Source organism: Panthera leo, chromosome B3 (assembly GCF_018350215.1).
Source record: "Panthera leo isolate Ple1 chromosome B3, P.leo_Ple1_pat1.1, whole genome shotgun sequence".
NCBI lineage: Eukaryota > Metazoa > Chordata > Mammalia > Carnivora > Felidae > Panthera > Panthera leo.
The window spans coordinates 73204138-73341228 of record NC_056684.1 but is presented as its reverse complement, the minus strand read 5'-3'; the positions used below and the strand labels follow the sequence as shown (position 1 = coordinate 73341228).

The 137091-nt window shown below is 47.4% G+C and overlaps 8 protein-coding genes, 1 long non-coding RNA gene and 2 other non-coding genes across 27 annotated transcripts in view; 6 read left to right on the top strand and 5 right to left on the bottom strand.

Moving 5' to 3' along the window:
* Nucleotides 1–4797: 4797 nt before the first annotated feature.
* Nucleotides 4798–26175, top strand: CB3H14orf93 (chromosome B3 C14orf93 homolog). Of its 6 annotated transcripts, none has more exons than XM_042942713.1 (8): nt 4798–4901; nt 16553–16700; nt 16839–17599; nt 19790–20110; nt 23499–23560; nt 23786–23889; nt 25070–25182; nt 25434–26175. In XM_042942713.1, exons 3-8 carry the CDS (start codon nt 17000–17002, stop codon nt 25851–25853), a joined length of 1620 nt encoding a protein of 539 aa, XP_042798647.1. In that variant the 5' UTR covers nt 4798–4901; nt 16553–16700; nt 16839–16999; the 3' UTR covers nt 25854–26175. The 6 variants fall into 6 exon arrangements, with proteins under 6 accessions (XP_042798647.1, XP_042798653.1, XP_042798650.1 ...); XM_042942714.1 differs by lacking the exon at nt 4798–4901 and adding exons at nt 4996–7727; nt 14584–14679 and having other exon boundaries at nt 16593–17599; XM_042942716.1 differs by having other exon boundaries at nt 4877–4901; nt 16593–17599.
* LOC122222340 lies at nt 22178–28893 on the bottom strand. Its single transcript, XR_006203698.1, has 3 exons — nt 28681–28893; nt 23663–23882; nt 22178–22267 (listed from the first exon to the last, which is right to left on the bottom strand). It is a non-coding gene; the product is annotated as an uncharacterized LOC122222340 (long non-coding RNA).
* Nucleotides 28894–29472: 579 nt separating this feature from the next.
* Nucleotides 29473–40350, top strand: AJUBA (ajuba LIM protein). The gene is made up of 8 exons (XM_042942712.1): nt 29473–30984; nt 33785–33886; nt 35566–35633; nt 35766–35828; nt 36578–36708; nt 36792–36843; nt 37601–37669; nt 38177–40350. The coding sequence occupies exons 1-8, from the start codon at nt 29949–29951 to the stop codon at nt 38300–38302; spliced, it is 1647 nt and encodes a 548-aa protein (XP_042798646.1). The 5' UTR covers nt 29473–29948; the 3' UTR covers nt 38303–40350.
* A 9182-nt stretch (nt 40351–49532) lies between these two features.
* On the top strand, nt 49533–68243 carry HAUS4 (HAUS augmin like complex subunit 4). Of its 4 annotated transcripts, none has more exons than XM_042942711.1 (10): nt 49533–49737; nt 51696–51780; nt 53905–54047; nt 54137–54268; nt 54732–54866; nt 55836–55932; nt 56545–56690; nt 57055–57185; nt 57530–57598; nt 68214–68243. In XM_042942711.1, exons 2-10 carry the CDS (start codon nt 51726–51728, stop codon nt 68218–68220), a joined length of 915 nt encoding a protein of 304 aa, XP_042798645.1. In that variant the 5' UTR covers nt 49533–49737; nt 51696–51725; the 3' UTR covers nt 68221–68243. The 4 variants fall into 4 exon arrangements, with proteins under 4 accessions (XP_042798645.1, XP_042798643.1, XP_042798641.1 ...); XM_042942709.1 differs by lacking the exon at nt 68214–68243 and adding an exon at nt 58808–59286 and having other exon boundaries at nt 49534–49729; XM_042942707.1 differs by lacking the exon at nt 68214–68243 and adding an exon at nt 58808–59286 and having other exon boundaries at nt 49534–49737.
* A 4122-nt stretch (nt 68244–72365) lies between these two features.
* On the bottom strand, nt 72366–72438 carry TRNAR-ACG. The gene has a single exon. It is a non-coding gene; the product is annotated as a tRNA-Arg (tRNA).
* Nucleotides 72439–72732: 294 nt separating this feature from the next.
* On the top strand, nt 72733–81943 carry PRMT5 (protein arginine methyltransferase 5). The gene is made up of 17 exons (XM_042942678.1): nt 72733–72903; nt 73571–73689; nt 73996–74081; nt 74255–74389; nt 74967–75079; nt 75225–75274; nt 77213–77376; nt 77857–78018; nt 78192–78269; nt 78362–78420; nt 78504–78626; nt 78713–78888; nt 79445–79554; nt 79799–79892; nt 80070–80186; nt 80395–80459; nt 81389–81943. Exons 1-17 carry the CDS (start codon nt 72794–72796, stop codon nt 81539–81541), a joined length of 1914 nt encoding a protein of 637 aa, XP_042798612.1. The 5' UTR covers nt 72733–72793; the 3' UTR covers nt 81542–81943.
* A 1163-nt stretch (nt 81944–83106) lies between these two features.
* On the top strand, nt 83107–104879 carry RBM23 (RNA binding motif protein 23). Of its 6 annotated transcripts, none has more exons than XM_042942685.1 (14): nt 83120–83396; nt 88155–88230; nt 88811–88926; nt 89407–89454; nt 89587–89760; nt 90014–90067; nt 90220–90337; nt 90432–90584; nt 90670–90807; nt 91668–91733; nt 93254–93449; nt 93541–93660; nt 93756–93840; nt 103171–104879. In XM_042942685.1, the coding sequence occupies exons 2-14, from the start codon at nt 88165–88167 to the stop codon at nt 103217–103219; spliced, it is 1383 nt and encodes a 460-aa protein (XP_042798619.1). In that variant the 5' UTR covers nt 83120–83396; nt 88155–88164; the 3' UTR covers nt 103220–104879. The 6 variants fall into 6 exon arrangements, with proteins under 6 accessions (XP_042798623.1, XP_042798619.1, XP_042798624.1 ...); XM_042942688.1 differs by lacking the exon at nt 103171–104879 and adding an exon at nt 93937–99203 and having other exon boundaries at nt 83125–83396; XM_042942686.1 differs by lacking the exon at nt 83120–83396 and adding an exon at nt 83434–83961 and having other exon boundaries at nt 103171–104757.
* Nucleotides 93351–110448, bottom strand: REM2 (RRAD and GEM like GTPase 2). 4 transcript variants are annotated; one of them, XR_006203697.1, is made up of 6 exons: nt 107534–109104; nt 107219–107295; nt 106285–106492; nt 105165–105927; nt 101437–101628; nt 93351–93464 (listed from the first exon to the last, which is right to left on the bottom strand). XR_006203697.1 is itself a non-coding variant. In XM_042942696.1 (5 exons), exons 1-5 carry the CDS (start codon nt 109212–109214, stop codon nt 105632–105634), a joined length of 1023 nt encoding a protein of 340 aa, XP_042798630.1. In that variant the 5' UTR covers nt 109215–110448; the 3' UTR covers nt 104857–105631. The 4 variants fall into 4 exon arrangements, 3 of the variants coding, with proteins under 3 accessions (XP_042798630.1, XP_042798629.1, XP_042798628.1); XM_042942696.1 differs by lacking the exons at nt 93351–93464; nt 101437–101628 and adding an exon at nt 109115–110448 and having other exon boundaries at nt 104857–105927; nt 107219–107292; nt 107534–107878; XM_042942695.1 differs by lacking the exons at nt 93351–93464; nt 101437–101628 and adding an exon at nt 109113–109258 and having other exon boundaries at nt 104857–105927; nt 107219–107292; nt 107534–107875.
* Nucleotides 110449–113522: 3074 nt separating this feature from the next.
* On the bottom strand, nt 113523–119001 carry LRP10 (LDL receptor related protein 10). The gene is made up of 7 exons (XM_042942677.1): nt 118377–119001; nt 117937–117981; nt 117284–117416; nt 116360–116550; nt 115226–116243; nt 114769–114898; nt 113523–114639 (listed from the first exon to the last, which is right to left on the bottom strand). Exons 1-7 carry the CDS (start codon nt 118408–118410, stop codon nt 114052–114054), a joined length of 2139 nt encoding a protein of 712 aa, XP_042798611.1. The 5' UTR covers nt 118411–119001; the 3' UTR covers nt 113523–114051.
* A 5010-nt stretch (nt 119002–124011) lies between these two features.
* On the top strand, nt 124012–124117 carry LOC122223309. Its single transcript, XR_006204194.1, has one exon. It is a non-coding gene; the product is annotated as a U6 spliceosomal RNA (small nuclear RNA).
* A 7316-nt stretch (nt 124118–131433) lies between these two features.
* Nucleotides 131434–137091, bottom strand: part of MMP14 (matrix metallopeptidase 14) — a 10663-nt gene continuing 5005 nt past the window's right edge. Inside the window, exons 3-10 of the mRNA XM_042942679.1 lie at nt 137030–137091; nt 136342–136649; nt 135684–135845; nt 135081–135241; nt 134765–134903; nt 134482–134632; nt 133890–134005; nt 131434–133514 (exon numbers count right to left, since the gene is read on the bottom strand). The exon at nt 137030–137091 is cut by the window's right edge and continues 61 nt beyond it. Of these exons, the coding sequence (XP_042798613.1) occupies nt 133180–133514; nt 133890–134005; nt 134482–134632; nt 134765–134903; nt 135081–135241; nt 135684–135845; nt 136342–136649; nt 137030–137091 (1434 nt within the window). The 3' untranslated portion in view covers nt 131434–133179. The remainder of the gene's footprint in view (nt 133515–133889; nt 134006–134481; nt 134633–134764; nt 134904–135080; nt 135242–135683; nt 135846–136341; nt 136650–137029) is intronic.

The window sequence follows — 137091 nt, the reverse complement described above, 5'->3', positions numbered from 1 at the left end:
TTTCTTGGCACTTTAACTTTTTTTGGTGTTTATTTTTTTACTGGTCTTTAAGAAAGACTTCCCAGATGTTTACACAATTTCCTTTGCATTTAATAATCTGTCTGATTCAGAAATTTTTATCTTAAAATCTAATCTGCCTTCACTCCTGCTACAACATAAACTCTTTTGCTTACTATTCATTGAGTACTGTTCTCGGCTGCCTGTCTGTCTTCCTTTTTCTTTTCCTTTGCATTACCTTCCACCTTTCTATAACCTCTTTCATGTCTCCAAACTTCAACTCTCTCAGACAACTCACATTTCCCTCTCCAGTACCTCTAAGGACACCCTCCCAGCTGGCTCTGGGATTTCCTTCCACTACTGTTCTAAAATGTTCTCGGGTGTGTTAATGAATGACTGTCAGAATCAGCTCCCCAGCCTCACTCCAGGGCAAGTCAGATTTCACTGTATGTGGAGGCTCCCATGGGATCTCACTGAACAGAAACAGCTTAAAATAAAGAGATCTGCTTGAGTCAAAGCCAAATGAGCAGCTTTTCTTCAATCGACAAGTCATCTGTAAAGTTTAACATTTGAAATCTCAAATGCTTTAGAGTTTAAAATTGTGATTTTTTTAGGTGAAAAAGGTGCATTTTCTTTCTATTCTCATTACCTAATAGCACAAAAATGCTTTACTCAAACTTTCTACCAAAGATTCCTTTATAATCACAGAGGGGAAAAAGAAACTTAAAAAGAAATGGCTTTTCCAACTTAACTCTGACATTTGTAGAAATGGACTCATAATTTAAAATATATCCCAGGAGACATTGGTGGGTGGGTGAGGGGCAGGCATGAACATTCTGTTGATTCTCAGAGGGAAGACAGCTTATTTTTCATAGACTCCAAGTAAGAGACCAAAAGAGGTTAGCACAGCAAGGCTGAGAGCATGTTGTCAATTTAGTCAGAGACTAATGATTGGTCAAGAGCACAGGTTCTGAAGTCTGGAGGCCTGAATTCAAGTTCTGACTCCACCATTTAATGAGCTCAGTGACTTTGAGATTTACCTTCCCTCTCTGAGTCTGTTTTCTCATCAGTAAAAGAAACAGTAGGGGCATTGGGTGGCTCTGTGGGTTAAGTGTCTGACTCTTGATTTTGGCTTAGGTCACGATCTCATAGTTCATGAATTCGAGCCCTGCATCGGGCTCTTCGCTGACAGTGTGGAGGAGCCTGCTTGAGATTCTCTGTCTCCCTCTCTCTGCCACTCCTCCTCCCCTGCTCATGCTCTCTCTCTCAAAAATAAATAAACTTCAGGGGCGCCTGGGTGGCTCAGTCGGTTAGGAGGCCGACTTCGGCTCAGGTCACGATCTCGCGGTCCGTGAGTTTGAGCCCTGCGTCAGGCTCTGGGCTGATGGCTCAGAGCCTGGAGCCTGCTTCCAATTCTGTGTCTCCCTCTCTCTCTGCCCCTCCCCCGTTCATGCTCTGTCTCTCTCTGTCTCAAAAATAAATAAAACGTTAAAAAAAATTAAAAAAAAATAAACTTCAAAAAAATAAATAAAATTACATTATGAAAAAAATAAAATAAATAAAAGACAGTATAATAGTACTTATGGATTGATTAAATGAAAGAGTACCTGGCCCAAGGAGACCCTCAATGGATGTCAAAATGTCAAATATATATATATATATATATATATATATATATATATATATATATTTTTTTTTTTTTTTTTTTTGTTGTTGTTGTTGTTGTTGTTGTTTTTTTTTTGTTTTTTTTTTTTAGAGAGCACAAGTTGGGGAGAGGGGCAGAGGGAGAGAGGGAGAGAATCTGAAGCAGAGCCCAACACAATGCTTGATCCCCCAACCCTAGAATCATGACCTGAGTTGAAATCAAGTCAGACCCTCAACCGACTGGCCACCCAGGCACCCCAATAAATTTCAATTATAATAATCGTTGTTAACAATTCTATTTTTCCTTCATCCTAACATTTTGAAAACGACCACCTGTATGTTTGAGGATATGAGATGTCGTAGTATATTCCTATCCAAAATTCATGTTTTCCTAGTGATTTCCTGGCTTGCTTGTATTATTAAAATTTTTTTAATGGAGGGGCGCCTGGGTGGCTCAGTCAGTTAGGTGTCTGACTTCAGCTCAGATCATGATCTTGCAGTTTGTGAGTTCGAGCCCCACGTCTCTCTCTGTGCTGACAGCTCAGAGCCTGGAGCCTGCTTCAGATTCTGTGTCTCCCTCTCCCTCTGCTCCACCCCTGCTTGCTCTCCATCTCTCAAAACTGAATAAACATTAAAAAATTAAACAAAAAATGTTTAAAAAAATTTTAATGAAAAATGTGGGAAAATAAATAGAAAATCTATAACCCTCAAGAATATAAACACTGCCATCTCATTTTCAGATGAAAGGCAAAGCTGGGTTGCCACAGAAGCAAGGGTGCTGCCTGGATGAAAACGATGCTGGAGGCAACAGGCCTTTCTGCTGAGAACCAGATTCTACCAAGAACATCCTGGACTTTGAGAACCAACAATTGTATGGAGGAGGTTTGACTGACAGCCAGGAAATCACTGAAACAGGGTTGTACGGGGAGTGCGGGGGTGTAAATAGAACAGTTGGCTTGGGGGTTCAGGTCTGCCACCTGTTACCTATGAGACTTTGTAGTAAGCTCTGATACTTGATTTCTTGTAAAATGGGGATGCCAGTAACCTGCCAGTTTAATACTGACCCATAGTATTTAATTTCATTTATCATATTCAATTTTCCCCAGTTGTTTTCTAGTAATGTCCATTATAACTCATTTTTTTCTGATTCAGATGCAATTAAGGGTCATATTTTGCATTTAGTTGTTATGTCTCTATATTGTCCTTTAATTCAGAGCAGTCCTCCTACCTTTGTGTGTGGCTTCAAGACATTGATATTTTGGAAGCTTTCAGGCCATTTATTTTGTGGAATGTTGTGTATCTAATTTTTTCCAATTAGATAACAATGTTTTTAAAAGCTGCACTGTGGAGCTTGTGAGGCATACGGTTAGGAACTATGACTATGGAGCTAGATTTTCTGGGTTCAAATCCCAGGTCTATCTTTTATTATCTATTTAAACTTAGTCACATTATTATAGATGGTCCCTGACTTAGGATTTTTTTTTTTTTTTTTTTTTTTTTTTTTACAATGGAGTGAAAGCGATACACACTTAGTAGAAACCATACTTGGAATTTTGAATTTTGCTCTTTCCGGGGCTAGTCATATGCAGTAGGATACTTTCTCATGATGCTGGGCAGAAGCAGTGAGCCGCAACTCGCAGGCAGCCACACCATCACAAGGATAAACCAATACATTTATAGCCATTTGGTTTTTCACTTATGGTACGGCATTCAATAAATTACATGTGATAGTCAACTCCTTATTATAAAATAGGCTTGTGTTAGATGATTTTGCCCAAATGTAGGCTAATGTAAATGTTCTAGGCACTTTTAAAGTAGGCTAGACTAAGCTATGAGGTTCAGTAGGTTAGGTATATAAAATACACTTCCAACTTAACATTTTCAACTTAGGATAGGTTCATCAGGAGGTAACCCCACTGTAAGTTGAGATAGATCTGTGTACCTCTGTACTCGAATCTCTAATATAAAATGGGGATAATCATGGTACCTCTTCATTACTGTGGAGATTAAATACATGTAATATTCGTGAAGTTTTCAGAACAGTCCCTGCACAGTAAGTGCTCATGAACTGTTACTATAGAAGGCACATTCTTGTGGGAGTTTCAAAATTTGTAGAAAAAAAATCCACTCACTTAATTATAAATGATGTTTTTTCCAGTGCTTACTGTTGTCTACAATTATGCCAGCTGCTGAAGTAAGAATTTAAAAAAAAGGGGGGGGGGGTTCCTGAATGGAAAAATAAGTTTAAGACATGATCTGTGATCTCAAACAGCTTACTAGTGTGAAATCACTAAAATAGGTGAAACAATCAAGGTAGAGTTAAGTGCTGCTAACCTGAGAAAGCATGAAGTTCATTCTGATAGGAGAAGGAAGTGGTCTGTGTTGACTGAAATAGCTGAAGAAGAATGGATAAAAACTGACTAGTCAGAGAAAAGGAAACAGGCATTATTCCAGGCAGAGGAGAGCACTTGAGCAAAGGAATAATTCGGGTTAAAAAGGTGAGGGCAGTGGGAACTAAGAACAAACGAGCGTGGGACCGGATTATGTGTGGTCTAACCCTGAAGTACAAGCAACTAGGTCCTCATGCAGGAGGTAAAGGGGAGCCATTTTAGGTTGTTGAGAATATTATCTTAGCCGGGTAGAGAAAAACTGGAGACTCAGGCTGAGCAAAAGCATCGCCGAAAGTCCAAGACTATTTGTCTTTCACCTGAGGGATGTCACATACTTGCTTGAAATGTTCGTTCACGTAAAGGTGGGAGTGTCAAGCAACAGCCACGACCCAGAGACATTCTACCTGGAAGTCACGAGCTCAGGCCCACGCACCAAGTCCTTGATGCTTAATCCAAGTCTAGAATTTCACTGAGTAGCTAACCAAGTTTAGCAATGTCCGAAGGAGCTCGCTCACTGGACTGTTACTCATATTGATGCCGAGGGCCTCGTTTCGCTGAGAAAGGACGGTGGGAAAGGGTGAGGAGGGTGAGAAAGTGAAAGGAAAGGGACAGAGGCGGGGAAAGGGATAGATACCAGCCAACCGCTAGGGTCCAGATGGCAGGGGGTCTGGGTCGGGGGTCGGGCTGCCCTCAGGGGCCCCCTGGGGACCCGGCCTGGGGCGCGGCGCGTGTGCTCGCGGGCGGGGCGCCCCGCCGCCGGCGGCGACCAATCCGGGAGGGCGTCCGGGGAGGGGCGGAGCTTACCGGCTCGGGCGCCGCGAGTCCTCCTTTTTGCACACACACGAATACAAAGAGCCATACGACCTTCGGGTATCCTTTTTCCATTTTTTTTCCTCCTTAATCTTGTGTGTGTTTTCAAAATTTTTAAAACTAGAGATCTGTGGCAGTGCTGGGGTGAGGAAACTGTTGCTAAGGGGAATTTGCGCTTTCCCCCATTTCTTTTTCTGTCTCTCTTCCTCTTTCTTTTTCCTGGTCAAGGTTTTAAATATACCAAGAAGTTGAGAAGCAGGATGGCCGTGTACAACTGTTAACAGCCAAATTTGTAGAGATTTTTTTTCTTTTTGTTATAAAAGAAAACTGGTAAATTTTTATGGTCGAGGGATTTAAAAAAAATTAGACGCTTGGGAAGTATAGATTTCTTTCTTCTTCTTCGTCTTCTTCTTCTTTTTAGGCGGGCTGAAGGGATAATGTAAATTTCTGCCACGGGCAACGTCAAGGGCAACGTCGAAAGAAGCGGAGATTTGAGACTCCCTCACAAAGCTGTTTGCGTGCGTTTTACACACCCTCCCCCAGAATCAAAACCAAGTGGCTTGAATGTGGCAATTGTCCAAGGCCAATAGGTTAAAAATGTTTGGATATTATAATTGAGACACTCATTTCCCTGGGGAGGTGGGCAAAGCCCTTCTTACAAATGTGTCTTACATTTTCATGAAGACAGTGTGTGTGTGTGTGTGTGTGTGTGTGTGTGTGTGAGCAAATGATATCATAAAGATTTATCTTGGGGTTTTGTGCTTTGTGTATATGTACAGTATGTGTATATGTGCCATATCAGATTTTGTTTTCAAAAAAAGATTACCTTTGGTTTTATGTGTGCAAAGTAACCCTTAGGATGTGATTTTTTTTCTGTTGTGTTCCCAAAAGTGATTAAAACAGGATTTCGTGTGCAAATTAGAGTTTAGAAGAAATCCTGTTCTTAGCATACTTAGGCACTTTCATTTTATGTGCATTTACTGTATTTTTCTACTACTCTTCTAAAGTATCAGTGAATAATTAAATAATTGCCAGGGAGTATATAGTCCATGTGGCAAACGAGCATAGGCAATTTATTGAATCTGTGGTTCAAAGCCTTCTTTAGTGATTGTTTTGCCTAAGTGGTTTTGCTTTTTATTGTCTCACGTTCATAAATGTACAGCTGTGTATATTTTGGCCTTTATGTGTGGTTTCGTTGGTGTGTTCTGAAGGGAAGGTCTCTCTTGGCTTTTTGACAAAATTGGTCGTTTATAGGTTGGGATTTGTTTGAAAAGCTCCACAGCTGGCAAAGTGTCAGGAAAATAATCCAGTCAAGTCCAATTCTCAAAAACTGTTCATGATGGTTGTGATGGGGGAGGGGCCAGAGGAGGCAAAGGCAAATAATACAAAGGAGGGATAAGAAATGCATTTTGGTTATCATGTTGCATTTTTGGAATGGGAAGCCTTCTCCCCGTGTGGAAGAGTCACAGAGAAAAGGATAAGAATGAGGACAAAACAAGCTGAGCGGGACCTCCTGTTATATGAGCCATATTCTCCCTTCATTCTGTTACAGAACCAGTGTCTTCTATTAGGAGTCATACGGAAAATATATTAAAAACTGCATTCGCAGATTGGAGTGAAAGCATAGGAAGTATATGGGGTGATGAGGGAGAAACTGGAATGTCACCAGTGAAGTAGCAACCAGGATATAAAAGGATCTACTGTAGAGTTCAAATTTCATTACAACAGAGCCTCTGTATGGTGATGGTAACACAGTTCTATTCCTCAGCTAACGTCCTACTCAGTGTCAAGTAGCATTTGGGACGCCTCAACAACAGCTTTAAAATTATTTGTACAAGTCTTGAAATTCATAATGAAAGTCGCCCTCTGTGGGCTCTCTAGGTTACTTACCTGTACTGGGTGTATTTTTATTAACTAACAATGCAAGTCAGATCAGTACTTAATAAATACTACCTCAAATACGGATCATTCCACAAGTTGAGACCTGCATGCATATCTCTGAGATCTAGTCAGATTACGGTGATTTTGTGATGGCCGCAGTGCTGGGAATTTTAATGGAACTTTGCTCTTTCTAATTCTTTTTCACATCACTGCAGGGCATCACTTTTTAACTTCTCGTGAGAGAGCTCTTGTAGAGCAGTACACTTGCTAAGCCATTTGATTTTTATTAGGAACCTAGGCTCATGTCCAAGGTCCCTGCGTTGAGTCCCACGAATATATCATTGGCTTGGCCTTCCTACCAAAGCACAGCTGAACTCAGTTGCCTTTGGGGTTCGTAGAGATGAAAACTTTGAAGGGGAACTGCCCCCTTGCTAGTGGGACCTGAAAGGTCTGTAACCAAGGCCGACAGGAATTAAAAGCTTTCCACCACCAAATGTATGAGACCTTTCTGTGGCCACTGCATTTATAATCGTGTACACGCAGCCTTGTAAGCAGCAGAGGACAGAACCAAGTAAACAAAACAAAACAAGCTAAAGATGGCGCCTAACGGCCCTGAAACAGCCTAGCAGTCGTGTCCCGCCCTGAAGAGGCCCCGCCCCTCCCTGGCTCGTTGAGTGATTGTGGAATGCAACCAGTAACGTCCCTGGCCCTGCTCCCCTCGTCGTTCAATCGCCAATCACCGGGAGCCAGAGGACAGGCGGGGCGGTGCCTCGCCGCGTGCGCGCGCTGGCCGGGTACACGGGCCGGCGCCGCGGTCTCTCTCCCGAGCCCGCGAGCTCTTGTAGTTGTAGCTGAGTCAGCTGGCCGCGGTGACGCGCGGCACACGCGGTGGAACACCCGTGATGGAACACCTGTAGGGCTGCCAGAGCAGGACCGCCGCAGGAACTTCCGGGCTGTTCCCAGACCGAGTCCTCAGAGCTTTTGTAGCCACGTAGTGTACCCACGGTGAGGCGGAGAGATCCCAGCGCCTTGGGCCACTCGGTTATTTGCCGCTACACCCCATTCCCCGGAACCCCTTGGGCATTCTCTGAGGTTGGGCTCAGTGGCGAGTCGCCATGACCCCTGCGGCCTCGAGGGCTGTGCTGGAGCTCTGTTCCTCCTGCGTCGCTGCCGGTCGTCCTGCTTGTAGCTGAACCACGCTCCCTTCGGAAATGGTTCTTCTGTCCCTGGTGCCCACCTTGTCATCTCTGACTAATATTTAATCAACTAACATTTATCGAGGGCTCGCAGGGCACATGATATAGCTTTAGGAGCTGGTGGTTCATTTTTCACTTGATCCAGCAATGCAGGACTTGCCCTTTATGTCAGGCACATTTCTCTGAAAATCTTAAACCAGGATTTTAATCTTACCAAGTTGCATTTTAACAAATGTAAATGAAAAAGACCGATACACTAGGCTAAAAACTCTTGTACCACTGTACAAGTGTACATGAAAATTTCAGGCGAATGGAATCCTTTTCTTAGGATCTCATTCTCCCTCTAGGTCTACATCTCTTGTTTTTTTAATCCCTGAAAATGAGGTTTTAGATAGTCTGCAGATCATGAGATGGGTCAGTCTTTCAAAACATAGGAAAATAATATTTTATGGTATTTGTTTCTCTGCTCTTGTGTGATAAAAGATCTCTTTTTTGATAGAAATAAGTTCTGAGGGACGCCTAGGTGGCTCAGTCAGTTGTAAGTGTCAGACTTGGGCTCAGGTCATGACCTCATAGTTCCTGTGTTCCAGTCCCCCCCACCCCCCCCTCCATCTGGCTGGCTGCTGTCAGCACAGAGCCTGCTTCAGATCCTCTCTCCCCCTCTCTCTATGCCCCTCTCCCACTCTCACTCTCTCTCAAAAATAAGTAAACATTAAAAGAAAAGAAAGAAATAGGTTCTGAGAGTACCTTCCAACAGGTGAGCCATATTGCACCTCCAAGTGGAGGAGCAGGGCTGACCAGCACAGCAGGAGCTTTAAGTGGCCGTTTTCCTTTTTTTATTTCTTAAGATGAAAATTATGGTATGCATTGCTGTGCTTTCCATAATCACATTTAAGGAGTTCCGTTGCTAGCGTGACCCTGAATGAGTCAAGGGCCCATTATAAAGACATATATCATTAGAGTGATACCATATCATAGACATCTATTAAAAGTGAGGAAACTTTTATTTTTCATAGTTTGGAGGCGAACTCAGTCATGCAGAAAATTCAAGCTCAGAATGGGTTGAAAGCAAGCAAGGGAGCTGCCAAGAGTATGATATATTTAGTTCTAACAAAAATACATGTGACTTGGGAGGAAAGGGGTAGTTAAGATTATGGACAGTCTCACCCTGAGACAGCCTCAGACAGTCTCATCTGTCTGAAGAAGATGACTTTTCTTTCTTTTTTATCTAAATATTTATGAAGAAAATATCAGAATTATTGAAAAATGCACTTTCTGGGCTCCTTTCACATGTATTAAAATTAGACAAATACGGAATGAACCTCAAACATATATTTTATGCAAACTTAAGTTTGACAACTGTTGTTACTTTGTGTTGGCAACTTATCAAAAGATTATAGATCTTTTTCTTTCTTTCTTTTTTAACTTTTATCTTTTTAAAGTAAGTTCTGTACCCACTGTGGGGGCCCAGACCTACAACCCCTAAATCAAGAGTTGCGTGCTCTCTGGACTGGGCCAGTCAGGTTCCCTTAAAAATCTTTTTCTCAACACTCAGTTCTAAAAGTTGATAGCATTTTGTAAAAGGTCTGTATGTTTTTCTGTGGTGGTCAACCTTAGTTTATTCCTTTTTTTCCTCTCTTGAACAAAAATATGAATTCTTGGCTTTAAGATAAATTAGCAATCTGAGGTGTGCCTGGGTGGCTCAGTTGGTTAAGGGTCTGACTTTTGATTTCAGCTCAGGTCATGGTCTCATGGTTCCTGAGATCAAACCCCTAGTCCAGCTCCTTGCTGACAGCGAACAGCCTCTTTGGAATTCTCTCTCTGCCCATTCCTGCCATGCACGTGTGCTCTCTTTCACTCAAAATAAATAAACATTGCAAAAATGATAAAGTAAATTAGCAATCTGAAATTGCAAAAGTTGACAGTATTAACATGTTTAATAATGATGGTACAGGGGCGCCTGGGTGGCGCAGTCGGTTAAGCGTCCGACTTCAGCCAGGTCACGATCTCGCGGTCCGTGAGTTCGAGCCCCGCGTCAGGCTCTGGCCTGATGGCTCGGAGCCTGGAGCCTGTTTCCGATTCTGTGTCTCCCTCTCTCTCTGCCCCTCCCCCGTTCATGCTCTGTCTCTCTCTGTCCCAAAAATAAATAAAAAATGTTGAAAAAAAAAATTAAAAAAAAAAAAAAAAATAATAATGATGGTACAGACACTGCCCAGATAATTTACTACAGTTAACCATTGCTTTGCCAAGCACTTCATGGATTGCTTCATGGGTTATTGAATTAAGCAGTTATACATTTTGAGAAATATAATAAAGATATCAGAATAAATTTTTTGTTCCTTAATAGTGTTGGCAGAGTTAAATGGGCTCTAGAACCATAAGCCAGTGTTGGAAAAAAGCAAGAATAATTAATTATGTTAGTCTGGGAGTGTTAGAAAAGGATTTAACAGGTTGTAACAACAGATAATATAGCACTGTTTATAATAAAGTTCTGTTATCAATTTGAATTATTCATGCCAAGAAAAATCTGCCTCTAAGTAAAAAAGAGAGTCTCAGTAGTGTATCTTTGTCTTCCTCTCTCCACCTCAACGAATCTTTGCTCTGTATCTGTTTTTTCTTCTCTGCAGTCTCAGGCAACAGTTACCCTTCCTTCTTTCTTACATTGGGAAGAGACTTCCCAAAAGAAAATTTAATTATTTTCTAATAGCTTCATCCTTTACTTTTTTATGGGCTTTTACTTTCTTTTAAGTCTTTTTTTTTTTTTTTAAGTAGGTTCCACACCCAACCTAGGACTTGAAATCACGACCCCTGAGATCAAGTCACATACTCCATTGACTGAGCCAGCCAGGAACCACAACCACCCTTTTTTAAAATTTTTCTTTCTTTTTCTTTCTTTTATTTTTTAAGTTTGTCTTTATTTTGAGAGAGAGAGAGAGAAAAGGAGAGAGAAAGAACAAGCTGGGGAGGGGCAGGGAGAGAGAGAGAGAGAGAGAGAGAGAGAGAGAGAAGGAAAGAATCCCAAGCAGGCCCCGGGCTGTCAGCACAAACCCCAATGCAGGATTCAAAGACACAAACTGTGAGATCATGACCTGAGCCAAAATCAAGAGTCTTTGTTTTGATGCAGTCCCAATGGTTTATTTTTGCTTTTGTTTCCGCTGCCTCAGGAGACATGTCTAGAAAAATGTTGCTATGGCTAATGTCAGAAAAATCACTGGCCTTTTTCTTTCTGCTTTGTAAATATACCAAAGCTCTAGGGCCCCTTCTGACTTCCTATTTCCTTCCTTCCTTTCATAACTAAATTCTAGAAGACTTGATTTCATGTCTTGCTTCCATTTTCTCTCCATCATTCCTCTTTAATCTATTGCATAGTTTTACTTTCATTACAGGATTTACCTTTCTGGTCATCACCAGTGACCATCACAGACAAATAAAATATATCTCCCTAATTTTCATCTTTTTTAGCCATTCTGCTGCACCTGTCACAGTGGATTAGATCCACTTTCTTGACATTCTTTCTACTTTGGCTTTCATAACACTCTTTTTCTCCCACCTCACTGACCATACTTCTCTTTTAATGAAGCCTCTTCCACAAATTGGCTTGAAGCGCTGTCCTTGGCCTTTGCATTTCACACTTTATCTTTACTTCTTGGAGAGTGCATTCACTTTCTCAGGTTTAGCTACTTCCCTCCTGCAAAGATTCTAAATCTGCATCCCAGCTCTGACCTTCCTCTTGTTGTTTTGTTTTGTTTTGTTTTGTTTTGTTTTGTTTTGTTTTGTTTTCCAGCCCTAGTCAGTTGCTATCAGGACATACATTTAAAGATGTTGCTGGGGCGCCTGGGTGGCTCAGTCGGTTGAGCGTCCAACTTCAGCTCAGGTCACGATCTCGTGGCTTGTGGGTTTGAGCCCCACATCGGGCTCTGTGCTGGTAGCTCGGAGCCTGGAACCTGCTTCTGATTCTGTCTTCCTATCTCTGCTCCTCCCCTGTCCATGCTCTGTCTCTTCCTCTCTCTCAAAAATAAATAAATATTAAAAAAATAAATAAAGATGTTGCTATCAGTTTGAAATTTAACTTGTTAAGTAAACACTCATCTGGGGTGCCTGGCTGGCTCAGTTGGTAGATTATGTGACTCGACTCATGAGTTCCAGCCCCAAGTTGGGTGTAGAGCTCCCTAAAAAACAATCAATCAATCAATCAATAAAAATACACGTCTTCTTTAACATGATGGTGCCTCCTCTCAGCGTCCTCATTTCTATCATCTGTCAATGTACCATCTTCTGACTCTCAGATTGATAATCTTGAAGTTGTCTAGTAAAGAAATATTATCAGATCTTCCTCCAGGATGTTGAACCTTCATATCCACAATCCTCATTCTCACCTTACTTCAGGATTAAACAGTCTCCTAATCTCTAACTCTTCCACTTTAGGTGTCTAAGACAGGGGTCAGCAAACTACAGCCCATACATAGGACATTTCTGGCCTACCATCTGTTTTTGTATGGCCCATGAGCTAAGAATGGCTTTTACATTTTTTAATTAAATATAATATTTTATGACATTTATTGTCCATAAATAAAGTTTTATTGGAACATAGTTGTGCTCATTGTTTATGTATTTCCTGTGGCTGCTTTGCGCTACAGTGGCAGAGTTGAGTAGTTGTGATAGCAACCACATGACTTGCAAAGCCAATATTACTTACTGTCTGGTCCTTTACAGAAAAAGTTTTGCTGACCCCTACTCTAAGAATTCCCTTAACTTGGTTTTCAAAATCCTAGATCAGTGTTCTGTACCTTTCTATATAAGCCTCTTTACTCTGACCTCACACATGTACCCTGTTAATTCCTGTAATGTTTGTTTTTTCTCTCATCTCTCATATCGTCTTACCACCTCCCTGTTCATTCTATACATTGCCCTGTTGGAGGTTTTTCCTCTGTAAGACCCCTTCCTCATGATTTCATTCTGTTCATCTTTCCATTATTTTGAACTAACTAATTAAGAATTTTTGTCTGCACCATATTTTTAGGCACTTGTATGTATTTTGTTTTGTCCTTTGAACATTTCATTCTCACATATGCTGTAATCTCCTTGCATGTAAGGACTTTGTCTTCCCTTCATTTGAGTACTTAGAGGAGGGCAATCCATTTTGGTGACTCATCCTTCAGCATGGCCTTGCATACTGAGAGTTTTTAGAAACAACTTTTTTTTTTTCTAACGTGTTCTTTTTCTCTAATGGGGATATATGTAACTAACGAATTAGTGTTTGTTTTGCTTTTAATCCAACTTATCCAACATTTAAGTTGTTATCTGGTTAGTAAATATTATAATGTGAAAGATTCTTTTATTACCTGATGACCCTCATTTCTTTCCTTGTCCTTTTTTTTTTAAAGTTTTATTTATTTATTTTGAGAAAGAGAGAGAGAGAGCACAAGTAGGGGAGGGGCAGGGAGAGAAGGAGGCGCCATCAGCACAGAGCCCAACATGAGCTCGAACTCATGAACCATGAGATCATGACCTGAGCTGAAATCAAGATTTGGATGTTTAACTGACTGAGCCACCCAGATACCCCTCTTTCCTTATCCTTTACATTTCACTGTCTTTGAGCTTAAGTGGCTAGGGGAGCCACGGAAATGAAGTCAGCAGGAATGTCCATAGAAACTAAAAAAGAGGTACAATAAAACCTTGGTTTGTGAGCATAATTCATTCTGGAAACATGCTTATAATCCAAAGCACTTCTATATCAAAGGGAATTTCAAGAACCACTGGCTCAGCTGTGATTATGTGACTTTTAGTGTCACATATTACTCGTATTGCAAGACATCGCTCCTTTATCAAGTTAAAATTTATTAGAAATGTTTGCTCATCTTGAAGAACACTCACAGAACAAGTTACTCACAATACAAGGTTTTACTGTATTTGAATACCCATTGTGCTGCACTGCACTGTACCAGGTTTATATAGACAGGCTAATTTAAAAAAATACCTATTTGTTGCTCTGAATGTGACATTCTAAAGCGGACATAGTTAGGTAATACACAAAGTAGAAAAGCAGAAATAAATTGAGGAACAAAATTATAGAGAGGGTAGAATCATGATTTTTTTATGTCAACACAAATATGAAAATAATATTTATCATTCAAAGCTGGCAGAATTGAATATTACCCTTAGTCTAAAGCCAGCTCATGAGAGTAAGTAAATTGCAAATACTCTGTTTCCTTAATTACCTTTCTAATGTACATAATAGAAGGTTTAGTATGTTTACATGCATCTTTGTAGACTTGAATTTATTGTTTCTTAGAAATTTGTTATTAAATTTAGGGGGGGAAATGTAGGGGAAAAATCATCCAAGTTCCATTCCAAGCCACAGCATTTTTTTTTTTTTTTTTTTTTTTTTGAGATTGGAAAATCAGGATGGGGGTCCAGGATGGGAACACAAAATATTTCAGGAACAATCATAATATCATTCAGCTGCTATTTGTGGAGCAGTGGCCATATGCCAGCACTCTGTAGGTGCCTTACATACATTATGTATAGTCATCACAAAAACTCTCAAAGTAGGCAGAGATGAGAACACTGGGGCTCAAAAAAGGGAATAATTTGCCCAATTTCACACAGCTGCTAAGTAGTGCAGCAGGATGAGAACCCCATATATATATATTTTTTACTTCCAGTTCTGTGCTGTTTGGGGAAGAAGACCAGTCGAGGTGGAGGGAAGGGCTCAAGGCAGGCACAACAGTGTCAGGGGTAAAGGCCTCTTGCAAGAAAGAGTAAGTGTTCTGGGTAAGAATGTGGTTGTTGTCAATTTGGTACCAGAAGGGGTACCTACCCAGTATCCCAACCTGATGCATCTTAGTTTCTGGTTTCACAAATGCTGAACCCAACTGGCCACTATCTGTATGTTATCCTCTACATAACTGTCTTTTTCTCACAACAGCCACGTTTCACATTAAACTCCTTGCATAATGTTGGTTAAAGACCCTGCGAGAACAGTGAAGTCCCTTATTTAAGAAGAGAAAGAATACATAAATGACACATCCATAAGTTGACATAAGAATTGCTTAGTGCTTTCCTCTAACCTTTAGTTTTAGATTTAGCTGTGCCTTCCAGTGACTCTAATGACAGAGAAGCTGCAAATGGATTTGAGTTCAGTTCTTACAAAAAGTGAATACCTGGCATGGAAACCGTTTTTTCGATATATAAGGTGGAAAGAGCAAATTAAAGACTATTCTTTAATAACCAAATGTAATTAAAATGCATTGTGAGATTTACGTTTTAGTACCTCAGAGGCACTGATATTACCTGTTTCTGAAATGAGATTGCTGATGCAGAAAAAAGCCCCCAAATCTCAATATATAGAAAATTTTCTTAACCACCTCTTTTTTTAATTGTGATGTTATGATATAATTTAAAGGGTAAGATGGAAATGTATCTCTTGTGCAAATTATAAACATACTCAAGACTTTGTCACTTAGGGAGCTTCAGGAAGAAGGATTCTTTTTTCTATAATCAAGTATTTAGAAAAGACAATTTGAAGTTCCTTGGAGTGTTCTCGGTGGTACAATCCAACCCTCCCACACTTTTTCTTCTTTTTCTTCTCGAATGGTTTAGTTGCTTAACTAGGGTGATTCAAAAGTAAGGCAGTTTGGTTTATCATTGGTTTTCTGGTTTCTTTTTCTTTTTTTTTTTTTTTTATCGTTTTATTTATTTTTGAGACAGAGAGAGACAGAGCATGAACAGGGGAGGGGCAGAGAGAGAGGGAGACACAGAATCGGAAGCAGGCTCCAGGCTCTGAGCCGTCAGCCCAGAGCCTGACGCTGGGCTCGAACTCACAGACCACGAGATCATGACCTGAGCTGAAGTCGAACGCCTAACCGACTGAGCCACCCAGGCGCCCCTCTGGTTTCTTCTTTAATGGGGCTGGTCATGTGGGCAAAGTGGCTTAGCTATGTAGACGTGCCTATTGAGCTTTGTGCCTGTTGAGCTTTGCCACTCCCTCAAGGAGCTTGAGAAGTGGAAGTGAGGGGCCCAGGAGGTGATTTCTCTGGGCTACCAGCTGTAGGATTCAGAACAGCTGGACTTCTTTTCAGGGGCTGGAGACCCAGATGCACAAGCGTGAGAGCAAGGGGGCTGTGCAGCCCCAGGTCACCACAGCTTGATTCTCTGATCCAGCTTTTCCCTTCCTTTCCCTGCCCCATCCCCAAAGCATCAGGGATATAATAGTGTGGGTTTGGTGACATGTTGAGGGCTGCAGTGATCGGCATATTCCTTATTTAGGAGTCTTACTCTGAATGCATCTGTAAGAAAATTATAGAGAGGGTAGAATCATGATTCTTTATGTCAACAAAAAGTGGTCTCAGTTAAAAAAAAAATAAATGCTAGATTGAAAGTAGCAATAACTGGATTCTGCTGTCTCCCTATGACCTTGAAAAGATATATCACTTCTCTACATGTCTCTTCTGTGGACCTGGGGTAATATGTGTTTCCTAGAGCTGCTGTGTGAATGAGATAACCTGCAAGGAGTGTTCTGAACTCCTTCAGGAATGATGTCAAGGAGACAAAATGCAATGACTGTTATTAGGGCAAAGATAGTGAGGAGAAGACAGATCTGCATTTTCTTCCTTAATCTTCTAATCTTTCCAGAATCTTGTGTGTCCTTTTGAGTCCCTGCTCTGTTCCTTAGGTCGGAGTGGTGGCGGATTCCATGCTTGGGTGCAGGAAGAATGCCTTCTACTCCGTGAAACTCTGTTCATCAGGAAGGCCTGTGTAGGCACCACGCTTTTGGACACGGGTGAGTGGGACACCCAGCGAGTTGTGCTAGGAGAGCACAGGATCTGCAGGTAGAAGAAGGCATCTCTCCTCCCCAGGCCGAGAACAGGTAGCCATGGACTGTGTGCTCCCTCACGGCTTGCCTGCTCCTCCTTCACAGAATCCACCGCCTGGTGCCCAGGCTCCTCTGGTCACCCTCCATGACAAAGGAAAGTGAATGCAAAGAGGCCAGAGCTTCCTACCGACTGGAGTCCAGTGACTGGGGACGCCTTTTGGAGCAGTCCAGCAGTGTGACTAAAGTTGTTCCCGCTGCGGTCAACCATGTCCTTCAGTGCCACCATTCTCTTCTCCCCTCCTGGTGGCAGTGAGGCCAGATGTTGCTGCTGTGCCTGTAAGAGCGAGACTAGTGGGGGCAGCACAAGCTCTCAGGGCGGGAACCCTCCTCCCAGCACCCCTATCACAGTGACCGGACATGGCCTGGCGGTTCAGAGTTCAGAGCAGCTCCTTCATATTATCTACCAGCGCGTGGAGAAGGCAGTGGGCCTGGCTGAGGCTGCTCTGGGGCTCGCCAGGGCCAACAACGAATTACTAAAATGTCTCCAGGAGGAGGTGGGTGAGCTGAGGCAGGGGAAAGCCTCTGCCCCTGAGGAAGATGGGGACGGCAGGGCCCAGGGCTCCCCATCTGAGGAGGCTGGACCTCTCAAAGAGAGCCCCGGGGAAGCCTGCAAGGCCGCATCTGCCGCAGAGGAGGAGTGTGACAGCGTGGGCAGCGGCATGCAGGTGGTGATTGAGGAGCTGTGGCAGGTGGGAGCTGCGTCGGCTGTGGGTCCCGGGCCTTTGGGCTTCCCTGCAGGCCAGAGAGACACGCGGCTCCCCGGATGCACCCTGGCTGCCAGCGAGGCGGCCTCGATGCTCAATCCCGTGAGTATGGCCTCAGAGCAGGACGCCAGTGTCGTGTGGTAGCTCCTGACTGCTTCTCCTGGCCTTTCTCTCCTCCTTCCCCCTCCCTCTAGTTTCTTTCCAGCCGTAAGCCTTTCTTTTGGTTTTACTTGTGCTAAAACAGGACAGCACCAAGTCTCCTTAGCCGGCAGGGATAGTCGGCACTCATCTGTGTTCTTCTGAACCTCATCCTCTTCGGCAGGTCATTGCTGGTGTGCGTGGTGATGGCCGTGCCCTTCCCTTCCTCTCAGGAGCTCTGTGTGCCACCTTCTCCTCCACAGCTGGCTCAGCTGCTCCAGGGGCTCTGCCTCTCCTGGCAAGAAGGCCTGCCGTGCACAGACGGCTCATTCATATTTTATCATGGGCCCTCTGCTTGCCAAGAGGAACTCAGTACAGAGAGAGATGGGAATGTGGAGGGGAGAGATGCAGAGGTGGAGAGGAAGGGAGAGCTGGAGAGGAGAGGGACAGAGGGGCACAGAGAGGGAGGAGAGGGAAGGAAGGAGAGACGGAGAGGACAAAGGACACAAGACAGGTGTAGGGAGGGAAGGAGGCAGGTGGAAATGAAGGGTTGAGGAAGGAGAAAAAGTGAACCGAGCGGAGAGGAAAGGTGTATCTAAATGGAAAGAGAATATATGCGTGCCACAGAATGTGAGGAAAGGTGGGAGGGAGGCAGAGGGGAGGGAGTAACAGGAGGACAAAAAGCGGACAGACAGTCGTCGAGAGCTCCTCGGAAGAGAATGGCATGTAGGGAGAACGAGGGGAGCAAGCGCACCTATTTCGTGCGCAGGAAAAGACACAGAAGCACCTTGTGCTATTTCAGTTTCTTTACTGCTCAGGGCCATCTGAGCAGGCAAACCCTGGCTGAGTAGAGTAAAAACTGCGGAGCGTGGCACACGGAAGTATGAAAAGGAGATGGAGCAACTACAGAGATCATAGAGATGGGAAAGTAACAGATGTGTCACCACTTGAGAGACAGTGGGAGGTCTGGCAACCCTCCTCCCCCATGCTCCCTCCCTGCCCTCTCTTTCCTCCTCCAGCACGTGACAAGGCCCTGACACCCAGGAAAGAGAAAAGGATCAGAGCACACAGGGGAGATGGGAGGGAGGGAACTCCCAGCCCATCTGCTGGATCTGAGAAATGAATGTAGAAGCCCCATGTCCCCCTCCAGTGTCACGCTACAGCTGGTCACTGCTCCCTGAAGGCTTAGCCATGCGGGCGGGTGGTGGTCACTGCCTCATGCCTCCCTCTGCCCAGCCAGAACTCAAGGGGGGTTTGGGGCTGCAGGGAGGTGGGAGGAGGCAGGAGGCACCAGGTATCAGGCCAGGCGATGCCCTGAGCTGTGGTTCTGTCAGGCAGGGAAGGCTTCCAAGCCGACAGGACGGAATTAGATTTCACAGCGCAGAAAGCAGCTCACAGGTCTATAAATCTCAGCCTCCTCCCCCGCTTCTTTCTGTGTTTCTCCCCCCCCCCCCCACTTTCACTGTTTTGTTTTCTTGGCTGCAGAAATCCCCCCTCCTTTCTTCCCTCAGTCGTCTTCCTCCCTCCTTCCTTTCCCTGCCCTGTGTGTCCTTGAGTGAGGGCACAGGCAGCAAGTAGATGTCAGGACAGCGACGGTTGGATGCGGCCAGGGCAGGATCAAGTGAGGGCACAGACAGGTGGTGCAAAGGGAATGGGGTGGGAGGTGGGGGACAGTTGGTGCCAGCCTCTCTAGAAATTTCTGACTTTATAGCTCCCGTCTTTGCTCCCATTTTCTCCTATTTGTCCCTTTTGTTGTTACCATTTTATTTTCTTGTTTCTTTTCTTGCTCCGTGTTCCTTTCTTGTCATCACTTCCTCCCCCAGTGCCTTTTAGACAAAATACTTGCCTGGCTACGGTTCTTATACCCAAGAGCAAATCATAGAGGATTCCTCACAAATAGAGTGTCAGAAACAAGCCTTGTCCTTGTAATCAGTCCTATGGTAACGATTCAACATGAGAGGCCCTGGGTACCCCAGAAATATTTGCCAACACCCCCATAGGAGTACCAGAGAAACAAGCTATTGGCCATTAAAGACTGTCCTGGATTCCCCCTGCTTTCCACTCTCTGTTCATTATCCTTGGCCAAAGAATGATGGGTGACCGGGTTCCCCTAAGCCTGGATGGCTAATAGGCTATTCTTTTTTATGTTCTTAGCTGGTGGATGATTATGTGGCCTCTGAGGGTGCAGTACAGCGGGTGCTGGTCCCTGCTTATGCCAAGCAACTCTCACCAGCCACACAACTGGCTATTCAGCGGGCAACCTCAGAGACAGGGCCAGAAAATGGAACCAAGCTGCCACCGCCCCGCCCTGAGGACATGCTCAGTGCTGCAGCTGCGCTGGACGGTGCCTTGGAAGAGTCAGGCCCTGGGGGAACAGGGGAGCTGAGACACTCTCTAGGGTTTACTGCTTCCCCATGCAGGACCAGAGGGAGTGGGCAGAAGAACTCCAGGCGCAAGCGGGATCTGGTACTCTCCGTGAGTGAGCTCAATTCTATAAATTTTTCTTCAGTCTGGAGAGATAAGAATGAAGTGTGGGTTGATTTTAAACTTCCCATATTGATTGAGTGGTGTCCTGTATCATACTGGAGAGGGAGGGGCAAGAAGGAGACAGACTGGTCCATAGCCCTAGGGACAGGCAGTCCCCCTGCTAATCATGGAATTTTTTTAAGGCTTTGCCAAATAGATTGAAATCTTCTGTTTAAAGAGAAGGGAATTATATCACACCTCCTCCCAATGATCTAATAATCCTGGTGGGAAGATCTTTACGGGATTGAGCAGACCAACCACTGAATGGTAGCACTAGAAACAGCCTGCCATTTACCAGTGTTCAGGGTAAACAGCAAGGGACCCATTGGCAGAAAGGCCAAGGTATCCTGAGGTGGTCCCAAACCCCAAGGATGCAGAGGACCACTAGACACTCAGCTCAGTTATGAAGGTTTGGACAGTCTAGTGATCCAAGGGGATCTTGGCAGGGAAGGTACCGGGTTGAACCAGTTTTGCCTGAAACTTGGAGTGGCTTGGAGCCTTAGGAACATCACTAAGCATCCTACAGTGCACAGGGCAGTCCCCGAAAATTATTCGACCTAAAATGTCCATAGTGCCAAGGTTGAGAAACCCTGTTCTAAGGTAACCATTGTCCTGTGGATCAACTCTGTGCCCCAGAACATCTTTCTGATAACCACGGGGGTGTTCCTTAGCTAGATCGTGTTCATATGGACTATAAGCCATTTCCTTTCTCTGGCTTATGGCTGATAGAGTAACTGGAGAGTTCTGATTAGGAGGGGAGCTCATCATTCACACCCATCCGAAGAAATCTCACAGCATAGCCCCTTTCCTCCTGTCACAGTCTTAGTAAAGGTTGAAGACAGCCGGTTACGCGCACACCTTCTTCATCTGCATTACTTCTTTCTTCTTTTTCCCTTTCCTAAGGGCTCCTGACTCTTACTCTCCCTTTCACTTGATTTGTTTTTACACCGAGGGATTCTTTTCATCCCTGGGAAGGAAGACACCGTTCATGATCCGAATCAACTGGTTTCTAACCTTTGTTTTATTTTATTATCTTTTTTTCCAGACTTCATTTAAAATTTTGGTTATGTTCAGGGATATCTCACTTATCACGAATAGGGTTTAGTTTTTCTGTCATGAATCTCTTGCTTCCAGTGATAGAAATGGAGGCATATATACCTAGAAATGCATTTCAAGCATAGTGTTTAAATCATGAATAAATGTATGATGATTACAATTTGCATAAAATTAGGGTTTCTGACCACTTCCATTCCTCTCCAGCCTACTGCCTCCAGCGAGAGGTCGGTGTGGAGGGCTGGCTCCCACCTGCCCTTTGGAGAGCCTGGTGAAACTGAGGACCTTGGAGGAGGAGAGTACACTCACTCCCCATGCTCTCTGTTACAGTACTTGAAAAGGCCCTGGAGGACCGGTCAGGGAATTTTGCTGCCCATCACAGAGGAAGGTTTAAAATGTGGTTTAGAGGGAGAGGGCTAGCCGCAGGCCTTCAGTCTTCCAGCCTTTGGCTCTGGGAAGGAATCAAGGAGGCATCTCTCCAATCCACTCAGGCTGCTGTGGGTCACTGCTAGGGATCCAAAAGGACCAAACCGGAACCACTGACTTCTTGGAATGCTGCAAATCCCAGCTACCCATTGGGGAATATATTTATTTTTAGCTCACTCAGGAGGTAGGTGAGCCAGCTGCCTTTACAGTCTTAACACTTATTATTGTCTCAGAGTATTTTCCCTTTCCACTTCAAGCCTGGTTTGATTTTTATCAGCTGATCTCTTCCAAGCCACTTGAATTGGAAGCTGTGCAACTCCCCTTTTTTCCTTTTTTTGCAACACTTTCAAATTTTTTTGAAGCATTTGCCCACCTCTTGTGATTCCTTAAGTTGGGACTTCTAAGAGGTAAAATATGTAAAATATGAGAAGCTAGTTTAATTACAGGCCTTTTTTATAGAGTAGAGACCCTAACCATAAAAAGTTGCCTGCACTTTCCTAAATTGATATGGTCAGTCAGTCATAGAAGCAGAAGGGTAAATGGGGATTTCTTAATTGAAACTGAAGTCTTGAGATCAGTATATGGGTCCATCGGTTTGGGACTGGGAATTTCCACTGACTGAGGGAGCTTGAGATAAAAAATATAATCAGAAACAGCAAAACTAAATTTAATAGGAAGAAATGTAAAATTCTGCATCAAAGTTAAAAAAGCAAAGCAGTTGTAGAATGGCAGAGATAGGAATCCATGTGAAAAGTAGACTTGAGTTGACAGCTCACAGGGAATGAACCCTGTGACATTGGGAATAGGGGTGGGGTTGCTAAGAAAGGTAACACCATCTTGGGTTTCATTCCTAGAAATGTAGAGTTCCATTCAGGGAAGTAATGCTCCCTTTGGCCAGGTCCCAGCTGATGGATTAGATTCAGTTCCCAGTGCCATGTTGTCCAAGGGACACTGGCAAGCCAGAGAGCCTGACGGTTTGGAAACTGTCATGAGGAATGGCTGAAGGACTTCTAAATATGAAGGATATTTAGACTGAATAGGAGAAGATTTGGGGAGTACATGAGACCTGTCTTCAAATATGTTAGGTGCCGTTATAGGCAAAACTGGTCAGATTTTGGAGTCTAAGGCAAAACTTTTTAACAATTAGAGATGTTCAACAGTAAAATAAGCTGGCCCAAAAAACTAGTGAGAACCCATTATTAAAGGTGTGTAAGCAAAGCTGAAAGCCTGTTCGATGATGTGAAAGGGAGGTTGGGTGATAGAGTCTCCAAGGTCCTTTGCGTTTCACATTTCTGTTATTTTAGGTTTGTGTTTTTCAGACCATGGTGTGTATACCCCTGGGACTTGTGGTAATGTGCAAAAGGATATATACACCTAGGGCATTTTCCTGGGTCATCAATTGTACTAAAAGATTGGAAGCCATTTTTAGATTAAAAAAAATACAGATATATTGTAAAGAAAACTTTAAAATTTGCAAGAATAGGGGGCCTCAAGAAATGTCCACTTGCAGTAGTCTTGGTGTATATTTGCTCTCTCCTGGCTATTTGTAAGGAGTATGTTTGTGAAAATGTCTGAGACCTTTTGCTCTACTGATCATATTCCCCAGGAACAGAAAAGTAAGACCAGGGATGATCCTAGAGCCTCCATACAAATTAAATGAAAAGGACCAAAAAAGGGGGGACATTAGAAGTACTGACTTGGATAGGCTCTCTGGCTAAGAAAGAGTATCATCAGAAATGGTGCCCAGACTATGGGAAGGATTCGGGCAGAGAACCCCATAGAGACAATGCCTAGGGAACAGAGGAGGGTTCCATCATATACACTCTCAGCTTGAATCTGTGTTTGTTTTTTCGCCTAGAAATTGGTCCACAATGTGCATAACCACATCACCAACGACAAGAGATTCAATGGGTCTGAAAGGTACGATCCCCTTGAGGGAAAACAATCATAAGGTACTCTGCCAAGGAGAGGGAACTAGAGGGCTGTTCCAGTATAACAATGAGGCTAAGGCTTTGCTCTCACCATTGCCCCTTACATCCTGCCCTTGGCCGTGAGGGCATTTACCACACAGTTGATTCATGCCAGGAATCTCTGTTTTTCTGGCTTTCAAAATGCTGACTGCCTTGTTCATGATCTTTGTGGCAGCATCAAGTCCTCTTGGAATATTTCAGTAGTGAAGTTCCTTCTGGAAAAGCTCAAGCAGGAGCTGGTGACCAGTCCCCACAATTACACTGATAAGGAGCTGAAAGGTGAGAAAAAACTGAATTAACTCCCATCTCATCCTTTTTCTACTCACTGTTCTCGTTCAGAGTAGAGGCATAATGGAGATGATTTGGGTGGTTTTCAGAAGAGTGGACTTAAAATAAAATTTTTGGGCTATTCTCACATCTTCTTCACAGAATTGTTTCTAATTGCTTTTTTATTCCCCTGCCCCGCTTGAACTGAAAATGGGAAAAGGAAAGGGCTGACACCAGCGTGCATGATGTTTCTGCAGGGCCTGAATCTAGGGTGTTATGAAAAGGAAGTCAGGGGGCGCCTGGGTGGCTCAGTCGGTTAGGCAGCCGACTTTGGCTCAGGTCATGATCTCGCGGTCCATGAGTTCGAGCCCCGCGTCGGGCTCTGTGCTGACAGCTCAGAGTCTGGAGCCTGTTTCAGATTCTGTGTCTCCCTCTCTTTGACCCTCCCCCATTCATGCTCTGTCTCTCTCTGTCTCAAAAATAAATAAACGTTAAAAAAAAAAAATTAAAAAAAAAAAAAGAAAAGGAAGTCAGAATCCAGGCCTGCCCTTTCTGTTTTTTTAAGTTTATTTATTTAGTTTAAGATGTGCACGTTCACTCAAGTGAGGGAGAGGCAGAGAGAGAGAGGGAGAGAGAGAATCCCAAGCAGGCTCCACACGTCAGTGCAGAGCCCAACAAAGGACTTGAACTCACCGACAGAACCTTGAGATCATGACCTGAGCTGAGATCAAGAGTCTGACGCTCAACCGACTAAGCCACCCAGGCACCCCAGGCCTGCCCTTTTGTCCCTAAATATTATGTCCTGGGTTTTCTACTTTCCTTGCTCTTCTGTTATTTGCTTGTAGCTAACCCTGAAGCATTTAGAAAGCTGCTGTTGAAAAAGCACTTGAATCTACTACCAGCAGAGTAGAATGGGAGTGGGTTTAATTGAGCCAAGGGCCAGGGAGGGAGTTACAGAAGCTTGGACTTGTGTTCCCAGGGGGAGATATGGGTGGAGTCAGTGCTGGACATGGAGGTGAGCAGAGAGAGCTAAACCAAAGAGGAGTAAATAGCTGCTGATGGGTCTGTGAGAAAGCCCACCATCTAGAGGGACCCTCACCTTCCCAGCCACCAGTGTTAGGGCAGAAAAAAGGGCTGAGGACCTGGTCCAGAGGACCTTGCTCTCTGCCCCCTCCCTTCTCCCTCCTCCCAGGAGCCTGTGTAGCCTACTTCCTTACTAAGAGGCGTGAGTACCGCAATTCCCTGAACCCCTTTAAAGGCCTGAAGGAAAAAGAGGAGAAGAAGCTTCGAAGTCGCAGATACCGGGTAGGTTTCTAGGCCTTCCTTTCAAGATTCTAAATGCTAAACCCTACTAAGCTGCAGTGGGAAGGGCCAGAGGACCTGGCATCTGAGAATAGGGTTGAGAGCCAGGAATGTTAGCAGGTAGAGGAGGAGGGAGGGGGGCTAGGTTCTCTCAGGCACAGATTTTACACAGCTTTCCTACCCGAACCCCTCTCCCCAAATCTAATCCTTAGTCTCTCTCTCTTCCTAATCTCTATCCTGGGCTCCTACCTTAGCTTTTTGCCAACCGATCCAGCATCATGAGGCATTTTGGACCTGAGGACCAACGCCTATGGAAGGATGTGACAGAAGAGCTGATGTCAGATGAAGAGGACAGTCTTAATGAGCCAGGTGTCTGGGTGGCCCGGCCTCCCCGTTTCCGGGCCCAGCGCCTCACGGAACTCTGCTACCACCTGGATGCCAACTCTAAGCATGGCACGAAAGCCAACCGTGTGTATGGACCTCCCTCAGACCGATTACCTTCTGCTGAGGCCCAGCTCCTTCCACCAGAACTTTATAATCCTAATTTCCAAGAAGAGGAAGATGAGGGAGGTGATGAGAATGGACCTGTCTCCCCATCTTTTGACCAACCCCACAAAACCTGTTGTCCTGACTTGAACTCCTTCATTGAAATCAAAGTGGAAAAGGATGAATGAAATCTATAACCAAGAATAACTCTGGCTTCTGCCACTCCCCATGTCCCAGAAATGGATGGCCACGGGGCTTCCCAGAATAACAAGATGTCCTCTGCAGCCTGAGAAAGCAAATCTGTCTCTCTTCTTAACACAGTCCCCAGTGGAAGTGGAAGCCAGCAGCTGTGCTGGGATAAAGACTTATCTAGAAGGGGGAAAACTGCCCCCACTGTGAATGGCAAGCCAGAAAATGCTTATTTCTAAGCATAAATAGTGCCTCGGGGAGCCTGAGCTGAAAAAAAGGAGAAGGATGGGTCTAAGAAACATGAGGCCTTCTTGACATCTGCCCCAGTCTCTGAGTTGGTTTTTTTTCTGGTTTCACTCAAAGCTCTGGGGAAGCAGCCCTGGTTGTACCTTCTTCCCCATGACTGCTGGTCTGGCTCTGCAGTGGAAGCCGCACAGAACCAGTCCAGGATAATACTGCCACCTGGTGGGCAGTCTCAGCTATGGGCTTGATGCTTCTGAGCAGAACACGGCTGTGTCTCTATTTGGGAATTGGGATACAGATATAATAGCTATTGTTTATTGAATTATGTAAGGCAGATTTTATTATTCCCATCTTACACATGAAGAAATTAAAGCTTAAAGAGTTCCCATGTGTCACTAGCAGCTGCTCACCCACTGTGTGACCAAGTAGTATATGAGGCTTTGTAGCTATTAGTCCTGTCAACCAAACTGTATTTTGAGGAAGGGGTGTGTGTGTGTGTGTGTGTGTGTGTGCATGTGTGTGTGTGTGCGCACGCGCACACCCACACGTGCACCCACACACACCCACACCCAAACTTTGTGCATTACGAATGGATTGTGAAGTAAAAATGGCTTTCTGTTCAGTCAGTATGTAACAAATACTGATTGCTTACTAGGTGTCAGGTACTGTGTTGGGTGCTGTGGTTACACTGTGGATCAGGTTAGATGCCGATTAGGTTTTATTATCTAATCAGGAAGCCAGGTAGTTAAGTAGACAGTGAAATGAACTGTGATAAGGGTGGTGATGGGGGAGCAGAAGGTGTAGCGGCAGCAGACAGCAGGGTTGGCTCACCTACTCTGGTGGTGGGGAAACGCTTCTCAGAGAGTGGTGTTTAAAGTAATACCTGAAAGATGGGGAGGAGTTGGTGCAGAGGAAAGCTGGAGAGACCCAGAGACCTTGTCAAGTATCTTGAAGAGTATAGACTTTAGTTCAAAGGCCATGAGAAATCCTTCAAAGGTGGTAAGCAGGGAAATGAGATGGTCAGTTCTGTGTTTGATAAGAATCACTTGCCCTGGGGATAAGATGGATTGCAGGGAGAAAGCCTTGCGGGGCGGGGGCAGGGGGGGATGTCCTGCAGTGGTTCAAGAGAGAAGAGATGGTGGCTAGACAGAAAGTGATGGTGAGGGGATTTGAAAGAGATTTAGGAAGCCGAACTGAAAGGACTTGGTGATTGACAGGGCTTGGACTTAAGGCTGAGGGAGGAGGACATAAGGTTGACGTTCAGGTTTCTGGCGTAAGCATCTAAGTGGTTAATGGCGCCATTTACTTGGGATGCTGGAGGGGCCAATTTCAGGAGGCAGAGAAGGTGAAGTCAGTTGAGGGTGTTGTATGCCTTTGAGACAACCACGTGGAGATGATAGTAGTCAGCTGAGTTTTTAAGTCTAAGATAGTCTGGGCTAAGGGGCACCTGGCTGACTTAATCAGTGGAGCATGGGATTCTTGATCTCAGAGTCATGAGTTCGAGCACCATGTTGGGCGTAGAGCTTACCTTAAAAAAAAAATGTCTGGGCTACAGATACGGATTTAGGAGCCATCTGTGTACATAGTTCATAATTAAAGTCTTGAGAAGGGAGAACAGGGCTGGTGGAGCTCCTGGCTCCAAAAGAGTGATTACCCTGAGGTCATGAGCACTACCGGAGTATGCCCTCAGTGCATCCCTCTCCCCCTTCACTTGTCTCTGTTTCCTGTTATCCCCTGAAAATACAGGTGCTTGATCCCAACTGTGCCCACTGCTGCCACCACAAAAGGCTCCTCAACTTTTCATAAGAGATTCAGTCTCCCATCCTCACTATAAACGGGGAAAGCTTCCAAATATGAGAGGCTCTGTGGATATTCTGGTTGTAAGTAATAGGAAGGAAGAATCCAGGTTTTCCTTCTCCATATGGAGACAGGAAAGGAGGAAGAGCCTTATGGTTAATTCTGAAGATGTTGCTCACAGCAGGTTCTGGATGCAACCTGATAGCTCCCCTCTGTTACTAACGCTTTCAGTGTTCCCTGCTTCTGGTCTGATAGTGAACTCTCCTCTGGATCAGAGAAGAGCTGTAGGCCTGATAGGGAAACAGAGAGGCTGATTCTCCCGAGAGATGAGGTCAGGGAGACAATGCAGCTAGGACAAAGAAGCCAAATAGTTTGTGCCAAATTAATTTCCCCAAAGATATTAACCTCCTTTGCTTCACCATTCCCTAAGGCTACACTAAGATTATGAAAGGTGTTCAAAATGTTGAAATGAAAATAATATGCATGATTTGTTTGCATATAATTTTCATACTCATCTACTATCTAAATACAAAAGAATCATTTTCCTTCTCCATTCTACCTCCTCCACCCCTTGCGCCTGATGTGCTAGTCAGGGCAAAATCAGTTGACTGGTATTTAATTAGGTATGTTCAGTTTCAGCCCCCCCTCCCTTTCCTTCTTTCCTTGTTCTTGATCCTTCCAGTGTGGCCCATATTAGAAGCCTCTTTCCCTTTTCCACCCTGATCATTTTCACTTGCTAGCTCGTCTAAAGGACATTTCTCTTCTTCTTCCTAAGTTAATACTTACTCTTTATCACCAATCTCCTGTGGGCCAACCAAGGGGGAGGCATTCGCTAGCCCTAAAACCAGTCCTTCTATCCCCACAGTCACCTGAAATAGTTGCTAAAAATCTCATTTCCCAACACCAGGGGGTGTCTCTATTCCTGTATCTGTCCCACCCTGAGGGTAGAGATTAGTCCCAACCCTTTTCCCCACTCCTTTTACGTAGCCCCTAAAGCTCCTTCTCTCCCTACCGTCGCAGAGCTTTGGGTTCAGAAAGTGGTGTCTTTTTATTGCAGATTATCGTAGGTCTCTCATTCTGTCCGGACATGCATAGATTTTTCTTTTTCTTAGTCTGTTCATCTTTCGGTCTCCGTACCACCCACGATCCCCTTTGCTCCAGTTCGCCCTTTCTTTCGCTACCTGTCTTCCACCTCTCTACATGGGTTTCATCGCCCTTCTGGGTTCTTCACATACGCGTCTCTGAGCCTCTTTGTGTATCCACCTTTCTTTCTCCCTGTCCCCCTCTTTATGGAACTCTCCCTGTCTCACTACTTCTGTGCCAGTCTCTCTCCGTCTCTCCCACAGTCCCCACAGTAGGAACAAAGTCACGATGTTTGCGCAGAACATGCCTCGCGTCGCCCCGTTCGGGACCGTCACATTCCACCGTGCCCCTCCGCGCATTCCAACTGCAAACAAAGAGTTCCCCTCCCCCTCCTCCACTTTTCCCCGTCCCAATTCCTGAGAGATGTAGCGGCGCTGCCCAAACTGCCCCACGGCCGCCTCTCGCCTCCAGTCGGCAGGTCTCCACCTCCGGGCCAGTTACCACCAGCACCACCCTCCCCCTCCAGCGCACCAGAGATCCCTGCGCAGACACCCCCGTTCCTCCTGCACACAGCGCTCCGCCCCTCCCGGAAAGTAGATCCGGCCAGGCAGACAAAAGTTTGGGAGAGAAGTTCGGTCTGTGCTGAGTGTGAGAGTGAGGGGGGCGGGGGCCGAGGAGAGTGGGGCGGCAGGGCGAGTGGACGCGTGAACAGACAGACCTGCGGACGGGACAGCTGCGGCCGTAGGCCCTTCTAGCCCCGCTTAAGCCCTGATGCGCGGGGGGAAGCAGCCCCTCTCGCTGGGGGATGCTGCGGGATTCCCGGTGCCGGGCATCCGGGCCGCCCGTTAAACCCGTGTGCCTACCCCGTGCCCCCGGGGAACCGGAGTCCGGCCGCTGGGAAAGAGAAGCGGCCGCAGAGACGCTGCAGGGTGCCGGGCGGGGAGGGGGCTGGAGGCCCCAGGCCCGAGGGCATGGAGCGGTTAGGGGAGAAAGCCAGTCGCCTGCTGGAGAAGTTAAGACTCTCGGACTCCGGCAGCGCCAAGTTCGGCCGCAGAAAGGGTGAATCTAGCCGGTCTGGATCTGATGGGACCCCCGGGGCGGGCAAGGGGCGTCTGAGTGGGTTGGGGGGACCTAGGAAATCAGGGCCCCGTGGAGCTACTGGGGGACCTGGGGATGAGCCGTTGGAGCCAGCCCGGGAGCAGGGCCCCCTGGACGCTGAGCGGAACCCGCGCGGCTCCTTTGAGGCGCAGCGCTACGAAGGCTCCTTTCCTGGGGGACCGCCTCCCACCCGGGCCTTGCCTCTACCTCAGTCATTGCCCCCCGACTTTCGGCTGGAGACCACGGCCCCAGCTCTAAGCCCCCGCTCCAGTTTCGCCAGTAGCTCAGCCAGCGATGCCAGCAAGCCGTCCAGTCCCCGGGGCAGCCTGCTGTTGGACGGGGCGGGGGCCGGTGGAGCCGGAGGTAGCCGACCCTGCAGCAATCGTACCAGCGGCATCAGCATGGGCTACGACCAGCGCCACGGCAGCCCCCTGCCCGCCGGGCCATGCCTGTTTGGCCCACCCCTGGCTGGGGCTCCGGCGGGCTATTCCCCTGGAGGGGTGCCGTCCGCCTACCCGGAGCTCCACGCTGCCCTGGACCGACTGTGCGCTCACCGGCCGTCGGGATTCGGCTGCCAGGAAAGCCGCCACTCGTATCCCCCGGCCCTAGGCAGCCCCGGGGCTCTAGCCGGAGCCGGAGTGGGAGCGGCAGGGCCGTTGGAGAGACGCGGGGCGCAACCCGGACGACACTCGGTGACCGGATACGGGGACTGCGCCGCGGGCGCCCGATACCAGGATGAGCTAACAGCATTGCTGCGCCTGACGGTGGGCACGGGTGGGCGAGAAGCTGGCACCCGCGGGGAACCCTCGGGGATTGAGCCGTCGGGTCTCGAGGAGCCGCCGGGTCCGTTCGTTCCAGAGGCCTCCCGGGCCCGGATGCGGGAACCAGAGGCCAGAGAAGACTACTTCGGTGAGTGAGACAAGTGGTTAGGGATGGGACGGGACCCGTCACAGCATTCGGTTCCCCACTGCCCCGACGGCCCCAGTTGCCGGCGCCGGGAAGTCGGAGGCGGAGACGCGGAGCTAGAAGAGGCAAGAGGGACTTCCCCTTTCCACCAGGTCTCAAATGGACCAGGGGCTCCTTATTCATGCTACATTCACCCCCCTGATTATGATCTCGTGAGTTCCAGTTCTTCAAGCTTTAGAGCCTCGGTTTTTCGCTGTAGGAGGCCTCGTGGGGAGGGGACCAAGTGGGGAGTGAGAGCATCCCCCATCTTGCTCCCCCCTAGGCGGCGGTGCCCCTGCAGGCTTCCGCGCGCCGCGCCCCCACCCCGGCCCAAGCTCCGCCCGCAGGAATTCGGGGAATGCGCGGGTGGGGGGCGGGGCGGGCGGGCCGCGTGCGTGCCGGCTCCTGCCCGGGCGCTCCAGGTGCCCGCGGGCGGGGCCGGCCGCGCGGCACGGCGCGGCGCTGGGCAGAGGGTGGAGTGCGGTGGGGGGCGGGGGTGCTGCTTGCTAACACACGCGCAGCCGTGGCCGCGGTCGGGCAAATGGAACCCGGAGAGAGTGTGAGGCGTTCCGGGACGGAAAAGCGGGGACCCTGCTACTGGCTCGTCCCAGTCCTGCTGGCTTGCCTGCGTGCGTGGGCATTTAAGCGGAGATCTGGTGGTGTCCGCTTCTATTTTCCCTATCTTCCGGAAGTCAGGGCAAAAGCCATGACCACCCGTACACCAGCATCCCTAGCTGGTTAACGACCCTGTGTTAACTGCCAGAAATAACCTGGCCTTCAGTTTGGGGCACAACCTCCTCAGAATTCAGGCTGGAAGTAGCACGTTCTTTCCTGCTGCTGTTAAGGAAACCTGGTCGCTGTTTCTCTCCCCCACGCGGTCACCTTTAAGAAGTTTTAATTGATTATAAGTCACAGCTACCGGGGGATATTGGGGTCTTAAAGGATCTTTTTAGCTAAGACCCACAACCACCACTTCGCTGCAGGAAGAAATGCTGATATGGTAGGAAGAGCAGAAATGGAGGGCTGTGGGCCTTTTCTCACCTTTCTCACCATCCATGTTCCTGCGCTGGACCCCATGCTCTAGATCTCTAGATCTCTATGGTTAGAAAGAAATGCGGCCGGGGAGAGGAACCCAGCCAAGGAGGGAAGGTTGAGGAGGAGGTTGAGGTAGCAGGGCTGCAGTCTGGAAGGGCCCTGCCTGGTTCAACCCTCAGTGTTCCCATCCTGAGAGAGGAAAGCTGTAGAGTAGACAATGGTTTGGTCAACGGAGACAAAGCGACAGGATCCTTTTAGCAGTTTCCTTTGGGGGCCTGTGAGAAGTGGCTGTTGAGTGGAAAGAAGTCTCTTTGGCTAAGCCATCAGAGTTAAAAGGAAGAAAGGAGCTTGGACAGAGTGCAATAAAATGGCAGGAAGAACCTAAGTGTGGATATACTGGGTTGGAGGAGGTGAGGCGGACATGCCTGAGCAGTATGTGCCAGTCTTCCCATAATGTTCAAGGCTTCCCAAAGAAATGGTTCTGACGGGCCCCCCTGGCATGGCAATCTTGGAGCAGATGTTCACTCTTATGGGCATTTCGACCCTAGAGGTAGGGGCCTCTTCTTCCTGAGAGTCAGGTTGCCTCCTCTGACAGAATCCCCAGCCTGACTGTACCCTCCTACTCTGGCCCCTAGTTAGGGGCCCTCTTCCTTGGCTACAGCCTTGCCCAGCTGCCAGAGGGTGGGAGCAGGACAGGCCTGGGCCCATCAATCGCTGCAGCTGCTGCACGGGCTCCCAAGCCCCTGGGCAAAGACTGGGATGGGCCCCAACAGGCAAGGAGTATGGCAGTGTGCCGAGAGGGAGAGGTGGGGCGGGGTGAGGCGGGCCCGTTGGGATCTGCTCCCCAAAGACAGGCCCTAGCCCTCACTCATGGGCCTGGAATTGGGGAGTGGAGGGAGGGAAGAACACACCCAGGAAAGGTGGGTGCCAGAGCCAGGTGTATGTGTTTTAGGGGGAGGGGTGTCAGAGAAGAGCAGTTTAGCTCTATTCCTCCCAAGATCGATGTCTGGGAGACATTAGGGATTCTGTCACCCTTCCCCCACCTTCCTATGCAACTTCCAGTCCCTGGAACACACCCTACATTCTTAGCAGCCACCTCCCCACAGGAGTCATGCTCACATGGTCCCCTCTGCACAGGGCCCTCTGCTGAGCCATATCCTTCTTTTCATCCTTGAAAGCCTGGAGGTGTGGAGCAGTAAGAAGTCATTCTGTAGCTGAATAGCAGCTCATTTTACAGATGGGGAAACTGAGGTCCCAGAGAGGCTTTCTGGACCTGGCCTACTTTCTCTAGGAGTCCACTGCTGAGACATTATGGACTGGCATATCTGACTCCTTGTCCCACACAGTGCAACAGGGGTCATATCCTAGCCTATTAGTCTTTTCTTCCTGACAGAACGTAAGCATTTATTTGAAGGCCAAGGACCATATCTTTGACCTTTTCCAATCTTCCACAGTTTTGGACATGATGTTTTTCGTAGGCACAAACTAGATGCTCAGAAAATATCTGTTGATTAATCACGTAAACAAGAATGGGTCTGCTCAGCCAAGACCTTTTTGCATCCCATTTCTCGTTATCCTCTCTTCCCAGGAGGGAGCCCATCAAAGGAAGGCTGAGACCACTGGTCCTCTGGCACAATTAGGAAAGAATAGTGAGGAAAGATCCCGAATCTCTCTGGTTTTGAGCTGAGGGCATAGGGTGTGATGCTAACAACCTCTTCTCTCCCCTCAGGCACCTGTATCAAGTGCAACAAAGGCATCTATGGGCAGAGCAACGCCTGCCAGGCCCTGGACAGCCTCTACCACACCCAGTGCTTTGTCTGCTGCTCCTGTGGTGAGTGTGTCCCCTAGGCCTTCCCGCAGGGGCTGGGGCCTCAAGCACTCCCCACATGCATCCACACTCACAAGTGCCTAGGGAAAGCAGAGCTTTTGCCTCTTCACTTGCTCACACAGCAGCTGTCAGGTGCCCACCATATGTCTGGGTGTCCATTGCTGCCCCGCCTTTCCTTCTCTGTGCTTTACCTGACTCTCTAGTCCCCATATTGGGTCTGCTTTCTGGAGTGAGTCCTCCCTTCCTCCATTCAGCCTCTTTCCTCCCCTGTGTTCCTCCCTCTTTCTTCTGCCTCCTTGCTTGCCCAGCCTGGACTCCAGCCCGGCCTCAGCCTCTCCTTGGTGGGGTTTGGTCCTGGGCAGTCTGAGTTGCCTGGGGCGACAGTGAAAGACTGGAATGTGGGAAGGGTGGGGGTGGGCTGGGGAAGTTGGGAGCCATGGGGGGCGGAGAGAGGGGTTTTCTCTTGGCTGGTCAGAGTTCAGCCACCTCGCTGGAGTGCAGGCCACAGGGCCATGCCAAGCTGATGACATCACGCTCCAGGAATGCCCGCTGCTGTTAGCTCAGGAGGCCCGCCTGGGAGGGGGGGGTGCTCCCAGTGGCCTTAACTCCCCGGCCCTTCCCTCACCTCCCTCATTACCCCTCCCCACTGCTTGCCCACTCTTGATTCCTTTGCTAAACCTTTAATCTCCTATCTCTGCCTGTCTGACTCCAGCACTCAGCTTTTCTCTCCTTCCACCCCAATCCTCACCCCCCCCCACCTCTGCCTGGTTCTCTTAGGTTCATCTATCTGTCTGTCCTGTTTGTAGGGCCTTTCCTGGGTATGTCTCTTTCCTTCTTTCTACCCCTGCTGTGTCTCATGAGTTTCTAAGTCAGCTTTTCTAAACCACTGGACAGAGGTGGAAGTGGAGATTGTGATCAAAAGAGGGCAGAGGAAGTGGCCAACTTGCCCATTCTCCATCCTAGGTCTCACTCCTACCCCCTCTCTGACAAGTTAGACACCCTGGAGCAGTTCCTAAGTATTGATCACATGTTTTGTCTGCTCACAGAAGATCCTGGATTCCCTGGGTTCCTCTAAGCTTGGGGTAGCAGTTCAGTACAGCGGGAAAGGGAACTGACTTTGCTCCCAAGCAAAGCACTTTGTCCCCAGCAGTAACGCCAGTATGTCCTGACCTGCCGAGCCTGTCCCTGGAAAAAGACAGACAGGGCTGGGAGAGCAAGATGGCTGTCCACAAAGAGGCCTCTAGGTTGAAAAGTCTCAGAGGGCGAGGCCTGTGACAGTGTGACCACCTCTGTGGGCATCGTCCAGCACCTTGTTCAGAGTTCCTTTACCTTGTGCCCCAGCCTGTGGTTGGCTTTGCTTTCCCTGGTGGCTCCACGTGCACTGGTGGGGAATGTACTTGTTTAGGGAGGCCAGGAAACTAGAAAACTGTTGAGGAGGCAGGAAGTGGAGAAGCAGTGAGCAGAGGAGAGGGGAAGCTGGCAGGAATGAGACCAAAGCAAATTGGAATTGCATCAGATGGGACTTTTGTGTAGGGAGGGAGGACAAACAGCAGTTAGGAGCATAGGCACTAAAGTCCAGACTTAAACACATAATGTGACATTGGAGAGGAGTGACCCTGGGGCAGGGAAACCCTGTACCTGGACCCCGGGATGGCCTCCAGTCCTTTGTCTTCTGCTTCCAGGGCGAACTTTGCGCTGCAAAGCTTTCTATAGCGTCAATGGCTCCGTGTACTGTGAGGAAGATTATCTGGTGAGTGAGGGGTCCCCTGGGCCTGGACTTGGCTCCCACAGTGGATTCCCTTCTTGGTGGTCCATTGGGGTTCCAACCATCAGGTCATTCTCTACTTGTAACACCCTCCCTTGGTCTTTTCTTTCTCTGTAGTTTTCAGGGTTTCAGGAGGCAGCTGAGAAGTGCTGTGTCTGTGGTCACTTGATTTTGGAGAAGGTAAGCAAAGTGTCTTCATCTGAGACTCTCTATGAGCCTGAGGGGCCGAGGGGTAGAGCCAGGGGATAGGTGGTACTGAGAAAGGTGGAGGGAGGAACCGTATCACCACATGAATCACTTTCATCTCATTCTTCCCCAGAGCAACTGTTTACAGTGGTGTCCCTCTGCCTGTGGGGTCAAGTCTGGACCCCTAATCCTGCCACCCCAGGCTTCTGTAACCTAGTCTTTACCTAATTCTGCAGGCACAGCCAGGCCCTCCACCTGAGCAAGGGGTGTGGGATGCTGGGTCTTAATGTCCTTCCTGCTACTGACTGGGATCAGTTAGAACTGAGTTGTTCTTTTTTAATTTAAGAAGGAGGGATAGGATTAGATCAGAGGTCCTCAACTCTAGCAGCCTAGCAGATCACCTGGGAAGAAGTAAAGAAAATACCAGTGCCTGAGTCTTCATCAGAGACTGAGATGGATACTTTTGGGATAGGACCCAGGCATTGATGGGTATTTTAAGCTCCCTGGGTGATCCTAATATGTAGCCCCGGATGAGAACCACTGGCCTGGATGCTAAGAACTTGTTCAAGGTTTCTGCCTCTGTTTTAAGAGTCCTGGCTTCCCTCAGATTACGTAGCATTGTTCTGGGAGGATAGCAGGGGGTTGGATGGGGTTGGGGGGCAGCAGGAAGGGCCATGGGTAGCTGGGTAACGGGAGAGCCAAGATCGGAGGGAGACTGATTTTCCTCCCACTCCATGAGCCAGATCCTACAGGCCATGGGAAAGTCCTATCACCCAGGCTGCTTCAGATGCATCGTTTGCAACAAGTGCCTGGATGGCATCCCCTTCACAGTGGACTTCTCCAACCAGGTGTACTGCGTCACTGACTACCACAAGTGAGTCTACCCCCTTGGGGTATGGTGTGGAACTGGGCTCAGGGATTCTCCAACCTTAATTCATCTCTGTCTCTCTTTTTCAGAAATTATGCTCCTAAGTGTGCGGCCTGCGGCCAACCCATCCTCCCCTCAGAGGTCAGTATGTTTGGGTTCTCCTGCGGGGCAGCCAGTGCCGCTGCCCCTGGGAAGGGGATGGGACATAGGGCCTGGCTTCCCGCGGGAGGCGGTGGCGCTGAGGAATGTACTCTGCGAAGATTCCCGTGTGACTCTGCTCTCAGGGTCACCACCCTGACCCTAACATCCGGGCCTGGACATGTCTGACAGCCTCACTGGGCCCAGGCTTCATCTGGTCTCTCCCAGTCCAGAGGAGGAGACTTTCTTCGAGGTCAGGGTCACCAGATTCCAGAGGTAGGGGCTGGAAAAAAGGTGGGAAGAATCCTTAGGGCTGGTAGGAAGATGTCAGCAATGATTTATGCTGTGTGTGCGAAGCATTTGCCTGGGGAGAGAAGCCAAAAGCCAATGAGATATCAGATCCTGTTGGATCTCCTTGTCCCCAGCTTAGTTTACTTTACTTATGCTGCCTGCCCCCTTTCCCTCCCTCTGCTTCCCTCAAAGCTGGGAGAAGTAGGTAAGGCCAGAGCTGCTGGACAGAGGGAAGACAATGAGAGGACATGCCTCCTGGAGGCAACCCTAAGAAAGGGTGGGGGGAAAGTTCTGGTAGGATCTGCAAAAACCATCTCAAAGCCGCAGATGATTGCAGAGAGCTCTGTCTGGAGGCCTTTGTATGATCTTCCCATTGGTGTGGGAGGGGCCCATAGTAGGGAAGGTAAAGTTGGGGTTGTCATGCTGTGCTCATCCCAAGCTTATCCCATGGGGGTCTGCATCATTTCAGGGCTGTGAGGACATTGTGAGGGTGATATCCATGGACCGGGATTATCACTTTGAGTGCTACCACTGTGAGGTGAGTGTTGGGAGCCAGGGCTTCTGGAGGAGAATGGGAATGGGGCTGGGGGGTGAGGCATGTCCCTAAACTGCCTGCAGGAGAGGTCTAAGGCATGGAAACCAGGAAGGTGCTCTGGCCTATCTCCAGTGTGTGTGTGTGTGTGTGTGTGTGTGTGTGTGTGTGTGTGTGTGTGTCTGTCTCTCTCTGTCTCTCTCTCTCATCCTCCAGCCACCCTCTCTGGTCTTGGTTGTTTAGTCCTTTCTGAATCTGGCTTCCCCAGAGGCAAGACTAAACTAGGGACTCCTGGTAACTGCTGGAAATGGGAGTCTGACTCATTATTTCTGCTGTAGCAGCGACACCTGCTGTCCCGCTGAGGTATTTTCTCAGGTTTCTTCTCTGGGAGTCTATCCCTTCCAACCCCACCTCCTTTCTTCCAGTCATTAGGAGTCTGGTGTGGAGCAAGGCAGACTCCCAAGATGTCTGAGGTGCCTAGGCTGAGGTAAACTAGATGTCCTTCTTCCCTAGGACTGCCGGATGCAGCTGAGTGATGAGGAAGGCTGCTGCTGCTTCCCTCTGGATGGGCACTTGCTCTGCCACGGCTGTCACATGCAGCGGCTTAATGCCCGACAGCCCCCTGCCAACTATATCTGAACTGCAGTCGCTACTGCTGCCTTCGCCACCATTGACAAATTCCTCTGGCCAGAGGGCCCCTCTGAGGCCAGCCGAGGCAAGGAACGCACTCCCAGGCCGGGAAGAAGAGCCCTCTGGGGAAGGCCCCAAGGGCCAGAGACCCAAAGATATGACATTCCAAATGGATTGTGGAGAAGGAACCTTCCAATTGCCATGGTGGGGTGACTGGCTTTCTTTCCATGTGTGTAGCCTGTGCTGTAGCGTGTACTCAGGCACACACTGCAGGCGAGTTCCAGTACTTTCTAAAGGTCTGATTCTGGTCTGTATCTCCAGTCTATGATTATGCATAAGTCAAGTGATGTTCCAGCTTTGGATTATAGGAAGAGAGGACATCATGAGCACTCCTCACTCTTTTGTACCCCTCATGTGGGTCAAGTATGGGGTCAGCAGGTTCTTACCACAGTGTCTTTGTATCTGGATGAAGAGATGGACACTAGACCTTATTAATGAGTTTTTTTCTTGGCCACTTTCTCCCTATAGACTAGGAGCACTGCTCACCCCTCTGCTGGGAAGGGGGACAGCTCTCAGTGGGCCTGTTGCCTGTATTGCCTATTTCTCAGGGACTCACGTGGGCCTGGGAAGGCTAGGTGGGTGCCCATACTTGGTTCCTCTTCTCCTCAGTTGGGGAAGTAATGAGTGGGTCCTTGGGGGTGGAGGTGCCAGGTGAGACATGTAAGAAGTGTCAGGCCAACCGCGCTCCGTGCACATGCCCAGGTATAGGTGCACTGAGACCTCCAGCCCAATGTAGACACACATAGGCACATTCATAGACACACTGTCTCACTCCCTTCTTCTCAGGTCACTCTTATCCAGTTCCCTCATAGTCACTCACCACTCCAGACCTGCCACCTCTCAGAGGAATCTAGGATTATAACCACTACAACTCCCAAACTCTGAGGTTCTGGGGAGCCAGAGGGGCAACACACTTTGATCTGGTTCTAGTCGTTTGGCTGAAATCGGTTTACCTAAGGTAGATTCCCTTAAAGCCAATTCGTGGGAGACTTGTATGCTTAAAGTTTACTTGTTTTGGGGGGGGCGGGGAGGGTGCAAAAAAGGTGGTTTTATTGAAAGCACGGGAATAGGACCCATGGGCAGAAAGAGCTGCCAAAGTTTACTTAATGACCAGTTTGCCAAAAGCTCAGTCCCTTTGGGGTATTTTTATAGCCATTTAGGTGTTTCGTTGTTATGTTTTGGGTGTTTTCAAGATTTACATCTATTCATCCAACAGTACTTCTGAATTATTGTCAACAACAAATTTATCAAATTTGCAGCACTTTGTAATGTTGAGATTGCTTCCTACCTTTATGGACATTTTCCTATGTTATCTACTTTTCAAACACTTTTCTAAAAAGTTTAAAGTTTCTAGCAATAAATATAATTGGTATGGACATTTTGTGTATCATTTTTTTGTGTTTCTTAATTCAATATTCCTTTACAAATTAGATGCCTTGGAAAATGTAATAGAGCTCAATATGATTTTGATGCTTTGGCCTAACTTCTACATTCCTGCTGTTAAAAATGCCAATATATTCTAAACAAATGAGCAGGCATGTGGCATGTTCAGTTGACTAACAATTAAAGGTTATGTGGACAACAACAATAAAAAGTGAAAGGGTAAATCTGCTAAATCCTTTTGAAATGCTGCAGATTTGATAAATATTTATTTTAGACTAATTGTCTGTAGGTGAATTGGTTTTCGGCAAATTAATCTGATAATCTTTAATCCTTAGTCTTCATTCCCTGTCACTTAGAGTTTCATACTAGAAATGGTTACTCCTAAGAACAGAAGTTCCGCGTTTAGGGGTTATTCTAAGGTGACCATGCCAGCCAAGCTGGGGTTGCAGAGGAGAGGCCTGTGCATGAGGGTGTGAGGGGGAGTAAGAGCTCACATTCATACCCCTGACTGCAGAGGGGATGCACTTTTTTTGGAGGGATAAATGTTCTGATAGGTTACTTGATCTACAGCTGGGATTGCTTCTTCTGAATTATTATTATTAAATAAGTGAATACAATGACGCTGACTGGGCAATTTTCTCACCAGGCTGCTCCAGGCCTGGGAAATCCAGACAAGCATGTATACCTTTACACCCATCCCTTCTTTGACTCTTGGAGGTCGTGTCCACTCTGACCTTTGGTTTCTTACTCTGATTTCAGCCTCCATCTTACTGGCTGATTCCTTTCTGGGTCTGTGCTCCTCTGTGCCAGCCCCAAGGCTCCCCAGGACTCTGTTCTTGCCACTGGGGCTACTCCCTTCCTCCATCCTGAGAAAAGACAAGTGCTAACAGCTGATGAGGACAGGCCCAGGGAAGGCAGGCTGTGGCAGAAGATCAGCCCCAGCCACCTCACGTTGTCACTGGCAGGCTCCCAAGTGTTCACTGCATTGCAAGACCCCTTCTTCCTGTTTCCCAGGAGACAGCTCTACCTGACCCATTCTATTTAATATTTACAGCTAATAGATTCGTGGGTGCTGCAAAGGACCCAGGAACAGGTAGACCTTGTTTGGCCAGCTTACTGCCTGGTTTTCATCAATAGCCACTAGGCCTGAGATGGGCAAGGGGGAAATGGGAGAGTCTTGGATCTTTTTGGTGTCTCTAGATGAGAGTCACAGTACGGGGGTCAGGCTTTCACAGCAGACTGGCTGTTTGCTCTGGTAAGCTCCGTTCACTACAGGCCTGAATGTGGTTTGGTTTATGAAGAATATGGCTGGTGGTGGTTCTCCCTCTGCCTCACTCCTTCAAGACCTGTTTCTCCCTTCCCCCTTTCCTAGGCCAGGGAATTGGTAAGATTCCATTTGCAATCAGGCCGGAGACTGTCCTCAGTTGAGGAAGTAGAGAAAGCTATTTCTAGGCACATAAAGCCAGCTGGATAAGGTCCTTGAGATTGTACATATAACAAGAGGGATAATGAGAGAGAAAGGAGACTGATAGGATTGAGACAAAAGGATTGGAAAAACCAGTGAGCAAAAGCATTTTGTTGTTTTAGAAGAATCCAGACCCGAGCCAGGTCATTTGGAGCCCTAATGTTAGAGGGTTCCACAACAAAGACAATCTCCGTCCTCTCCATTCTCCCTCACAGCAAAGGAGAACCTAAGACGGCCTCTGCCTTGCTGCCCGTTACTGGTGTAGAGACCTTGGAATATCCACACTTGGCCCTGGTTGTGAAGGACTGAGGTTTGACCTTGGAAACAAGAGCAAACTGTCACTGGGACATATGGATTAGAGCAGTCTAACGTGTTCGGAGAGTAGTTAGAGGCAGATTCTGTCCACCTATGCTTAGAAAGGCTAGCACTGCCCCTTGTGAAGGGAGCCAAGGAGCAATCCAAGCAGGGAGACACAGGTTACCAGGAACATCTGCTGAAAGGTGTAGGTTAGGCTTGTATCCTAGAGGGAGGGTTAGAGCCAAGCAGGGTGTGATTTTGGAACTCTGTGACCTCGTTTTACCAAATGAAGAAATAGAAATGGAGGGATAACGGCACTTACCTAAGGTCATGCAGCTGGAAAATGAGGTTCCAACTTTTGAAGACTAATAAAGAGTTTATTTCCCCTTTTCCCTCCCACCCGAACCTTCATCCCCATTGCAGGGACTCCCACAGCACAAGTAAACTGTAAATTAGATCAGCCCTTCATTATGATGGATAATTAGGGAAAGTTTTAGTGGGAAAGCCAGGGAATATAAGAGACAATAATGAAAACTTGTGGTTCTTCAAACATTCAAAAATGTTTTTGTTTTTTGGTTGGTTGGTTGGTTTTTTTTGCTAACTTGAACTAGCAGTAGCCAAAGTATCTTTAAAAGCACATTAGAAGAAGCAAAAGAAATACACTGCAGGAGAGTCCCTGCCCTTGAGGAGGTCACAGTCTAGCCAGGGAGACAAATACACACATAAAATGCCTTGAGAAGATTACAAGCAACATGTCACCAAGTGCAAAGTAATTGAGTGTTACAAACAAAAGACCTAATGCTGCAGGGTACAGATGACCGGGGGGAGACTTTGTTGGACTTCGATTGTAGATCAGAATGTGGTGGCCCATAGACAAATCCTGTCCCCAAATGCATTCTTTGGCCACTGGGAGTGGGAGTTATTTTTTATATTATTTTGAACCTTCATTGAGGAGAGGAAAATGCCAGCTAGTAAATGTAGAAAGAATGATAGAATTGGAAAAACAGCATTTTGTGAACCCGAATAAAATAATTGATTCGGGCCAAATTATTAATTAGAGTGAAAGCTATAAGTGGGCAACTGGACATTATATATATATATATATATATATATATATATATATATATATATATATATATATATACATATATATGATATAGTGCCAAGTAACCAAGCTTATGGTCTTGTCATCACTCATTTCCTGGAAATGGGTCTTAGTATCACCAGCCAGTTGACCGGTTCTGGTGTGAGGCAAATACATAACCCAGCCTAGTGTAGAGTCCAGCTGCTCCCCACCCACCAGAGAAGTAGGACATGTAGCTTGAGGTTTGCAGGGAGTTCTGTGAGAAAGTAAAGGATGCCAGGAGGAAGCAACCCCACAAACCTAGGAGGTGAGGTAATCTGCAGGGCAATGGGTCAGCGCTCTTGAGCAAGTCCACATGATTTTTTTTTTTTTAACTTCAAAACTGCTAGATTAGAGGGACTTAAGCTATCTCATAACAATACAACGCATGGTCCTGGATTCACTATTGGTTTAAGCAAATTGCTATAAAAGATATTTGGAGTCAACTGGGAAATTTTTTATATGGACAGGGGATTAGATGAGGTGAAAATTTACTGAGCCGGAAAGGTCAAAATCATTAACAAAAATGCCAGTCACAAAACCAGTACAGGGTATTCATATTTTGTTTTCAAAGTGTCTATATGTTTAAAAAAAAAAAAGATCTGAAAGGATATGCATGAAGGTGTTGACAGTGGTGATCTCTGAGTGGTGAGAGTATGTTTTTGTGTTGTTGGCCTATGTTTTCTATTTTTATACAGTGCACTTGTACTGCCTCTGTAGTAGTAAAAAGCTGTTATGAATAAAATAACTAGTTGCCAACTTTTATAATTAAGGAGATTTCACATAAAAATCCGTAGATTGTATGTGAAGAGAGGGGTTTCTAAGGTTTTTCTGAATAATCAGAAGATCTGTCACCCCTGGCCTTCCAGTCTCACAAGGCAACAATTAGTTGGAACCGAGTGATAGCTGCTCCTTTATAGGGTATATTCTCTCCTTCATTTGTCACAGTTCTTACCACTCTGTGTGCTTCACACTGCTTACTGCCTGGCTCCTGTAGACCCTCTATTTGAGTCAGTAACCCTCTAGCTGGGTGATCCTGATGGGCTCCTCCCCATCCATAGACCCTCCCATTATTAATTGTTGAAGGTATCAACAAATTAGTTTTGAAATGCTGCCCGAGAAAAGCATCTGTTCCAGAATTACCTGTGCCTGGTTTGTTTGTTTGTTTGTTTGTGTTTGTTTTTGTTTTTTATAAGGCAACCCAGTCATGTGAAACCCAGATGTAATGATGTAATAATTAATCTACTTAGCTACCATGGTTGCATACTGTAAATTAGTTTAGCAAAATTTCTCTTTGGCAAATGGAATTTGGAAAGTATACTAAATTGCTAACTTCCTCAAGGTTTTGCTTTTTTTTGCCATTACACCTTAATCTTAGGGGGCATTTCAAAATTTACAATGTATGGTCTTCCCAACCATGAAACTCCAAATGCCCTTTGGTTGGTCTGTTTCTCCCACTGTTCTGATACAGTTTTTAAAGGAGAAAATCTCTTTCATATGCAACTCAGTGTAAGACAGTGTCATCATCAGTTTAAAATCCAGGGAAATACTTTTATCAGCCTGGCACATGTTTTCTCATTACAGCAGCACACTCAATCCTTATAACAAGAACTGCACACGTTGTGCCTCATGTCTAGCTTTTCAAAATGATACTGGTCTTCTTCTGAATCAATTTCCTTTACTGTCTCATATTCCTTTGGTAAAAATTGTTTCAATCTGTCCCATTTTTGAGCCAAATTTCTCAGCTTTTCTTTGAGATCCAAAATGTCCTATCAGGCCTTATTTATATACTAGTTCACAATGGTGTCTCAGTAAGACCAGGCTCATTTCAGTTTGTATAACAAACGTTTCCATGAACAGACAGGCAACCCTTGAAGCCACAAGGGAGCTGGGTTTGAAATCCCCCTTGGAATGGTTAAGCAATTGAAAAATGGCACATTATGAACATTTGTTCCAAAATTGCCATTCGATGTCATAGGTTGATTACGTATTTTCTTTATCCACTTGTTTTCTCCTTAAATCATGTACTCACAATGGGCATGGAATTTCCTAGCTTAATCATCAATAGTTGTGTCTCTGAATACCTTCATTTTCCAGTGAACACCCTTGAAAATAATTTGAAAACCTCTTGACTGCCTGTAAATTTTATTCCTGAAACTGGTTTCTGGGTCCATAATACAAATATATTCTTGCTACTCATATTCAGATACTTTCAAAGTAGTATGGTTCATTTTTTTTTAATTTTTCTAAACAATTGCTCAGTTAAGTGTAGTTCCACACTCCAATGGCGATTTTAATATCCTAGCTTTGAAATCTGATTATTGAAGCCCAAATTTTCCATGTGAAAACGTATTCTACTCAAAAGTTTCCATTGGTTTGATAAATAGAATGTGTACTAAATACTCTATCTTTGCAGTGCCATTTTGTTTCCTGGCTAGAGTGTGGGAGGCAGAGTTCTTACAATGTTCTCAGCAAATCTCCATTCTTCTCTGTAATTCTAAACAATGCAGCCAAGGAATGTCCAAGTCTGAAAGGTTAAGTAAACTTTTTCTCAGGCTCCCATTTACATTTAACATCAAGTTCAAAACATACACATTAATATTTTTTGAATACTAGATCAAGAGCAATGTCTCCAAGAAAGTAGAGCTAGATTGTGGGCAGGAGTTATGCCTAATTTATCTTTCTACACGCTCCCCCCCCCTCCTCCCATTCCTTGCAAGAATCTAGCTCAGGAATACTTGAGCATGTTCTTGGCTTTATCATTAAAGAACATTTAAGAAGTGAGTGATTGTATTTTGCATATGGCATAGCAGAATGTGAGATGAACAACACTGATGAAGAGACAGGCCTATAAAGGTCAAGCGTTCCATGGAACAAACAAAACTATATAAGGAATTAACATTGTGGGGTGGTGAAAATTCATTCTTTCAACAAATAAGCGCTCCATATGCCAAGCACTGAGATAGGTACCTTAGGATCATGGAGGAAGCACCTCCTTAAATACAAACCCAAACAAATGAAGGTTTTAAAGTGGATTTCATGCCACTTCTCAACAATAGACACAGACTAAAAAAATGGACTATTGATACTAGTACATTTATGAATTGCAAAATTATGCTGAGTGAAAGAAGCCAGACAAAAAGTACATCTTTATTTTATGCCATTTATATAAAATTCTAGAAAGTGCAAACTAATCTATAGTGACAGCAGATCAGTGGTTGGGAGGGGCCAGAAAGAATTACAAAGGGGCACAAGTAAACATTTAGAGGGTGATGCATATGTTCACTCTCTTGATTGATTATGGTGATAGCACATATGTATAGTTAAGGTTGAAACTTAATGAATTGTACATGTTAAATATTGTATGTCAAAATACCTAAATAAAACTTTTTTTAAAGTTTATTTATTTTTGAGAGAGAGAGAGCGCAAGTGGAGGAGGGACAGAGAGAGAGAAGGAGGCAGAGAATCCCAAGCAGGCTCTGCACTGTCATTGTGGAGCCTGACATGGGGCTCGAACCCACAAAACCCTGTGATCATGACCTGAGCTGAAACCAAGACTTGGATGGTTAACTGGCTGAGCCACCCAAGGCCCCATAAATAAAACTGTTTTTGTGTGTATTTTTGTTGTTGTTGTTTTTTATTTTTATTTTTGAGAGAGACAGAGAGAGACAGAGAGAAAAGAGCACACATGAGCAGGGATGAGGAGCAGAGGGAGAATCTCAAGCAGGCTCCACACTCAGGGAGGAGCCCAACGCAGGACTCAATCTCATGACCCTGGGATCATGACCTGAGCAGAAATCAAGAGTTGGATGCTCAATCGACTGAGCCACCTAGGAGCCCCTGTTTTTAGTTCTTATTCATTTATTTATTTATTTAGTAATCTCTGCACTCAACATGGGGCTCAAACTCACTCACAACCCTGAGATCGAGAGTCCCGTGCTCTTCTGACTGAGCCAGCTAGATGCCCCTGTGTGAGTGGTTTTTTGTTTGTTTGTTTTAATTTGGGAGTAAAAAAGGAGGGAGGGAGGGAGAGGGAGAGAGAAAGACAATGAATTCTAGGGACTCTCTTGCAAATCTTACTTGCTCAAGGACATCAGACAGTGTGCAATTGTAATATCTTTTTTCAGTACCTTGCTGCAGTTTTGATTGCCAAGATGGTCTATGGGCTAAATGTTGTAGTCTTATGTAGAACTTGCCTATACAGTCCTTCACTTCAGCTGGGCCAGTGTCCTCTTGAACCCAGAAAGCAGCTTGGACTCCCTGTCTCTTCCTATGCTTGCTGGGATATTCCTCCATTCTAAATGATCTGAATTTTCTCTCCTTTTAGGCCCAGTTAAGATAAGATTGATTTCATAGTCCTTACTATCCATTCCTGCAGAAAGAGTTCTGTACCTTCTTTTAAGTTTCTCTAGTATTTATAACCTTTAAACATTTTTTTAAGTTTATTTATATTGAGAGAGTGTGTACTCACATGAGCAGAGAAGGAGGGAGAGAGAGAATCCCAAGCAGGCTCCATGCTATCAGCACAGAGCCCGACATGGGGCTCGATCTCACAAACTAAGATCATGACCTGAGCCGAAATCAAGAGTTGGACACTGAGCTGACTGAGCCACCCAGGCAACCCTAAGATTTTTTATTTTTAAGTAATCTCTACACCCAACTCAAACTTAGAACCCTGAGATCAAGAGTCACATACTCTACTGACTGAGCCAGCTAGGTGCCCCTCTAGTATTTATAATTTGCTTTTAGTATTTATTTGCTTCTAGTATTTATTATTTGCTTTTCGTGTGCATGTCTTATCTTCTCAACTAGATTATGAATTTCAGGGCAGGGACTGGGTCATATTTATCTATGGGTCTCTCTCAAGACACTTAATATGTGCTCAATAAGTGTCAATTTTAAAATACCTCACTTTGATAGTCTTTCCAAAGCACTTTTCAGCCATTATCTCATTTGATCATTACATCAACACTACGAGATTGGAGGAGCTAGAAATATGTTATTTCCTCCTTGTGACAAATAAGGAACCTGAAGCCCAAGGTCAGAGAGAGAGAGAGAGAGAGAGAGAGAGAGCTGGAACAGATAATTACATATGAAGGTTTGAGCCAATTCAAGGTTTCCCATGGCTCTCCCCCTCGTTCCCCTCTACGCTATCTGAAGACAGGCCTCTTCACCCTTCACCTTTGCATTCCCCAAGTCCTTTAGAGCTGTTTAGCCAAAGCTTTGTAGTACCAGATTATAAAACTTGACAAATACGAGACATGAAATTTCAGTAGATTTCTGATCAGCTCTGAGTCACCAAAGCATGCTTGCTATTTTGTTCCAAGTGTCGTTTGTTAGGGACATTATGCCTGATATTTAATGATGCTGCACCACAGAGCTGAGGAAGCATAAATGATTTTTAAAAGCCGTAGAAAATGACAGCACTTTAATATTAAGCACGAAAGGTGGCAGCTGACAAGATGACCAGGGATATAAAATTTCTGCACTGGATCACACTATTCCTCTATATATTGCCAGTAGAACTCTCTGGTTGGTACTAAAGGAAAATATGAAACTCTCTACCACCCTGCACACCTAACCAAGATTCCTGCCCCACCATCCCAGACTACCAGCTTCTCTGATGCAAGAGATTTGAGAAACTTGGTGTAATTTACTTAGCATCAAATATTATTTTAGAAATAATTCACTTAATGATTACGTTCCAGTCAACTTTGAAAAGAGGGTGGGAGTGAGTGGTGTTTAAGACAGAGAGAGGTAGGGGAACCCCCTTGACAGAAGTAATGATCTTGGGTTAAAGTCTGTAGGCAGCCTCAGGTCAAGCCCAGTGAGAAAGTCAGTCGTCCCCTCCCTCCCATCCAGCCTCCTGCTGGGACCCCTCATTGGCTGAAAGTAGGGCATATGGAAACCCTGAAGTATTTACAGGCAGTCCTTACTGGTCTATATAGGTGTCAAAAAGCAGAATATGTATCTGGGGGGCAAATGGAAGATATCTAGCTCATTGGTCTAGAGATGGGCCCGTGACCCAGTCTGGTCAATGAGACATATGGGAAAGTCTGCTGTGTACTTTGGGAAAGATTTTCTTCCCTGACTGTTGCAGGAAGAAGGCTCCTCCCCTTCCTGCCTGCTTGGGTTGCTGTTGAATTGGATGTACTTCTTGGATTTCTGCAGCTACCCTGTAACCATAAGGAAAATGCAAAAAAACATGACCAACAGAGTTACTAAGAAGCCTTGGGATCTCCAGCTCCAGACTTATTATTAAGCAAACTATACAAGTCCCTATAGTTTAAAAAAGGAGAGAAGGTGAAAGGGAGGGAGGGGGGAGAGGGAGAGAGCTAGCCTGAGAGAGCGAGGTGAATGAAGGATGAGAGATAATGAAGTTAGAGGAGACTGGGGGAGGAAATTAGATTGGAAGCTGACCCAGGGGGCAGCGCCAGAGTGAAGAGACTGGCAGGCTTAGTGTGGGCGGCAGGTGTAAGGTTCAGAGGGCCATTGGGTCCGATTTAGACTCTGTGAGCTGCGACCATGAACAAGTCACTTAACTTCTCGGCGCCTTAGTTTTCCCCTCTGTAAAATGGGTATGATAGTGCCTCTCTCGTAGGATGCCCTAAGAACTGACGTAAGAACTAAATGAGGAACCCGCAAGGCAAGTAAAGCCTATTGACATAGTTCTTGACTCATTGTAGGCCCTCGATAAATGTTAGCAATCATTACCATTTTCTCTACATTTGCCCTCAACAAAGGGGACGCCCTCAGAAAAAGGGGCAAAGAGGCCTTCCCATCCCGCACTCCAAAAGCCGAAAAGCCGGGCTCGCAGATGGTTGAGGACTGAGGGCGCGCGCTCGACGAGGGGCGGGGCCTGCAGTTCCCGCTTCAGGCGGGGCACCGCCCCTCCTCCCTCCCACGGGGCCGCTGTGCACTATCGGCCTTTCCCCCTCTCCCCCGAAGTTCCTGCTCAGTCCACCCGGGCCTAGCTTCCCCCAACCCCAGTGCAGGCCCGAGTGAGAGGTTCCGGAGCCCGGGTGCGGGCGGGATTCCGGCGTGGACGCTGCGGGCCATCGCGCCCCAGGCTGCTCCGCACTGCCTCGGGAGCTTCAGCTGCCCCATGGTGTGCAGGTTTGCCTCTGAGGGTCCGAGGGCGGCGCGGCGGGGAGGAGGAGTGCTGGGAGGGTCAGTCCGGCCAGCCCCCGGCCTCCGGCTCGGCCGCCCTCGCCCTTGGGAATCCTTGGCTGCCCAGACGGAAGGGAAGTAGGCGCCGGAGAGCCCTCTCCGCATTTTGATTCATCTCGGGCCCTGTAAGGGTCACATCTTGTGAAAATACCTGTAAAATCAATTTAACGTTCAGTGCAGCGTGTAAAGACAGCTCTAAGAATTTAAAAGACGCCTGAGTCAGAACATTTAAATGCTTGGGTCCCTGTAGCAGCGTTTTAACACGTCTGAGTGCAGAGGGTGGAGAATCGAGTCTGATTGTCGCCTTCGTTCACGCCCTGTAACATTTTAAAAGGGTAAAGAAAAGCACCCTAAGAAAATCCCAGTGGGCAGTTCCCCTAGGGAGGGAAGAACAGCTGACTTTTTTGAAATTTGGATTGGTCCTCATTTCCGTCTGCGAAATTTGCCTGCAGAACTTAGATCAACAGAATTGTTAAAACACTGAGTTTAACTAGTGGCTTTTGTTAACGAGTTGTGTTATTAGTTCTTGATGTCTCATCCAAGGCAGGATTTATTATCTCTTTTGCAGGCGAAGAAAGTTTGGCACCAAAAAGCGTTTCCCTTAACTTCACACAGCAGCGACGGCTAAGCTGCAAATGAAGTCCTAGCATCTGGACTCCTCATCTGTGTTCCTCTCTAGACCATGTTACAAAATAAATGAGTAGTAGGGGCGCCTGGGTGGCTCAGTCATTAAGCATCCAACTCTTGATCTTGGCTCAGGTCATGATCTCGTGGGTGGTGGGATGGAGCCACTGCCCCACCAAGGGCTCTGCGGTGACAGCATGGAGCCTGCTTGGGATTCCTTCTCTCCTCTCTCTGCCCTTCCCTGCTCTTGTTCCATCACTCTCTCTCTCTCTCTCTCTCTCTCTCTCTCAAAATAAATAAGTAAACTTAATAATAAATGAGTAGTTACTTTGATGCTACTCATAAAACAAGGGAGTAAACCAAATGTTCTGTGAACATCAAATGTTAAATCCTAATAACCTTCAATGTCTTCTTTGGGAGGCTCAGCTGCCCTTTGGAGTTTAATACCTTACAGAGAGGACGGGGTGGGGCAAAAAAATGGAAGATAAGGTCAAGGGAAAAATTTTGTCTTGAGTCCAAACTGTGCCCACCTTTACTGCCCCTTTGTGTTGATGTCATCCTTTTCAGTGTACTCCATGTTCTGGCAAAACACCCCACAGCCCACAGCCCAGCCTTAGCTGTATTAACTACACCTTTGCATTGCTCTTTTGGCGCCGACCTCCCTGTCAGTCTTCTTGTCATGCTCTTTCCTCCAGGTGCTCTTTACTAACGCAGCTATGTGAAAACCAATGGTGGTTGTTCAATATGGAATGATTTGTCATTCCTGAAGGATGATTCTAAAGTTAATGATCAAAAATTACCAACAGATCTTAGATGAAAGGACAAGTTAAAGAAGTACAAGGAACTATTGTGGAATTTGAAAGTGGAGTTATTTGACTAGGGAAAAAAAGCAGACATTGACTCCCCACCCTCCCTTCCCCCAACTCACTCATCACTGGCAAGTAGCAACTCCGTTTTAACTTAGACATAATGGTGAGGGGAGGGGAGCATCGTCCTGTTCAGTGAATTGGAAAATTTTCTTTCCAAAGAAGGCTCCTTTTTAGAAGGCTTGGAACAAGTGGAAACATTTATGTGCTTAGAATGCAAATTGTTTTGCCACTTAGAAGTCTGTCTATAAAACTTGCAAGAGCTTGGGACCCATGATGTGCAATATAGTCCCTCCCTGTAAGAGGCATCCCTGAAGTTCCTCCCCAGCTCGTAGACAACAGAAACTTGAACCCATGGTAGTTTTCTCTGGAGCAGCAACCCAGTTTATTCACTTTGTGTTTTCTTTCACTCAGTTCCACAGATAAGAATTTCAAGAAAATCAGATGGCATCCGGGGATTTCTGCTCACCTGGAGAAGGAATGGAAATACTCCAACAAGGTAAGGGCTGCCATTTGAAGGAGGTTTGATGACTTCTCCAGAGAGATCTTATCCAGGTTCTTGCTTTCTATAATAAAAAGGATTTATAAAGTTCACCAGTATGGTTTCTCACATAGAAGCCTAAGTTTCTGGGGGAAACTAGAGAATCAATGAAGATTCTTAAATATTCTCTTATTGGAAAACATATTACACTGGCTCCTATCAAGTGTCTGCTCCTGCAGTGGACTAAAAACTCATGCTGCTCTGATGCTGTGTTAGCAGGCATAACCTGAATGTAAGGCTGGCCAAGAAACTCTGTGAAGGCTTCCTTCCTACCTGCATCTTGAATTTTCTCATATCTTGTACTTTAAAATCTCAGATGCTACCATATCGTCTCGTATCTTGAATTCTTTCCATATCACACCTTTTCTATATCTTGAATCCTTCAAGAACTTGAATCTTCTACATTTTGACCATTTCCATGTTGATCCTTCAGTGCCTGAGGGGAGAAAAAGGAGATTTCTTATTCTTCAAAAGGACTTTCTAAGGGTCCAAAGAATGAAAGTTTGATTGTTTGGTAAGTAGGAGTAAAACAGAAGACCCCAGCAGAAAATGTGTGAGAAAAGAGATAGAAAGGCCAATGGGGTGCCTGGGTGGTTCAGTCGGTTGAGCGTCTGACTTCAGCTCAGGCATGATCTTGTGGTCTGTGAGCCCGAGCCCCGCGTCGAGCTCTGTGCTGACCACTCAGAGCCTGGAGCCTGCTTTGGATTCTGTGTCTCCCTCTCTCTCTGCCCCTCTGCCACTTGTGCTCTGTCTCTTTCAAAAACTAAATAAACATAAATTTTTAATTTTTTTTAACGTTTATTTATTATTGAGAGATGGAGAGACACAGAGCATGGGGAGGGGTAGAGAGAGGGGGAGACACAGAATCTGAAGCAGGCTCTAGGCTCTGAGCTGTCAGCACAGAGCCCGACACGGGGCTCGAACTCACAAACTGCGAGATCATGACCGGAGCCGCAGTTGGTCGCTTAACCAACTGAACCACCCAGGAGCCCCAATAAATGTAAATTTTTAAAGAAAGCCCCTTGAACCTATGGAATAACCAGAGGATCCCAGTTTCCTGCACTTTTTCTCATACATGTGCTGCTCTGAATCCACGTGGGTTACTCAACTCTGTTTACAATAAGAATTCCATTAAGTTTTTCACTTATCCCTAAGAATATACCTTTTCTCAGTCTTGCTTATGTGACTAGAGATCACATCCAAAGGAACTTTACATGTTTTTTTTTCCCCTTCCTCAAGAATTCTAGTTATTCAGTGTGAATGAGGTATTTGGGGTACTGTGGTGATCCCTACTAAGAGGTCCCTTATTCCTGACTCTATTTGTGTAATATTTTCCAACTGTACTTCCATTTTCTAAGCTCTTAGTTTTATTATCTCATTATTATTTTTTTAAGTTTATTTGTTTTGAGAGAGAGAGAGAGAGAATGCACTCAGGGAAGGGGCAGAGAAAGAGGAGGAGAGAGAGAGAGAATCCCAAGCAGACTCCGCATAGTCAGCACAGAGCCCTATGCAGTATTCAAACTCACAAACTGTGAGATCATGACCTGAGCCAAAATCGGTCACTTAACTGACTGAGCCACCCAGGCACCCCAAATCTCTTAGTTTTATTAGAGACTCGTTCCCTAATCTTTGATCAATATCTTTGTATATGTTATAAATACTTGTTACTTTGAGTGTTGCCTCTAGTTTATTTGTGGGGTTTTTTTGTTTGTTTTTTTTTAAACATTTCATTAGGGGCGCCTGGGTTAAGTTAAGTGGCCAGCTTCGGCTCAGGTCATGATCACACGGCCTGTGAGTTCAAGCCCTGTATCGGGCGGGCTCTGCATTGACAGCTGGAGCCTGCTTTGGATTCTGTGTCTCCCTCTCTCTCTGCCCCACCCCTTGCATTCTGTCTCTCTCTCTCTCAAAAATAAATAAACATTAACATTTTTTAAAATAAATAAAAATAAATAAACATTTCATTAGATTTAGAAAACTCCCCTACCAAAAACCTTTTTGAAAGTGTTAAGCTAAGAGTTATTCTCAATTATATATAATACCATCCTTGCTTTTTTTTTGTCTCTATGGGGACATCCCACGAAGTGTGCAGCAAACAGCTTCCTCCTTGTAACCTGAGTGAAAAGGACCTGTTACAAAACCCACACTTCAGCAAGCTGCTGCTGAGTCTCGCACAACACGTAGACGAGAGTGGCTTAAGCCTCACCCTGGCAAAGGAGCAGGCTCAGGTAAGAGCTCTTGGGGGAGGGATGATAGGAGGAAGGGAAAATCTTCCAAGACAGAGAAGTTCCTACCTGGGATTTTTTTGGTTTTCTAGGCATGGAAGGAAGTTCGACTGCATAAAACAACATGGTTGAGGTCTGAGATTTTACAGAGAGTCATTCAAGAGCTGCTTGTGGACTACTATGTGAAGACACAAGACACAAATTTAACTTCTGAGGACAAAAAGGTGAAGCAGGAGAGACACAGTAGGCATTGGTTACCACCTGCAGGAATGACTAGGCCAACTATGGCTTCGCCTGATTGTATGATCTAGGGGAAATAGGAGCTTTGAGTAATGGTTATCAAAAAAGAACTGGACAGGGGACACCTGGCTGGCTTGGGGGGTAGAGCATGCCTCTCTTGATCTCAGGGTTGTGAGTTTGAGCCCCATGTTGGGTGTAGAGATTACTTAAAAATAAAACCTTAACAAAAAAAAGGAAAGAAAGAAATGGACCGTAGTTATGGGGGAAGAGGTGGGTGTGTTGTTAGGGTTTTGAAAAGGAAGACTGACAGGAGAAAGCGCTGGCAGCTGAAGGGGATAACGTGTTTGAGGACTTTAAAAATGTGTGAAGAACTGGTATATGAGGATGGAGGAGGTGGAGTGGGAGAAATTTTATAGTAACCTCTTTTTGTTTTTTATTCTCTTTCAGTTTCACGAGACCCTTGAACAGCGGCTACTCGTGACTGAACTGACGGGGCTGTTAGGGCCCAGCCGGGAGAAGGAAATGCCTCCGCTGCTAGGGCTGGAGAAAGCCGACCTTCTGGAGCTCATGCCCCCCTCAGAGGTTGGGAGTGGGCAGATACGGGGACCAAAGAAGTGAAATGGTTTAATTTCTCCCATATACTTAAACGTGGTCTCGTTACACTTTATTGTTTTTTCAAAAATGATACGCGTTAATTTCATGGGGGGGGCCAAACTCTAATAAATAAGAGATAGATATGTTACACAGAAGAGAGTAAAAGCTGAAATACTACATCTAGAAATAAATACAGTGTTTTATATATAACTTGACATAAACGGTATTATAGCCTCCATGCTTGTATAGTGAATATAATCAGTTTTCACTGAATATATTTTGGACTTTTTTTCGAGTCAATAAATAAACGTAAATAAACCGATAGTTCCTAAAGCACTCCAAGCACAGTGCCAGGCACGTAGTTTGTGCTCAGTGTTCTTAGTATATCATCAATTTAAATCACTGGTAGGATTCCATTGTGTGGGGGCACCTGGCAGGCTCAGTTGGTAGAGCACATGACTCTTGATCTCCGGGTGGTGAGTTTGAGCCCTAGGATGGGGGGGGGGTGGAGATTACACTAAAAAACCTAAAAAAAACCAAAAGGATTCCATTGTATGAATGTAGCACAGTTTGCTCAACGTTAGTGATCGATACGGTTGTTTCTACATTTTGCTGTTAGAAACCACACTGATAGGAACATGCTAGTTCATAGGTGTGTTTGCCTTTGTATGATTATTTCCCGGAGTATTAGTACTTGAGGTGGGATCAATGGGTCAAGAGGATATACACATTAAACATTGGTGCATATTGCCAGCTCCCCACTTTTTCATCAGCATGGGCTCTTAACCATCATTTTATCCTTTGCAAATTTGGTAGGCTAAAAGTGAATCTCCTTGATGTCTCTTGAGGCATTTTCTCTGGTTATCACTGAGATACTTATCATCCTGTGCTCATCGGCTGGATCTTCCTAGTTCTAACGGTCTATTTGCATTTCCTTTCTCATTCCTGCGGATGTAGGATTTTGTGTGGATGAGAGCTCGGCTCCCGCTGGAAGTAGAGGAGCAGCTCAAGAAGAAATGTTTCACCCTGCTGTGCTACCATGACCCCAATTCAGGTGAGTGCTGGCACTCTGTTCTGTCCACAGCTGACCTTCCAGTCTCTTGGTCTGCTCTTCCGAGAATAACTTGTTGAATTATAGATTTGCGACAGAAGCTAGGAAGCACTGGAGAGGCTTCTTTCCTTGCTGGTAGAATACAAGCAAGGAATTGTGTGAAAACCAAGTGGGAGTGTCCTCTTGCTACAGGGAAGGATGAATTCATTCTCAGGAGAATCGGAATGGAATAGGGAGGAAAGTTCAAGCTAATAGGTGTTCTCCTTATCTTATTTATTTGACTTAAGAATTAAGGGCCAAATCTGGAATTAAAGGTAAGAGCGAGGGGCACATGGCTGGCTCAGATGGAAGAGCATGTGACACTTGATCTCTAGGTTGTGAGGCCAAGCCCCACGTTGGGTGTAGAGATTATTTAAATAAAATTTTAAAATAAAAAATAAAGGTAAGAGGAAAGAGAATTTAATTATGAGAAGTGGGCCATTTTAACAGGACGTCAGAAGAAAACCTGAAGAGAGAATTTGTAGAGCTAGATAAGGGATAAGGCACTGAAAAATGGCCTCAGAAGGGCAGTAGCAGTTAGGGTTTTCCTGTCTAGTCCTCTGTTTCTTTGCCCAGATTCAGACAGTGAAACCTTGAAGGCGGCAAAGGTGTGGAAACTGGCAGAGATCCTGGTGGGTGAGAAGCAGCAATGCCAGGATGCCAAGAGCCAGCAGCAGGAGCAGATGGTGCTGCTGGAGAAGAAGAGTGCCACCTACTCCCAGGTTTGTCAGGGCAGTGGGATAGCCACTCCCCCTTTTATCCTGGCCCCAGGGGCACTTTGGGGGAAGCCAAGAATTTTTTTTTTCTAATGTTTATTTATTTTTGAGAGAGAGACAAAGCGTGAGCAGGGGCGGGGCAGAGAGAGAAAAAGACAGAATCCAAAGCAGGCTCCAGGCTCCAAGCTGCCAGCACAGAGCCTGATGGTGGGGCTCGAACTCATGAACTGTGAGATCATGACCTGAGCCAACGTTGATGCTTAGCCGACTGAGCCACCCGGGTGCCCTGAGGAAGACAAGGATTTCTGATCTGCCTTCTTTACTACTGACTTTGATTTTGCCCTCTTCTTCCTGCCTCCTGGGGGCTCAGGTGCTTCTCCGCTGCCTAGCCTTGCTGCAGAGGCTTCTTCAAGAGCACCGGCTTAAGACTCAGTCTGAGCTGGACCGCATCAATGCTCAGTACCTAGAGATCAAGTGCAGTGCCATGATCCTTAAGCTGAGGTGAGCTTTGACCCCTGTGGGTCCAAGGAACTCTGTCTCACACACCACCCCCTTCAATCGTCACCCTCATCTGTCTTTCCTCTCCACCATGCCTAGCACCTTGTGGGTATTAGCCTTTGGATTACCCATAAGCATTCACCATTCCTGAGTCTTATTTTTAAAGCCTTCTGAAATAGGTGCTTTCCTGTGAGATGAGATACATTGCTCAGGAACTCAGAGTGACCTTGCTTGTCCTATCACTGCTTAGCCCACACCTTGACCATAGGCAGGTACTCTCTGTTGTGTTCATAACTTTGCTGTTGTCAGGGATCATCAGGCTGATATTTCTTTCTTCCCTTTGTCAGGATGGAGGAGCTAAAGATCTTGTCTGACACTTACACTACTGAGAAAGTGGAAGTTCATCGTCTCATTAGGTAAGAACTCCCGGGGTTCCTGGGTGGCTCAGTCGGTTAAGCATCCGACTTCCGCTCAGGTCATGATCTCATGGTTCCTGAGTTCGAGCCCCACGTCGGGCTCTGTGCTGACAGCTCAGAGCCTGGAGCCTGCTTCGGATTCTGTCTCCCTCTCTGCCCTTCCCCTGCTGACACTCTGTCTCTCTCTCTCTCTCTCTCTCTCAAAAATAAAATAAACATTAAAAAAATTTTTGAAAAAAAAAAGGTAAGAACTCGTGAGGACAGGGTGCAGTTACTCAGAGCTAGTCCTGTGTTCTCCACACCTATTCATTTTAACGTGGTCACATTCTTGTCTACTTTCTTTCTTTTTTTAAAAAATTTATTAATTTATATTCAAGTTAGTTAACATACAGTGTAGTATTGGTTTCAGGAGTAGAATCCACTGATTCATGACTTACATACAACACCCAGTGCTCATCCCAGTAAGTGCCCTCCTTAATGCCCATCCCCCATTTAGCCCATCCCCCCACCCACCTCCCCTCCAGCAACCCTCAGTTTGTTCTCTATATTTAAGAGTCTCTTATGGTTTGCCTCCCTTCTGTTTTTCTTATTTTTCCTTCTTTTCCCCTATGTTCATCTGTTTTGTTTCTTAAATTGCACATATGAGTGAAATCATATGACATTTGTCTTTCTCTGACTTATTTTGCTTAGCATAATACACTCTAATTCCATTCACTTTGTTGCAGATGGCAAGATTTCATTCTTTTTGATTGCTGAGTAATATTACACTGTATATAGGGGCGCCTGGGTGGCTCAGTTGGTTGGGTGACCAACTTGAGCTTAGGTCGTCATCTCCATGGTCCATGGGCTCGAGCCCCATGTCAGGCTCTGTGCTGACAGCTCAGGGCCTGGAGCCTGCTTCAGATTCTGGGTCTCCCTCTCTCTCTTCTCCTACCCCCCTTGTGTTCTATCAAAAATAAATAAACATTAAAAATTTTTTTTAAAATTACACTATATATATATATACACACACCACATCTTCTTTATCCATTCATCTGTCGATGGACATTTGGGCTCTTTCCATACTTTGGCTATTGTTGATAGCGCTGCTGTAAACATTGGGGTGCATGTACCTGTTTCAATCAGCATTTTTTTATCTTTTGGATAATCTTGTCTACTTTCTGAGGAGCCAGATCCTTATATTGTATCTTCTGTTCCCCGGGTGTGTAGGGACCGTTTGGAGGGGGCCATCTGCCTACAAGAGCAGGACATGGAGAAGTCCCGACAGGTCCTGAGCACCTATGAGGTCCTTGGGGAGGAGTTTGACAGGCTGGTAAAAGAGTACACTCAACTCAAGCAGGCAACTGAGAACAAGCGCTGGGCCCTCCAAGAGTTTAACAAGGCCTGCCGCTGAGCGCTGGCTGGTGGGGGTCTGGAGGTGGACTTCTGCTCCGGTGCTGCCTCCCCCTCCTCCTGCCAAAAGGACCACCTCCACCTGAGGCCCATCTTCACTCCGGGAGTGTGGGGACACTTGCTTGAAGCCCTGCAATGGTTTAGGCACCGTCCTGGTTTTTCTTCCTTGTTTACAGTGACTGAGTCTCTTCTGGGAAATGTAACAGATTTATATAATTTTATGTGCAACTATTTGTCAGTGTCAGCCCTATAGGATATTTGATTACCTCCTGAATAAAGTGATGATGCTTCCTTTGGGCAAGGATGAAAAAAGAATATGAAAGGTGGGTAAGGAGGAGAACTGAGTGGATCCAGACAGACCGATGGATAATGCCTCTGCCAGCAGTGGGAGGCAGGAGTGCAGCCTGCCCACCTGGAGCCTTAGAGGCTTCATTCTTGGAGAGCAGACATGGATTACATCTGGCCTTGCTCTTGAAGAACTGTAATATCCAGAGGAGTGCTCGATGCCAAGGCGGGGTGGGGGGGGAGGGGGAACTATTCCGTCACCAAAGCTCTCAGTGGGGCAGTCCTGATAAAGCAGCAGGGCACCCAGCTCTGTTACTGGAAGGGACACCAGCCCCTTGGATTCCTGGTTCCCTCTGGTGTGGTTTGAGCGTTACCTTTTCCTCTGAAAGCAGAGAGTGGGAAGAGATCACCCTGAGGGACCAAGTTTCACAGTCCACTTATTTTAGAGCAAGGCAGGGCCCTGATTGGCATCACAGTCGGGGACTGAGAACAGAAGCAGAAGACCTCCACCCTTATTTAGAAGAGCCTACCTAGCTTCTCAAACTTCTTTCAAGGGAGGCTGTCTTGAGGCATTCTGCTACAATGAATAACGATGGTCTTGGATTGCTTTATAGGAAAGACTAAGGTCTTTGACATAATTTTATTTTTTTTTAAGTTTATTTATTTTGAGAGAGAGAGTGTGAGTGGGGGAGGGCCAGACAGAGGGAGAGAAAACCCAGAGAGCCAGAGAGAGAGAGAATCTACACTGTCAATGTAGAGCTGGGGCTGGAACCCACAAGCCCTGATATCATGACCTGAACCAAAATCAAGAGCTGGATGCTCAACTGACTGAGCCACCCAGGTGCCCTGACATAATTTTAACTTTTTTTTTTTTAGCTTTTTTCTGTAAATGGTACTTATTGCCATTTATCTATAAGGAAAATTAACAAATCACAAACCAATTAATGGAAAAAGTCAGAAATAATCAATATTGCTTAGTTCTATAGTGTTCTTTTCCCCAACATTTTTGGGGTAAAGTTTCAAACTTACAGAAAAATATAAAAGAATAATACAATAAGCACCAGTATAATCTCAACAACCTAGATTCAACAACTGCTGACATTTTGATTTCCTCTGTTTCTTTTCTCTCCTTCCTCCCTCTCTCTCTAAATAGATTGATAAATATTTGGTTATATGGACTTTTTTTTTTCTAGAACCATTTTATAGTAAATTACAGATGTGATATTTCATTTCTTAAATACTTAAGCAGGTAACTCCTAAAAATAGGGGCACTCCTCTGTATAACTAATAAAATTATTATACCTAAAAGTTAGTAACTTTGTAATAACTCTTATCCAGGTCATATTAAAATTTCCCTAATATGTTTTCCTGGTCTAGGGTCCAATAAAGGCCCAGGCATTACATTTGGATATTAGGTTTCTTTAATCTCTCTCTCTCTCTCTCTCTCTTTTTTTTTTTTAATGTTTACTTATTTTTGAGAGCAAGAGACAGAGAGAGAGTGCAAGCAGGGGAGGGGCAGAGAGAGGGAGAAAGAGAATCCCAAGCAGGCTCCACACTTACTGCAGAGCCCGATGTGGGGCTCAACCTCATTAACCAACTGAACCACCCAGGCGCCCCTTTAATCTCTTTTAAAATAAACCATTTCTCCTACCTTTTTTTTTTTCTTTTTAAGTAGAAATTAATTTTTTGAAAAATCCTGGCTGGTTACTTTGTAGAATGTCCCGTTGTCTATTTCCTGCAGTAGTTAACTTGCACCTTGCCTGTTCTGTCCAATATAGTAGCCACTAGCCACATACAGGTATTTAAATTCAAATTTAAGTTAATTAGGATGACATAAAATTTCAGTAGGTTGGTGGTTACTGTATTGGACGGTACAAATATACAACATTTCTATCATTCTAGGAAGTTTTAGGGGCACCAGACTTGTTCAGTCAGTGGAACAGTCAGTGGGACTCTTGATCTTGGATTGTGAGTTCAAGACCCATGTTGGAAGGCAGCTATGCTCACCACTATGCTACCAACGCTAGACCCATGTTGGGAGTATAGATTACTTAATAAATGTTTAAATTTTTTTTTAATTTTTTAAATGTGGAGCTCGAACTCAAACTGAGATTGTGACCTGAACTGAAGTTAGACACCCAACTACTGAGCCACCCCAGTCCCAATAAATAAAAGTTTTTAAAAATATAAAGAAGCTATTGGGGTGCCGAGGTGGCTCAGTCGGTTAAGTGTTCGACTCTTGATTTCTGCCCAGGTCATGATCTCATGGTGTGAAATAGAGCCCTGTGTTGGGCTCTGCACTGATTGTGGAGCTGGCTTGGGATTTCCTTTCCCCTCTCTCTGCCCCTCCCCCACTCCCCATTTGTTCTCTCTCTCAAAATAAATAAACATTAACAAAAAATACAAATGCTGTTTAGAAAAAAGTTCTATTGGACAGTGCTATAAGCCTATATTTCCTGTAAACTGGAAGTAGGTCTACAGCCTTTTTTAGATTCAGGGTAAACATTTTTTCAAAGAATACTTAATAGATGACATAATGTACTTCACATTATATCACCCTGGAGCCATATCAGGTTAGAGTGTGTCACTATTAATTATCCTGGGTTGGGGATGCCTGGGTGGCTCAGTCGGTTAAGCATCCGACTTCGGCTCAGGTCATGATCTCACAAGTTCGAGAGTTTGAGCCCTGCCTGGGGCTCTGTGCTGACAGCTCAGAGCCTGGAGCCTGCTTCAGATTCTGTCTCCCTCTCTCTCTGCCCCTCACCCCCTCACATTCTGTCTCTTTCCCTCTCTCTCAAAAATGAACATTAAAAAAAAATTTTTTTTTAAAGATTTAAATTATGCTGAGTTGGATTGCTTTGTTAAGGTGGTAACTGCTGATGTCTCTAAAATATAGAAGTACATTTTCCCTTTGTAATTAGTAGCATCTGGAGATGACATCAAAAGTCTCAAAATAGTTTTTCCTGATATTTATTATGGCATTTAGCATTTCCTTAGTTAGGTACTCATCTTAAACCATACTAGGTTTTGGTATTTGAAATAATGATAAAAAAAAAAGGACTCTGTCTTAGTGTCTACAACTTATAGACAATAGTGGACACATAAAAACTGTCTAAGAATATGGGGCGGCTGGGTAGTTCAGTCAGTTAAGCATCCAACTTCAGCTCAGGTCATGATCTCCCAGTTTGTGGGCTTAAGCCCCGCATCAGGCTCTGTGCTGACAGCTCAGGGCCTGGAGCCTGCTTCAGATTCTGTGTCTCCCTCTCTCTCTGCCCCCCCCCCCCCCCCCCCCCGCTCAAAAATGAATAAACGTTAAAAAATGAATTTAAAAGACAGTCTAAGAATATAAAGTAACAGGAAGTGCAAATGAGTATGGTTGAAAAACCAAGAGAAGTGAATCAGGGATTATAAGGTAGAGCCTTAGTAGGGAAAACAGATTTGGTTCAGGATTTGTAGAGGTGAGTCTGGGATGGCATTGTGCAAAAAGTGACAAAGACAGAGAAAGGGGAAGCGACGGTAAGTGAAAGCACAGGGTGAGAAATGAGTAAATCGCACACCAAGGAAAGCTTTCATCTTAAATGACCAAAATTTGAAAAGAATATCCCCTGGCGTCAGTCAAGTTTCTGGAGAGCTGAGGTTTGAGAAGTGACTACCTGAGAAAACAAAATGGCTTCCAAGGCTGTGGTTCCCAGCCCTGGTTCCCTAAATGACAGGGAGCTGGACAGCTAGTTGTTCCTCGTGTTTCCCAAAACCTAAATAAAACTGAACATTTGCTAGCAACAGTGCTGCCCAACTATATAAAAAACATTGGCTTAAAAGCAAAACAAATGTGCTTCGTAAAAAAATTCAAGCAGAAATATATAAAAGTAAAAGGTTTAACATGTGCACATGCGTGTACATACACACACGGCCCATTATGCCAATTCACTACCCCAGAATAACTAGACTGATTTGGTGAATATAATGCCAGAGCAGAGCTTTTTCTAAACATTTGCAAATGTATGCACAGAAATATTAGCTCATATCGTTGGGAGTATGGCTGTATCATGATTTCACCATTCCCTTTATGATAGATATTCAGATTGTTCCCAGTTTGCCCTATTACACAATGCTTAATTGACTATCATTGCATTTGTTTCTTGCTCAAGTGCCTTTAAAGCATTTTTGGTATAGAAAATCAATATATTAATTCTAGTAATTTCATGAAAAAATAAACTAATTACTGAGCTTATGAATATAGTTTGGTAGAAAAAGTATCTCCAGACTGTTCCATGGAGGTGGGAGAAGGGACATAAAGGGTGTTCGGTGCTGCCCAAAGGGGACACTACAGCAGTTTGTCTTGGTCCTCATTCTTCGCAGTGAGTGGAGATAGCAGGTTCGCAGGATGAGCCGTTGGCTAGTGTGGACTAGGTGGGAAGGGGATTGGAGGAGGGCCAGCAGATGGGGTGGGTGACAGTGAGAGCTGAAGGTTAACATCTTGGACTTCAGTTGCCCTCGCTGCCCCTCACGCATTTCAGAAAAGATTTACATTTACTGCCTTTCCTTCATTCTTTTGCAGGCATATCTTTCTTCACTTGTCTTTTACTACATCTGATCAAGAACTAAGTCTTGCTGATTCTTCCTCAATAATAAGAAACAAAGTATATCACCTCCAGAGCTCAGGATAGGATTGTTCTTTTTTTTTTCGTTTAATAATTATTTATTTTTGAGAGAGAGAGAGAATGAGAACGCACAAGTCGGGGGTGGGTAGACAGAAAGGGACACACAGAATCCGAAGCAGGTTTCAGGCTCTCAACTGTCAGCACAGAGCTGAATGCAGGGCTTGAACTCACGGACCACAAGATCATGACCTGATCGGAAGTCGGATGCTTAATCGACTGAGCCACCCAGGCGCCCCTAGGATTGTTCTCCTTAAGGAAACTCTGGGGCTCTTGGACAAACTAAACCTGTTCCCTCAAGGTTCTCTATGAAGGGTGACTATCCAGGTCTCTGGGGCAGCCACCCTGCATTTTCCCTCAGCCACCACAAAGAGGAAATACAGTGCCCCCTTAGAGCCCAGTCTGATGATCCCCAAAGGAGAAAGGAATCCCTGACATCCACCCCCCTCTGTGGGGCCCCTCACCCTGTGAACAGTCCCTCCGCATTACCCATCTTGAAGGACCTGAGCTAGGTTTTGTTAAAGGAACTGGTAGGTCAGGGTGCCTGGGTGGCTCTGTCAGTTGAGCATCCGACTTCAGCTCAGGTTATGATCTCACAAGTTTGAGAGTTTGAGCCCTGCCTGGGGCTCTGTGCTGACAGCTCAGAGCCTGGAGCCTTGGATTCTGTGTCTCCCTGTCTCTGCCTATCTCCCACTTGTGCTCTGTCTCTCTCTCTCTCAAATAAATGTTAAAAAAAAATTATATGTTACTAAAAAAAGGAATTGATAGGTCTTTTCATATCTTAAGACAGTGAAAATGTAAGAGGCAAATGATAATGGACAAGATTAGCAATCTGTAGAAATAATTTACCAAAAAAAGTGGTATGTCGTCGATGGGGTATCTGGGTGACTCAGTTGGTTAAGCCTTAGACTCTTGATTTCGGCTCAGATCATGATCTCACGATTTGCGAGTTTGAACCCCTCATTGGGCTAAGTGCTGACAGCCTGCTTGGGATTCTCCCTCTGTCTGTCTCCCCCCCCCCCCCCCAAATAAATAAATAAACTTAAAAAAAAAAAAAAAGTAAAAATGGTATGTATTTGAGTGGCTGAGGTCTAGCCTAAGTGGCTTTCCTAGTCTCAGAAAAATACAGTGAAATTTAGAGACACTTAAATGTACCAAGCCTGGCTGAAGAAAGAATGTATAATGAAAAGTAAACAATTAGCCCAGAGTTTAGAAAAGGGTTATCCAAAGAGCAAGGTCAGGGCTCTCCCAAGTAACAGAACCTATGATTATATGATTATATTATATTATTATGTATGTTATATTATTATATTTATTATATTATATTAATTAGATAAAAAGATTTATTTTAAGGAATTGGCTCATGTGATTGTGGGGCTGGCAATTCTGAAATTTATAGTGCAGGCTGTAGGCAGGAGACTCTGGCAGAAGTGATGCTCCTGTCTTGAGGCAGAATTTCTTCTTCAGCGGGAAACCTCAGTTTTTGCTCTAAAGGCCTTAAACTGGGGTGCCTGGTTGGCTCAGTCAGTTGAGCATACAACTCTTGGTTTCAGCTCAGGTCATGATCCCAGGATTGTGGGATTGAGTCCCCACATCAGGCTCTGTGCTGCACTTAGAGCCTGCTTGAGATTCTCTCTCTCTCTCTCTCTCTCTCTCTCTCTCTCTCTCTCTCTCTCTGTTAAAATAAATAAAATTTAAAGAAAAGTCTTCCAGGAGCACCTGCGTTGCTCAGTTGGTTAAGTGTCCGACTTCAGCTTAGGTCATGATCTCACAGTTCATGAGTTTGAGCCCCACATTGGCCTCTCTGCCGTCATCACAGAGCCCACTTTGGATCTTCTGTCCCCCTTTCTCTCTGCCCTCCTCTACTCATTCTCTCTCAATAAATAAATAAACTTTAAAAATGTCTTCCATATAATATAAACACATTTATTACAGGAAATTTGGAAAATACCATTTTTTTTTCCCACATATCAAAGTCATTCTGTGTATACAGTTTGTAATCTGTGTCACAGAATAGCATATCATTGAGTGGTCCTCCATGCTATTAAATTTTCTCTGGCAACATTGATTTTAATGGCTGCTTAAGATTTCATTGCATGGATGATTTATTTAACCATACCCCTATAGGATATCCAAGTTGTTGTTTTACATTCTTTGTAATCATAAAAAAAAATGCTACACTAAGCATTTCTCTTAATTAATCTTTGTCCTAGTTTGGAAAGATTGTCTAGGATAGTAGGATAGCTTTCTAGAAGGAAAATTATAGATGATATATCTTAAGGTTAAGATCGAAGGCTCTAGAGTCTGTTGACCTGAGTTTGTACCCCATCTAAACTCTTTCTTAGAGGGGCAGCTCACTTAATCTTTCTAAGACTGAAAAAATAATATTTCCTACCTCACAGCGGTCTTATAAATGTGGAATGCTTTTCATAGAACCTGACACAAAAGAAGGGCTCAGTAATTGTTAGCTGTTTTTATTATTACCAATAAAATCATTTTTAATCACAAACATGTACACACATACAAGTGGTCTGTTTCTGGACTATTGGTTTAGCTCTTTTATTCTCTCTATTCTTATACCAACTGCACGTTGTGTCTCTTTATTTATTTATATATTGCTTATTTCATAAAGGGGTTTAAGGTAAAGGGCTAAAACTATAGAATAAATTCTTTCTTCACTCTCCTCTTTTTTAAAATTTTCTTTGCTTTTCTTGTCTGATTTTTATACAGATGAACAGTGGAATCATTTTGTCAAGTAACAAAATATTCCATTAGAATTGTGATTGAATGTTGTAAAAGTGAGAAATTAATTTTGTAAGAATTGACATCTTTATGAGATTCATTTTTTGTAAGAACACGGCTGTCTCCTTTTTTTTCTCTTTCATTGTATCAGCAAAACTTTGTAGTTTTCTTCTTTTTTTAATGTTTATTTATTTATTTTGAGAGAGAGAGTGTGTGCAAGCAGGGGAGGGGCAGAGAGAGGAGAGAGAATTCCAAGCAGGCTCCACGCTGTCAGTGCAGAGCCTGACGTGGGGCTTGATCTCATGAACCTGAACTGAAATCAAGAGTTGGATGCTTAACCAACTGAGCCACTCAGGTGCCCCTATTGTTTTCTTTATATAAGTTCCTCACATTTTTCAGTAAGATTACAACTAAGTATTTTATAGCAGTGTTATTGTTACCACTGTGAATGGGGAAAATACTAATCACGATTTTTTTAAAAATTTTTTTAACATTTATTTATTTTTGAGACAGAGAGAGAGCATGAACAGGGGAGGGTCAGAGAAAGAGGGAGACACAGAATCCAAAACAGGCTCCAGGCTCTGGGCTGTCAGCACAGAGCCCAACGTGGGGCTCAAACCCACGGACCACGAGATCATGACCTGAGCCAAAGTCGGACGCTTAACCGACTGAGCCACCCAGGTGCCCCCAATCACGATATTGAAGGCTTACTATGTGCAGGAAAGTGTGTTGCTATTTTAATTAATTTAAACTGAACGAATCATCAGGGTGCCTGGGTGGCTCAGTCAGTTGAGCACTGACTCTTGATTTCGGCTCAGGTCATGATCTCATGGTTCTTGAGTTGGAGCCCTGAGTCATTGGGCTTTGTCAGCACAGAGCCTTGCTTAGGATTTCTCTCTCCCTCTCTCTCTCTCTCTCTGCCCCTCCCCTGCTTGCTCTGTCTCAGAATAAATAAACATTTAAACTTAACTAATTCTCAATAGATAAAAATTGTTATTTACATTCCCATCTTATGGATGAGGAAACTGAGGCCAGAGATGTTTATGCTCACGTGGCTAGTAAATGGAAGAACAGAACTTTAATCTCTTTCCATCTGGCTCCATAGTCCTGTCTTTTTTTATATATATAAAGATTTTATTATTATTTTTTTTAATTTTAATGCTTATTTAGTTTTGAGAGAGAGAGAGAGAGAAGAAGCACAAGTGGGGGGGTGGGGTGCAAAGAGGGAAACACAGAATCAAAAGCAGGCTCCAGGCTCTCAGCTGTCAGCATAGAGCCTGACGCAGGGCTTCAACCCATGAACTGTGAGATCATGACCGCTAAAGTCAGATGCTTCACTAACTGAGCCACCTAGGTACTCCCAAAATTTTATTTTTAAGTAATCTCTGTATCCACGGTGGGTCTTGAACCCACAATCCCACAAAAGTCATATGCTCCACTGACTGAGCCAGCCAGGCACCTCTTCACAGTCCATAATCTTAACTATCATGTTTTTGGGATATTTTTATTAATTGTGTCTTCTAACTGGTTATTCTCAGCATTTAAAAGGCTACAGGAGGGAGGGAGACACGGAATCCAAAGCAGGCTCCAGTCTCTGAGCTGTCAGCACAAAGCCAGACGCCGGACTTGAACTCACAGACCGCAACCGCAAGATCATGACCTGAGCTGAAGTCAGACACTTAACCAACTGAGCCACCCAGGTGCCCCCTCCCCTTTTTTTTTCCAGTTCTCATCATTTTAAAATAGATTCTTATGGATTTTCTATGTATACAATTATATCATCTGCAAACAGTGATAAATTTGCTTCTCTCTTTCCAAAAGCTATAACCCCTTTTTCAAATTTCCAGCCTATTTTATTTGATTTTTCAGAATAATATTAAATAACACAGTGATGAAAGTAGACATTCTTTTTTTTACATAAACTGTTGACTTCATATATATAAATACATGTGTTTATATATGAAGAATATTAACACTATTAGGAGTGTTTACAGAAAATGGAATTTATTTGCCACGTTCTCTTTGGTGACTATTAAAAATGATCAAATTTTTTTTGTTTGGTTTATTTTGACCTTTTATATAAATAAATTTCCTAATGCCTAATCTTGTCTTAAATCCTGAGATTAAGCTCTAACTGGTTGTGGTATATAATTATTATATTAATATACTGTTGACCTTTATGTATTAATCTTAAATATTTTTTATTTTTACATTTATGTGCAGCATAAGTGAGATTTGTCTATAGGGTTTTTTTTGAGGGGGTGCTATTTCTGACAGGTTTTGATATTAGGTATATTCTGGCTTCGTAAACAAATTGGGTAGTTTTCCATCTTTTTCTATGTTCCAGAACAGTTTCTACTTTCTATTCATTTTGACAGATAAACACTGTATAATAGAGATGACAAGGAAGAGAATGCAAATCGGCACAGATTATTTTGCCTCAGTAACTCCGCCACTTTTGTAGCTGCAGGACAGCCTTGATTGTACAGGCGCAATTTGGAGCAGTAGGAGGGTCAAACGGTCCATTATTTTGGTGTTGAAGAGTGTAGCTGGCTGGGCAGGCACAGAGGTGAGTGAAGGGGTCCTGGGGAGGGAGGCAAGTGCTGAGGGAGGAGCTGAGCACCAGAGATGAAAGGAGCATTTACAATGGGCTGGAGGTGTTTAAACAAGGTCACAAAAACAGGATCAAGTAGAAGAACTGGGCCTGAAGGTGAGGAATGCCAGGCAGGGTTAGGGATGGTGTGGAAGGGGGGGCGGGGGGGGGGAGGTAAGGAGAGAATTATCTGGGAGAGGATACTGTTTCCTTTCCAGAGGAGTTTCCAGTGCTTTGCCTGTTGGTCACTGGCTCCTGTTGGGAGAAAATAATATTGTATCTGCCCCACTGTCCTACCATCTCCCTACCCTCATCTCAGCAAAGGCTTGGATCTGGAGGCCTTCTATCAGTGACTTACATGTTTCTGAGCACAAGAGTTCAGCATGGAGGGCAGGGCAGAGGGAGTCAGAACAGAAGACAGACTTTGCCAGCTCTGACTTTATGCTTAGGGCCAAGTCCTTGACAAAGTTCTCTGTTTCTTTTTCACTCCTTGCCTTCTGCTTCTCTCTGGTTCATATAGATAGACCCATAGTATTTGCTGTATTTTTTTTTTAAGTCACAGGTAAGTGCTGTAGGAAAGACTGGGAACAACATGGTATGGAATTATTGTGAGCTGTTCAGCATCATGCTTGCCTTAGAGCTGAGGCCATCTTGAATGAAAAACCAAAGACATTACAGAGAAATGAAATGCAGCCCATGTGAATTTATTTTAAGGCCAAACAAATTCCAAGCCCTTTTTATACATATTCTTTTGAAAATTATTTTAATGATGGCAAAACTGACATTACTGTTTTATAGATTTTCCTCTCTCTCTCTCTCTCTTACTCATGGATGGGTTAGTTAACAACCAACAGCCAAGAGCAGCCACCAGCTTGACATCAGGAGGAAGATGCCAGGAGCACAGATGGTCCACAACCCAGATAATTAGCTTCCAAAGAAGAAACCATATCTCATAAGTCTTCTCTGAATGTAGAGTTTGGTTGGGCACAGCTGGGGCAGAGAACAAGCAGGCATCCTGAAAACTCTTCTTTACTTCTTAAAATGTTGGTAGAGCACTCACCCACTTCCTGTGGACAACCACCTACTCATAAGACCTGCAGGGAAGAATTCCAAATAAATATTGTTGACACTCCACCCTAAAGGAGGGTCAGCGGAACTCTCTACTCCTTAAGTGTGGGATGCACATGGTAACTTCCTCCCAAAGAGCACAGGATGGGAGGGGGTGGGGAGAGTGTAATTTTACAGTGGAGGAACCTGATAAATACTACTCTTGCCAGGTGATAAAGGTCAACATCAACAGTCATAAATTATGTTGATAGTATGTACTATTGATATATTATGAAAATGATACTTCACCTCTGTGATCTTCCTCCCCAAACCCATAATCCCAGTCTAATCATGAGAAAACAATCAGACAAACTAAATTCCAACAGAGGGGCATCCTATAGTATGCCTGACCAGTACTTCTCAAAACTATCAAGGCCATCAAAAACAAGGAACAACTGAGAAACTTGTCACAGCCCAGAGGAGCCTAAGGAGACATGACAACTATATGTAACACAGTATTCTGGATTGGATCTTGTAACAGAAAGAGGACATTAGGTAAACACTAAGGAAATCTGATTAAACTATGGACTTTGATAATAATAATTTATCAATATTGGTCCCTGAATTATAATAAATATACCATACATGTGAAGATCTTAATAACAAAGAGAGCTCTGGGGAGGCACATGGGAACTCACTGTACTATCTGCTCAATCATTCTGTAAATCTAAAACTGTTTTAGCAAATAAAGTGCTAGGGGTGCCTGGGTGGCTCAGTCGGTTAAGGGTCCGAATCTTGATCTCTACCCAGGTCATGATCTCATGATTGGTGAGTCAGAGCCCCAAATGGGGCTCTGTATTGATGGTGTGGAGCCTGCTTGGGATTCTCTCTCCCCCCCCCCCCCCCCCCCCGCCCCTTCCCTGCTTGTGCTCTCTTTCTCAAAATAGATAAATAAACTTAAGCAAAGAAATAAAGTCTACTAGTAGTAGTTTGTAGTAGGTGTACTAGTAATGATGGGACAAAAGCACTTCCAACCACTTGAGGCTTTTTGTATGCCTTTTCTTAGTTGTTTGGCTTTTTGACTTTCGTCCTTCTGGAGCATTTATCATTGCACCCAGAGCTCTTTAGAGCTTATCCTATCCACACCCTTTCCATGTTTCCAAGGACTTTGTCCGCAACGGTCCAGGATGATCTCATTCAGTCTCGTGGCTTTCATCACTACCTCTCTTCTGGCATTTCCAAATCTTCTCTGGTTCAGATCAGATCACTCACTGTTCATCCAACTCTCTATTACACAGCGCCCCCTAGGCGCCCAATCAACTCAGCACTTCCAAACCCGAACTTTGATTCTCCCTAAACCCGCTTCTCTCCTTTCTTGTTTCACTCACAGAGGCCAGAACCCAGACTCCTCTTTCCTGGCGCCCTGCGAAGCAGTCCTTAAGTTCTGTCAACGCCTCCTTCTTCGGGCTTTTTGCACTGTGTTCTCTTTTCCATCCCTGCTCCCAGGCCCTCAACACCTCTGGGCTCCCCGCCTTCAGGTATTCCCTTTCTCCTCCCCGTGTCTTCCCTTGCTTCATTCCTCTGCTTCTTTCCATCCCTCTAACAAGAGTGTATATATTTTCCCAGGCCTCCTCCAGGCACTTCATGACTCCTCTTCGCTGTAATCCCTCACCACGAATGTGTGAGTGTGTGTGTTTACCTTTTGTGTTGAGATATAAAATCACAAGGAATTAGTGGCTGAGTTTCCACAATCTATTTGTAAATATACGAAGGCCCATACAAAGCCCATTTTAAGAGCACCAGCCATTAACTCAATTCTCTTGCTTAGATGGACCTAAGCAAGTAGTGACACAAGAGTCATTTCTGAATTAGGTAACGGAAAAAGCTGACATAAGATGGCTGCAGAACTCAGTCAAATTAAGACCTATAAAACGAAGGTGCTAAAAGATAAAAGAGGAAACTTTTAAGAGTGTAAGGAAAGGAAGAGAGATTTAAAATATTTTGCTTGAGGCCGTGTCGCATGCGATGCAATAAAGAGTCTCAGTCCCGCCGAGCCAGCCAGGAGTCGAACCTGGAATCTTCTGATCCGTAGTCAGACGCGTTATCCATTGCGCCACTGGCCCTGAGACAATTACACTCGCCTCAATGATGACACTTCAAGCTTATATTGCAGGGTTTCATGGGACGTGTAGTCCCTTGACGGAGTTCTATGAATGCACGAAGCATTCTGGGAGATAGAAATTCGTCGAGAACCAGACCTTGAGATTGGTGGATCTTCCGGAGCCACGCCGTAAACCACTGTGCAGCCCGCGGATTGGCGGGAGGAGCCACTCCCCACCCCTCCGCCTCTCGCTCTGAAGTCGTGGAAGACGCTCTGGTTGTTAGGGCGACTCATCCCGCCTTCCGGGGGCTTTTTTCTGGCTTTTTGATTGGCTGCTAATATCAAGGAATCCCGGCGTGGACAGCGCGAGGGAAAAGATGGCGGCGATGGCGGTCGGAGGTGCCGGTGGGAGCCGCGTGTCCAGCGGCAGGGACCTGAATTGCGTCCCCGAAATAGCTGACACTTTGGGGGCTGTGGCCAAGCAGGGGTGAGGGCCCAGACCTCTGCAAGCGGAATGCGGGCTCCGAACTCGGGGACGAAGGGGGGACAGACTAGTCATCCCCGAGAAGCAGGGGTGAGGGGGTCGGAGTAAGATTAGGGCGGGAGAAACCATTACTCCTTGCGGGTGGGTGGAGAGCCTTAGGCTCTGGGGCGTAAGGAAAAAAAAAAAAAAAACTTATTGGAGGTGTGTGGTCACTGAGCCCCAAAGTCGGGGGAGTTGTCAGGTAAACTCGAAAAGGGGACATACAGATCTCCAAGGCCCTGGAGAGCGGGATTACAGTCTGAGAGTAGGAGGGAGAGTTAGGGGGCTAGAGAGAGAAGAGGTAAATCTTAAGGGGGAAGGCATGGGCGATACTGGGGCAAATCTGGATGTGACGATCCTGGAAAACCGGTGACAGCAGAGTAGAAATCCACTTGGGGTGGATTTTTATCTTCTCTCCTTGTCTTTTCCATGCCTGTGTTTTGGGGAGAAATTGAGGCACAGTGCAGCGGAAGTGATCTGCCCCAAGGTGGGCTGAACTCAGCAGTCCCGTCGGGTGACTGATGGCAGCTGAGAGGGTTGTGCAGAATTGAGATAGCCTAATCCAGTTGCTTGGATTTCTGGGCACTGCTGCTCTCTTTACATGACGATTCTGGGTCTGTCGCGGTTGTAGGTTTGATTTCCTCTGCATGCCTGTCTTCCACCCGCGTTTCAAGAGGGAGTTCACTCAGGAACCTGCTAAGAATCGGCCGGGCCCCCAGACACGATCAGACCTACTGCTGTCAGGAAGGGGTAGGGACCATCCCATATGCCCCTTAATTATTAGAGGCAGTAACAACTTCTGCTTTAACAGTGCCCTCATTCTCCTCCTTTCCTGACTTGGATATATTGGTTAGTCCTGGGACACAGATAACTCTTGTTTTCTTGCTTACCTGCTAAAAGCTGTAGTCTATTCTGCATCAGGCTATCCCATATCTGTGATAGAAAGTCTTTTATCTCTCATCTCTACTCTTTATTCCCTGTTAAGAACTAGAAATTGAACAAGTAAAGTGCTGACCCTCATTTAGTCTTTGTCTTTCTTGGATGGGGGGAGTGCAGACTGGAATACGCTAATTGTGGGAAAGCTTTCTCCATGGATTCGTCCAGACTCAAAAGTGGAGAAGATCCGCAGGAACTCCGAGGCGGTAAGACTGTTTCACCAATCCAATGGATTTGTCTAGAGGTCAGGTTCATAACCACGCTGGGTGCAAAGAGCAGTTTTTTTTTTTTCTCCCATAACTTAGTAAATCTAATACAATTCAATTAAAGCTAATTGGATTCTTAGCTCTTAACCTTTTCCTCTTGATCTCCATTCCAGGCCATGTTACAGGAGCTGAATTTTGGGGCATATTTGGGTCTTCCAGCTTTCCTGCTGCCCCTAAATCAGGAAGATAACACAAACTTGGCCAGGGTTTTGACCAACCACATCCACACTGGCCACCACTCCTCCATGGTATGGCTAAGGGCCTCCCTTTCTGCTGCATGTTATGATAGTCTGCTAGGTATTTTCTTGTTCCTAGCCATTGAGTAAAGAGTGCATTTGGGAGAACTGACAAGTCAGTACTGCCTACCAGCATCTAAAAGTGGTAAGCAGACTGTTATAAAATATATAGAATGTATAGTTATTTCTAGAAACTTACAGTTGCAATAAAGGACAAGGCAGGTATTTACATAAGGATATACACAAGGTAAGTGTACATGTGCATATAACCACAAGTTGGGAAAAACATAAAAGGATTAACTTGTGAGCTGGATCAAGATTTTTCTTTTTTTGAAGTTTATTTTGAGAGAGCAAGCATGAGTGGGGAAGGGGCAGAGAGAGAGGGAGAGAGAATCTGAAGCAGGCTCTGTACTGTCAACACAGAGCCTGACACGGAGCTCAATCTCACAACTGTGAGCCGAAATCAAGAGTGGGATGCTTAACTGAGCCACCCAGGTGCCCTGTGGATCAAGATATTTTTAATTGAAGGAAGCTTTCTGGACCTAGTGAGTTCCAAAGAGTTCTAAATAGAGTACTTGTTCATGTGCAGTTCTGGATGCGGGTACCCTTGGTGGCCCCAGAGGACCTGAGAGATGATATAATTGAGAATGCACCAAGTACACACACAGAGGAGTACAGTGGAGAGGAGAAGACATGGATGTGGTATGTCTCCTTTTGCTGCTGTGCCAGGGCAAAGGGGAGGATAAGGGGAGGTACAGGGTGGAGCCTGTAGGGAGGTCTCCTCGAGCTGTGGTAATTGGTGAGCTATATATATTTGACTGTATTTTTCTGTATTTGACCCCGACAGGTGGCACAACTTCCGGACCTTGTGTGACTATAGCAAGAGGATTGCGGTGGGTAAGTCCACAAGGGTACTGGGATAGGTATCCCTTCTCTGACCTCCTGCAAGTAAGAATTAGGAGTTTTGGGGGCACCTGGGTGGCTCAGTTGGTTAAGCATCCGACTTCGGCTCAGGTCATGATCTCATAGTTTGTGAGACTGGGCTCTGCTGTCAGCACAGAGCTCACATCAGATCCTCTGTCTCCCTCTGTCTCTGCTTTTCCCCTGCACACACTCTCCCTCTCTCTTATATATATCTCTCTCAAAACTAAATAAATATTAAAAAAAAAGAATTAGGAGTTTTTGGAGATGCCAAGTGAAATGTGTGCATTTTTGATAACTATGTACTTCTGGTGACTTTACAGCTTGAAATACTTTTTTATCAAGTTTTGTTAAAATGAAGATTTTTTTACTTTTTTTAATGTTTATTTATTTATTTGAGAGAGAGAGAGAGAGCAAGCAGGGGAGGGGCAGAGGGAGAGAGAGAATCCTAAGCAGGCTCCTCGCTGTTAGTACAGAGCCCAATGCAGGGCTCAGTCTCATGAACCATGAGATCATGACCTGATCTGAAATTAAGAGACGCTTAACTGACTGAGCCACACAGGCATCCCTGGTTTACTTTTTTTTTTTTTTTTTTTTCTTTTAAGCTATGTTGTTAGTACACAGAACACTTCATTGTTATTTAGGGGGAAGACAAATGTCACTAATTGAATATCTCTGAAGCTAGATTGATAAGGGGGAGAAAATACCTTTCCCTTCTAGTTCTGAGAAACTTCCTCTTTGGTTCCCAGGAGGAGATTCCTTGATGATGATACACATCAGCCACCTTGGCACAGACACCTTATGGTGTGGAAAAACTAAAATTCATTTTTTATGTCCTCTTCTCCTTCTCTGCCTTCAACATAGATTTGACTTCCTTAAACCCAGAGACCTGTTGGAACCTGACCCGAGTGTCAAAATGGTTCCCAGTATGTCAGGCAATCTGGACTTCGCAGGGTCACCATGGAGATGGCATCCCTCAAAAGAGTTCCTCTTTTAGCTTGTGGAGCATCAGATTGATAATTCTGCCATTTTCATTTCAAAGTCAGGGTTGGCTTGTGAAAAGTTGTTTAACAACATGCTAAATGTGAAATGTCAACCCTTACTCTAAACTTTTCCTTGTTCAGGCACTTGGGTGGCTCAGTCGGTTAAGCATCTGGCTTCAACTTAGGTCATGACCTCACGGTTCATGGGTTTGGGACCTACTTTGGGCTCTGTGCTGACAGCTCAGAGCCTGGAGACCCCTTCGAGTTCTGTGTCTCCCTCTCTCTCTGCCCCTCCCCCCACTTGTGCTGTCTCTGTCTCTCAAAAATAAATATTAAAATTTCTTTAAACTTTTCCCTGTTCAGAGCATCAAATGAAGACTTCATTGGGTTTTATGAAATGGCTTTCTGACTTTGGTAGTCCATTAAAGAAAGGAGTTTGAAAGTTGCTGTATACTGTTAACATTGTCTGCCCATGTTCTGCCTGAAATACCATGATTGTTTATGAAAAGTATCTTTAATAAAGCTGGATACAGTTAAAAAAAAAAAAAAAGAATCAGGAGTTTCAGGGGCGCCTGGGTGGCTCAGTCGGTTAAGCAGCCGACTTCGGCTCAGGTCATGATCTCGCAGTCTGTGAGTTCGAGCCCCGCGTCGGGCTCTGTGCTGACAGCTCAGAGCCTGGAGCCTGTTTCAGATTCTGTGTCTCCCTTTCTCTGACCCTCCCCTGTTCATGCTCTGTCTTTCCCTGTCTCAAATAAAAAAAAAAAAAAAATTAAAAAAAAAAAAAGGAGTTTCATGTATACTTGGCTGCTGGGCAGTTTTGCTACTTTACGTCTCAGTAGGCCTTGCTCTTAAGGAGTAAACAGATGTTGCACAAAAAAGCAAGGAAAGCCTTCTTATATAGTAGTAGTTAACTTTCTTTTCCCTCGTGTAGCTCTTGAAATTGGGGCCGACCTCCCATCTAACCATGTCATTGATCGTTGGCTTGGGGAGCCCATCAAAGCAGCCATTCTCCCCACCAGCATTTTCCTGACCAATAAGAAGGGATTTCCTGTTCTTTCTAAGATGCATCAGAGGCTGATCTTCCGGCTCCTCAAGGTGGGTGGTAGAAGGTTTCCAAAGATACTCCAGCTAATCCTCTTGCCTTATTCACATATGTGTGGTGCTTTTTTTTTTTTTTTTTTTCTGTGAGGCTGATTCTTTTCCTTTCTGGTTTCTGGGGAGCGATTTCATCAAAATTGGAGCTCTTGAGAACAAAGAGGCAAATGGGATTAGGAGCCCCAGAACATTTCAAAAGGAACCAAATCTCATGAGAACTTTGCAGAAGGTTTCATTTAAGATGTTACAGTGAGGATCGATGGGGCTGTTTGAGTCAGGATGATGCTTATATGGCATTAGAGGGCTTTATAAGTTTATTGAAGCTTCATGCTGTTGTGTTGATACTTGGAGATATCTGCTGAACTGGAAGACTGATCGTTTGGGCCTTATTTTACGCCAGGGTTCTTTGGCCATAAGCCATAACAATATCCCGGAATCTTGGTTCGAGGACTGTACCTGATGGTCTGACTTCTCTCACAGCTGGAAGTGCAGTTCATCATCACAGGCACCAACCACCACTCAGAGAAGGAGTTCTGTTCTTACCTCCAGTACCTGGAATACTTGAGCCAGAACCGTCCTCCACCCAATGCTTACGAACTCTTTGCCAAGGGCTATGAAGACTATCTGCAGTCCCCACTCCAGGTGGGTCTGGAGTATTCTGAGAGGAGGGAGGTGTGGGAGAAGAGTCTCTGACCATAGGTGCCCTAAAATCCTACCAGAGCTCAGGAAGCAGTGGGAAATTTTTTGGTATTCTGGTGTGTTGCCCTTGCCAGAAACTGGCTAACTTATTTTCCCTTTTTCCCCTCATTCGTCAGCCACTGATGGACAATCTGGAATCTCAGACATATGAAGTGTTTGAAAAGGACCCCATCAAATACTCTCAATATCAGCAGGTATAGTGTGGGTCTGGGTCAAGTACAGGGCCGGGATGTCCTGGGTGAAGATGGGATCATAGCCATGAGGTCTTTTCTCCTTCCTCCACCAGGCCATCTATAAATGTCTGTTAGATCGAGTGCCTGACGAAGAGAAGGATACCAATGTCCAGTGAGTGCTCTTGCCCACAATCCCAGAGATTTGCATACCTCTTCTCTATCTGCTAAGTCAGCTTGACCCTTCCTCTTTCTTAGGGTGCTAATGGTGTTGGGAGCAGGCCGGGGTCCCCTGGTAAATGCTTCTCTGAGGGCAGCCAAGCAGGCTGACCGGAGGATAAAGCTGTATGCTGTGGAGAAGAACCCAAATGCCGTGGTGACGTGAGTAGCAACCTCCTTGCTGGGAAGTTTGTCTCCAGTGCCAGTTTTTCTTACCAGTGTCCTCACTTGCAGTATCTTTATTTTAGGCTAGAGAACTGGCAATTTGAAGAATGGGGAAGCCAGGTGACCGTAGTCTCATCGGACATGCGGGAATGGGTGGCTCCAGAGAAAGCAGACATCATCGTCAGTGAGCTTTTGGGCTCCTTTGCTGACAATGAACTGTCACCTGAGTGCCTGGATGGAGCCCAACACTTCTTAAAAGGTGCCTCTAGGCTGGGGTGTGCTGAGTAAGGGGAATGGATTCTCAGCTTGGAAGGCTGTGGCAGTTTGGGGGGCGGGGGCGGGTTGAGTGAGGCAGCAGCAGCCTAGGAGGAGGTGACAAGGTTTAAAGGAACGTGGGTTGGACTTGGGTCAGTGCCCTAGCAAATGAAGTAACTTCTCTGAACCTCACTGTTCACATCTGTAAAATGAGAGCAGTGGACTAGAGCAGATCCTTCTTAAGTCTGAGGTCTGTGGATTCCCTGAGCTGATGTAATATGTACCTTGGGCTTAGCTTTCATCCAGATATCAAGGTTCTTTATGACCCTACAGAAGTTAAGAACCACTAGATTAGAATATCTTAGGTTCTTTCCAGTTTTAACCTGTGTCTCTGTAAGTTAACCTCAAAGTAGAATTTCTCATGAAAGGACCTAGACAAAACAGACCTAGACCGCTCCATGTTGTCACATGTGGTATGTTTTGATGTAGGAGGTTTAAACCTTCAGTTAGACGCACCATTTTCATCCCTTGGGAACTAATATGACCCTCCTACTCTCCAGATGATGGTGTGAGCATCCCTGGGGAGTATACCTCCTTTCTGGCTCCCATCTCCTCCTCCAAGCTGTATAATGAGGTCCGCGCCTGTCGGGAAAAGGACCGTGACCCTGAGGTAAAGAGCCACTGTCTTCTGGAGAGCTCTTTTCTCTTTAGTCATCTTCTTTTTCTATGTTAGCATCAACTGTTTTCTTGCACTGGAGAAGATGAAGTGATGGAGAAGCTGGGGATGTGGGAAAGCGAAAGTTGAAATGAAAATGTTACCCTTTTCTGTGTCCCTGAGGCTCAGGCTTCTTTTCCCGGGGAAGTAGGTGTGTCTTGCCTGTCTGCTCCAGCTCTTGCTTGGTCTCTCGGGACAGGCCCAGTTTGAGATGCCTTACGTGGTACGGCTGCACAACTTCCACCAGCTGTCGGCGCCCCAGCCCTGTTTTACCTTCAGCCATCCCAACAGAGGTGGGTTCCCGTATGACTCTCCTCTGACTGGATGGGTGAGAGCTTACCTTTCTGGTTTCTTCTCTTGCTATCCTAGGTCTGCTCTGTCTAGGCTTCCCATCCTGTTTTTTGCTCTTGCTTTACCAAGTTGTCTAGAGCTTTTGGCCCCTTGTCATCCACATAACTCTTCCCTGACAGATCCTATGATTGACAACAACCGCTATTGCACCTTGGAGTTTCCTGTGGAGGTGAACACCGTGCTACATGGCTTTGCAGGCTACTTTGAAACTGTGCTTTATCAGGACATCACCCTGAGTGAGTGTCTGGGGCAGTGGATGGCAGGGCATGAGTACGTTACCTGGGCAGTTTTGTTAATGTTTCATTTAGATGCACAGGGAGCCCAAGAATCAATGAATGGGGATCTTTGATTACTTGTTTCTCTGTTCACAGAAGACACGCCCCTCAACCCAGGCAAAAAGCAGAGTCACAGAGACCTCAATGTTTTCACTATTTTTTCAAACAGGTATCCGTCCAGAAACTCACTCTCCTGGGATGTTCTCATGGTTTCCCATCCTCTTCCCTATTAAGGTAGGAATCACCTTTAATACTCCATGGGTTAAGGAGTAACTTTTGCCATTGGTGTTCTGCCCTTTCCCTGCTCTCAGGAGGATGCTTGAGTATGACCCATGTTCTGCTGCTCCCACATGTTCTTGGATCCCTGTCGTAGATGTTGAGATGTCTGCGGTGCCCGTCTCCTTAGCTTCCCCACATCTCCTCAGGCTCCTCTTCTGTCTAGTCTCTACCTTGAGCAAGAGTCATCTTTTAAAAGCCCAGATCTTGTCATATCTCTGTCCTGCTTAATACCGTTCATTGACCTCCCACTGCCATCAGGGGAAAGGTTTAACCTTGTAAGACGTGGTGTGATCTAGTTTTAGCTTGTCTTTTCAGCTACTGTTCCCTTAGTTACATTGCATCAGCCCTATGGACCACCTTTTTTTTTTTTTTTTTTAATTGAAGTATAATTAACAAAGCAGTGTTATATTAGTTTCAGGTGTGCAACATAATCAACAATTCTGTACATTACTCAATGCTCATCATGATTCTGTGGACCTTCTTTTGGTTTCTCTAATATCCTGTCTTCTTTCCTGCCTCAGGCTTTCACACCTCCTTTGCCTGGAAAGTTCTTTGTTCATCTCTTCACTCAGCTGACTTATATTCCAGGTCCCCTTAAACATTCCACTTGTCAGATAACTTTGACTGCCTGAACTAGGTTCGCCTTGCCTCCTAGGTGCTCTTGTAGCCCAATGTTCTCTGCATGTTCATAGCACTCATCACACTTCTGATGATTTGTTTAGTGTCTGATTGTTCAGATAATTCATTCTGAAAGACTTCAAATAAACTTCATGAGGGTTGGAATGTCATGTTTTATCCTTTTCTCGGCACACTTAGCTCAGTAGTACATTGCCACATACAATTCATTAGCTCCACCCTGAACCTCCCTGTCTTTCTTCTTACAGCAGCCCATTACGGTACGCGAAGGCCAGACCATCTGTGTCCGTTTCTGGCGGTGCAGCAATTCCAAGAAGGTGTGGTATGAGTGGGCTGTGACAGCACCAGTCTGTTCTGCTATTCATAACCCCACAGGCCGCTCATACACCATCGGCCTCTAGCCCTGCCTACAAGTGTTGAGACCTTGGAAGCAGCTTCAAGTTCTGCTCCTGTAGCACAGAAAGTGCAGTACATCTGTGGGCTGTGATTCCCCTTGCCCATCAGAGTGGAGCATTTCAGTCTGCTTTCCTGCCTTACATCAAGGTGGGCAAAGGATGAGAATTAATTGCAGGGCTCGAGCCACCAATCTGTGAAGACTTCAGGCCAGGGTGGGAGGAATTAGTGCTGGATCTGAAGCTACTCCAACAGGCATTCGGCCTCAAGCGCTCCCTGGAATAGCCCTGAGAACATGTGGATTGAACAAATTTTCAGCCCTTTTCCCTGCCCATCTCTGTTCCTGTTTTGATGGTTTTGTGTGGGAGGAAATACAAATAAAGTGAAGTTATAGCCTTTTCCTGCTCCAACCCTGTTGCCCCCTGCCTCTGCTTTCCCACACTTTACTTAAACCTAGGCATATTCAGATCTGTGCCCTTATGCAAGATTCAAAGCGCCCTAAAACTTTGTTCCCTATTCAGGAAGCTTAATGGTCACTCTTGGACTCCTGGCCGTAGGCCTTTTCGGCCAGCTGCAAAGAGGTCTTGTACATTAGGTCCTGTGATTAGGCTTTTCTCTGGGGATGAAATTTTGCCACTATGGAGAAAGATGTAGTAGTGAGTGAAGCCAGCTTCCCTTCCACTTTTCTGAGCTGCTGCACCACCAGCTCCTTTGCTACCTCTTGGAAGGGAAGCTGGAAGCCATCCAGGCATCTCCAGCAAGAAGGCACCTATTTTGTTTGAATAAAATCACAAGGTGAGAGTTTGAAGTCCTGAGTCCAATTCTCCATTTTACAGAGGAGGAATCAAACTGATAGATACGAAGTTAGTATTCAAGACTGGAACACAGATCCTCTGACTCTGGCTCTCTTGATGTTATAACCAGCTATGTTTTTGGCAGCACGTATGGGGCAAGGGAAGTGTGGGGATTATGGAAGCCCTTGGAATGTGAGAATGGACCTTAGTTCCTTCTCTTTCTGGTTAGAGAGGGCTGAGTATTGCACCCACGGAGTCCCAGGAGAATCTTCCAAGTTTACTCTTGCAGTGGGAGGCGTGTGAGCTGTGGGACCAGGTAATGACGATATGGCAGAATGTGAAAGAAGACAAATCTGTTACAAGACTTGTGTTTCCCGGGGCCAAAGCACTAAGGGCAAGAGGAGATGGTTGGGAGGGTTGTGTAGACAGCCAGCTCAGAATGGGGATGTGGAGTTCGGCATCCCTCCTGACGTGTGCCGCAGTGTCCCCAAAGCTGTCACAGGTAAGTCCGACGCAACCCTCGGCAAATCAGAGTAGGGAGGGACTAGCAAAGAGGTCAATTGTACCTCTTTGCCAGCTCTGCCTGCCGGCGTTGGCCTGGAGCTCGGGAGCTGGGTAGGAAGTCATTCCCGCTGGTTGTTTGCCCGCATTCTCCGCCTTCTTCAAGTCGCCTAACCAATGAGAGAGCTACGGGCGGGCCGCCGTAGGACGCTTCCACTTTCCCGTGTCTGGGAGAGGTTAGCCAATCAATGGGAACTTGATGGTTGCTAAGAAACATTTGAGTTTGGCTCCACCCATGCTTAGGGTTTTGGCCAATGAAAATTTAGACTTTGGACTGTTGCCGCGAAACCAGTGAGATTAGTTCCACCGCCTAAATGTTTCGGCGCCTGCGCAGATTGGGGAAAGTTCTGGAAGACAGCGGAGGTGCCGCCATTTTGCGGGAAGAGGAGAAGCTCCGACTGCAGTGCTGCTTTTACTGCTGAGACTCTGGAAAATAGCCCTGCTTCGCGCCCCCAACACACCCAAAGGAACGGAGGAAACCGGGGCCCCCTGCGGGGACCCGGAATTGGTGAGAAACCCCGAAACCTGGTCCCTCCGCGACGTCACCTATGCGTGACGTCGGCGCACGGCGCCTCCCCCTGACGTCACAGGCAGAAAATGGCGTCAAGCGCAGAGTCAGGCAAACTTTTAAAAACAAAGAAAAATTGTTTACTTTGATTTGGAAGTGTTCGCTACCTAAATGTAGCCCGCTGGCATGGGTTTAGGGATCGGCACCCTCGTGGGTATATCTCTTAATGGTGAAGGTGCTGTCTTAAGGATCCCAGTGACTGATATCTTTCCAGGTCCCCCTCTGCCCTGACGTTTAGGGTCGTCCATACCGGGGCGGTCTGACAGAGCTCGCAGGTTCGGGTTTCAGCTCTTAGTGCTACCACTCCGAGAGAGGCTAGGGAACTGAGATTTCTTCCTCAGTCTTCAGTCTCTGGAAGACTCGTGTTCACTCTGTCGCCTCGGGGCTTTCCCTCTTTTTTTAACCACACATTCCGTGGCTGTACCGGAGGATAGTGAGGCTTCATAAGAGGTTTTTAGCATGGGACACTGGCCCTCGCAGAGACCATGCCAGTCGGTTGCTTATAGTAAGGACCATTTTTTGAAGTGTAGCCTTGGCTTGTTACGCAGCATGGGGAATGTTTTTTATCTTACTGCTCCTGTTCTTAATTAAGCTGTCTTCAGTTTGAAGGTGTTTGTGTCCAGCTCTGTGACTGTGGACCCAGGAGGTGATCACCCTTTGGGACTCAGCATGTGGTGAATTTTGCCTGAACTGAGCTGACAGTGGTTTTTCACTCTCTTTTGTCCCTTAAGCAGGGGGCCTAAGTTAAGTGCTTGTTTGGGTCTTGACTGTGCGTTGATAGAGCCCGGAGACTTGCATGATTGTGGGCCCGCCCTTAATGCAGTTTTTGGAGCTGGGATGGACTAAGGCTCTTACAGTGTCTTAATGGATGGGATTGAATGGACTTTGACCCATGATTTGGGACATGGGAAGAGTTTGAAAACTCCCAGTGTGAAAATGCATGGTGTTTGGGACTTTACTGCTTCTAGGATATCTGAAAAGATGCACCAAACCTAGTGAGATTTCATTTCAAAATGTGCTGGTGTTGTGTGTATCTTTGTTTAAAGGGATTCATTCATTTCTGAGTACCTGAGTGAAAACTTTACTTGATAGGTGGTGGTTCGTTTGTGGACTTAAGTGAAAGTTTTTGTGCGTTTAAGTAATTCCTACTCTGTACTAGCAGTCAACAGAGAGCAATCACTGAAATCCGAAGCATTTCATTTGGGGAGGAAAAAGATTGTAAAAATATAAAGAGGAGCTGTATGACACCTAGAGAACTTGTATAGACCTGGCAGCGAAAATGACTGGAAGAAACAGAACATCAAAACCTTTAAAGAACCATTTTTCCACAATAGGCCAAATAGTATGTATTAAAATTAGCCAGGTTCCTAATATTTTGAAGTATATGCTGCCTCATACCTAGAAGACACATAATAAGGTGTGACTGAGGGGAGTAATTCTTTTGATAAACCTGTCAGAACAATCATTATTCAGATGAGTATGTATTTAAAACTAGACATCTTGGGGTGCCTGGCTGGCTCAGTCTGTAGAGTGTGACTCTTGAACTCAGGGTTGTAAGTTTGAGCACCATGTTAGACATAGGGATTACTTAAAAATGAAATCTTAGGGACATCTAGGTGGCTCAGTCAGTTAAGCATCTGACTTTGACTCAAGTCATGATCTCACAGCTTGTGAGTTGGAGCCCCACATCAGACTCTGTGCTAACAGCTCAGAGCCTGGAGCCTGCTTTAGATTCTGTGTCTCCTCTCTCTCTGCCCCTCCCTGGCTCATACTGTCTCTTTCTCTCTCTCAGAAATAAATATTAAAAAATTTTTAAAAACCCCCAAAATCATAAATAAATGAATAAATAAGTAAATAAAACTAGACATATCAGTATGCTGTGTACTCTTCTTTTTAAAATCTTTAAAGTTCTGGAAAACAGCATGGAGGTTCCTCAAAAAACTAAAAATAGAACTACCCAATGACCCAGCAATTGCACTACTAGGCATTTATCCACGGGATACAGGTGTGATCTTTTGAAGGGACACATGCACCCCCATGTTTATAGCACACTATCAACAGTAGCCAAAGTATGGAAAGAGCCCAAATGTCCATCGATGGATGAATGGGTAAAGAAAATGTGGTATATATATATATACAATGGAGTATTACTTGGCAATCAAAAAGAATGAAATCTTGCCATTTGCAACTACGTGGCTGGAACTGGAGGGTATTGTGCAAAGTGAAATTAGAGAAAGACAAAAATCATATGACTTCACTCATATGAGGACTTTAAGAGACAAAACAGATGAACATAAAGGAAGGGAAACAAAAATAATATAAAAACAGGTAGGGGGACAAAACAGAAGAGACTCAGAAGTATGGAGAACAAACTGAGGGTTACTGGAGGGGTTGTGGGAGGGGGGATGGGCTAAATGGGTAAGGGGCACTAAGGAATCTACTCCTGAAATCATTGTTGCACTAAATGCTCATTTGGATATAAATTTTAAAAAATAAAAAATAGAAAAATCTTTAAAGTTAAGTTGTAAAGTACAGGAGAGAGAGGTAATTTGATCGACTTGATGAGACATTAGACTTAGAGTCAGGGGACCTTAATCAAGAGTCAGCTCTTCCATTTGAGCTTTGTGGCTCTGGGCAGTTCATAAAACCTCAGTTTTTTTCATTGTGCATTGGGTCTGACAGCTGCCTGTGACATACATTACCTTTGGTTGTTAAACAAACGTATGATGTTACTTATAATAAGCAGTTGAGTTCACCGGTTTTTAGACACAGCTATTTAATCTTGATTTGAATTCCATTTTAAGTCTTAAATTTGTCTCCAAGTAATTTTTTTCTTTTCTTAACTTTTTTTTAAGTTTATTTTAAAAAAATTTTTTAATGTTTATTTATTATTGAGAGACAGAGAGAAACAGGGCATAAGAAGGGAAGGGGCAGAGAGGGAGACACAGAATCCAAAACACGCTCCAGGCTCCGAGCTGTCAGCACAGAGCTAGTCGCAGGGCTCGAATTCATGAATCATGAGATTATGACCTAGGTTGAAGTCAGATGCTCACCCGACTGAGCCACCCAGGTGCCCCAAAGTTTATTTATTTTTGAGAGAGAGGGAGAGAGAGAGAATCCCAAGCAGACTCTGCACTCTTGGCACAGAGCCTGATGTGGGTCTTGAACTCACAAACCTTGAGATCATGACCTGAGTTGAAACCAAGAGTCATATGCTTAACAGACTGAGCCACCCAGGTGCCCATGGCTCCAAGTAATTTTTATTTTATTGTTTTGCTCTTTCCAAGAATCTTGTTTCTGAAACAAGCTTAGTTCAGTGCCTAGCAATATCAGGTACTGTAAATGACAAATGGAACGATTAATTTTATTTTTGCATCACTTAGTTTATATTAGTATGTTTATACTCATTGTTAACTCATCAAAATAGGCTGTGGGCTTTGAGGGCAACAAGGACAGCATCATTGGATAATGCATTAGCTCCCTTAAAGAGGGCAAAGCTCTTGGGGATATGGAAAGTCTGGTTATGATTAGCTTCCTTGTACAGAAATTCTTCAGATTAGTTGGAGGGTTGTGTTTTGTTTTTTTTTTTTTGTCAGATTTACTGAGATATAATTGATCTAAAATAAAACTGTACACATTAAAATGTACAATTTGATGTTTAAACACCCATGAAACCAACACCCCCAAAAGTTTCCTCTGCCCTTTTATAATTCTTTCTTCCTTTCCCCTGCCCACCTCGTCCATCCCTAGGCAACCACTCATCTGCTTTCTGCCAGTACAAGTTAGTTTGCATTTCCTAGAATTTTATATAAATGGAAGCATATGGTATATACTTTATCTGGTCTTATTTCTTTCACTCGGCATAATTATTTTGAAATTCATCCATGTTCTATATATTGATAATTCCAGACCAGTATTTTTTTTTTTTTAATAATTTAGCCTACTGATTTTATTTGATATCTTCTGGGTTTTGTTTGTTTGTTTTTTAATTTGACAGGCCTGTGGTGGACAGTCTTGGGAAGGATGATTGCTAGGTGTGAAAGCTCGGGGGAGGCAGGAAGTCTTACCCTGCCTACCTAGACAGGCTTCAAAGTGGAATTGGTTAAGCCTGTCTTAATCATAATCTTTCTGAGTTACCTGAATTCTAGTTGCTGTTGTACGCAAGATGCTTACTGATGAGTTGCCTAATTATTGATATTTGAGTAGGGTATGTGGTGGAAAGAGCTTAAGGCAGATCTGCATTCTGGTGTTGTTTTGTCTTGTTCCTGATTTGTACTCTTTCACTTTTACCTTTTTATTGGAAACGTGTGTCTGTTTCTGTGATTGACGTGTAAACCAGTTATATATACAGAATTTTGGAACTGTAGAATGGAGGCCTAGCGTCTACTGTAAAATGAATAGTAATTTTGAATACCAGCGCTTTGTTTTCACAGGACAGGGTCCGTATTGTAGTTTCTTCCTACCTATTCAGTTTCCTTCTCAACCCTTGAGCTTTTCTGAGCCACAGAGCTGAACTAGTTAAGGTTTATAATGTACAAAAATAAACCTAGAGTAAGCAACAGCCAGGAAGATCCCTTTGGAATTCAAGAAACAGAACTGTGTATTCTGAAGTCTGTTTCTTGGAGAAGGAAGGGAATGTGGGGTGCCAGAAGGGGAGGAAAAATACGAGTTTCTCACATATCCATGTCTTCTCCTCAGATCTGCTACGATGGCGTCCGATGACTTTGATATAGTGATTGAAGCCATGCTGGAGGCTCCCTATAAAAAAGAAGAGGTAATACTCCCCACTTCACTCCTAGAATTGGGTTAGTAAGAAGCAGCAGTTCTAGGTCATCAGTTTCAGCATTTTGTGAATCCTTTTTTCCTGCTTGTTTATTATGTGTTGTGGCTATTCGTAAAAGTCATAGTCTTTTAGCGCACCCCGCTCTCCAGCTCTCATATTCAAAGACATGCTGGCAGAGAGGCTCCCAAAGCTGGGGGTGTGGGGGAGAGGTTTGGGCAGGGCATAATGTGCTAGGAATTAGTACTTTGCTCAAAGCTCTCAGTGACACACTAGAAAGTCAATGTATCTCAAACCTAAATAATTTCTCACTCTCCTGGGAAATAGATGTCAGTGGAACCAATGTTGGGTAGCTAAAGTTTTGACAAAATCTGTCACTCTGATCTCTTTTTGATTTTCTCTCTTCCTATTTTATTCCTTTTGTTAGGAGATCGGGTGCCCAGAAACTGACTAGATAATTGTGAGCTTTGATTTCATAATCAAATCTCTGTCCACTTTTGTTCTTTTGTTGCCCAGTGGAATGTGTGTGTTGCCACCTTGTGCCTTGTGACGTTTTTCCTGGCTAACCCTTTAGGATGATCAGCAAAGGAAAGAAGTTCAAAAAGATGGCCCCAGCAACACCAACGCCAGCAGCAACGGCAACAGTGGCAGTGGTACCAGTGGGAGCAGTGCCAGTGCGGAGGCAAGCAAGTGAGTGTGGTGTGGAGAAATGGGCTGGCAGCTGGGGGAAAGGAAGCAACCATGTCCATGAGAGAAACAGCCAGAACAGGGAGATGGTTGCTTAGAAGACTGCTGACTTTTAGTGATGGCTCCACTGGGTCCTGGGAATAACGGTGACTTGGTTTGATGTTTTTCTAGTCTTCACATTCCTGCCTAGATTTGTGGATTTGTTCTAGCATCAGTATATTTTAATTAAATAAAACAGCAAGAGGACCCCTGATTTGGAGACAGCAGCTTTGGCCTGGCTTTGGGGGGGAAACGGCCACTCCAGATGCCTGACAACATCCAGGGCTGTGTGCAAGCTCGTGTTGCGCGGTTACTGTGAACTCCTGCCACGTCATCTTGGGCACTTTGGTCTTTTACTGCCGTTCCACCCTGGCCTTTCTTTTGTTTCTTTTCCTTGGGGGGAGAGAATAAAACATTCTCAATAAGTTATCCCCTCTTTCCCAGGAAAAAGAGGAGTCGGAGCCCTAGTAAAAGCAGGGATAGAAAGCGCAGGTAAGTAATTGTGGGGACTTTTGGATTTTGAGGATTGCTATAAGTGGAAAGATACCAGGGAAAGCTCTCCATCAAAGGCCAGAAGAGGTTGGTTTGTCCTTCAACAAACTCAGTAGTGCCTTCCACCTATAGTCGCAGTCGAGATCGGGACCGGCACAGGCGGAGAAGCACTCGGAGCCGAAGTCGAGAGCGGCAGCGTCGCCACCGCAGCCGGAGCTGGGACCGTCGGCACAGTAGTGAGTCACGCAGTCGGGACCGGCGGCGTGAGGATCGTGTGCGTTACAGGAGCCCGCCACTTGCCACTGGGTAACGCCTCTCACCAATCTAATGGCCTTTGTGTTGTAGTCTGGGTAAAACCAGTGTGCTGTGCTTCCTGCCTGGGGATGCTTACAACCTGATGTGATGGGCAGGAGACCTTGTTATTGGAGGGGTGGTGTTGAGAATTCCCGTGAGGTGAAGTGCTGGAATCTGGTTTTCTCGTGTTAGAAGACTGAGCATTGGACTAGCGCGAATGACATTGAATGACACGATTTTCCGTTTGTTGTTCTCTGTTCCATAGGCGTAGGTATGCGCACAGCAAGAGTCCTCATTTCAGAGAGAAGAGTCCAGTCAGGTGAGTGGATAATGAGCTTTCCCAGGGATTGTGAGGTGTGAATAAAAAGCCGTTTGAGCTGGAATACAGGAACTTGTAGTGCTTGAGTGTAGCTAGAAAACAAGGACTGTGTATCGGAGCGGGTGTCTCAATAAATTGTACTTGTTCTTTAGGGAACCAATTGATAATCTGAGTCCCGAGGAGCGTGATGCCCGCACGGTTTTCTGTATGCAGTTAGCTGCCCGCATTCGGCCTCGAGACCTGGAGGACTTTTTCTCTGCTGTCGGCAAGGTAACCTTCCCTCCCTTAGTTTTCGTCCATGTGGCCTATTTTCTGTCCATCCTCCCTTATGCCCAACTCAGGATTTCCTTCTTGCCCCGGATAGGTTCGTGACGTCCGGATCATCTCAGATCGGAATTCCCGTCGTTCTAAGGGCATCGCCTACGTAGAATTCTGTGAGATCCAGTCTGTGCCACTGGCCATTGGGCTGACTGGGCAGCGGCTGCTTGGAGTGCCCATCATTGTCCAGGCCTCACAGGTGAGCAGGCTGAAAACCTGACACAAGAAGATGGGGTTGAAGGTGGGAGGTATGGGATGTGACCCGTCATTTCCTCCTTGACTAGGCTGAGAAAAACCGACTGGCAGCCATGGCCAACAACCTGCAGAAGGGCAGTGGTGGACCAATGCGCCTCTATGTGGGCTCCCTGCACTTCAATATCACTGAAGACATGCTCCGGGGCATCTTTGAGCCCTTTGGCAAAGTGAGTAGAAAGTGATGGAAACCTCTGAAGGGAATTGGAAAAAGTGGGGAGGGTGAGTGTACCTCTTTATTCTGACCACGATTAAGGCACTGCATCCATCGAACGGGCATGTAGGTCCACACTGGGAAAGTTAGGCTCCATCTTTGTCTTCATAGTGCTCAGTAAACAGGTCAGTCAGGCACCGTGAAATCAAATAATGGGGTGCAGATTAAGTAAGGTTGGTCAGGAGAGGTGGTTTGGAAAGAGATGGCATTTGTCTCTTCTTTAAAAATTTGGGGGCCCCTGTGTGGCTCAGTCGGTTAAGAGTCTGACTCTTGATCTCTGCTCAGATCATGAACTCACAGTTCATGAGATTGAGCCCTGTGTCGTTGGGCTCTGTGCTATCAGTGAGCCTGCTTGGGATTCTCTCCCCCTCTTTGTCTACCTTTTCCCCGCTTGAGTGTATGCATGCACTCTCTCTCAAAATAAATAAGCTTCAAAAAAAGAAAAGATTTAGGGGCGCCTGGGTGGCACAGTCGGTTGAGCGTCCGACTTCACCCAGGTCACGATCTCGCGGTCCGTGAGTTCGAGCCCCGCGTCGGGCTCTGGGCTGATGGCTCGGAGCCTGGAGCCTGTTTCCGATTCTGTGTCTCCCTCTCTCTCTGCCCCTCCCCCGTTCATGCTCTGTCTCTCTCTGTCCCAAAAATAAAAAATTAAAAAAAAATAAAAAATAAAAAAAACGTTGAAAAAAAAAAAGAAAAGATTTGGGAGAGTTGAAATCGATTGGCTGGAAGGTTAGAGGTAGTGTGAACAGTCAGGTAGGAAAGCTCAAAGGTGGGGGTTAGCCCAAAGATTGTTAATAATTTCCGCCTCTTCTACAGATTGATAATATTGTCCTGATGAAGGATTCAGATACAGGCCGTTCTAAAGGTTATGGTTTCATTACGGTAAGTTTCTGGTCTTGAAGTTTTGAATTTCAGCGTGGGTTTGTCCACTTGTCTGATTCTGCAGCTCAGCCTCCTCCTCCTCCTTTAGGAACTGTCTAAATGACTCATAAGCCCTGGTGCCTGAAGCTTGGACTAGCCTTCCTCCCCTTGAGATGAGTGCATTGCTTGAGATCTTGGCTTTGCTCCCACACTCTGTCAGTGGCCCTGGCATGGGGGTGTCCAGGAGTTCAACCAGCTTCCCTGGTGCTGCAACTTGCTTTTTGGGTAATAGTAATGATTTCAGGCAGCAGCTAAAAGGTTGGGGGCATGAGGGAGGTTAGATGTGGGCTTTTGTAGACATGCTTCATGGAATTGGTGTTTTCATGATAGTGGGAATAGAGATTTATATTTTTTTCTGGCACTATCCCATTTGAAGGAGTTTCTCCACTGAGAAATATCTTTATGTTTAAAGACAGCTATAGTGAGAATAGTGGGGCTGTGTCTTACCTTTTCCTGACACTGTCACAAAATTACTTCCAGTTCCCATAACTGGTTCTTCCAGCCCTGTGTGACTCCAGGCTGAAGACTGGCTGCCAGCCACAGAGTCTCACAGAAGCTGATATTTCCTGGGTTTAGTCCAGGAAGCATACACCCCCCACAGTTGCCTGCAGGGCAGAGGAGAGTTAGGTTGTGTTCTGCACAGGTGAGGTATTGCTCACCTCAGAAGTATCCAGTAAAGGCAAGCCACCTACACCACCTGCCTAGGAATTGTCAGTACCAACGTGCCAGGCCCTAGGGCAGGTGCCACCAGAATAAACAAAGCCAGCTCTGGTATTCATGGTGGCAAGTACCTCTTCTAACACCTTGTGTGACTCAGTTGCAGAAAAATGTTGGTGAGGCCTTTTTGCCCTTGCGCTGCTGCCTTTTTGATCAACACCCATGACACTTAAATAGCAGACTGGAATCTTTTCTACACTAGGCAGCTCTGGTGACGCTGATGAAAGGGACTGGGGAGTGGAGCCCTCTGATCGACAGCACTGGTGTAGGCGTAGGGGTGGGGTGCAGTCTTGCTCTCCACGCCAGGGTGCGCTCCCCCCTGCGACTGAACTCTGGAGTTCCAGATTCCTTTTTCTTGAGTGAGAACTGAAACTGACTAGTCCAAAGGGCTGAGATAAAATAAAAGTCCAGGAGTTTGGGCCCCTTAGCCTGTCTTACTTCCATTTTATCTGGTCATTTGTGAAACAGTCTGTCAGGGTAGGCACTCTATGGGTAAAGATTTTTTTTTTTTTTTTTTTTTTGTATTGTTAGGTTTTTAGTGTAGCTGGAAGATTGAAGTGATTGCCATTTAGTCAGTTGGAAAAGGTCCTTTTTACCCCATTTTGGGAGGATGGGGACTTTAGGTCACATTCCCTGTGACAGAAAAGTTTGTGCCATGGTGAGCATACAGTTTTCCTGGGATGGCGAGACTAGGGAATAGTAGTGGGGTTTTGAGAGCATGTCTGTGTCCGGGAAGTGACTGATACGGCCTGGGTTTCTTGTAGTTCTCAGACTCTGAGTGTGCTCGGCGAGCCCTGGAACAGCTGAATGGCTTTGAGCTTGCTGGTCGACCTATGAGAGTTGGTCATGTAACTGAGCGACTGGATGGTGGCACAGACATCACTTTTCCGGATGGGGACCAGGAGCTGGATCTGGGATCAGCAGGTGGACGTTTGCAGCTCATGGCCAAATTGGCAGAAGGTGGAGAGAGTTTCTCTGCAGAGTGAAGAACATGGGGTTGAATTTTAGATCGGAGGTTGGGACTTAACCCCACCTTTTCTTTCCCTTTTAGGCTCTGGAATGCAGCTGCCTACTACCACAGCTGCTGCTGCTGCTGCCGCCCAGGCTGCTGCTGCCTTGCAACTGAATGGGACAGTTCCCTTGGGGGCCCTGAACCCTGCGGCTCTGACTGGTAGACTTAAACTTGGGAAAGGGAGGAATTGGGTTGGGGCCTGGAAAGAAGGAATACTATGTGCTCACCAACTCATTGTGCCTCTCTTTTTGCAGCTCTGAGTCCAGCCCTGAACCTCGCGTCCCAAGCAATCGCCTCCCAGTGCTTCCAGCTTTCCAGCCTCTTTACCCCTCAGACCATGTGAGTCTCAGGGTCTGGTATTCATGGTGGCAAGTGCCATGTCTTTGGTTATTTTCTTTCCTTTGGTTTCCCATTTACCTCTTCTCCTTGCCATAGGTAAATCAGTGGCTCAGTACACTGCCTCCCTGTGCCTCTGGGTGCCACTCCCTTTTCCACGTCTACCCTTCCATGGCCCCTTCTCTCCATTTTGTGGACCAAGCTATCCTGAGGGCGTGGATGTTGACTCTGTGGGAATTGGGGCCACCTTTAGACTCCCAAGAAGAGCTCCTGCCCAGGGCCCCATCGGGAATGGACTCTGCTGAGCAAAGCCAGTAGTTGAAGAGGACAGAATCTGCACCTATATTGAACACCTGTTTTTCCGTGTGTGTCATCTCCTGGGATGACCTTCATTGCTCTCTCCGACCAACTCTTAGTGATTCCTCGATTCCTCCCCCGTTGGGAAGGCCGTAGGGCATTAACTGAGGGAACTAACCTCTCTCCTTTTCCTGTACTTTTACCCTACAATCTGTTGAGGAAAACCCTTGAAGACCTCTAGTCCAAGAGGACTTTGCAGTTTGGAAGGTGAACCTTGAAAGTGCTGGCTTGCTGCTGCACAGGCCCTGGAAGATGGCATGGACATGAACATTGTGAAGCCTTCCTTGGGTCTCAGCTTGAGGCCAGAACTGCTACTGTGGGCTCAGCCTCTTACTGAGAAGTATGGGAGTAATCTGTCCTGCCAGGCATTTTGGATGTCTTAGGGGCATCCAGGAGTTGAGTGAAAGGTGGGGTACTTCTCTAGTAGGTTCCATCTTCCTCTGTATAGTTTTCCTTCCTCCCAGGTCTTTCCTGTGGCCCAGGGTGGGAGGATGGAGAGGAGGCTGCTATTCTCTACCACTTCCCATGTGCCTCTACCATGGGCTCAACCCCAGCTGTTAAAGCTGCTCCTGTCCCCTACCTGGGCACATGTGAGCCCTTCTCACTGGATTTTATACCCTTGTGTCTGTGTACATAAAATTGTGTGTGTGTGTGTGTCTGTGTGTGTGTATGTGTACACGTATACACATACACATACACATACGTATAAACTTTGTATAAAAGGCAAGCTCCACTGTTGTGGCGGCTGCTGCCCATGTGTGTGTGGTCTCAGTCAGTTGGTGTATCTGTCTGATGTTAATAACTTTTCATGAGCCAAAACCGTGAATGGTTCTAGGATATAAAACATTTGTAATGCCTTTCTGTTTTTTCCCTTTGATTTTGTTTTATCTAACGTTCTTTAGAAATTAAAATGGACGAAAGGCACACACCTGGATGGAGTTCCCAGTCTGTATCTGCATTACACCTTTAGCCCCATTGTCTCCTCCGTTTGTCTTCATCTTAACTATTTCCAAACCTACCTTGCCCACTGGACACACTTCCCAAGGCTGTCTCTGCGTCTAAGGGACAGATCTTGTCTTTCCACCAGATGGCAGTGTGACAGTAGCACATTCTGCTCCTCAAGTGGCTAGAGGTGTTCGAGATCTTGAGCAGCTTAAGTACCAGGGAAGCCTAAGCTCACCAGTTTTACCATTAGCCTCTGTGCCCGCTTTTGGCCCTCTTTGTAATGGAAATCCCAGTCTGGTATCCAAAGGGGCTTGGGGGTCTTATATCAGGGCTCCCCAGGCCTTAAATCTGCTATTCCTTGGTCAGTCCCCTCAAGTCTTGTTTTCCATATATGGCTCTGCTTGAGATAACACAGGCTAGGACCAGTGAATTCCAGAAAGCTGAGTATCCCAGGAATCGCCCTGAGGAAGGGGATGCACATCTCTTTTCTCTGCCGGCTTTGTAAGATCTGTGACAAGGGGCCTGCCAGAACCTGGCTCACCAGTTAGGGACCAGCCTAGAGAAGAAGGTCTGAGGTTCAGGGGCAGAGCTCTGTGGGACTCCCCCATTCTCTTCTGGTCTCTATGGCAACAGAATGTTAAGACTGTATTGTCATGCTAAAAATATGGATAATTGCTGTTAGGTTTTAATTTGTCAGCTCTTAGACTTCTAACCAGAGTGAACAGTTTTTGGTGATACTAGCTTCTGGGGTTGCTTTTCACACAGAAGTATTAAGTACTTGGTGCCTGCTTGTGGTATAAAAGGCCACTGGGACCCAGGACTAGGTCTTGATTCCTCCTATCCCAAGTACTGACCAGGCCCGACCCTGCTTACCTGCTGAGATCAGCCAAGATGGGGTGTGTTCACGGTGGTATGGCTGTATAGGCTGGTGCAGCCTCATTTGCTGCTACGGTTGCCTTTGCCACCACCTCCACCCTTTCCTGTTCTAATTTGCTCTCTTGGCCCGGGGGATAGGACAGAGGATACATTGTTTTTAGGTAGCAGCTGGCTGTGGCCCAGTCCCCCTGTAGTTATTGATTTGGCTGCTAATGCATCCTGAAAAGTACAGTGTGGACCATTTTTGTTAGTCATCCTGAGGCAATGGACTGGGCCGTCTCATGGCAGTTTTGAACTCTTCCAAACCATAAATACCCACAGGCTTTGCCTCCCTGCCCTCCTCAGATGGGTGTCTATCTTTGCTTGGTTTCCTTATATTCCCATCCTTGCCTCCTTTGGTCTTCCTGCACTTCGGTTCCTGTCACCCTTCTTAGTTCCTCATACAGCCTCTTGTTGGGAGAGAGAGCGTGGTGGAAGTGAGGAATCATCTAAGACAGTTACTCTAGTCTTAATCCATATGAGGTGACAGCATCTAGTGGGTGACAGCTGGAGTCACTGCATGTGACTCAGTGCCTTCTTGTTACTCATGCCTGCATTGGAGGTGGTTGGAGTAGAGAGGAGGGGGCAGCAAACAGCCTCTGTGCCCAGCCTAAGGTAAAAGAAACCTTCAACCTCTCTTGTCTGGGCATGGCACCTGGGGCGAAGGTAGAGGAGAGACTGACCCGGATCCTCTACTAGCATAGAATTTCCCAACTGTCCTCAGTTCTAAACAGATGTTCACCTGACATTTGGCTTCTAGCCCATGCTTCTGCCTTTTCCAAGGCAGTGGTGTTTTCCTCCCTGTTCTCTAAACTTCTTTGTTCTTAAAATTGAGTTTCTGCCTACTTCCTTCTTAGGTTCCAACAACCCCTGATGTGAGCTACCAGAGGAAGCAGGTGTTTACCCTTTGAACCTTGAGTCCTGGTGCTTATGCAGAAGGAAAATAAGTTTACACCTTGAAGGGAGATGGTCAGCCGCAGCCTCTCCTTTCTCTGTTAAGGAAGGGGTCTGGTGAGAATCCGGAAGTAATATTTAGACAGGGAGAAAAGGCTGTCCTGGCTTCGGAAAGTAGGAGGGGGTATAATGATGACTGTTAACATCGGTGCAGGGTGGTCCCGTCGTTGTGGGTTAGGCATTGTTCTAATCACTTCGTATGTATAGAGTTGCTTCAACCTCACAGTGACCTCTGAGGCAGACTCTTACCATCTTTGTGAACAAGGAAGAGGCTACCCAAAGTGTAAGTAACCTGCCCTGCGATTACACAAGTGAGTTTGGGATTCCAATCCAGGCAGTCTAGCTTCACATTCCTGGATCCTAATCTCAGCCTGCCTCTTGTGGAAGCCAAGGCCTTGGAGTCACTTTTCCTGTCTCTGTACCCAGAGTTCTCAGTATGTCCTGAACTTTTCCTCTTCCACGTCTGCTCATCTTGTTCTCTTTTTGCTCCTCTCCTGCTGGTTAAAATCCTGTCCATTAAGACTCTGAAGCTTTGCTAGTTGGTTTCCCTTTTCAGTATTCTTTGTCCCATTAGAAGTCTCATTCTGTCTTTATTTACAGTTCTCGACTACAGTTCTCTACAGTAACCTCTACTAGTAGATGGTGATAGCCCAATGAGACAAGGCATCAACATGTCTTTTTCACTATTGCTTTCCTTCGCACATATTAGATGTCTTGAATTAATTTCCCCTCTGTTCAAGTCAGAGCTAAGCTTTCCAATGTCCATCCTGGCCTCCTCCTCCATTCATTCCTCACCCTCCAAGAGAGAAAGCAGCTTTACTCTTTTTGGTGTTACCATGGTAGCCTGTGATGCTTTGTCAAAAATGCTGCTTCCCATCCAACAGAGACAGATGTTTCCATGGCAACCAGGTGAAGTCAATAGTCATGAGCTGGATCCAGGAAAGAAATTCTGGTCTCAGAACTGTGTCTGAACCTTCTGGCTTCAAACATTCCTTCTCTTCTCTCCCAACTCTTACATTTATATCCAGAACTGATGTGCTCAGTGTGCTCTTGGTTGAGAGAGCTCTGAGAGGTGAAGCAGACCAACCAGTTTAGATCATACAGGAAGGTGGAGGCAAGGAAAGAGCTGATCATAGCTCACTTTTAAAAGTTGGATGAGTTCTGTTAGCTTTCCCAGATGATCTCCTCTCAAGAGCCCTTAAGGAGTTGGCTGCAGTTACTGGAGAGCCATTAAGCAGTTATTTTTTAGGGCAATGGTAGATGGATGAGGGCCCTGAAGACTGGAAAGGAGCCAGTCAATGCTAGATTGCAGAAAGGAGAAGCAATGACCTTGGAAATCAGAGACTTGTCAAACTCTAGCCAATGTCCCAGAAAGGAAGGGAGCTTCAGTCAGCTTTCAGGCATCATGAAGCCTACTTGTTTAGAATGGGTGGTGCTGAAAATTAGCCTTTTCTGAACTGGGTTGGGCCCAACCAAGTCAGGAGACCTCCACCCTGTAGCAGAATGGTCACCCTCTGGGGCAATACCACATGGTTCAGATAGCTCTTCTGTCACAAACCAGCTGAATAAACTTGGATGTTCATCACTTCTCTAACCTCGACTCTCCTTCTGTAAAAGGGAAATGATGACAATAGTACCTGTCTCAGGGACATTGTGAGGATGCAATGAAATGATTGTGCTGAGGGCTTAGAACTTGATAGCTTGTCATTACTACTTGTCATAGCTACTGCCATCACTATCCCCATTCCTCTGGATGCCTACACACTTGACTCTCTACCTGACCTCATCTTCCAACCTCAAAGAATGCTTAATATATGCAGGGAGAGAAGTGAAAGTGAGGCAATGGTGAAAGTAAGTCTCAATTGTTCCTGGACTAAAGTCCCAAGCTCCCTAGGTCCTGGGTCACAAGCAGCTTAGTTTTCAGAAAAACCAGTCCCACTGGCTCAATCTCTTTTTATGCCTGAAACTATAAATCAGAGCGAGATGGCTTTGAAAAATCAATGTGATTCTCTCCCTCCCCACCCCCTCAGGTACCTTCAGGGTACCTAGTGCCCTTTGCTTTGTCTGGCCGGGGAAAATCCTAGTGGTGTCTGCTACAGCCCTTTGCTTAACCTCCCTCCTGACCTTCCGCAGGTGCTCCTGTAGCACCTGCCATCACTGGTCTCCAGAACTCTGACAATTTCCTTTCAGATAAATGGTTTTTTTGTTTTTTTTTTTTTAATTTTTTTTTTCAACGTTTTTTTTTTTTTTAATTTATTTTTGGGACAGAGAGAGACAGAGCATGAACGGGGGAGGGGCAGAGAGAGAGGGAGACACAGAATCGGAAACAGGCTCCAGGCTCCGAGCCATCAGCCCAGAGCCTGACGCGGGGCTCGAACTCACGGACCGTGAGATCGTGACCTGGCTGAAGTCAGACACTAAACCGACTGCACCACCCAGGCGCCCCTCAGATAAATGTTTTAAATCAGCACAGGTACTCTGCCTAAAGACATTATAACCTGAACAAACAATGGAACACTAGGCAGTATAATACCATCACTGAGGCTTTGGTTGCCAATCACCCCCCTCCTTCCCCATCCTCTTCAAAACAACACAACTCACAGGGGATTACCTGTGAGTCCTATGGGAGGCAAGTTGGACTTTGTGGACTGCAACTTAAATACTTTTTTATTTATCTTTTTAAGCAATCTCTACACCCAGGGTGGGACTCAAACCCACAACCTCAAGATCAAGAGTCGCACGTTCCACTGACCAAGCCAGCCAGGCACACCTTAAATTTGTATCTCCAGGGTGCTGCTCTGCTTGAGAGGTTAGCAAGCTGTCTGGATGCCTGAATAAGGGACCTGGACACAGGTTGTAAAAAGCATTACTTCCACAGCTCATTTGTATAATGTTTGACAAATTACAAAGATACTTGGATTTGTATTTAGTCCTTATGACTATCCTACAAGGTAGGTAATGTTATCTTCATTTTACAGTTGGGAGAGCTGAGGTTCAGAAAGGCAAAGACGTTGAGAGTGGTGTCCTCCATCCAGAAAATCGTGGGACTAAGTGCTAATTAAAATGTTTGCAAGGCCCACATTGAGTCTGTATTTGCATCTTGAGTCTACAAGGCGACCGAGCCATGGAGCATGGCATCAAGCTACATACAGATGAGGGGCACCTGGCTGGCCCAAAGATGGGTTGGGCTGGTGGAGTGTGCGACCCTTAATCTCGGGGTTATGAGTTCTAGCCCCACATTAGAGGTAGAGATTACCTAAAAAAAAAAAAAAAAAAAAAAAAAAGATAAAGTACTAAGCAGCAAGATGCTGCTTATTGGTTTTGGGGTCCCTTGACAACTTGGCTGTACCATCCACCCAAATTTGGCTGCCTTCTTACAGGAAGGGTATTTACCTCACATGGCGGGCTGCCCACCATGTCTGTCTCCTGTGCATTTGCTCATGTAGTTTCACCACAGGGAGTTTTTTCTTCTTTCCCCCATCTATCCACAGCTTACATATATCTGTTAAGGCCCAGCTCCTAAAATCTGTCTTTAAATTCTGTTTTCTTCCATTCAGAATTCTTAGAGCTCAGGACATAGCCCTCAGATAGTCAAAATGTGGTACAGTTTGCTGTTGTTGGCCCTGGTAGTGCTATTACCACCTTGTCCCATCTCTCCAGCTCATTTGTAAGCTCCCTGAGGGCAGGGATAGTGTCACCTGTATTTGTTTTTCCCATAAGGCCCAGCACAGTGACTGGCCTATGGCAGTACTTGAGGGGAACAACAAGTATTTGTGGATGAAAGTCTAGGAAAAATTGACTTAGACTGATGTGGATAGAATTATGCTACATTAATAAAAAGATGTATATGTATGGGTGGACTTTCTGGGAATGAGGGTTTAACCCAGAAGACTTGTGAAACGCTCTTCCACAACTGGCAGCCTTTTAGAAGACGAAAGGGGCGCCTGGGTGGCTTGGTCAGTTAAGCGTCTGACTTCGGCTCAGGTCATGATCTCGTGGTTCGTGGGTTCGACCCCATGTCAGGCTCTGTGTTCACAGCTTGGAGTCTAGAGCCTGCTTCAGATTCTGTGTCTCCTTCTCTCTCTGCCCCTCCCTGCTCATGCTATGTCTCTGTCTCAAAAATAAATAAAACATTAAAAAACAGTTTAGGAGAGGAGAGACCCTGCCCAGTCTCTCTAGAGAGGGTTAGATGCAGCAGGGCACAAAGGCCCAGCTCTGAGCAGAGGCCCAGAGCAGAGAGATGCTTTCCAAGATGCATGGCAGGCCTCATCTCTGGCCCCTCAGAGCAGAGCACACACAGCTCATGCTCTCAGCCAGTGAGGAGGCCTTGTGGGCCAGAAATCATGGGGGTCACAGGGGCCAGCTGGTAAAGGAGCAGAGACAAGATTGCAGTGGTTAAGAGGAGAATGAGGGCAGAGAAGACCTTACCTGGCACAAGCAGCTCAAGCCCCAGGGTCCTTTGCTGGTTTCTCACAGCGGCCCAGACCAGCAGCCTGGCACTATGCCTTGATCAGAGGGAGGTAGAAGAATGGCCTGGCTCTCGCAGAAGACCCCACTTTCCAAGTCTGACGGGAGCGTGGCTTCAGCTTCCGTCTGTTCTGAGCTCGTCCCTGTAGGCGTCTGGAGGGAACACACAGATGGGTTGGGCTGATGGGACTGGCTGAGTTAGGGGGAGGGAAGCCTGTGGTGCGTGCAGTCCCCCTCCTGGGGGAGGCCCTGCCGCCACCACCATCATCTTCAGTATGCATATTTTCAGCTTCAGCCACGTGAAAGGCACTGGACCTTTTTCCCCATCCGCCCCTTTGGCCACATTTGACCACTGGTGGTAGTCTTCCACTTTAAAAGCCCTCCTCCTAGGGCACCTGGGTGGTTCAGTGGGTTAAGTGTCTGACTTTGACTTGGGTCATGATCTATCAGTCTCGTGAGTGAGTTTGAGCCCTGCTCAGGCTCTGCTGACAGCTTAGAGCCTGGAGCCTGCTTCAGATTCTGTGTACCCGCCCTCCTCTGCCTCTTCCCTGTTCACACTCTGTCTTGCTCTGTCTTGCTCTGTCTCTCAAAAATAAAGAAATGTTTAAAAAAACACAAAAATCTCCTCTTGGGGTGCCTGGCTGGCTCAGTTGGTAAAGTATGCTACTGTTGCTCTCAGGGTTGTGAGTCTGACCCCCGGCGCTAGGCATAGAGTTTACTTTAAAAAAAAAAAAAAAGGCCTCCTTCCTTGGCACTGGCCACTATCTGCACAATTCTAGTCCTTCCACGGCCTGCCTCTGTGGTGGTTACATCTCCACCTTCTTCTTTCTCTAGAACATCAAGGCTGTGTTTTGTTTTACATTATTTTATTTAGTTTTTGAACAGGTGATATACGCCATAGTTAAACACTCAAAAGGAACAAAAAGGGCACACGATGAAAAGTACACTTCCTACACCTGTCTTGCCCCCACCCAACTGCCCTCCCCGGCAGCAATCAGTAACATCCTGGTTTGTCATTTGTTGGGTCACAGACCCCTTTGGCAATCTATGAAATCTATGCACACTATTCTCAAGTGCATGACTGCATGGGCACATGAATTGTCCCACTTCACAAGAATCACAGCCCCTAAAGCCCATGTGTGATTTGAGGCAAGGATCCCAGCCAGTATTGTATCCTCTCCCTTTGTACCTCCCTTAGCATGATTTGTGGGGCCTGGGGCAAAATTAAAATGCAGGGCTCCTCGCTCAAAGATTTTCAAGGCCGCAATAGCAACACATTCTACTGAGCACGGCCGCAATAGCAACACATTCTACTGAGCACGGGGTGCCGTGTGACTGCTGCTCATCCTTTCCTCTGGCTCCTCTGCTGCCATCTTTTTTTTAATAAAACGTTTTTAAAAATTTTTAAATAATGTATTTATGTTATTTATTTTTGAGAGAGAGAGAGAGAGAGCATGAGCAGGGGAAGGGCAGAGAGACAGAGGAAGACACAGAATCTGAAGCAGGTTCCAGGCTCTGAGCTGTCAGCACAGAGCCCGACACGGGGCTGGAAGCAGTGAACCACAAGATCATGACCTGAGTGGAAGGAAGTGGGACACTTAACCAACCGAGCCACCCAGGCGCCCCTCTACTACCATCTTTATGGGAATTATTCTCATTTTTGTATCTTTTGCCCTAACTTGTTCTGAATTTCAGACCCAGATCTTTGGAGAGCTGCCGAAACCCCATATGGATATTCTTCTAGCATCGCAAACTCAAGAGTCTCCAAAATGGATCCATTTACCCATGTCCTCCTCTGCCCTCTAACTCCCAGTTCCTCACCCACCACCTAAGACTCCCGCCTATACCCAGTCATCGCAGTCCTGACTCATACCTGTAGGGCCTCTCCTTTCCCACTGCCTTCTCCCTATGGTCGGCACTTCATTACCTTCCAATATGTAAAGTTGATTGCCCGCTAAACTCAGCTTCTCAGGCCTTATCTTTGCTGCCCCAGTCCATGCACCTCTCCCAGCCTCCTCTGCCCAAGGACCATCCTGCTCATGTCACTTCCATACCCAAAGACCTGTGGTGACTCACTGCCTGCAGGCTTGGGCACAAACTCCTTTGCCTGCTATTTAAGGTACTTAAAAGTAGGGTTCCAAACCTTCTACTCTGTGCTCATCTCTTACCCCCTCCCCTTAATGTCCCTAAGGTTTCAACCCAGCCATCTGTCTTTTAATGGGCCCAGTGTGTTTTTATGCATTTTACATTTTGAAGTGGCTCTGTTCACGGTCCCTAGAGTTTCCTGGCCTATTCCCCCATAGCCATGTAACTTCTCTGGCCTTTTCACCACAGCCACTGCCCATGGCCCCAGCCATCGTGTTGCTTACATTTCTTCTAGTGACCTTCTTCTTCTTCCCCTCATCCTTACTGGAGCGGGAACCTCCGATACAAAGCTGGATAAAATTAAGTATCAAGCAGACATGAGTGGGATCCCTGCTCTGTTGCTTACTAACCTCAGGCAAGTTACTTAAACTGTTTCTTCTACAGTATAAGAAGTAGTAATACCTTATATGGTCCTTAAAGAATTAACAGAGAAAAATTAATAAAGTCCTTAGGATAATGTCATTATTCATATTACCATCTCATAACCACTGATGCTGAACTGGTCCCCTTGGCTCCTTCCCACCAGCTACAAGGACTCGGGAGACATCTCATCCCTCCTCCATCAAGCTCTGGGAACCTGAGTGGGATGGAGTGGAGGCCTGGCCCTCAGGTACTCAGGGAGCTATACTGCATGTCTGGGGTGAGGGGAGCTGCTGCCTCTGCTCTCTTTGTTCAAACTCGTGGCTCAGGCAGCAGAAGACGTGGGCGTCCCCAGGGGGAGACACTGACAGCTTCAGTTCTCACACGGGCTCTGCAGGTGACAGTTGGGAGGGTGGAGGCCTGCCAGGGGAGGTGCAGGCCGTCCCCATCATGCCCCAGCTGATGGGCCTCTCTGGTGGATGTGGGCCCCACCTTAAACCAGCCCAGGACAAAGCTCTGTATAGCTCTAGGTGCTAAATGTAGCCTCCAGCTTACTCTGCAGAATAAGGTGGTGTAAGGAGATGAGGTCTAGAGTCTATGGACCTGGTCCCATTGTTTCATTAAGTCACTAAATTACTTCTAGTATTTCCTTGCTCCTCTCCAGGGTTGTCTGCTCATTTACAAAGCGACAAGTTGGACCCAGCGATCTCTAAGGGCCTGTGGCTCCTTGTTACAGACTACAACCAAGACTGAGTCAGTTCTGAAGCCTCTGTAGAGGTAGGTTTAGGTTCTTTGCTCCTCTGGGCCTAAGTTTTGTCTCTAACAGTTTCCATCTACATCTATCCCTTCTGCAGGGCTTTTGAGAACAGAGTCAAAATGAGCAAATGTAGTAGAAAAGTTCTTTATTGAAAAGGGAAGGGTGGCTCTTTTGCTGGGGCCTCCTGGGCCCAGGGTGCTGCCTGCTCAGCTCTTAACAATGGCATCTGAAGGCAAGAGTCTGTCCAAACCTTACCTTAAAAGGGAAGTGCCATGATGTAGTGGTAAATCACAGAATCGATTCTGAAAAATGGCACTTCCAGGCCTTTGCCTTTAAGAACTTCTTAAAGGCAAAGTGGACAAGTGCAGCAGATAAGAGCCAGCAGGTTTTGGGAAAAGTCTCAACGAAGCGTCTCCAGTGTTTTTACCTTTAAGGATGTCTTAAAGATGAGGCGTGTTCGCGCAGAGAACTGTAAAGGGGTCTACCAAGCACTTTTCCAGTTCTCACTTTTAGGGTCTCTTTACAGGAGAGGTGGTCAAGCGCGACTTAATAAAAGTCAAAGTAGCTCACGGAACTATATCCCCTCCTGCCCGCCAGAAGCCGCCTCGCTCGCCGACCGCAGCGTGCCCGCCCGCAGGTCTGCGTCCTCGCCTTCTAGGCGCTCTTGGGCGGGGAGGTAGCCAGGGCACGCGCGTGGTGGCAGGGCTGGGGGCGACGCCCACCAGGGGCTGGGGGCAGGGGGCCCGCCCCCCGCGGCCACACCCGCGCGCCCTCGGACTTTTTGGTTTCCTAGACGGTCTTCACAAAGGAAGCCGGACGGGGGCGGGGCGGGGTGAAGGGGTGAGCTGAGGGCGCGGTGACCATGACGACCGCGGTGGCCATGACGACCGCGGCTCAGAGCACGGAGAGGTCGTGACACGACCTGGAGCGCTGCTTGAAGAACTTGGCGTTGCGCGGCACCAGGTTGGCAAGGAAGCGCTTGGCCTTCTTGGTGAGGCTCTCGCGGCGCGCGGGCGGCGCGGGGCCGTCGGGGCTGCCCCACTCGGGCCGCGGGCCCCCGGCACGGCTCCGGCCCCGCCGCAGCCGGATCTGGCGCACCGCGCCCTCGAAGAGCTCCCGCGTGTTGTGGTGCAGCGCCGCCGACGTCTCGATGTGCTTGCAGCTCAGTGTCCCTGCCAGGTGGCGGCCCTCTGCAGGAAGGGACAGGTTGAGGAGCCCGCGGGCTACACTGGGCCCGGGGCGGGGCCAGGCAAGGGTGGGCCTGGGGAGATGCCTGCTGTGCAGTACAAAGGGGTCCTAGCAGGTGAATCTCTTGCAACTGAGAACAGGCAGGGATCAGGTGGAGGGTCTTGGTGGTGCCGAGGGAAGGAGATAAAGGGGCCTTGGTGAAGAGGTGAGGAGTGAAGAGAAGGGTTCTCCGGCGCTAGACATGGGTATTGGGAGTCTGCCCTTAGCCTGTCCTGGAAGGGTAGAAGGGCCTTGTGGAGAAGAGGTCACTTGGAATCTCCCCTGAGATTGCAAGTGTTAATTAGGTCCAGGATACTCACCCTCCAGTGAGACCTCCCGCGAGCGGGCTAGGTCGCTCTTGTTTCCAACGAGGATGACAGGGAGGTCGTGGTGGGGCCTCTCAGCCCGGAGCCGAAGTAGGGTCTCTGGAACTTTGGAGAAGCTTCGTCGGTCGGTGACTGAGAAGACGATGAGAAAGGCATCCCCGGTCTGAAGGCAGTGGTCCCGCAGCCACCCCCCTGCGTCCCCCTGCATGTGGGCAGAGAGTGGTGGGATGTCAGGGCTGGAGGCATGGGAGAACCTGTTCCCCACCTACATCTCAAGGATGAGGAATCTGGATGTGAGGGAGAAGCCACCTGCTTAGGACAGCAGAGTTAGTTAATGGCATAATCTCCATCCCTAGAGTGTGTTGTGGAGGAGAAAGTAATTTGTAATGTGAGCCCCGCATGGGAGAATTGGGGAGATAGGGTCGTAGGCTAGGGTAGCCCATCCTACTTTCATATGCTTAAGCTCTTAACTTAAAAATGAATGCTCTTCAGCTGTATGTAATCTGGCCTCTCATTTCTATGTGGTAACCATTTTTGTCCAAATATTCATAAATCCTCACTTATTTCCCTTCCCTGATATTCCAGAGCCCTGAGCTCTTGTCCTGTCAGGTAAGACTCTTCCAGGCTGAAACACATATGGATGGGGTCAATTTCAGGGTGTGTAGCCTGGCTTGCAGCTTCAGGGTTTGTCAAATTCAGATCCTAACTTTCCTCAGGGTCAGAAGATCCTGGAAAGACAGCGGCTCTCAGTGCCATGGTATGCACATTGATGTGGGCCTTTGCTCTCTGGATGACACATATGAAAGGTCATACGTCCAGTACATATTAAAACCAGGGCCTACAGAGCCACCCGCCTTCAGCCAGACTTTGCCCCTCCCCAGCTCTCCTAGGTTTCATTGCCTGCTTACAGCCGTGTCTTAGTTCTTACCTGTTCCCAGATGTCATAAACAATTAGAGTCACTTCCTCCTTATCCACCATGATGCGTCTTTCATAGGTATCCTCTGCTGGGAAATAAGGACAGGGAATAGAGCCCATCAGGAGGCTCCCCAGCACTCATGAGACCTGGTAACCAGGGAAGCCTCAGATCCCAGCACCAGGGACCCCCTCCAGGGAGGTTGCCACAGAAAGCATTGAAGTAACTTCTCTTAGGTTTTGGCCTCTGGGGGCTGCTCATGCCTCTTGCATCCCTGACTAGGGGTCCGCAGGTGCCTTTGACCCTTTCAGGGTTTCCCCTCCAAATACCTGGGTTCTCTGGCTCATGAGCACTATCTCCCTGGAGACCGCCGAAAGTGCCTGCTAGGGTGCTCTTGCCCACGCCGCTCTCCCCTACCAGCATGACCTTGAAGATGCCATCTTGTTCGGTGGGGGCTGCCTCCCCCGAGCCCAAGGAGTCAGAGGAGCCAGAGGATGAGGCTTGAGGTGGCCAGTCAAGTTCATCTATAGCTTGGGCACGCCGCAGCTGGTGTTTGTAGGGAACAGGCATACTGCCTCTTCGTCTGGGTGCCCCTGGGGCCGGTGGTGGCCCACCCCGGTCCAACCCTGCCAACAGCTTCTCTGGCTTCTTCAGCAGTGTGGCATCTGTTTCTGAGGCGGGGGGTAGGCAAAGAGAAGGAAGCTATGAGTGAAGGTATGCCTGGCCATCTGCAGAGGGCTCAATCCTGGCTGCTCTGGCTTCAGAGGCCCAGCTGATGACCATGCCCCAGAAGGAGCTGAGAATCTTTGGTCTGACTTCTTACACTGAATTCCCTCAGAAGCCTGAACTGGTGGGGCTCTGAGGAGCTAAGCTGAAGGCTTAGCCAGTGTGGTTCCAGCCACAACCTGTTTAAAACATGCCCCATGCAGGGGAGGCACCTGTGCGCAGGCTCACACACCCACTCCCTCTTCACACTGACACACAGGCACACCCCCAGACTAGGCCTCTGGCCCTGAGGGCTGCCCCTGTTTCCACCAAGAGGCCCTGCCTTCCACTGCTTCCGCACTGGTTGTCCCCACACTGGGGAGGGGCACAGGGGATGAGAAGCTGAAGCTGCTGCCCAGGTTCTGGGGGGTGGGTACTGGTAGAGTCAAAAACTTTGTGGGGAGCCTATGCCGAGGGAAGGGCCTTTGCTCATTACGATGTGTGCATTGGGTCCCCCTCCACGGTGTGTGAGAATTGCCGCCTCTTTGCTTCTTCAAATGGCCCTCTAAGTGAGCACTCCTGGTGCATGGCTGTGTGTGAGAACCCTTCTGCATCTCTGACCTTCCCGTGAGTTCCAGAGAATCTTGTGTTCATGGTGAGGTAGAGGGAGGGAGGGAGAGAGGGAGAGAGCGGGAGCATGAGCGAGAGGGAGAGTGACAATGCATGGGTCAGGGTAACTGGAGGAAGAACGACAGACACAACAAAGGGGGATGGAGAGAGGCTGGAAATAGCCCAGGATCAATACTTGGCTGGCAGCCAGGGCCTCCTCGAGCCAGTGAAACCCTTACAACAGGTCCCCAGGGTAGCCCCCAGCCTGTGATTCCCAGGCTTGTGGGCTGCCCCTTTCCTTTCCCCCATCCCTCCTGCCCATCCCAGCCTCATGGGAATGAGGCTGACCTAGGGGCTAAGCACCAGTTTCCCCAGCGAAGCCCCGGAGTGATGGGGGGTGGGGGTGTTTAGGCAGCACTCCGCAGCCCCCAGCCCAGCCCAGCCTCAGTCCTGGTGTGAGCGGGAGGCTTCTCCACTTCCCGAGTTGCTGTTTGGGTTCAAGCTCCGTCGGCCGCCAGTTCTGACCTCCCCACCAGAGCTTCAGCTCCCACCCCCCGTGGTTTCTGCTGGAAACCTGCCCAGCTCAGCCCTCACCTGGTATGGGCGTCCCGGGGGGGAGGCCTGGTGGCTGCCGGAGGGGCAGAGTGCTGTGGTTTCTGTGTCTGTGTCCATGTCCATGTCGAGGTCCGTGTGCATCCGCGTGCGTGTGCAGCCCAGCCGCTTGCAGTCCCCGCTCCCTCACTCAGCAGCACTGTCAGCTTTTCCCTTAAATACCACCCCCATTCCCCCCCCAACACCTGGGGAAGTTGTCCCGCCCCCTGATGAGGTCACACATGCTAATGAGCAGTGATGTCAGCGGGATTCCCTCCTTTCTGCCGCCCCCCCCCCCCCCTTCCTTTGTGTGGCTTCCCTCTGGGAGCACACACACTGCGGAGTCTGGCTAAGACCTGAACAGACTGGAGTCAGAGGAGCAAAAGAGACAGGCATTCAGAGAAGTGGGCTGAGGGGTCAGTGGGTAAGGGAGTGGAGGATGGCCGGAGGCAAGGACCCAGGGACTGGGAGTCCAGGAACCAGGACTGTGCGTCATTTGTGTACTCTCAGCCTCCCAGCCCAGTGTCCAGGTCATAGTGGCTGCTCAGTGGCTAAATGGAGGGTCTGGAGGCAGAAACCAAGAGACACCGGTCACCCTGGCACCAAGCTTCCCCATCACCCTCTCCTTTCCCATACCACCCCTTCTGGGTTAAGACACACCAGAGTAGCCACTTCCCAGCTGGGCCCCTAGGCAGATGGGGGCGCTAAGGAAGGGGAGATGGCTGCCTTGTTTGGGCAGCTTCATTCTGTCACTACGTTTAGGTGGATGCGAACCATGTGGGCTCCCCTTCTCTCCCTCCCTGCCAGGCCCACCAACCTGGTGTTAGTACACAGAGCTTAGCCCTCTAGAAGTTCCCAGTCCCAAGTGTCAGCCCCCTCTCCACACTCTCCAGGGCACCACCAGGCCTCCTGGACTACACGATGATGTCTGCGTCTTTGTGGGAAGCCAGCATGGCACCTCTCCTTTACTGCTCCTTTTCTGCCAGCTTCCTTTTCCCTGAGTGCCAGATCCTTTTTCGTGTGGAAAGGCCCTTTCCCTTCAGATCAGTTCTTATCTTTCTTCCCGACGCTGCAAGCACCCAAACATACCTTCTGATTTTCTGGCTCCTCCTCACCCCATGTTTGCCAGGTGCTGTGTGAAGCAGCTTCCTGCATTATCTCCTGTCATTCTCATGACCTGAAGGCTTAGAGTGGTAGGGGGGTAGCCTGTCCCCAAATCAATCATCAGCTGGAAAATGGGGACACCAGGATTCCCACCCTGGCTCTTCCAATGCCAAAGACTGTTTTTCATCTGCCTTGCTGCCTTCTTTGTCTTAAATATTCCAACTGTCTTCTATTATTTGGAACAGTCTGTATTGTAATCTTCAGGGGACTCCTCCAATGGAAGAGACAAATAGTAATCATGGACTAATGTGCAGTAAAACTTCACTGACCGGAGATCTACTACGGGGCAACGTTTGGGGTCTAGGGGGATCAGAAGGGACCCCTGAGCAACTACAGTACTTACATACTTTACTCATTGGATAGACTCTCCAGGCTTCAATCACAGCTTCCCTTGTCCTTATTTACAATTTCAGTATGTGTCTATGTGTTCCTATACTCATTACAGGAAATTACAGAACATTAGAGTAGCAAGTGACCCCTGATCACCCAGTAGCAAGGGCAACAACACCACAAAACACTTTAAAGGTGTCATAAGCATTTAAAAAGTCGTCTAAGAGCATTTTGGCAAAAAGGCGAACAGCTTCCCTGACACTGTTACAGCTTCTGAAAACATTGTTATAGAGAAGCCATTGGTTTCTATGAATGATCCTCAGCCATCTGGAAAAATGTGTGTTCTATTGCAGATGTGCTGAAGACGGTTTAGAATGATTTCCTTACAAAATGAGTTTTAAAAGTTTTATATTGTAAAGGGGTGAGCTTCATATATCTGGAAAACCCACTTAGGTGGTTGGATTAATTTCTATGATACCATATGAGTGAGACAGGGGCTGCAGACCCCAGGAAGGATTATTGACCATTACCATTGACTGTGCTTTGGGTCACAGGAGCCAGCTGGGTTTCACCTTGAACCACTATCTCTCTTGTCCCACTAGTAAGAAGTGGAGGAGGGAATAACCTGAGAAATGTTGGCTCTCCTCCACGGGAGAGTCTGTGGAATAGTGGGGCAAGGGTGAAATTTGGAACTGAACCAATCCAGGTTTAAATCTGCCTCTGTGTAGAGACTGGGCTAGTCTCCTAATTCCTATGAAACTGCTTCCAAACCTGTGAATTGGGATTATGATGCCCATGGCACAGCCTTGTTTTGAGGGCTCACTACACATGAAAAAGGATCTGGCACTCAGCAGGTTGCCCAACTATCTGGTGCTCCCACAACCTCAGGCAGTGTGGCTAGGGGTCCCTCTCCCCTTCCAGCAGGGTCTGGAGCTTGGTTCAGTCCCAGATTCTTAAGGACTCAATGCTAGTATGTGCTGTTATTTCAGATTCCCAGCCTGATCTCCATCTCATGCTGAGACACCTCCCTCCTCTGCACTGAGAGCTTTGACAGGAGTCCCACGCCCCAGTACTGGGCACTTTGGATAGTGTTGTCTCTGTCCTGATAGGATGTGAGGTGGCTTTGTTTCTTTTTCCATAGGGCTTGGTGCAAATAAACTTGAGTGACTGCTCCCCAGTTCCCCACCCTCTCCCCACCTCTCCTGGGTGGGACCTTCTGAGTTTCCCATGTTGCCTGTACAAGGCTAAGTCCCCTCTTCCCACCAACCTGGGGCTTCTCTGTGGCTGACAAAAGTAGCATTACCCTTTGCACCTTCTAGAGCATACACCCAGCACCTAGAGAAACTTATTTCAGGCTCAGGACACACAGCCCTTCCCAGTGAACTCTACCCTCAGGTCTTCCCTCTGGCTTCCTGAAGCATTCCACCCTGAGGAGCATTCTTTTACCATGTCTTTGTCCACAAATTACAAATAACACCAGGAGGTCAAAGGTCTGGAGCAGGACAAGTGATGAGGCTGTCAGCTGAAGGAGAGGAGCAAGGGAGAGGGTGCAGACCAGGAGATGGAGAGGTGTGGAAGGAAAATCAGCATTCCCTGCTTCCCTGGGCCTTTCACTAGGGGAACCCAGGGACTGTTAGCACTAGGGAAGGAAGACCCAAAGGGAGAAGGGTATGCAAGGATGCGGATCTCTGAAGTCCCTTCCCCAATCTCTGGAGAGGGTCTGGAGTCAAAGGAATCTGGGTCTTTCCCAAGATCCCTCAATCCAGGACTATACCATATTCACTCTCTGCCACTTCCCTAGGCTCTTGCTCACTGAGAGGAGGAAACATGCGGTTGGTGCTGGGTGTGCGGATGTGGGCACAGACACAGACAGGCTGTAATTACCAGGGCCCTTCCGCCAGAGGCTGGGGCTAGACCAGGCCGGCCAGGAAGGGTGAGGGCGAGCCTGAGGAGAGTCTGCTTCTGTTCGGGAATGCCTCAGCTCCATGCCACCCCCATAGACGCCTTCTGTATCCCTTGTCCCAGTTTTCGTTTCAAACTCTGGGACGGCTTCTGTCACCTCACTTACCAGAGGCTGGGCTCCAACATTTCTCCAGGTTATTCCCTCCTCCATCACGCACTCTAGCTCTTCAGCTCTGGCCACTGCTTACACTCCTGCCTCTTTTCTTAGGAGGTCTGGGGTTCAGCCTGCAGCCCTAGCCCTCACATCTGCTTAGTTTTATCCTGTGGATTCTCACTGTTCCTAGAATCCATAACTCTATTCCACCTATGGACCACATTCTTTAGAGTCTAGTTTGGGCCCTCTTCTAGGCAGACCTTTTTGGATTTGGTCAAAGTGATGCCAGCATCTTCACACCCCAGATGTTTATGATTTTTTTCTTTCCACTTATTTTTGCCTGCTTTGAGGCATCCTGGCCAAGAGTTCACCTATCTTGCGCAGGACAGACTGTAACTGCTTGGTGGGGGTGGAGGGTAGAGGCCAGGAGTTAAGAGGCCAGGAGGGTAGAAGTAGAGGTAGAGGTAGAGGCCAGGAGTTAAGGCTCCTGCGTTCCCCTAGGGACATTCTGCTTCTATGATCTGTGCTCTGGGAGTACTCCATGAATGGGAACATTCCCACTACAGCGCCCAGCTGGCTCACTAGACTTCTGGACTGGTGGTGAGTAAAGAGGCTTGGTGCTGACCCCTGGTGTCAGTCACCATAGGGCTGAGCCCCAGGTAGTAGGTGCAAGTGGTGGAGAGGGTCAGTCCTTAGGGTTCCTAGAGTGGTGTAAAAACCAAGCGTATGTGGTTAGAACAAGTAGGAAGAGGGCAGGGTTCCGAGGGCAGAGCAGAGACCTTCACAGGGAGGGGCAAGGCGAGGGAAGCGTAAGCTGAGATGGGTAGAGACAGGGCTCAGGTTATAGCTCATTTACAAAAATCTTAAATTTCTGGTTCTTTTATTTTCAACCTTGACTTGCTGGGCAATGACCTAGCTATGGGACAAAAGCAGTTTTTGTGCTCTTTTTATGAGCCAGGCCCTGCAGGAAGGATCACAGTCGGCAAAACCTCAGGCCCTGCCCAAATCCTTCCCTTGGGTGCTGGAGATCTCCAGCCAATTGACATTCTGGTGCTGAAAGGCCACTTTGGGGTAGGGGTTTGGTAAGGATGGAGTGTCCGGGCCTGTGACCCTTTAAGAAATTTACTTTTTAAAAACAGCCACCTGAGTGGTGGTGTGGGAAGACAGTGGTGGTAGAGAAACGGTGGTCTCTGGGCATGTGCGGAGGGAGCTCTGTGTGAGCCCTCTCCCTTCCTGAGGGATACCTAATTTTACAGCAGCTACACAGGGTCACAGGAGGCCTGCCAAGACCCCTCAGACAGAGGGTCAGGGAGGGAAGTAGCGAAAGGGAAGCTGAGTTGCCCTCTAAAGGGTTGTCACTGTGACCAAAGCCCCCAAGGGAGCTAGGTCACCTCAGGCAAGCAGTGGCTCATCCTCTGCTTCGACTACCCAGACCCCTGGCTCAGCCAGTGGCACCAGAAGCACATCGTCCTCATCCTCTGGGGACAGGACTGTCGTGTGGGGTTCAGGTGGGGTCCGGGTTGGTCCTGGGGGCCGAAGGCTGGGCAGAAGGCGGCCTCGCAGGGCCTGCACCACTCCCGACAGCAGTGATGACTCTGGGGACATGGAGGGCGGTGGCCCTGGGGCCTCAGAGATGGTAGGGAGGGCTGGAGATGTGCTGGTAGATGGGAGGGGAGCCTTGACGGGCAGTGGGGGTGCCTGTTCCCCATCCTGCCCACCTTCCGCCCCGCCCTCACGGGCCGGACCTGTGTTGCCATCTAGGGACTCAAGGGGAGCAGCAGAGGGTGTGACCTGGGATCTGGTCTCTGGGTTCCGGGCTGGGGGGTTGGTTCGAGGAAGCAGGCCCCAGCGGCGTAGACGGCGCACCAGGCGGCGCATAGAGCGGCCCCTCTGGCGGCGGCGGGCACCTGAGGCACCCCCTGGAGTCATATCCTGGCGCAAGATCTGTAGCAGAGAACGCAGGTTGCCCAGCACTGAGTTCTGCAAGGAGAGGAGGTAGACATCAGACTCAGGGAGGTGGGGAGGGCCAGGAGCCTCAAAGAAGAATGGTACAGGCACAGGGCCACGGAGGCTGGGAAGCGGGAAGTACTGGGCCGGGAGGTCACTTACATCATTAGGGTTCTCCGTAGGGAAGTCCTCTACTGGTGGGATGGCACCCTGGGCAATGAGCTGCCCATAGGAGGGTGGGGCCTGCTGCTGCACAATCTCAGCCTCCATCCGGGACAGGGGCGCGAAGATGCTGGAAGGAATGAGGGCAGCTCAGTCACAGGTGGTGCCGGCCAGAGCAGCCTGTCCTAGCCTGGACACGTCTTTTCCCTCCACACCAAGACCACTGAGCTATGTATGCCCTGGCTTTCCCAAGAGCCATGCGAGGTTCCCCTCCTTCTTGGAGATTGCCTTCAGGATCTAGACCTGTCCTTTCCTCAGAGGAGCACCCCCATCCCCAAGCTGGACAACTCCAGGAGCCAACCCAGAAGCAGGTCACCAGAGCCTGTCCCCAGTGTGGGCACCCTCAGGGTCTTCCCCTCAGCCCCCCGCCCCTGCAGCTGGCTGCACCCTCACTGACCTGTACTCCTGGGTGCGAATGGCATAGAGTTTGCAGGTGCAGCCCAGGGCAATGACCAGTAGCAAGCCGCACACCAGGCTGCCAATGACCGCAGCTGTAATGACCTTGCGTGGCAGGGCATAGGAACAGTCCCACTCATCGCTGCCGTCGGCACAGTCTGGCTGCCCATCGCACACCCATGTCTCATACACGCACTTCTCATCCCGGCAGCGGAAGTTGCCAGGCTGGCAGTGCCGGCAGCGTCTCTCGTCTGCTCCATCAGCACAGAAAGTCTGGTAGTTGCAGCGGTCAGCGGGCAGGTAGCAGGCTGTGGTGCTGGTTGTGCCGGCAGGCCCACAGGGGAAGTGTCCAGGTGGGCAGCCGGGGCAGTTTTCCTCGTCCGTGCCGTCGGCACAGTCCCATGAGCCATCACAGCGCTGGGCCTCACTGTAGCAGCGCTCACCGAGGCCCTCACTAGCCCCCAGGCCAGTGCCTAAGCCACAGGGCCGATCCCAAGGCAAGCAGTAGCCTCGCACATGGTAGGTGGCGTTGAAGCCCCGACCATGGCTCCAAGCAACTGTGTGGTAGGCCACGATGGCCTGGCCAGACAGCGTCTCCACGGTGACAGACTTGCCATTGCTGAAGTGGGTGAGGCTGCGCAGTAGCCGAGGGGTCTTGGGAGGCCCAGGGCCATCATACACATGTACTGCATCTCCATAGCCCAGGTCCAGGGCCGTGAAGCGCACCGCCAGGCGCCGGCCATCATGGGGGTCCAACAGCCAGAGGCAGGACTGGGGGTGGGAGCCTGAGGCCAGGTGTGAGTATCCAGGGGAAGAGAAGACCCCGTAAAAGTCTTCCAAGGTATGATTGCAGGGTGGGGTGGGGACAGGGGCTGGGGTCAGGTCAGGGAAAGGGTCTGAGCTGCAACCTGCCTCATCAGAGCCATCGCCACAGGCATCAATCCTGTCGCAGCGCTGGGCCAAGGGCACACAGCGGTGGTTCAGGCACTGGAACTCCTCCTCCAGGCACATCAGCCAATCTGCAGAGACATCATGGAGAAGACACCATGAAGCACCAGAGTTGGTAGGATCCTCCCCTCCTCCCTGGGGCTTCTATTATCTGTTCTTCTAGTCCCATGGACAGCATACAGCATACCTTGGCTGTAGGAGAGCAGGAAGCCCTGGCCCACGGGTGCTCTGGCCCCAGCATAGCTGTAGGTGATGGTGACATTGCCCCCAGGCAGCTGCAGAGGGCTGGCTGGTGCCTCACACAGGGAGATCTGTGGCTGGAGAGGGGAGCGCAGGATTAAGCGCTCTGAGCCACAGGCCAGGCGCAGTTTTTGGAACCTAGATGGGTAGAAGAAGGCAGGATGTGAGATATTCGTGACCACCACTGGTTTCTTCCTCTCCCAGTGCCGTCAGGCCCCCTGTACCCCAAGAAGCACAAACCCCTGCTCATCCACAATCCAAACAGCCAAATGAACTCAGCCAAATTCCTATGTAGTCAATGGCAGTAGTCCTAACAGAGGCTCGTGGCAGCATGGCATTCTGATCCCTCAGGCTCTCCCCAGACTGCCCTCTCCCTTCACCTACTCCTTTCAGGAGAAATTCATGGAGAGTGAACTCTGTGAAGCAAGTAGCCAGGTACTTAACATGGGTCCCAATCTTATGGCTCAAGGTCAGAGGAGACTGAGGAGAGACCTGTACCGTTTAAAACATCTCGGGAGGCTGAGGAAGGTTCTAAGCTAATTAGGAATAGCTTTTGAAGCCCAGGCAAGGATGTGCAATGGACTGAAAGACTCCTCAGGGCAGCCATATTGGAGCCCAAGGACTGTTTCTAGAGTGACTGCTGTCCTTCAGAGATGACTAGAATCCAAGCTAGATGTCTGCCCCAGCTCACCTCCAATTTACTGTGGCCCAGAATAAGCCAGGTTTTTAGGGAAGACCAGGCCAAATCAAATCCTACTCTTTCCTCTGTTGACAGGAATGGAAATTCCATGAAGAAGTTATTCCTGAAGGCTTTCCCATGGTGGAGAGGGTTAGGGGAGGGAGGGTAATAGGGTCTTGTCCCGTTTCTCACCTGACTGTCACAGTCTGCTCCTTGCTGCCCAGGATGAGCCACGTGCAGTTGGCAGGTGAGCTGCGGCTGTCCCGCAGGGGCCTCTGTAAGGTACCCTGCACTTCCAAGAGCACTGCCGGGGGGTCCTCACAGGCTGGAGAGTGAGGAAGGTAGGGACACTGGTTGAGAGCCCATTACTGTCACAGCCCCTGCCCCCAGGCTTGAGGCTTCTAAGGGTCTGAGCTCTTCAAGAAGGAGCAGAGAAACTGCCCTTCTCCAACCACACATACACACACTTTAAAATCAGTCTTCAGCTGGCCCCCTTCCTTCCCACACTCGTTATAGCTTCACCTTAAGTATCAACACCAGAAACAATCTGAGGTTGGCTTTGTGCCAGCCACTGGACCAAGAGAAGCAGGAAATACTGTCTCTACTATCAGGGAGACTACATTGCAGCTAGGGAGACCAAGCATGGATATTTGGAAAAACAAAATAGTACGTAACTACCAGGTGAGAGCTCACACTGGATGTTTCCCCGTTTGTAAAATAAGGGTGGATGATCTCCACTCTAAAACTACCGTAGGTGCCAGAGGAATTTAGGGAAGAGAGAATCCTTCTCAAGGGTCTTCTCTCACTACCAAACCCTTGGGGCCCCAGGGGCATCCTTTACGCACCAGGATTTGGGAAAATGATCCGGTCTGGATAGGCCACAGCGCCTCCTAGAGGAAGAGCAGGAAAGGACAGGAGAGTTAATCGCCCTTAGTTTTCTTCACCTGAGTAACTCAAGGAGGAAAGGAGCCATCTGGGATTTCCGGGTAGTTTATGGGAAAGGGGCAGTGGAGCAGGGGAGGATGCGGTGTGTGACCTCGAAGGAAGCCACAGCAGCACGGCCGATGGGGTAGGCACGCCGATCTAGGGAAGCCTGAAGGAGGATGAGGGCTGAGGGGAGTGGCTCGAAACTTCCCGGAGGTTGGGGAGGGAGCTTCGGATGCGGCGGCAGGCGCTGGGGGGCACCGCCAGGCAGGGGAGGTGGGGGACGGCAAAAGAGAGCGCGCGGACTCTGACAGCCCCAGGGGCGGGGTGCCGGGTTAGTAGTCTTGTTTCGGTTTCTCACCTAGGAGGAGGAGGAGGAGAGTGGTGGGCAGCATCCTGAGTCGTCCGGGGGTGCAGGAAGAGTCCCGGAGCTTCAGTCGTCTATCCAGTGGGAAGGCGGCGCCCCTCCGAGCGTCCAGGCTCCCCACTGCCGCTTCCCCGAGGGGGCTGCATGGCCCGGGCTCCCCCACGGGTGCTCTGGATGCCAGGGCTGGGGGCGGGGAGGCGGCGGCCGTCCGGGAGCAGGGGCGGTGCCTCTCGCCAACTTCGGAGTTGTTTTCCTCCCCGCCGCCGCCGCCGCCGCCGCGCTCTCTGCCGCGCTCTATCCCGAGGCCGGCTTCGAAGCCCCGGGAATCGGTTCGAGGCCCGGCGCTGGAGCGCGCCCTCGCCTAGAGCCCGTCCGCAGGCCGCGAGAGCCCCTGTCCAGGCCCGGCCGCCACCTGCCGGGGCTTGAAGCCACTTCCTCTTCGAGCCAAACTTTGCCGACGGTCAGCCCCCAGGGCCGGCCCGGGCGCGGCTCAACTTCTCCTGCGCGTCCAGCCGGCGGGACGCGGCGGGGGAGCGGGGGAGGGGGATAGGAGGCTCGGCCCAGCTCCCCGGCCCTCGCCCGGGCGGTACCCCGGCCAGCCCAGGGGTTGGAAGAGCCGGGCGGAGGGAGAGGGCGGGTGACGAGCCTGGCCCCACCCCTGCCAATCAGCGCTCTCGCCCCGCCCACCCTCTCTCCTTAACCCCTTTCCGGCCCTGCCGGGACCCGTCAGACCCGCCCTCGGCTAGGCTGTCCGCCTCCACTTTGAACTCGGCTTTGTTCGGTCTCTTCCGTGACACGTTTGTTAACAGGACTCGTTGGCCAGAGGACAACTGCTTATTCCGTAACTGTCTTGTCTTTCCTTTGGACACTTAAACTCTCAGTACTTTTCTTGTCTTTCCTTTGGACCCTTAAACTCTCAGTACTTTTCTTGTCCCAGTGTCTGAGATCAGGCAGCACTTTTTGTCGTGAGCCTCTATTATAGCAATTACCACACGGTGTTATAACTATTTGTTTACTCCTCTTTCCCGCCCCCGCCCCGCCCCTTCTCTAGAAACTGAAACTTCCTGTAGGTTGGGGCCTAGAATGTTTACCTTTGCACCCACGGGGTTTCTCTCCTACTAAGACACAGTAAGAACCCAATATATGGTAAATAAACGAATAAATGTGCCTTCGCCACTTGCTGGCTCTGTGACCTTGAGAAAATCACTTAACCTCTCTGCTTCTCATTTGTGAAGCAGAGTTAATAGTGCAACTCCCTTTTAAGGTTGTCATGAACATTTAGGGCGTTAATGCACGATGAGCATCTAGGAAGTGCTCTGTAGTTCAGAACAATTATGATTAGTCACAGAAGATATTTCTTATTTATGTGGGCTGTTATTCCTGTGGCACTGATAGGTAATATTAATAAACAACAACAATAGCAAATACTTTTTGAGCTTTTTTCACACTTCAGGCACAGATCTAAGCACTTTTCATGTATTTGCTCTTTTAATCCTCACAATCTTGGGAAGTAGAAACTATGATTACTCCCATTTTACAGATAAGGAAACTCAAGCACAGGTTAAGTATTTTGCCTGAGATCACGGATCTAGTAAATGATGAAACAAGGCCTTGAGCCTAGGCAATTTGGCTCTGGAGAGAGTGTACATTTGGATCCTTACTACTCTCTGCTCTCTACAAATGGTACGAAACAGTTTTCTGTCCATGACATTTGTTGTTGGCATCAGTTTTGATATTTTCAAAACTGGAGCCACAGCAGGGTTGGCCATAAAAAGGCCCTTCTTCCACTTGGACCTTGGTCCCTTGGTCTCTCTGCTGTGCCCTCTGCTGTACTCCCTCTGTGTGCAGCCTTTGGGATTAATGAGGAGTGAAATAGAAGCCTGAGTGTGAAAAAAGGATGTTGAGCAAAGGAAAGGAAGGCAAAGAGGTGGGAAAAATTAAAAATATTTAAGTTCTAAAAGTGATCTTGGAGGTTTTAGTTAATTGCTGGCTTTGTTTTCTATGCTTGGTAGATGCCTTGAACTTCAAGGAGCATACTGCCTACTTGGAAAGAGAGGTCAGATACACAAATGAAAGAATCCAGACAGCCATGGGGAGTATCCATGTATGTGTACACACACACACACACACACACACACACACACACATACACAGTGGAGTATTACTTGGCAATCAAAAAGAATGAAATCTTGCCATTTGCAACTACGTGGATGGAATTAGAGGGTATTATGCTAAGTGAAATTAGAGAAAGACAAATATCATATGACTTCACTCATATGAGCACTTTAAGATACAAAACAGATGAATATAAGGGAAAGGAAGCAAAAATAATATAAAAACAGGGAGGGAGGCAAAACATAAGAGACTCTTAAATGTGGAGAACAAAAAGAGGGTTACTGGATTGGTAAGGGGCATTAGGGAATCTACTCCTGAAATCATTGTTGCACTACATGCTAACTTGGATGTAAATTTAAAAAAAAAAAAATTAAAAAAATGAGTTTATACTCCAATTAGTCCAGTGAATTTAAGTGTCCAGGTCCATATAAGTCACATCCTAGGGGCACCTGGGTGGCTCAGTCAGTTGAGCATCTGACTTTGGCTCAGGTCATGATCTCGTGGTTTATGAGCTCGAGCCTCGCGTTGGGCTCTGTGCTGACAGCTCGGAGCCTGGAGCCTGCTTCCAATTCTGTCTCCCTCTCTCTCTCTGCCCCTTCCCTGCTCATGCTCTGTCTCTCTCTCTCTCTCAAAAATAAATAAACATTAATTTAAAAAATTTAATTTAAATCACATCCTAGAGCATTAAGTACATTTAGGAATGGGCCTATGATGTTCTTGGAAATCTTTGAGGAATTATGAAAGGTAGTGGAAGTAGTGCAGAACAGGCAGATGTTTGGTTTTCAAAATGGTAATATCCAACTTTTATAGAGTACTCACCTCTAGGAGGCACTGCTCTAAGCATTTCACATGTATTATCTCATTTAATCCTCACCACACCTCTAGGAAGTAGGTGTTATTTTTGTCCTCCTTTTGTAAATGAGGAAACTGGGTCATAGGTAGGTTAGATAACTTGCTCAAGATGAAACTGCTAGCACATGCAGGAGCCAAGTTGCTATGGTATGAATGTTTGTGTCCCCTGTCCCCTAAATTCATATGTTGATTTCATAACCCCCAAAGATGATAATATTAAAAGGTGGGCCTTTGGGCGATGTTAAGCCCATGCGATGGCGCCCTCAATGGGACTAGTGCCTTATAAAAGAGGCCCCAGAGAGATCCCTCCCTGTCTACTATGAGAGGACACAGTAAGAAAATGTGGTGGTGAACAAAAAAGAGGGCCCTCACCAGAAGGTGACCATGCTGGTACCTTGATCTTGGGCTTCTCAGCTGCTAGAACTATGAGCAGTAAATCTGCCCAATTGGTGGTATTTTCTTGTAGCAGATGGGCTAAGACAGAGAGTTGACACCGAGAAGTTGGGGTGCTGCTAAAACAAATACCTAAAAATGTAGAAGTGGCTTTAGAACTGGGGCAGAGGCCAGAGATGCATGCTAGAAAAAGCAACATTGTTGCGAACAGACTGTTAAGATGGTTCTTGGGAAGGCTCAGCAGGAGAGAGCTGTATAGATCTCAATCTCTTTAAATTACCTAAGTGGTAAGGAACAGAATATGGATAGAAATATGGAGGGTAAAAGTCACCCTGACTAGGTCCCAGACAGAGATGAGGGACATGTTAATTGGAAACTGGAGGAAAAAAGAGATCCTTGATATAAAGTGACACAGAGCTTGGCTGAATTGTGTTTGTATCCTGGTGGTTGGTGGAAAGTAAAACTTGAGAGTGATATTTGGGGCTCAAATGTGGGGCTCAGGCTCACAACCCCAAGATCAAGAGTCGCATGCTCTGCGGACTGAGCCAGCCAGGTGACCCAGCTGGCTGAAGAAATTTCTATGCAAAGTGTTGAGGAAGCAGCCTGGTTTCCCTTGAATACTTATAGTAAAATGCAAGCAGAGAGAAATTATTTAAAGGTGGAATTGGTTTGTTTTGTTTTGTTTTTAATTTTAAACATTTATTTTTGAGAGACAGAGAGACACAAAGCATGAGTGGGGGAGGGGCAGAGAGAGAGGGAGACAGACTCTGAAGCAGGCTCCAGGCTCTGAACTGTCAGCACAGAGCCTGATGCTGGGCTCAAACCCACGAATTGTGAGATCATGACCTGAGCTGAAGTCGGACTCTTAATCAGCTGAGCCACCCAAGCACCCCTAAAGGTGATATTGTTAATCAAAAAGGATGCAGAACCAAAAATTTGGAAAATTCTTATCACGATCTAATATTCTATATATCTTACTCATTTATCATGTTTATTGCCTGTTCCTCCCACAAGAATGTAAGTGCCATGGGCAGGGATCTATTTGTCTCCTGGTGTATCCCCAGTGCCAAAAATAATATCTGGCACAAAGTAGATATTCAATAAATGTTTACTGAATGAATAAATCGATGATTGCCAGTCATAGGCATCACATAGTTGATGTCTTTTAATTCGCTCAACTACCCTTACAGTTATTAGCCCCATTTTACCTTATTTTTATTATTTTTACTTTTTAGCCACATTAAAAAAATTTTTAATGTTTTTATTTATTTTTGAGAGAGAGAGAGAGGGAGTGTGCACAAACGGAGTGGGGGCAGAGAGAGGGAAGCACCGAATCAGAAGCAGGGTCCAGGCTATGAGCTGTCAGCACACAGCTCAATGTGGGGCTCGAACCCTTGAACTGCGAGATTATGACCTGAACCGAAGTTGGCTTTTAACCCACTGAGCCACCCAGGTGCCCCTTTTTTAGCCCCATTTTAACGATGAGGAAATTGAAGCTCAAGAACATTACATCACTTGGGGCCACCCAACTAGTAAGTTGTGAAGACTGGATTCAAACTTGGGTTGTGTAACTCCAGAGCCCTTGTTACTGCCTCTCTATGTGCTGGAAGCTGTTTTAAAAGACTAATACAATGGGGGTGGCTGGCTGGCTCAGTAGGTGGAGGACGCAGCTCTTGACCTCCAGGTTGTGAGTTCAAGCCCCACGTTGAGTGTGGACATTACCTTAAAATAAAATCTTAAAAAAAAAAAGAGAAAGATTGATATAATGAATCAATCTATAGGAGGGTGTTAGGAATGATGAGGAGTCTCTAAGCCATGTCATATGATAAGCTGTTTAAGGAACTAGAAAGGCTTTTTGCCTAAAGGAAAGCTTAACTTGAGTGAGGGTTTGAATATATGAGAACTAGATCCAAATATGTGAAGAGCTATAGCATGGAACAAGAATTTGTTTGTTCTGAACAGTCGGAAGGGCAGAGGCAGGAATTAACAGAGCAAATAAAGTCAGTGTATTCCCTGCTTTTGAGGTACAGAAGCTGATGGTACAGGTAGGGTTGGTGCTGAGGGACAGATGTCCTGGGACTTCAGGGTTCCTTGGCAATGCTGTGATTCATGAATTTCAGGATGGCATAACTTCCCAGAAAACGAGGCCAAAGAAGCTTCTAGAAACAAATTATGTTCGATGCTAACATGAAGCCAAGACAGTGAAAACACAGAAAAGGCCTGGGCTGTGAAGAAAGAGGTCAGGAGGGCCCTTTAAGGAGAAGTTTCAGCACTCAGTTTAGCAGCACATATGCTACAACTGGAACCATACAGAGAATATTACATGGCTCCTGTATAAAGATGACACACGGATTCATGCAGCATTCTGTATTTTTATTGTACACATAAAACTAATAGAACAATGTATGCTCATTAAACTTCAATTTTTTTTTAATGCTCATTTTGTTTTTTAAAGTTTGTTTTATTTTGAGAGTAAGAGAGAGAGAGTGTGAGCAAGCAGGGGAGGGGCAGAGAGAGGGAGAGAGAGAATCCAAAGCAGGCTCTGCACTGTCCACACAGGGCTCAAATTCATGAACTGAACCATGAGATCATGACCTGAGCTGAAGTCAGGTGCTTAACCGACTAAGCTACCCAGGCGCCCCTAAACTTCTATTTTTTTTTTTTTCTTTTAAAGGAGAAGTTGCACTAAATGCCTGGGTTAGGCCACCTTCCCAGTTGGGTTAAAAAGAAATGACAGGTGAGGCGCCTGACTGGCTCAGTCAGAAGAACATGCCACTCTTGATCTTGGAGGTCATGAGATCGAACCCCATGTTGGGTAGAGATTACTTAAATGAATCATAAAAAAAAAAAAAAAAAAACTTTAAAAAGGGGTGCCTAGGTGGCTCAGTCGGTTAAGCGTCCAACTCTCTATTTTGGCTCAGGTCATGATCTCAAGGTTCATGAGTTTGAGCCCCAAGTCCACACTGACACTTCAGAGCCTGCTTGGGATTTGGGATTCTCTCTCTCTGCCCCTCCCCCATGCTCACTCTCTCAAAATAAATATATAAACTTTAAAAAAAAAAACTAAAAAAAAAAAAAAAGACTGGTGAAGGAATGCAGACAGCTGTTGAAAAACCTTGGCTTGACAGAAAAGGGGGATATGAAGGAAATCATTCAAGACTGCAGCAGTATCCAGGAGAGAGCTTTTCAAGATGTGGAAACTTCTGTGTCTGAAGGGAGTGGGGATTAAAGATCCTGCCATATGGTTATAGGAGCAAGTTTCCTTGTGCTTTGGAAAGAATGAGATGCTAGTTTGGAGACACATCTCAGAGGTTTGAGAGGAACCTCAATCATGTCCATTTTGGGGATGTCTGGTATATTACAAAATTAAATACTAAGATAAATGGTTTTAAAAAAAAGATAGATGGTTTTAGGAGTACCTGGGTAGCTCAGTCGGTTGAGCATCTGACTTCAGCTCAGGTCATAATCTCGCGGGTGAATTTGAGCCCCACATCAGGCTCACTGCTGTCAACCTGTCAGCACAGAGCCTGCTTTGGATCCCCTGTCCCCCTCTCTCTGCCTCTCCCTCACTTGCACTCTCTTAAAAATAAATGTTAAAAAAAGACAGATGGTTTTGAAAATACTTAGTATATTTTATTTATTTATTAAGATTTTATTTTTTAAGTAATCTCTACACTCAACATGGGGCTTGAACTTACAACCCTCAGATCAAGAGTCCAGTCTCTAGTGACTGAGCTAGGCAGCTGCCCCAATATTTAATGTATTTTAAATATTTCTATTTAACAAGTTTTTATTTATTTATTTTTTTAGTTTATTTACTTTGAGAGAGAGTAAGAGACACAAAGCACAAACTGGGCACAGAGAGAGGAAAAGAGAGAGAATCCCAAGCAGGCCCAGTACTGCCAGCATGGAGCCTAACTGAGTCATGTCAGACGCCTAACCGACTGAGCCACCCAGGTGCCCCAACAAATGAAAACTCTTAGCACAAACAAAGCAATAATACAGTGATAGTCACCAAATGCCTACAGGCATTCATATATTTATATTTTATTTTATTTAAGGCATTAAAAAATGTTATTTGGTTATTCAGAGAGAGAGAAAGCAAGAATCCCAAGCAGGCTCTGCTCTGTCAGTGCAGAGCCCATCTGGGGGGGCGGGGGTGGGGGAGGCATCTCATCAACCCTGGGATCATGGCCTCAGCAGAAATCAAAAGTCGGAAGCTTAACCCACTGAACCACCCACGTGTCCCCAAGACATATTTTTTACGTTCAAAATTGAAGAGCCTTATAAATGTGAGACTGGGATTAAAGGCTCCTCCTGACCTTGGGATGAGGTTAGGAGGATGGGTGCAGGTTACAGGCACCCCAAGAGGCGTGTGGGCATGATTACCAAAGGGCCCAGAGAAGTGACACAGAAATGCCCACTCTTGGATAAAGGAATCACAGAGGCCGGCTTGCCTTGGCCCAAAGGAGTTGGGTCAAAGTATTCTGAGGTTTGAGCCTGGGAGACAGGCATCGGTGTTTGAGGCATCCACGGAAGGCAGCGTGCCAACTCGGAGTAGCTCCTAGAGGGCACCGAAGTGCCCCCTTACTTCCTCCTGCACCCCTTTCACTCCACCCCCTCTTCCTTCCCGGAGTTATTTGAGGGCTGCCCCCCCCCCCCCCCCCCCCCCCCCCCCCCCCCCCCCCCCCCCCGCCTCGCACAGGGACAGCTGAGGGAAACTCTGACTTCTTCCTCTCTGCAGCTGCAAGACTAAGGCCTGTCATCCTGTTGCACCCATAGTCCCACCCCTTTAAGTACAGGTGGCCTGGGTGGAAACGTGGAAAGGGGGAAGGAACGGGCTGGCAGTATCCTTGGCCCTTGTCGGGGGTGTGGGGCTGGGGGATGGTAGCTAGGCCCCCGCGGGTCTCAGGCGTGGTTTGCAGTGCCAACACCCAGCACAAGGGGGCGCTATCGCCCCACAAACCCTACCTGGCAGGTCTCTGCAGTGGAGGGGGTGTGGCCAACCGGAGAATGGGATGGGTGTTTTTCTGGGCCCCTTGTCCAGCTTTCCTCCACTCAGAATTTATAAGCAGTTTTGTGCAGGCAAGTAGTAGTGGGCTCTGGAGCACAGGCCGGTAGAGACTTTGGGGCACAATTGGCATGGATAATAGAGAGCGGTAGGGAAGAGAGACTTTGTGTGGACCCTTCAGGTCAGGGTCCCGATGCAGGCCGGACTGAGGATACAGTCCCAGGAATTGGTGTTTCCAGGGGCTCCTGGTGGCTCAGTCGGAAAAGCATGCAACTCTGGATCTTAGGGTCTTGAATTCAAGCCTCATGTTGGGTGTAGGGATTACTTAAATAAATAAAATTAAAAGAAAAAAAAATAATTCTATTTCCAGAAGAGCTGGGTTAACCCAGCCCAATACTGACCACCCCCAGATTGAAGTCAGGCTGTGAGGGACTCATGAGGAATCCGTAGAGACAAAGTAATTGTTTTGGAGTTGTGAATCCATTACCTTGATGTATTTTTCTTTCTTTCTTTTTTTTTTTTTTTTTTTTTTAACTTTCCAAAGAATGAGGAGAAATATATGGTAAAGTTCATAAAATGTAGTAAACTTAAACCTACAAAACAAACAAACAAACCTACAGCTCAATGACTTTGTAAGTTGTGTAACATAATACTTGTATAGATGTGTCTAGAGTGCTTACAGATTCACAGCTAGAGCCATTTACTTGTGTATAGGCACAACTTTCGTTGGCAATTTAAGCCAACAAACTTTTATTAGGGGGTGCTGGGTGCCTAGCACCCTCCTACTCCTTTGTAAGGAAGTGAGGACCGAACATGTTTGTCAGGTGGCTGTGATGGGGTCGGTATTATTATGAATCATAGTCATTCCCTGACCGAACTATCCCATCAGTGTCTTGGAGGGCGACGGCAGGCTGTGTGATCTACTTGGAGTGGCCATATTTTTGGAATCCAAAGTGGGATGAACTGTCTGCCATGTCTGAATATACTAACTCACAGAACTTTGGGAAGATATTATTGGATCCAGGATATACGGTCAGGGCGGCCACACTCCTAGCACAGAGCCAGACACTGAGTGGCCAAGGAGAGCATTTTTGGGAATTGGTTTTGCTCTCTGGCCTGGTGCTACATGTCTCTGGAAGCTGAGCAAAGGGTGACGTCTTTGACCACAGGCTGGATCAAAATGAGCTGGAGCTTGTCGCGTGTGTGTGAATCCGCTAGGCCTTCGGAGGCATCAGTCTTTTCCCCTCCTTTGTGGTCATCCTGGCCTTGCCCCACCCAGAGCCTATCCTGCCCTAAATCGGGGAAGTGGCCCTATCGGGAAGTGAAGTGTGTGAGCAGGATGTGACCCAATGGTGAGGCAGCTCCCAGACCTGGTCTGGTCCCTGAGTCAATGAGCTACTTCAGGCACTCAAAGGAAGTCCTTCCGCCAATTCACTGCAGTGTAGACACCTCTTCTGTACCCTCTACTGCCCCTCCCCATCCAGGTGTGGGTCTTTGGGGGGCAGGAAGCTGGCCTCCTCCTCCTCTAAGCCACAAAGGGCACATTGGAGAAATAAGGCACTCTGGGGAAAGGGGGGAGCTGCTTCGGCATAGAGGCAGTGGAAGTTGCTCCCTTGGGATGTGGTGACAGCTCTACCCTCAGGTGCCCGATCCTGCTGTAGAGCCCCTGGGTCCACAACTGGTGAGGGACAGAGGAAGACAGAGGGGGCTGGGTCTGGCTGGGGAAGGCTGGCCTGGAAGGCACTCAGCCTTCGGCCGTGGGCCAGGGTGGAAAGTATGTGTGTGAGCTCATTTGGAAGGTGGCTTCTGGCCAGTCAGGCCTGCCTCCTTTCCAGGCCCCCATTGCCCAGCCCCCTTGAAGGCTGCCTCTGGGTCTCTCTGGTCTCCCAAAACTGTCTGAGGGAGTGAAGCAGAAACCCCCAGTTTAGGTGTACAGGAATTGGTCTCCTAAAGGAGGTGAATTCAGATTTGGGGGGTGGGTAAGAAAGGGGTACAGGGACTGCAGGACGATGGAGCAGCCTTGACTGGGGTTTCCCTGGGGACTCGGGGAATGGGAACTGTCCTCCCGGAGCCCTTGCCACGGCCGCTCACCACCACCATCCCTCCCCTAGCTGCTGCCATGCATCCCGCTCAGTCCCTCTGGCTTCTGAGTCCTTCCTGCTTCTTCCTTCCTTCCCTCAGAGTACCTGTTTCTGTCCCCCAAGAGGGAGGTGGTTACAGGCAAAGTGGATTCCTGAGGAAGAGCCCTATTCCCCATGCCAATGCTGCCATCCAGAAGAATAGGCACGCACACACATGCTGTCAGATCTCTAGAACACACACTACCACACAGACACCCAGCCACATGGGGTCCACCCTGGAAGGGACACCCAGAGAATGGTCAGAATCTACCTGTACAGAAAAAAAAAAAAAAAAAAGAATCAGAAAGACCTGGGTTTTAACTTTGGACTAATGAGCTGTGACCTTGAGGAAGTCTTCTCCGGGCCTCAGTTTCCAAACCCATAAAATGGGGGCAACATTAGTGCCTGTGTCATTGGGTGTTACGAGGACCTCAGCAATATTGGTGTTTTACCACCTCCCTTTAGCTGGAAAGGGAAGTAGGAGTCCAGAGGGGAAAGAGGACGGGGAAGTCTGTCAGAAGGGGGAGAAGGGGCCCCAGGGGAGGGACAGTGAAGGTCCAGCAGAGCTGACCCAGGGTTGTGTGTGGGGCATCACTCTACTCAGTCCTCTCTCCCCTAGAAGGCCCAGCTCCTCTTCGGTCTTCCCCTTCTTATGTCAGTGACCCAGTGCCTGGCTGGCAGCCTTGGAGGTGTGGGCCCAGCTGGTGTTGGGAGCCCTGGAGAAGGGAGTCTGTGGCTCCCCCCTCAAACGTGTGGGGGTGCAGTGGTGGGCAGAGCGCTGTCTCTCCTCAGCGCTTGCCCCCGGTCCAGTCTCCTCTGAGGCCGCTTCCCTGGGTTCTGCCCAAACCTCCTCACAGATTCCCCTTGGCTCTCGCCTGGCTGCTCTAGCTCACATGTGCTGCTTTCGAATAAAGGAACTTGGAACCTTAGAAACTGGGTCAGGCCCAACGGACAAAGCGGGGTAGGGCCAGTGAAAGCAGTGTTGTCAGGTCTCTCAGGAGCCACAGGGCCCTCTGCTCTCCCTTCACCCTGCCTGACCCTGTGTGATCAGCAAGGCCCCTCCCGGGGTCTCTGGGTGGCCTCATGGGCTGGATCCCTCAGGCCCGGGGCACGTCAGAAGCACGGGACCTTGCCGGCCTCCACCCCACAATTCTCCCTGCTTATGAAGCCTCTTCCACCTCTTCCCCCTTTGTCTCTGGTCCTCCATTCCCATCTCTCCCCCTTGGCTTCAGAGAGCATCTTGTGATTCCAGAATCAGGGCCAAACAATTTCCTCGTGATGGGGAAACCGCACTCCAGCCGTGGCAGCCCTAGGCTCCCCCTCCTCTTCCCTCTGGCAGTCCCCCCTCCCCAGGCTCCTCTACTGGCTCCAGCTGTGTTTTGCAGAACTCCCACTGGATAACATCTGTAATTGCCTCCAGATGCGGGCCACAAAAACACAAAGGGGCCATGAGCTCATCTTTGAGCTCCTTGCGACATGCACAGGCCCCCCACCCCCCAGAGAACCCCTGACTTTCTCGTGCCAGCTTCTCAGGGTCCCCATCCCCTCCTGTGAGGGTGGCAGGGTGGTGGTGTCCAAATCCGCTGAGACACACAGGCCGTGCCAAACAGCTGTTGGCAGGAGAGGTGTAGGAGGCCAGTCATAGGGTCAGGGTTCCTGGCTGGCAGAGAGGTGGGGTACCCCTTCTGCCAAAGCAATCACACCAACCAGCCCTGAAGAGCAGCTGGATGGAACCGCTGGTCTAGGTGGGGCCAGTGCTCTTGGAGGAAGGCTGTGGAGGGGGCCTGGGCTGGAGCCCGGGGAGGGCCGGGCTAAGGCAGGAAAGGAAGGGGAGGAAGAAAGAGGGCTGCTCCCCTTCAGCTGAGCTGACTCAGCAACTGAGCTATTCCTCCCTCCAGGCTGGTTTCGGAGGAAGGGAAGGGTGGGTGGACAGCCTGGGAACCCAGTCTGGGGCAGCAGTTTCGAAGAAACAAAGCCTTGTTATTCTTCCCTTCCAACCTGACCATCCTGCCTCTCCTGGTCAAGTGGGGTGAAACTCCTGTTTTGCCAGAGATAGGCTGCTCCTAGTAGGCCACGGGTTGCCTCTCTGTTCCTTCTGCTCCTGAGGCAGAGCCCCAGGCCTAGAAGAGGCTTAGATGCTGAGGGCTGGGGTAAAGGGCCTGCCTGAGGCCGAATGTCAAAGATCCTGGGAGTCCCTAGCAGCAAAAAGACAGGTCTGGGGAAATGGAGGGTCTGCGGCCAGATCACGTGACAGGGTAATGCAATTTAGGAAGATTTTCCGAGTGGCCTCAGCTTGACCACTTCCTCTTGCCCTTTGCAGCTCTGGGCCTCTAAAGTAACCTCTTGGCTAGGTTGGGAGAGAGCAGCTGGGCTCTGTGGACCACTTCTCTGCCCCGGTGGAGTATGTCCCACTTCCCAGCTACGGCCCTGAGTCCGTGTTGTCCACCAAGAATAAACATAGTCCTTTATGAAAAATTTTAAAACCCCACCTCACAGAAAACACCAGTTACGAGTGCCTTTTCCATTCATTTCTCTTTCTGAGAGAACGCAGCCACACAAAGAATGTGAAACACCATTTATTCTTTGTGGAAAGGTTGAACAAGGTCAAAAATGTCCTTAGAGGGCACTGACCCAGCCCCGCCCTGCAGGTTCCTGGGGTCGGATGCCTCTGCCCCCCCACCCCCACCCTTCCCATGCCCCTTGTTAACAAAAAGGAACGATTTGAAGGGAATTCATATATAATAATTATAATAAAAATATACATTAAACAAAACAAAAAACCCAAACAAGACAAATTTAGCCGAACTGCCAGCACCGTTCATCCCATGCTCCCCCCACCCCCCATAACCTCCCACCCCTGACATCCCTCTCCTCTCACTGCCCCCACAGGGTCTCACTCTCCCAAGTCCCCGGTACCATGACCACCTGTAGTGGCCAAAGGAGACTTCAAATGTGTGGACTGGGTGGGGGAGAGGAGGCAGGACACCGGCAGGATGGGCTGAGGGGCAGGGGCATCAAGAAGTGAGGGGCTAACCTGACTGAGACTCACCCAGGCACCTGCCGTCTGACTGAGGCCAGCTGAGGCTGCTGGCTGAGCGTTGCCAGCCCCTGGTCAGTCACCTCCCTAACTAGGTGGCCGCCATCATTAAGGTCCCAAGTCGCCAGTCCCTGGTTGTGTGTTGTCTCTGCTGCTTTCTCTGGGCTCCCCACCCTTCCCATACGTGTACTCTGGTTGGAGGAAGGGCACCAAAGTGGAGGAGGTGTGAGTAGGTGTGCCTCTCTCGGGCCCTTCCTGAGAGCTCCAATAAAACATGCCCTTCCCTGGGTACCACAGTCCACCTTGCCGTGTCCCTGCTGGCCTGGCCTGCCCGGCCCCTGGCCATCCACTCCCACTGCACCTCCCTGTTAGCCTTTTGGTCCTGTCTTGTCCCCTCTGACTGCTCTGTTCCTTGGTCCCTACTCCAGCTGCCTGCATTTGAGCAAGATTCTTTTTCTGTGGCCTTCAGGCTGACCCCCAGGGCTCCAGACAGTCTCTGTCCTTGGCCCCACACCACCCCGGTAGCTGCACCCCCTGGTCTCAGCTCCTCTAACCTTGACATCCCCGGCTGAAGCTAACATTTGTGGAGGTAGGGCCGTCAAGGGTTTCTACAGCCCCTTAATGGCTCAGGCTCCTTCTGGGGAAGTTCTTGGGGCCAGGCGCAGCAGAGGCAGATCTTTGCAGAGAGGACTGACTCTGAGCTTTCCTCCCAAGGTCTTAGGGTAGCTGTGCAGCCCCCACCCACTCCTACTCTCTCAGGGTCTCCCCCCACAGCAAAATTATATTCCTTTTAGCCAGAAAGAGTGGTAGGAAGCTGCCAACGGGCTGCGCCTGGGGGCTCGTGGGGCTGGAATGCCCAGAGCCTCATGAGGTCAGAGTTCAGAGGTTGAAGGTACATCAGGGGATGGAAAAGGAGCAGATGACCCCATTTGACCTTTGCCAGCGAGGTCCGAGGGTTCTGCCTTCAAGTGCAGAGCCAAGACATTCAGATGGGGCTGGACACACACCAAGCTACAGAGGCCCCCTGGGGGGGGGGCCAGGGGCTGGAAGGGGCGGCCCCTGATCAGCCCCAGGGGACCCATCTAGGGAAGAAGCAACGCCAGGGTTGAGGTTGAGAGAGGCAGTCGTGGGACAGAAAAGAAGGGAAGTGGGGGGCAGGGTAGGGAGGGGGCTCGGGACAGGTGGGAGCAGCCCACCCACCACCACCTGCTGCCACTGGCCTTCAGGGGCAAAGTCCTCGTGGTAGGAGTGGGCGGGCGGCAGTGGGGGTCAGACCTTGTCCAGCAGGGAACGCTGGCAATAGAGCAGTCGTTTAGGGGTCCCATGGCGTCTGAAGAAGAAGACGGCGAGGCCCACAGCCAGCACCAAGAGCAGCAGCAGCACGGGCAGCACCACGGCGGCCGCGCTCACTGCCCCGCCACCCTCTTCGTCCACCTCGATGATGATCACCTCTGTCTCCTCCTCAGTTCCTTCATCTGGCCGGCCCCCCGATGAGGGGCAGCCCATCCAGTCCCGCAGGGCTGACTTGGGGTAGCCTGGCTCTACCTTCAGCTTCTGGTTGTTGAATTTCCAGTATTTGTTCCCCTTGTAGAAGTAAGTGAAGACTGCAGGGGTCAGCAAGAAGGTGGCAAGGAGAACAAGGGATGGGGGCAGCATCCAGAAGACCCACAGAGAGAAGAACAGAAGGAAAATCTGTGAGTGGAGTGACCCAGTTGAGCTAATCCCCAACCCTTTCTGAACATCGGGTTCCTCAGCTGTAAAAGGGGGTAATTCTAGTGGCAGGCTGGCAGCATGGTGGTGATTAGGTATCCGATGTGCACAAAGCACTTTGCTCAGAGCCTGGCACACAGCAAGGGTTCTGCTGTTCTCATCATCACTGCTTTCTACGTGATACTGTCCATCTTTCCTCCTGTTCTTCCTTAACCCCCTGTCTTCATACCGCCCCCCCCCCCAGACACCCTCCCCCGCTTGCCGCTCACCTTCATCGCTGCCCATGAATGACCCTCTGGGAGACTCAGGGATTCCTTCCCAGACCTTGATGTTTTTGGGGTACTCGCTGTCCACTGCCCTGAGCTCTTCGTTGAAACGGTAGTACCTGGAGGAGAGGAGAGGAGGGGAAGCGGTCGGGCCCTGGGCATGTCCTTGGAGGGTAGCAGGGCCCAGGACTGAATTCACCAGCGAGCAAAGGGTGGCTATGGACAGGGTGCAGGACAGGGGTTTTGAGTAATGAGGGCCTGTGGCCGAAAGTGGCGGAAGGTGGGGGTGGATGGGAGGTCCCAGGCTGCAAGGAGCCACCAGTAGCCTTTAATGATAGTGCCTGGCAGCTGGGGTGGAGGCACGGCGCTGGGGGCAGGAGGCGCCAAATGACCAGGTCTGAAATGGTGACCCGGTCACTTCCCACTCACTCAGCACCTAATGGAGGCTGTCTGTTGCTAGGCAATAGCAGAGGCTCAGCCAGCAACGTCTCCAGGGAAACATCCCAGGGGTAAAGTGGGTCCTCCTGTAGGACTGAGAGAATCTGGTGGTGGTATCTGAGGAGAGAGGCCTTGGGTCAAGAGGATGGGGTCTCACTTGTTTCCCCGGAAGAAGTAGGTCTTTCCATTGGGCATCCAGAAGAGAGCAGCGTCAATTTTGTCAGTAGGCAGTCCTCGGCCCAGCTCCTTGATGTGCTTGGGGTAGCCAGGTTCCAGGGAAGCTTCGTCAAACACCCAGTGCTTATCTCCTGGGGAGGAGAGAGAAGAGCACGATCAGGGTTCCACTTGGGCTCTTGCGGCTGTGGAGAAGTCGAGTGGAATCCACTCTTTCAGGGAGACTCTCCCCACACCCAGAGCACTAAGGTAGAATGCCTGGTTACCTTTGAAGAAGACAAACTTGCCATCCTTCCTCTCGTAGGCAGTGTTAATGGATGCAGGCAGGCCCCGCCAGAACTGGCCGATGGGCATGGGGTATCCATCCATCACCTGATTATTCCTCACCCTCCAGAACCAGCGCTCCTGGAAGGCGTCAAGGTGGGGACAGGGCGTTATGTCTTGTAGCTAGTCCTCTGGCTCAGTCCCCAAAGCTTCCCACTGCCTCAGCTCTAGTTCTTAGCCTTCCTGCTGCTGTTTCCACCCAGCCTGCTGGGCAAAGAGCCCCCTTGCCTCCCAAACCAGCCCACTTCTTCCTCTCACCTTGAAGACAAACATCTCCCCTCGGAGCACGGCCACGGTGTCAAAGTTCCCGTCACAGATGTTGGGCCCATAGGTGGGGTTTTTAGGCTTGTCAGGGACAGAGGGCCTGGAGGTAGTCCTGGGTTGAGGGGGCATCTTGGTGGGAAACCCTGACTCACTTCCTGGTGTAGAGAACATGAAAGGCACTTTAGACTTTGTGACAGGGGAGAGGAAAGAACAGATATATGGGCAGACGATACCATTGCAAAGGTGTGGGTGGACCTTTAGAGGAGGCTGAAGCAATCAGCTGGGGCAGGACAGAAAAGGTGGGATCAAAGGTGAGAGAGGAATAAAATATATAGAAGAAATAGGGGTGCCTGGGTGGCTCAGTAGGTTAAGCAGCTGACTTCGCTCAGGTCATGATCTCGTGGTTTGTGAGTTCGAGCCCCGTGTCGGGCTCTGTGCTGACAGCTTGGAGCCTGGAGCCTGCTTCAGATTCTGTGTCTCCCTCTTTCTCTGTCCCTCCCCTGCTCATGCTCTGTCTGTCTTTCTCAAAACTAAATAGACACTGAAAACAATTTAAACAGGAGGGAGAAGGAGCACATGTAGGCATACATTACTCACCATACAGTTGCTGGATGCCCCGGCGGTCGTCATCGGGCAGCACGAAGTTCTCTGTGTCCATCCACTGGTAAAAGGGTGCCATGATGGCCGAGGGATCGTTGGAATGTTCAAGGCCCAGGGCGTGGCCCAGTTCGTGCACAGCCACCAGAAAGATGTCATTCCCTGGAGGGATGGGGATGATTATGAGGGCAGCCTGGGCCCCTTCCCTCAGACTCTCTGCTTTCCCACCAGAGGCTTCATTTTGATACCCGAGGCTGGGCCTGTTATGTTTTCCACCCAAAAAGCCACCAAGCCAGTCAGCGATCTGTTCTGGTTGGAGGTGAGAGAGTGCTCTGGGGCCAGATACCAATACCAGGAAGATGTGTATTAAGGGGAGCTGAGGTCCTATCTGGGCCCCAGTTTCTCCCAGGAGTTGGAGGTGCCATTTGCCTAGAAAAGTGGGAAGTCTTTGACTGGGAAGTCAATGACTGGGTGAGAGAAGGGACCAGATGTAAATAGCTCAAAATAAGATCCCTGCTTTCACTGGAAGTCAGACTAGGAGATGTTTGTAGCCCAGAGACTGTGGGGTTTGAGGTTTTGGGAGGAGGCGGGAGACCCCCCATGAAAACAATCACTGACTCTCCCCAGAATAAATGAGTCCCAGGGCTACCTCGCTCACCATTCAGATCCTCATTCCTGACAGTCCAGGGCTCGGCAGAGTCAAAGTGGGTGTCCCCTCCAATGTTGGGGCCTGGGAAATAAGCATGTGCCAGGAAGCCACCTTCGCCATCGAAAGGTGTGCTGTCACCATGGAAGCCCTCAGCGAAGAAGATCATGATGTCGGCCTGCTTCTCATGGCCCTCTCGGATATAGGCATAGGGTACCTCTCGAAAACGGAGTGGTGTGGCACTCTCCCACACGCGGAATGCCTTGCGAATGGCCTCGAATGTGGCATGCTCTCCCACCTTGGGGGTGTAATTCTGGATGCTGAGGTCCAGCCGCACGGGGAGAGGATGGGAGTGTGTTAGGATAACAAAGGATAAAATTCTCCCTCCTTGCACTTTCCCAGGTTTGCCTGAACCGCCCAGCCACCTCTGCTGACCTGGCTCTTCCTGCTGCCTCACGATGCTTCAGCCCCAAGAACTGAGGGCTCAAGGGACCCACAGGCTTTGGTTTTCTGGCCCTGGGATGTACCCCCGCCCCCCAGGCTGCACCTTTCTCCAGGATTAAAGCCCCTTTCCTCCCCACTCCCGAGGACGCTTCACAGGAACAGAGGTGAGTAGGACAGGAGTCCTCACAGTCTGTAAGTACAGTTGACAGGAAGGGCAACTCTGAAGGGAGAAAGGCAACTTGCCTGTTGGACTCACCAAAAAGTGATCTCATTATGCTGCCATTTGAGGCCCTGGATGGCATAGCGTTTCCTTCGAAC

Bases quoted from the DNA above. Each gene is read 5' to 3' on its own strand.
- CB3H14orf93 (XM_042942713.1), top strand. From the start codon at position 17,000: ATGTCCTTCAGTGCCACCATTCTCTTCTCCCCTCCTGGTGGCAGTGAG. The intron at 23,890-25,069 runs GTGAGAAAAAAC...CCCTCCTCCCAG, and splicing joins CACTGATAAGGAGCTGAAAG to GAGCCTGTGTAGCCTACTTC. The intron at 25,183-25,433 runs GTAGGTTTCTAG...CTCCTACCTTAG, and splicing joins TTCGAAGTCGCAGATACCGG to CTTTTTGCCAACCGATCCAG.
- AJUBA (XM_042942712.1), top strand. From the start codon at position 29,949: ATGGAGCGGTTAGGGGAGAAAGCCAGTCGCCTGCTGGAGAAGTTAAGA. The intron at 33,887-35,565 runs GTGAGTGTGTCC...TTCTGCTTCCAG, and splicing joins CTTTGTCTGCTGCTCCTGTG to GGCGAACTTTGCGCTGCAAA. The intron at 37,670-38,176 runs GTGAGTGTTGGG...CTTCTTCCCTAG, and splicing joins TTGAGTGCTACCACTGTGAG to GACTGCCGGATGCAGCTGAG.
- HAUS4 (XM_042942709.1), top strand. From the start codon at position 51,726: ATGGCATCCGGGGATTTCTGCTCACCTGGAGAAGGAATGGAAATACTC. The intron at 54,269-54,731 runs GTGAAGCAGGAG...ATTCTCTTTCAG, and splicing joins TAACTTCTGAGGACAAAAAG to TTTCACGAGACCCTTGAACA. The intron at 55,933-56,544 runs GTGAGTGCTGGC...TTCTTTGCCCAG, and splicing joins CTACCATGACCCCAATTCAG to ATTCAGACAGTGAAACCTTG.
- PRMT5 (XM_042942678.1), top strand. From the start codon at position 72,794: ATGGCGGCGATGGCGGTCGGAGGTGCCGGTGGGAGCCGCGTGTCCAGC. The intron at 78,889-79,444 runs GTGCCTCTAGGC...CCTACTCTCCAG, and splicing joins AGCCCAACACTTCTTAAAAG to ATGATGGTGTGAGCATCCCT. The intron at 80,187-80,394 runs GTGAGTGTCTGG...TTTTTCAAACAG, and splicing joins TTATCAGGACATCACCCTGA to GTATCCGTCCAGAAACTCAC.
- RBM23 (XM_042942685.1), top strand. From the start codon at position 88,165: ATGGCGTCCGATGACTTTGATATAGTGATTGAAGCCATGCTGGAGGCT. The intron at 88,927-89,406 runs GTGAGTGTGGTG...CCTCTTTCCCAG, and splicing joins GCCAGTGCGGAGGCAAGCAA to GAAAAAGAGGAGTCGGAGCC. The intron at 89,761-90,013 runs GTAACGCCTCTC...TCTGTTCCATAG, and splicing joins AGCCCGCCACTTGCCACTGG to GCGTAGGTATGCGCACAGCA.
- REM2 (XM_042942696.1), bottom strand. From the start codon at position 109,214: ATGCACACGGACCTCGACATGGACATGGACACAGACACAGAAACCACA. The intron at 107,879-109,114 runs AGGTGAGGGCTG...TACCCCCCGCCT, and splicing joins CCCCCCGGGACGCCCATACC to CAGAAACAGATGCCACACTG. The intron at 106,493-107,218 runs GTAAGAACTAAG...GCCCACATGCAG, and splicing joins TTTATGACATCTGGGAACAG to GGGGACGCAGGGGGGTGGCT.
- LRP10 (XM_042942677.1), bottom strand. From the start codon at position 118,410: ATGCTGCCCACCACTCTCCTCCTCCTCCTCCTAG. The intron at 117,982-118,376 runs GTGAGAAACCGA...CTCTTCCTCTAG, and splicing joins TCTCCTCCTCCTCCTCCTAG to GAGGCGCTGTGGCCTATCCA. The intron at 116,244-116,359 runs GTATGCTGTATG...ATGTCTCTGCAG, and splicing joins CCTGCTCTCCTACAGCCAAG to ATTGGCTGATGTGCCTGGAG.